We start from the raw sequence: 142,988 nt of genomic DNA on the forward strand, positions 1-142,988 counted from the left end.
TATATTAGGTTTAGTGTGAGAATTAGATAGCGTGGGGGGTCAAGGGGCAAGTAGTGTAAGACATTGACCCCAAAGTGAATGTCACCAGAGCAGTGTCATACGCTTCTTACTTCTGTCTTTATGTAAGTGGGAGAAGGAACACTGGTAATTCTTTTTAAGTTCATGTGTATAACCTGCATGATTATATGACATATAATTGATGTATAGTTACGGTAATCAGTCAGTTCCAAGTCCAAAAATTTTCATTAAAAATGTGAATGTACATCCAACGCTGTAAAGTAAATAAAAAAATGAATTTATTTCTTTTTAATGGACATATATGCCTTGCCAAGAAATGGCTATGATAGATATTGGCAATGAATTGACAATAAATGTTAGCTTTAATTTGATGGAAGCAAATAAAAGTTTTTTTACATACAATATATCTCTAGATAAAGCATATTCTTCTTTTTGTTCATTGTGTTAGACCATGTTTTTGTCTTATGTTTTATGTATTACATGTTATACCAATGAAAAACAAATTTCTGTATTATATTATGGACAATAAAATCTTGAATCTTGAATCTTGAATCTTTACACATGGTACCCATTATTTTTGTTATTGTTGGTAATTAATTACATTATTATTTATTTACTTTGTTTTCTTGGTTTGTTTTCTTTGGGTTTAACCTTCAGTTCTACTACCTCAATGGTCCGTTCCAATAGTATGTCTGCCAATGCCTTCACTCAACCCTTCACCAACAGAGGGCGTAATGGTTCTGTGTCGCTGGATGAACGTCAGCGCGCTGCTCTCAGCATGAGTGGGTTGAGTAACGATGGCGCTGAGGAACTTAACGGATCTTCACTGTCCCTCGTCTCTACCTCCTCATCACTCTACTCAACGGTAAGAAACGTGCTTAGAACACTTTGACTCTTTCTTAAAGCTAATCTTGAGCTCTAGTGTGGGCACCGTATGTCGAGAGAACATTGCTATAATTCATTCTGGATTGTTTATCCTGCAGTAAATTTATTGTTTGAACCAGTAAAATAAAATAAAAACTTACTGGAAATCATCTTCAATAAAAACCATGACTCTCATTTGCACATACGGATTTATATAGTGCTTAATACGGAATAATCTCTTTATGCGCTTTACAGATATTATTCCTGTCATCAGATTCATTCACACACAATGTGCACCATCTCCACTCCCTGGGGAGTATTCCTACCATATAGTCACTGTGAGGACATATGGCAATTACTAACACAGATGCTTTTGTCATCCTACCGGGTCCCCATTTCTCTCTTGGGTATTGAGTGGCAAATGTAGATTACTGCCTTGCCAAAGGACATTAGTGCCGTGTCAGGGATCGAACCACTCCCTGAAAATTTCAAGTCAAGTGCATAAATCACTTGACTACAAAAATTTAAAGTCGTTGAATAGGTAGATCAAATATAAAGGCTTTGTAAGATCATCAAAACCATGTCTAAATCATTAGTTATTTAATATATATTGCCGAATATTAGAAATTGAGAATTAAAAGATGTGCACATTCAGGGCAGGACATTTTATGAATTGCTCATACCAATTACTGAAATTCAGTCTTTTCATGACATTAGAACTTATGGAAAGATAAACCAATAACAAATGTTGTGAGCATAAGAGTGCTCAAGCATATCAGGTATTATTATTATTATTAAAATGATGAAAAGGTATTCTTTTCTACTTTTGCTTCTTGACCCTCTCTTGACCCTCTCTTGACCCAGGCTGAGGACAGAGCAGCAGTAGAGATCAGAAGACTCAAGAGAGAGCTGGAGAGAGAGCAAGGACGGGTTGGTAACCTATCATCACAACTCAACAATAATGTAAGTCAAATTCAATGTTTCCCATCCTTCTACCCCATTTCGTGCTCTATGTGTCTTCCTTTTGATCAAAGTCATCATATCGATACATTTTCTGTGTGCAATCTGTACTTTTTGTCTGAGTTGTGTGTTGGTGTGTGTGGGAGGATGTGTTGTTTCCTCATATGATGAAGGTTTGAATTAAAATGTGTTTCATGAATATATGAAAACAGATACCGGTTTATAAGTGATAGAAAAAGCCTAGGACTAACATTAACCTTCCTATTCAAAACATTTTCACATCATTTGAGCTTCAGTTATACTAGCTATTAAGCAGAAACAAAATCTGAAAATCACAAACAAACCAGCTCACAAATCAAATAAACAAGTCTTTAAATGTCATTCATGCGGTAGAAATAACATTTTACAAAAAAGAAATGTACTTAAGTTTGTTTCTCCCAATCATAATAATACAATACAAATTGCCTTCCCTTGTGGTGAATGTTCCTGACATAGAGCAAAGTCTAGGATCCTCAATTATGTTTGGACTGGTAAGTTATCTGCTGCCATCTGGAGTTGAGAAATATATATGATGTGAGGGACTGATTTGTCTTGAGTCATGTAGAGCAAAGAGAACTTTATATTTGTTCAATGGAAGGATTGAAGCAGTGAAGTTTTGCAAAAAGGTTTTTCCAAAGTATTGTTGTTTCAAGGTTTATATGATTATATAACAGAATAAGTTGCAGGAACATGAAAGTGTTTAGAATACATGGTTTCTAATGACTGAATAATGGCTGGGGAGTAAGTCATGCAATTCAGACCACTAAAGCCTTGTTGGTTGCATCGTCACTTTAAGATGAAAGGAAAATCGTTGATATTGCTATTCTATTGAACATATTGCAAATATAAATTCAATTCATGTACATCATGGTTACAAATGGTATCTAGTTATAACTAGAACAAGTAACATTATCACTAACAAATATTGGCCCAACTTGATGAAAATGCTGTAACTAGAATAGGAAAATAGCAATATTGGACTTTGATGGAATAAGACATAATGCAAGAAATGTGTGGTAGTTGAAGTAGATATTAAATGTATGCTCTTTCAGGTTTCTATTGGTTTTCTGAATTTGCATGCAAAGGTTTCCAACTGTTCTTTAAGTAAGCCTAGTTATCTTAACACAGGAAAGTGTGTGCCTTACAAGCCATAATTGCATACATAATAACTCAGGAACATACAATGCCAAGTAGCAAAGTAATTACATTCTGCTCCCCGTTTAGTTGAACTGCAACCAATTTTGTTATGAGATTTATGTTCCACTGCAATGTCCACAAATTTAATTTTAGATATACGATAGTCTGTTAGTCTTCCCTGGACATGGCCTAGTGTTCAGGCAGAACAAGTTATGTTTTACTTTAAATGAGACCTTGTTGGACAAGTGTAGAGATTATGTGTCATCTGCCCTTGTTCTTGTCTTGTCTTTATGTTTAATAGAGGGGGTGAAAATATAGTCTACATGTGTATGTAGTCTTTTGATTCGATCATACTCATTATTGCAGAGGCTATCAGAGAAATTAAAACTCATTTTGCCTTGAAGTCAAGCTAGATTTGGTAGTAATCTCTCTCTTAGAGGTATGTCATATAGGCCAGGCATGAGACAGGCTGGGTCCATGGCATTACAAACATTTCAAGAGATTTACGATAGCTCTATCCACACTGGGTATTTATTATCATCTTGAACTTCCTACTCATACATAAGTTTATTTTTTGGGAGCAATACTCTGCAGAAAATTCCCAACTTGTACAAACTTATCAAAAGTTCTGAAAGATAACAAATTGCAAGCACATAAGTATTTAGCTCCACTTCTGACCTCCTAGTTTTGTATTTTATCCATTAGGCATTAATTCATGAACTACAACAAAGTTCTTTTTGGCTCTTAGCGGATGATATCTGTCTAATTGTAATAGCTCTATGTGACAATTGGACAATTTTAACATTTCACGAAGAAATATTCTTGATTTAATATGGATGTATGAATATCACTATCACTATCAATATTACCACTCTCCAAGCATTACAAAAAGATTTTCAGAGACAATTTAACAATTGTGAACTTATTTTTCTTGAAGTTCACCTTTATGTAGACACAGCTCATTTGAAGAGATTTAGAGATGACATATGATGGGGAAGAGCAGTTGATGTGTTTATGGCTGGTGAATACCATAGAGGGGCCATGATGACTGGTATAGGGGGAAGGATGCAGCCCAGTTCATAGGCAGGGCACTTGGACGTTTAGAGATGGGCAGAGGAGGAGGAGGAGGAGAGGGAGAGAAGGAGAAGGAGAGAAGAAGGGGAGGAGGGGAGAGAGGGGCCATGATGACTGGTATAGGGGGAAGGATGCAGCCCAGTTCATAGGCAGGGCACTTTGATGTTTAGAGATGGGCATAGTATAGGATGAATAAAACTGAAGTGGAGAAGGAGATAGGAGGAGGAGGAGGAAGAGGAGAGAGGGGCCAAGATGGTACGGGGAAAAAGATTAAGATGAATATTACAAGAATGACACAAAAAATATTGCCAATACAAGTCAGAAATTGAGACAATGAATATTAAAATGGGGAAAAAAGCAAAGAGAAAACTGAATGAGGGATAATTAGCAGAAATTTCTGACTGCAACTCCAAATGCATTGCACGTCAGTATCTCAAGGTATAAAAATCACTTGCTTGATATAATTTTATTGTATTAGACTTCAATGTATCTACGTTACCCTGGTATATGTATGTCAAATTTCAGAATTGAATACAAGAACTTACTTTGACCTGATATTATACTGTAAAGCAAACTAGCTTGCCCTATTTATACAATCATCATTTACTTACAATGATAAGTTATTGTTAATAATAGTATATATCAGTCAGAGTGTTTGAACAACTGATAAAAGAGTGATAAGTAAGCTAAAGTATTTGAAAGACCACAATACACACTGTGCAAACAGATTAACTGTGCATTTGTAAAGCTATACACAGTAACCTGTATTTTGCATTTTGAGAGCCAGAGGGGTGTTGATTCTGTATTCATTTTGATTAAACTCAAGTCAGACATTTATGGGGCAATTTAAGTTCAGTGCCTTGAAAGTTACACTCCCCATATGACCTGGTTAAGAGTGCAGTAAAATAATTTGGCCTGCTGTGAAAATTTAGGACACAAACCACAGATCTGATTGATTCTGACACCAAAAACTGTCATAATTTATGATGGAATGTCAGTTTCACACAGGCTGAAAGAGGCTCGTAAAACATAAGTATGGATATTGTTTGGCAATATTATTGAAATTTGTAAGATACCCCGCTGACTTTATTTTCCTTAAATGTTAGAAATGTGTGACAGGAATGAAAGATGTGAGGCATGGGTTTAACTTGTTTTTATGTTTTTGATCAGATTGAAACATAATTGGAAATAGGACTTTATGATGTAATATGTTGTGATAAAGTATGTGTCTTTTGAGAGTAACCTCTATCTCTCTCTCTCTCTCTCTCTCTCCCTCTCTCTCTCCTCTCTCTCCCTCTCTCTTTCTGTCTATCCCTCTCTTATTGATGGTAGCACATTTCTATGTTTGTATGCCCCATATTTGTATTCAGGCTGCAGATATATTACTTTTTTCAGCCGTAGGCTCAAGTTAATATATGTCTGCATTGGTCACTTCCCTCAAAACATGAATGAATTAAACCATCTCAAAATAGATCTTTGGATCCTGTAATGATTTTCATGAATGATTTAGGGAGTAAGAGTAAGAGAGAGAGAGAGAGAGAGACATAAACACCTTTAGGTATTCCTTTTACTCTCACTCATATATCAATGTTATTAGCTATCATATTGAGAGCCCTAGGGTTTAATATGTGAGCGAATACCAAATCATAATTGAATAGATTTGAGGGATATAATTCTACCAACCCAAGAGTATTCTTCAAAATCAGACACCTGTTTAGTGACAAGTAAATGTATCATATTGAATTGTACATCAAAATAGTGCTTCTTGGGGAAAAATATGTGTGCTTAAATATTACAAGACTCCTAGAGCAATACAGGACCATGTCTGGGCTTTTTCAAACATATTTTGGATTAATTTTCATCTTGTTAGACGTAATAAAGCCTGAATGTCAAGCCTAGCAGGCCTGCAAACTGGTGGGGGGTTTTAAGTCTATTGCTTTTGGGGAGTCAATTGTGTGTGTGTGTGTTGTCACTCGCAAGTGTTTGATCTTCGTAAAAGGACCAGCCCACTTTGCCTTTCCACGGAATTCCCTTCTATTGTATATGCTTATCTGTATGTGAAATGCATTCATTCTTTATTCCAAAGTGGATGATCGAGATAAATTGATGCACCTTGTGTTTTGAGTCTGGAATGATCCTACTTGGAATGCTTTACGGAAAACACTGCCCGAATAATGGATATCGAGACGTGAAGTTGTGCGATTATTTTGAGAATCAATACGCTTGACCTTCTTACAAAGCTGATGGATTAAGCGTCTTTTTGGGATTGATTTGTTCCACGAAGCATCGATATGATTTGGATTAGAATCCGATCAGATTTGAGGTAATAATTGAGCTACATATCTGAAAGGCTTTGGGCATATGATGTGCATTTTGGTTTAATCCAGCGGATTCCATGTCTTTGTTTGATATATACCACTCTTGTATTGCATTGTTGAGATTCTAGGTAGTTGATGATGTGGTGAAACCCACACTCTTGCAGGTATGCTGTATTGATGATAGGATGAATGCATTGTTTGGATCTTGTGGTGTGCTGAAATCAAGGTAGACATGTAAAATCTCAAACGGTGATGGATATGAATATATATATATATATATATATATATATATACCGGTATATCATCTGTTTGGAGCCAGAAGGGAGCTATACACTTTAACACAGAGTTAATGCCCTTTTGGCTCTGAACTGATAATACCTGTTTGCTTTTATATATGCCTCATGGTCTATTTGTTTGGAAAGCAACATTATGCTTGTAGCACTTGAAGCATGTATTTGTGCAGCTTCTTTATTTAACTAGGAATTTTCAAGTATTTACAGAAGGTATGATGCATTTCATGCTATAAAACTGACTAAACAAAACCCCTCTTTATTTGCAACACTGCATTAAAAAAGCAGAACGTTTTATGAAAGAATGTATTCTTCCACCAAGACACATTATAATCCTTATTTATGCACATAGTCACTCCCTGCCCTGAAATTGGTAACTAATTTCTGAATCTATTTACAAATTGAAAAGGAAGGGAATTGCATGTTCAGTTTGCTTCAGCTATTAAAGATCCTCAGGCCGTTGTGATCCAGTATGTGCGCTAACAACATTTGCTCTGAGCTTAATGTAGCCAAAGATAACAGGGTGGGGTTTTCATTTGGTTTGGGGTGGTTAGAATTAGGTATAGCATTAGGTACAGAGTAAGATTAGGGTTGGGATTAGGTACAGGGTTAGGATTAGGTATAGCATTAGGTACAGAGTAAGGTTAGGGTTGGGATTAGGTACAGGGTTAGGACTAGGTTTAGTATTAGGTACAGAGTAAGGTTAGGGTTGGGATTAGGTATAGCAGTAGGTACAGAGTAAGGTTAGGGTTGGGATTAGGTACAGTGTTAGGACTAGGTTTAGTATTAGGTACAGAGTAAGGTTAGGGTTGAGATTAGGTACAGGATTAGGACTAGGTTTAGTATTAGGTACAGAGTAAGGTTAGGGTTGGAATTAGGTACAGGGTTAGGACTAGGTTTAGTATCAGGTACAGAGTAGGGTTAGGGTTGGAATTAGGTACAGGGTTAGGACTAGGTTTAGTATCAGGTACAGAGTAGGGTTAGGGTTGGAATTAGGTACAGGGTTAGGACTAGGTTTAGTATCAGGTACAGAGTAGGGTTAGGGTTGGGATTAGGTACAGGGTTAGGACTAGGTTTAGTATTAGGTACAGAGTAAGGTTAGGGTTGAAATTAGGTACAGGGTTAGGACTAGGTTTAGTATCAGGTACAAGGCAGGAATTCATATTGTGTAGTGAAGCAATATAGTCATTGGAGCACGTTTCAAATCAAACAGCATTTGGGCACTCGATCACCTTGTATGCAACTCACTCTCATCCTCAAATTGGCAGCCCATCTTCGATTGATCAAGTCACTGAGCTACCACCTGCCTAGATTAATGGAGGTAACCAAGCAACCAAGAAAGATGCCCGGGTTCATCCAGCCTTTCAATCAAAATTCTCTTTGATTTGATTATGTGGGCAGACAATTATAAATCAGGCTCTGGGTCTGGGTCGAGCTACGGCTGCATGTTACCCCATGTTCAAAACTCATTCACGTACATAGAGTGGAGTTACATGTAGATATGTTAATGTAACTTGTTCTGACTTACATAACAAATGAGAGAAATATAGCAAACACAACAAAGAAAATCAAATTGACAGTGGTTTTTAAAATGTACATGTAACTATCTCCTTCATAACTTTGAAAAGTAGTGTATATAAGAGATATCAGATACAATAACTCTCTTGTTTTTCTTCTTCATTACAATTATTGAAAGATGTAGTCCTATATATGCCTTTTGATGTATTGACATGGATGATACACCTCAAGTGGACGATCTAGATAATGTCTTGTAGTCCGAGGGGCTTGCCTCCTTTGAAATTAGATTGAAAGCGTCCAATATCCTGTGTAATTCAGCGGAGCTAGAGTCAGGTGACACAAAATGAAGACGTTCAGTTGGGTCAAATGTCATAGCATGAAGGAATTTAGTGCAGTTAGAAAATCGGTATGGTAACTGAAAGGTCTTTTAAGGACTTGAAGACACATATTTTCAGTGTTGTCATTATGACTTGACACCATTTGGCTATTTGTTTTGCATTTAACTCTATGCAAATTTAAGGGGGCTCTTTTTTGATCTCTGGGGGCTCTTTTGGGCATTTCGGGGGTTATTTTGTCCTGAGCTCCCATGTATTTTCATCACAATACTTTTCTTCTTTCTTTTACCAACTTTTGTTCAAGTTTTATTCTATTGTAAACATAATCTTTCTGATATCACCTTGCTTAATTGCGCCTAAGTTGGCATTTAGGATCCAACATTATATTTTCTGGGTTTTTTCCTCTCTCTCTCTCTCTCTCTCTCTCTCTCTCTCTTAATTCCTTGCTCATTCTAATTCTAATCTTGATTTCCATTTAAGTTGGACCTCGAATTGCCATTTCCCCTCCTGCTCAAATTACTACAATAAGGGACTGACATTTCACTGCCCACTGTTAAAAGGGCATTAAGTTTGTGTGCTAGTATATGAGCTAATATCCTTCTTGCTCTATCCTCTGCATTCAAGTCCCTTCTTTCTGTCATTGTTTTTGCAAGCCTTTCCTTACATAACTAACTTCTCAAGCTAAAGAAAGAAAGCAGGCGCCGCCTTCAAAGATCAAGGCTAGTCAAGATGTGAGAATCGTCACGCTTCAGACTGGGAAAGTGTTGCCATGACATTTATCAGTGCGTCAAATTTCAGTTAGAGTCGTGATGAGAAACCATCTATGTTTTGAAATGTACGGATAAGGATAAAATTTATTTCACAGTAAAAAGGTTTGAATTTATCTAACCTTCGAATAGAGTATGAATGGAATTAGAATTTCTCATTATTTTTCTTTCCCAGAAACTGAAGCATGTTTTTTTTTATTTCAGGACATAGAAATTGGATTTACATATTTCCAATTTCATGTTTCACTTTAATAACCGAGGTATACTTTTTAAATTTTTGTCCCAAGAAACAAAAATATTAGATTATCATTTCTTAAATTTATTTATCCTCTCAATCGAAGCATAATCTGTATCCCGGCATGTTCTAAAGCAAATATTATGCAGTTGTCTATTAAAAGAAATGGACATCAAAACTTGTTATGTCACCCAAGTACTTCTATGCATTATATATCTAAAATCTTCTTCTTCTTTTTCTTCTTCTTGTTCTTCTTCTTGAATCACATTACAGAGGTGCGGTAGTTAAACACATGTAATACGCTCACATCCTACTACATGTAGGAAACCAAATATACACCTGGGTGGAGAGAGTACACGTAGATAAAAATGCCTTGTTTAAGACATACATGTATTAAATGGGAGAAGGTACCAGAGATTTAACCCATGACCTTCACTTCTGGAATAAAGTTTTCAAACCACTTGACTGCATTACATCTATAAGGGTCATGGGGGTAGGGGTGGCGGCCGGGGAGGGGGGAGGGGGTCGGTCTCGCAGACAAGACGGATCAGATGGAAGTATCCTTTAGCCTTCACTGACAGCTCTAAATTAGAAATGCAACATCAAACGAGTTTGGGAGCACGTAACCATCGCTGTACCGGAGATTGTATGATTTGATCTGTAATCACACAAGGCTGGCTTCCGCTCGCTCGCTCCTAGCTAGCCTGGAGTAATTGGCCAATGTTTGTTCTGCTCCACTATAGGGCCTTTCAGAGGTACAGAGATGGATCAAGCTCAATTTGCACATCACAAAATGGGGCCTTTTTTTATCTTCTTAGAATCATAAAGATGTCATACAAGGTTAAAGGTGAAAATGGTTCCTTTTTATTAAAAAATAGAATTAGACTTTATAATGGATTTCTATGCTATTTTGTCAGTATAATGGTGATGTCCATATTAGTATTCCCTTTTGAAAAGATGTCTGAATTAGTCGGCATGAAACTTGATGAATATATGCTTTCTTTCTTTCTTATTAATTAATGTGGCGATGTGTAAATAGTAAACCCTTTTTTCAAGATTTTGTTGGATTTTGAATGAATAATAGTAGTTTTGAATCAGAGAACATATCTATAAATATTCACGTAGTTAGGTTATGCAATCGTTACCCCCTGCACTGTTTGTTTTGGCACACATCCTCGGCACATGCTTTTCAAAGGCAAGATCATTTTACATGCAGCAAAAATTTGAAAGGATGCTAAGCATTACTATTTGTGTTGCTGTTACCAGTACCCAACCTTCTCTGTAATGGATTCTAGTGGCTATTCTAGTTACCCCATATTTATTATAGTTTGATGGAACTGACTTCCTGTTTTCTGCAAACTTGCTAAGTCTAATGTATTGGGCGGAGAGACTGCATCGTTTATGAATGGAAGAATAATAAAAAGGGTTGGCCCTCAAAGTTGAGTGCAACACATTCATGATCCTTTTAGGACAAGTAGTTTGCAATATTGGCAATCTGTTTGAGTGGTGTCCTCTTTTCTTCATCAGAATTTTTTCAATCGCAACCTTTTTGGGAGTGGAATAATTGCCACCATTTTCATTCTTGTTGCCATGAATCGCTTTTTGCTTGTATGTGTGTTCTCTTTCATAGAAACTATAGATGATATACTATGGAAAATTAAACAATCAATTAGGCGATTACTTGTGCCATTTCAATAACATTCAAACATGCGCAAGAAATAATTGTTAGTATTTTGTATTCTGTGCATTTACGATTGCCATTATGAGTATTTATGGTTAGGCCTAACAGATCATCAAATTTACTGACACAAACTATATTTTAACATAGGGAGGTTAAATCCCTAATAGCTATGGCTCTAATGTTGATACACAGTTACACACATACATTATATTAACTTTGTCTATAGAATATATTCATATCTAAAGAAGATGTCATTGTCATATTTTACAGTCAAACCTGTCTATAGCGACCACCCAAGGGAAACACAAAAAGTGGTCTTTGTAGACAGGCTCCTTTATACATGTTTCAGTGAGAAACCATTTTCAAAGGAAACAAAAAATGTGGTGTTTGTAGACAGGTGGTCACTAAAGCAGGTTTGAATGTATATTATATTCTACTCGTCTGGTAAAGAGAAGTAATATTTTGTAGACATCGTCAGTGTGAAGCCAGGGGGGCCATATCTCTCCAAAGATTTAATGCTTCTATAATTTTTGTCTTTCACAATCTTTGAGTTGTGATGAAAATTCACAGGGTTTAATGTACCTCGTCACCTGATGCTTGTGGTTTGTGTTACCATCTAAAGATATTAATTTATTCATGGGATCAGCCATGCGTTGAATCACGCAATACTCTTTATAATGACCGTATGATATCAGTTATCTATAATGGATACTTCTCTAATTGGATTTGCCCAAATACCCTATTTTTAAAATCGTTAATCTCTCTCTCTCTCTCTCTCTCTCTCTCTCTTCTTTTCTGCTATATAACTGTTATATCTATCTCCTTCATCACTCTCTGTTCCGTATCTTTTCTTTTCTTTTTCAACCAATCTTTTCTTACCCATCTCTTCCCCCTTTCTATGTTTTTTCTTCTTATACAATATGATTGATGCCACTAGACACTAAACAGCCAAGCTATCATTCATTTCTTGACGTCTCAAGCTTTCATGCTATATCACACTGTAACTATTCAATTCCCTTTTAATGTACCCCATGATTCATTACATGCATGATATATAAATGTAACCTTGCTGTTAGCTCGATCCACTGATGTTTTTAATCAAATTCAAACAGACCTTTGCTTTGCTAAGTACATGCTCTGTTTGACCTTGGCTTTGCCTCTATATCCTTGTATTAAATTTTGCAGCTAATCCTTCATTACATTGTATTTAAGAGAGGAAAGGCAGTACATTTTTCTTTTCTTTCTAGTTTCTATGTAAGCCATTGCCTTTCAAAGACGGATGGTTCCCATATTAAACTCATGATTAAGTGGGTTGATTTCTATTTTCTTGTTTGAGCTTTTATTTCTGTTAATGTGCTGCACAACAGAATGTATGCAATTAATATGTATGTCTAGAAGTGTTTCATAAATTTCCATGTATGGAGGCCTAGACTTCATAACTTCATATAAAGTTGACTAGCAAAAAGAAGTGAAAAGTAGTTGAGTTATGAGTAATTTTGATAAACAAAGCCTAAACTATTCTTGCATTCACCTATATCCTGGTATCTTCATATTGGCTACATGCATGAAACCCCCAGATTTCACTGTTTAGTTTGGCCTTCCCTGAAATATTACTCATATCCGTTGAAATGATGGAGACGGTATTATCCTTTCCCCCACCTGAATCAGCGCCCACCCGACCGTACCCAAACGAGATCACGAAAAATAGGAGAGGCGATTAGAATCAAGCATCTTATCGTATATCGGTGCAGAGTTCATCAGTTTCTCCAGTAACGCGCAAGGAAGGGAATTAAGTCCGCCATGATGCCGAATTGAACACCTTCCCATGAAACGTGATCTAGAGAAGATGAAGACCCCTTTCATGTTCAGGTGCGCCCCTCTGATTGCGCACTTCATGTCACAAACCATCAGGATTCATGACTTGATTTCAAGGAAAAGAGGATGTTTAAAGTGCATGCAAGGATTCCAAATGAGAAGGTTAAACCAATAATGAACATTCTCCGGCTAGACTTGTCTTTGGAATGATAGCTTGATTACCAGAGTGGGGGATTCAGCATTATATCATCAAATCATGTCCTTCAGACATAGCCAGCAGCTTTTTTTTCTTCTTTTTTTTCCTCTTCATTTAAGCCACTGGCTTTTGGAATTGAGCGGCTTCAGTTCTAAGCCTATGTGGCTCAAAGGAGTCAGGACCCAATGGATTTAATTACTTGATTGCTATACTCTTGATCACTTTAGATTTAATTATACACCTGAATCATTTTAAATATTATTTATTTCTTGATTTATATTCATGTTGGTTACCTAATCTAAATGGCAGAACTAAATTAAAATTTTGAAAACTATACCAATCAGGAAGGAGAGTTTGTGGAAGTCATTGGGCTAAATTATATAATAGGTGTTAATGTCCTTTTGGTTCTCAAGTGAGAATATAGTGATAGGGGTCAAATAAGTGCACTTGCTGTGAGTGAAAAAAATCCCTGTGAGTTTCTAATCCTGTACTGATATCACTGGTTAAATCGGTCAGCGACTTAGATTAATAGATCCTTCACTGTGACGTCACGATGGTAACAAGAGAAAGTAGGAGGGGGAGAGAGAGAGAGAGAGAGAAAGAGAGGGAGAGAGAGAGAGAGATGAGAAGAGATTTGAGGAGGTGAACGCGTGGGAAGAGTCACAATTGGATGTAGAGCAAAATCTGTGATTCTTTTTAAAATCTTGACAGATGGAAATAGATCCGAGTCGCTTTGATTTTGTAGAAATTTTGATCTATTTTTGTTCTCCTTTAGTGCTAAGATCGAAGGAGATGTTGATGTCTATGGACTCTGGTAGGATTGAATCATGATTAGATATAATGAGAACCAAAAGGCTGTTAACTGTATGTACAATGTATCACTCAATGCCCTTATACAGCTGGCTCTCAACATTGTTGCATAGATAGCACTGTAAGGACCGGACAAAGAAACAGGTTTAAAAATACTAGTATTGCTCATGAAAACATCTTCTTCCAGTTCTGGTACTGAGATATACATATCGTCGCTGTTTTCACGAAGTGACGGTAGTGAAACAAAATTGCATTCACTTTGCGTTACGATTTTCCTCACTACCGTCACTTCGTGAAAACAAGGACGATATATATGATTATTCCGTGATGACCTTCAAATGGGGGGGGGGGGGGGGGCAGGGGGAAGTGGTGGCATTTGGAGGGAAAGGATTTTATATGCATAACTTGGGGCAAAATAAAAATGTGAGAAATGCAGCTTTGGAAATAGAATGCAATTAGACCCGTCCGAGTTTCCGTTTGGAGCCCGAGCATGAAATTCCTATGAAGAGTGTTTTGTGAAACTGCGTAGTCGCTAGGGAACGCTAGGATGCTGCCGTTCAGAGGTGTGAGGGTTTAATACTTTATACCATTCCCTGCGAAAGCAGCTCCCTCGTGATTCAGGTTACTTACAAGGGAAAGCTCCAGTGAATTGGAAAGAGGGGTGATACGGGTGAGGAAACCATGCTCTCTATTTCCGCGACTTCAAGTATTGATTTTGTTTTAAGTGGATTTCTCTTGAAGATGAACAAGTTTTGAGAACGGGTTGTTATCAAATAGGCCATGGGGAAAAGATCTAGGAGTTCCTCAACATTGAGAGAGAGAGTAAATTTGCAAGTTATAAAGTGCACATGTAAGAAATAGGAGACTAAATAGTGATTATTAGCTATCTTTGACAAATGACATTCAGTATACTCTCTGTTCCAGCCCTTTTAAAGCACAACTGAACTGTGACACGGCAATCGGAAAGAACTAGACAACAGCAACAAAATATATTTTGTAATCTTAAAACCCTGTAAAGGAATCTTTTTATTCACAATACAAATTACAAAACAAACGGCGCTCCCCCTTCTCCTTCCCTCTCTCTCTCTCTCTCTTTATCTATCTATCTATTTATCTATGGATCTCTTTTTATTTTAAATTTTTTTTTTTTGCCTTAAATTTTGTATGGGTCTCTCTTCTGTTTCTTGAATGTCTTCTTCTAATAATTGTTTTTCTTCACCTTCCTATTATTATTTTTTTCTTTTTTCTTTTCTTTTCTTTTTTTTTCTTTCTTCTTCTTCCTACATCATCCAAAGCTAGTTCTATAACCATGTCTCCAGAGTAACGAGAACTGTGTTAGTTATTCCTGTCGCGTTTCGTCTTGCCCTACTTCATAATGTCTAAAATTAGGTCAGTAGACTCAAATCAAAACAAGTCGCTATGCCTGGCAGACCTCAATTAACTCTACTGTTACATCCAGTCTTCTCGATAGTAGCGTTCTTGTCTGCTTTGGGATGTGTTGTCACCTCAATTCGGTAGGATCTGAACAGATTTACATAAGAACAGTTTACATAGGTGTCACTCTGTGGAATTTTGATGTGTGTAATAAGTACATGTATCTAGTGTCTCTCGGTGGGTAGGTGGGGGGGGGGGGTAAGGACAGTAAAATAAAATATGGAGAACAAGAGAGTTTGAAAGCTAAAAAAGTGTCTTGGGAAAAAGATTGAAAAATTTAAAAAGTTGTTTTTCAGAATCCTAGATTCTTTTCCTGAAAACAGATCCTAAGGAGGTTTCGAATAACAAGAAAATACAAATCATCATCTCGCTTAAAATAGATATTTAACTGCATCTCTTCTTGGAATCCTTTTAAACCCATTTGTATTGCTTCTAAACTTTCCCTCCTTATCCCTCTGTTTTTTAAGGGAACAGCAAATCCATTTGTGGAAATATTTTGTTATCCCTTGTTTCACGCCAAGTCTTTTGAGAGTAGAAAAGGCACACTGTCTTTTTAACTGATGGCAGCACATTGTTTACAGGTTGCACGCATCGCCCATAGTACTATTGGAATGTATGAACAAATTTAAATGTAATTTTCTACCGAAATAGACGCTGAGACATTTGAGATGGAAATCTGCCCTAAGACATGGGCAACAATGTACGTAGGAAAGGTTGACTTTGCTCATGATCGTACACATTGTTACAATCTCATTACATTGAGAATCCCATCTGACCTTTCTTCTTGCAACGCCCGCCTCGGGTCAACCCCACAATCCCGATCGATTGTTCCCCAAGATCGCAGCAACAATGGCGCAGCTGGTGACAGGAGAGGGAGCCCCCGCCCTCGGTTACCAAACTAGAACAATTCCTGCCATATTCCCCTGCAAGTTTACGCTGCAGAAAGTCATGAATAAACTAAATATAGGTTATCTAGGTGACCTTTTGGTTGTTACTAGGCTTGACGCTTCGGAACGTAGCCTGTCCGGATTTTGATCAATATTGATCAAAGTTAGGAGGAAATGGAGGATCAGGTAACAAGGATCGTGTTTGAACTGCTAAACCATGCTGACGAATGGCATGTTTTAAAAGCTTGGCATGGATATGTTGGTAAAGTTTAGAGGTAATTGTAACATGTTCAGCCTTTTTTTCAGGTATAAGGAATATTTTAGGAAGCAGCATTTCAAAGTAAAATGTCCCTAATTGTTCTTGTCCTCCAAAGTCATACTGGATTTTGGTCCAAGTTTCACATGGTCTAAACGATATGTTAGAGAAGTGAACAATGACAGCAACAAATACATTGTGATCAAAACTTTCGGTATAGAGCATATTCTTGATGCTATTTTAAAATGAAAATAGTTGATTAATCAAGTTTTGCTTGGTCTGAACAATATTTTATCAAAGTAAACAATGACAACAATAACATGCATTGTGATCTAAGCATTTATGTTAATATAGAGGCCTCATGCACGATGGCCAAATAAGAGTTCTCTCTGAATCTTAAAAACTTTTCATACCACAGCTTTACAGTACCAACATGATTTACCCCTTCACATGTATCATAAGCTTGATTGAGAGCTCTCTCTCAAACGTTAATCATTAACCACTATCCAAAGAAGATATGAAAACACTCTTCATTTTCCCCGCTTCTTTTGGAGAGCTAGGACCTTATTCATCTTAAGTCTTTCCGCTCCCATTTCCGTCATCATCTCTCTCTCATTTTTATCGCCAAATTGCTGGAGTGCTAATATATCGGATGCCTGGATGTTGATCCAGCAGTATCACCATGGCAACTGATTGCACTGTGTCAAATAGCTGATAGCATCATGTGACTATTTATTGATTGAGCAATCGTTTACGATGGATGTCACATGAGGCCTGGGATTTGTTAATGTGAGGTAGCGTACATTATTAATGTTAGGTAGGGTACATTATCCATGTGGGATAGCTTAGGTTCAAGACTTTGAATTGCGAATATGATGATCCTTCTTTACAAGATGTTTCACGATGGTCTGGACTTTGTAGAATTTTGATTATAAAAAGGATGGGTTCTGAGCTGTGTTAGGAAGTTCAAGATGTATTTATGAATTAGAACGGTATGTTATGATGAAAATTCATGTTGTGAATGTGACATGAATAAAGCTTCTCTGTCAAATCTTTGTCTTAAACTCATGGTTAGGGTTATGGTTGATATTTGAATGATAAGTGTCTATATACAGAGCCAGACGGGTGTTAACCCAACATTTGACTCAAGGTTCATGCTTCTCTAGCTATCAATATATGATACTTGCATATATATTTAGTGTTCTAACCTTCTTAGTACATTAATACCAAAATGATCTTAGACTTATCCAATTAATATTTCCTTATTTACTAAGAAAATGATTAGCTGTGCATCATATGGACATTGTTAGTTATTGCAACCATAATTTGAATTTGACACCCCCCTTCCTTTGTTTGATAGTCTTAGTCCCAAGAGCATCATGGTATAGGAATATAATATTTTGTGGTTGACTGGTAGCATGTATTTGTGTATTGAATAAATGACTATTTATATTTTTCTTGACTTTTATTGAGGTTTTTAGATGACCTTACTTTTCTTATCAGAATTTGATGGTGAGGTTGTAGGAGTCTTTTTGTTGCGCCTCGATATTCAAGAGGGCGTTAGTTGGCCTTAGCTTCTTTGGATTTAGTGAATTAAAACTTTTGTAGAAGGTTCTGGATTGTCTAGTTATATTTCAAATGCATATCATCACCTTTCTGGCAGCAAGATGACAGTATTCTTGTCGTTGAATTTTACTCTGATGGCTGAGAGCTAGAAGGGTGTTAATTCGTATCATCCAAAATAGATGATTCCCATCAGCAATTTCAGTGTTTCCTTTTAATCAATATCTTTAGTATATAAACTATACCTAGAGAGATGGACATGTGTTGACAATTTGAGTAAATACTTGCCTACCCTTGATTGGATACCGATACCGATGGTTACCTGTGGAAATAAATTTATTCAGTATCAGCATATGTGATGGATTGATGCGACTGTAATAATGACATCGACTACAAATTAGACCTCTTGAAACTGGCTATTGCGGATGAAAACTAGTTCATGCTATAGTGGGAATCTAAAGACCGACGGATCTTTGGGATAATTGTGGTTTTACCGCTGGGATCAGGATACTACGAATACAAACTAGTTCTTGTTTGTATGAAGTCCTAAACACCATCAGATCTGACTGTGGAATAATTGTGTGTTTTTCCCCCTTTGGGAGACTGAAAATGCAAATGAAAACTACCTCTTCCAATTTGTGAGCATCAACAGACGAGTGAATATCACTGTGGAATTATTGTGCGTTTGATTGTGGATCATTACGACCGGTCAGAATGACATATTATAAGAGGAACCCCAATTATTATCATTCAAACTCCTGGGACCGAAGGCTGAAGTATCGTTCCTGTCCAGCTGTTCCCTACACTGCCTATGACAATGTGAGTACATCATTACGTTGTTTATATATAGATATATGCCACCAAAGAAATACAAAGTTCAAAATATATGTGTCCAATGTTATTTATCTTTGTCTTAGATGTCAGTTTGGCAGATTTAAAGGGTGACAAGGAAATTAACTAGCACTTGTTTAAATTGTCATACTCATAATGTTGTTCTAAAAATGGCATTCATGTACTCCGATTTTCCCTTTGCATTACAAGTACAATACGGGATACATGGCTGTGTGATACTTCATGGTTTTGATACATCATATCATAAACATAGTCTCCTTAGAGCCAAAAAGGCATTAACTCTCTTCATTTATCATGGAGTTGATGACATTCTGCTCTCAAGAGACCATATTTCAACCCCTATAAACAAGATTTATATCGCCTTCTTCTGGGATCTTGTCCTAATTGGTGATCTGTCATCATTTTCTTGGGCCTAGAATTTGCTTTTGAACTCTTACTCACCTTATCTTTGTTAGAAAATGAAGCGTAATCCACCTAAAGATCCATATAAAGCATCATATCGTATGTTTGAAACCTGAAACCAGAAGTACCTAATTCGAGGGCTTGTGTGTATGGGCACTGATTATTATTTTATTTTTTTATTTTAGGGGTCCGAATTGCATTTTGTTAGTATCAGCATTACGTCATGCTAAAGACAGATGCGATTCAGGATTTTGAAGGAGAGAGTGGGGCTCAGTTTACGAAAACACTAGCTGACAAGCAAGTAAGAGCTTGTAAACATTAACAAAAATAGAGAGCAAAAAGCAACATGCCATTAATTTGGGGGGCTGAAAAATGGAGTACAATAACAATATTAAGGGAGGGGCACTTTTTGTATCCAGATATGCCACATTTGGTTTTAGAAGGTAAAATGAAGGTCGGTACTAGCTGCAGCCTCCCTCAAAATGTAACACCTATATGCTTGTTTATTGGTTTCTACTCCCCTTTAATAATACGAGAATGTGATATTATTCATGTTAAGGGCTTGAATTAATCTTTGTCATGTTCTCATGTTCCTGAATGTTTTATGTGTTATGGTCCCTTGTGATTCAGAATGATCAATGTTACAAGGTGTGTCTGACCATCAATCATATGGGTATGTAGTCTGTTGGGGGCTGCATGGTGACTAGCTATAGTTGCAGGCATATGGTACCCTTTATCTCTGTCACCCCCCCCCCCTTTTCCCATTCCCTCTCTCTCTCTCTCTCTCCCTTTCTGTTATTTTCCACCCTCTCTCTCCTTGGCTCTCACTTGTGCTCAATTTCGTTCACTTGCTCTCTCTTTCTCTTGATATTGTGTATGTATATTTACTTCTTTCTTGTTATAATTCACATTAGCTTCACTGGAAAACTGCATATATTTAACAATCAACACAATCTCTCATAACGATGATTACAGGTTTTAAGCTACTCGTCTAAATGAGAACTGAACTACCGATTGACCAATACAGAGTCCAAAAGCTTGTCCGAGGCATTGACTTTTTGCGTCCAGTGCAAATATTAACCCTGAGTCAATTAACTCACAAACTCTTGTCACAATCCGTCCGGTCAATCAATGTGAAGATTGCTGCATAAATCCCGAGAGGGTATTCTTAGCAAACAGGCGCGTAGCCAGGGGGGGGGGGCGGTGGGGGCGGTCGCCCCCCCCCCAAAACGCCGGCCAAAAAAAAAAAAGAGAGAGAAAGAGAAGAAAAAAAAAAAAGAGGACGAAGGAAGAAAGAGGGAAAAAGAGTCGAGAACGGTACAACGAATCGTCAAAGCTTCCGCGCTTCGCGCGGGAAGGGGGAGACTGAGTTCAAATTAAGGATTAAGAGTCGGGAAAGGTACAATGAATCGTCTCCTTTCTCTAGTAATATAATGAAACGTCAAAGCTTCGCGCAAGAGGGGGGAGGGACTGAATTCAGACAAGGATTACGAGTCGAGAAAGGTACAACGAATCGTCTTCTTTCAAAGCTACCGCGCCTTGCGCGGGAGGGGGACTGAATACAGATAAGGATTAAGAGTCGGGAAAGGTACAACGAATCGTCTCCTTTCTCTAGTAATATAATGAAACGTCAAAGCTTCGCGCAAGAGGGGGGAGGGACTGAATTCAGACAAGGATTACGAGTCGAGAAAGGTACAACGAATCGTCTTCTTTCAAAGCTACCGCGCCTTGCGCGGGAGGGGGACTGAATACAGATAAGGATTAAGAGTCCGGAAAGGTACAACGAATCGTCTCCTTTCTCTAGTAATATAATGAAACGTCAAAGCTTCGCGCAAGAGGGGGGAGGGACTGAATTCAGACAAGGATTACGAGTCGAGAAAGGTACAACGAATCGTCTTCTTTCAAAGCTACCGCGCCTTGCGCGGGAGGGGGACTGAATACAGATAAGGATTAAGAGTCGGGAAAGGTACAACGAATCGTCTCCTTTCTCTAGTAACATAATGAAACGTCAAAGCTTCGCGCAAGAGGGGGGAGGGACTGAATTCAGACAAGGATTACGAGTCGAGAAAGGTACAACGAATCGTCTTCTTTCAAAGCTACCGCGCCTTGCGCGGGAGGGGGACTGAATACAGATAAGGATTAAGAGTCGGGAAAGGTACAACGAATCGTCTCCTTTCTCTAGTAATATAATGAAACGTCAAAGCTTCGCGCAAGAGGGGGGAGGGACTGAATTCAGACAAGGATTACGAGTCGAGAAAGGTACAACGAATCGTCTTCTTTCAAAGCTACCGCGCCTTGCGCGGGAGGGGGACTGAATACAGATAAGGATTAAGAGTCGGGAAAGGTACAACGAATCGTCTCCTTTCTCTAGTAATATAATGAAACGTCAAAGCTTCGCGCAAGAGGGGGGAGGGACTGAATTCAGACAAGGATTACGAGTCGAGAAAGGTACAACGAATCGTCTTCTTTCAAAGCTACCGCGCCTTGCGCGGGAGGGGGACTGAATACAGATAAGGATTAAGAGTCGGGAAAGGTACAACGAATCGTCTCCTTTCTCTAGTAATATAATGAAACGTCAAAGCTTCGCGCAAGAGGGGGGAGGGACTGAATTCAGACAAGGATTACGAGTCCAGAAAGGTACAACGAATCGTCTCCTTTCTCTAGTAATATAATGAAACGTCAAAGCTTCGCGCAAGAGGGGGGAGGGACTGAATTCAGACAAGGATTACGAGTCGAGAAAGGTACAACGAATCGTCTTCTTTCAAAGCTACCGCGCCTTGCGCGGGAGGGGGACTGAATACAGATAAGGATTAAGAGTCGGGAAAGGTACAACGAATCGTCTCCTTTCTCTAGTAATATAATGAAACGTCAAAGCTTCGCGCAAGAGGGGGGAGGGACTGAATTCAGACAAGGATTACGAGTCGAGAAAGGTACAACGAATCGTCTTCTTTCAAAGCTACCGCGCCTTGCGCGGGAGGGGGACTGAATACAGATAAGGATTAAGAGTCGGGAAAGGTACAACGAATCGTCTCCTTTCTCTAGTAATATAATGAAACGTCAAAGCTTCGCGCAAGAGGGGGGAGGGACTGAATTCAGACAAGGATTACGAGTCGAGAAAGGTACAACGAATCGTCTTCTTTCAAAGCTTCCGCGCTTTGCGCGGGAGGGGGGAAACTCCCCCCTCCCTGCACCCACCCCCCTAGGGAGCGCGCTTCGCGCGCCCTTATAGTGATTCGCACGCTTTGCGTGCTCACTACCGCCCCCCCTAAAATGAAATCCTGGCTACGCGCTTGTTAGCAAACATGATGATGTTGAATGAGGAAACAAGGTCATATTATTTGACCTTCCTGCGATCATTACTTTTCTCTCAAGAACATATTCAACAAAACATATTAAAATATTCAGGAGGGGGGGAGGGTGCTATCAGCCTATGGGGAAACTACAAGATGTGCAGGATAGAGGACTTAGCTAGTTTGTATAATAATGATTTATTTATTCAAAATATGTATCGCAGCCTAGGGACTGAATTTTACAATATTTTACAAAAGCATTTACATAATGAAAACATTAAAAAAAGACTTCAAGAAGACTTCAAAATGTGTCTATGGAATAAGTTATTACATCATATCTTTGAAAATTTCAAATTTTTCGTACATTGAGGTTGACATTTTTAAAAAGCAGCTGTAAGAAATTATATTATATTTTAATATGAAATAAAATGTCTTATACATGGCACAGTACACTCACCAAAATAAGAAACCAATTTGTCAGGACCTTTCTGTACTTTGTCCTTTTTTTAAGAAAAGAGGGAGATGAACAGATGGGCGTTATGAAAAGCAGGGGAATATATTTCACTCCTTCTTATTACCAATACCAAGTACATGTATTACTTGTACTTTTATATCATGTAGTCTAGTTATTTCTTCATCAGTTTCCCTTGCAAAATTGTAATGTCAAAGTTTATATTTTATACTGATTTTCTTTCTTTAAAGGCCCACTGCAGTACTTGTAGCTACTTGCGCCCTCTATATAACAAACAATGCCTAATCGGTGACCATTAGTCCCCCATGATCCTCTTTTTCTTATGTTAACTGAGAGCTGAGTTGATGAGATAACCACGTGTCCAGTGACCTTGCAGGGCGCTCTAATCCCTCCTGTAAACTACGGCAGATAAGCTTTAAAAAAGCTAAGATTAATTCAAGAACAATCATGGATTCAGCAAATGCTTTCGTAAAGTTATTCCTTTTCCAAGCTGTCATCATGCACCCATTGCCATGCAACCATATCCATGGTAACATAAGCAAAGCATAACTGAGGTTACCCCTATACAAATTTCAGTACGCTTACACGCGAGCTCGTCAGCGTGCTCGCCAACGAGTTCGTTGACGAGCAAGCAGACGAACTCGCCAGCGAGCTCGTTTCGTTCCAAATATGCAAATTAGCTACGAACTCGTTGGCGTGCTCGAAATATACACGCTCGTCACTGGCCGATAAGCTCGTTGGCGAGCTCGTCGGCGAGTTCGTCAATGAGTTCGTCGGCGAGTTTGTCAACGAGTTCGTCGGCGAGTTCGTCATGAGTTCGTCGACGAGCTCGTCGGCGAGTTCGTCGACAATCTCGTGGAAAAAATGGCTGCACGCTTTATAATGGCGTGCTTAACAGCAGGTTGGCATTGAGAACAAATTTGTGTCTACATATAGAGGTGAACTTGATGATCCTGTTGAGCTATTGGCAAGCATATATATATATTTATCTAACTTATCAGGCTTTCAATATCCTGGTAACATCTGCAGGCTGGCCATGCAAAGGCAATTCAGTTGGCTAGCTGGTGAAGAATACAGTAATACTCTTAGGGCAATTTAAAAGCTCATTACTTCTGGGATATCAATCAATTAAATCACTAATATATCAAAGAACAGAAAGAAAAGATTTAACATAAAATGTAACTTAAAACAAGTAGCTCTTTATCAGAGTCAATACAAACCCTGTATAATGCATGTTACCTGTATGCAGGGTTCACAACTTCACACAACAATATGAATGAATAAATGATTTCCAAATTATATAATTACACTGTATAGTGAAATTAAATATGTGAGTAATGACACTGTATAATACTCTGCCTTTGAAGAAATATTATTATCCATTTTGGTAATTATTTATCCATCATTCTAATCACTCATAATATTACAAAGATCCAAACTAATAAAGCGGTATTCATACAATAACTATGTAGCATCCCCCTTTTTGTCAGTGTATTCACCAACCCAGGGTACCAAGTAATGATACATGTACACTATAGGATCTCTAGAACAATCCCTTCTTTATATCCGCTAGCAAACTAGTTTTCAGTATTCAGACCAAATGCATTCTTGTGCTCTCATGTTGCCTAAAAGGTAGGGTTTGTCATTCAAGATACAGAAATGTTTACATGAATATAACCTTATCACATATATATCTAATGTTACTTTATTGAAGTGAATATACTATGTGCTAGATAGATAAACAAAATTCCCAATATATGAAAAGATATCTCACTAGAAAGAGAATGAATACATTATCTCATTAATCATTACTCTACACTTCTCTTTCATAAATGTATAAGAGAGGTAGGCCTAACTGTTGGCCTAGTCTTATTATAAATACACAATAGAACATTTAGCTAAAAGGTGTGAGAAATTAGTTTTTCTCTTACCTAAAACAAAGGAGCTGCAATACCATTCAAAACCCATGTCTGCTCTCCACAACAGCAAGATAGAAAAAGACTTGACCAAATGGGCCTAAATCAATTCATTCTTATCAGGAATGCTACCAGTGGTAATTCCACAAGAGAGAGTACACAAGAAAGTGAGAGAGGGGAGAAGAGAGGAATAGGGATTTGTGTCTAAGCAGGGGGGATCCTATGTACATAAGGAGAGAGCAAGATAGAAACAGGGAGTTGACCTCGAATCAAGCACTGGGTGTGTGGTCTTATGTAATACCTGATAGTGACATTTCAGGGTGTATATGATACAGTCAGAATAAATGGCACCCCCCTTCCCAATCTGGTATGCTGCAAATAAATGTTTCAAAGTTTCAAAAGAATTTAATTAAATTTACAAGAAATTTGACAGGTTACTTCAGCATGAAAAAGCTATTGTTTCAATTTCAACATAAATTTTCTGAACTTTCAATGTAATTGCATATGTGTATTTTTATGATACTGGAGAGATTTCACCATGGATATTTCAGATCCAAGTATAAAAATAAAAGAGTATATTCTATGGTGATAATTTTGTCCATGTCTTAATGCAGATATGTAGTGGAGATAACTTAAATAACGTTGTGTTTCAAAACCCTGGGTTTAAATTTTTATGTAAGGTGAAACCCATTTTTTGCCCTTTTTAGGACATACACCAAAACGTGACATGAAAAAACCTAGTTCCTGGTAATGAGTATTCTCTAAATTTGTATGACTATCTGATGTTCAATTATTGTCTGGTAGTAAGTGCTGAATCTATTTATGCTCATGTCATTAATAACCTTAGGTTGCGTGGCAAAGTTTTTTCATAATCACCATATTTCACATCTTGTAACAGTTGTTATGCATGGTGTCCACCATGCAACACACGTTCCATTTGGTGCTTCTGCATGATGAATGCACATTATATGAACAACTTTGACAATTCCCAGTTTATTTCTTGGAAGAACTCCATGGATCAAATCAATTAAAAAAAGATGAAGCTTAAAATGTTATAGTTAAAAAAACAGCACATGTTTGAAATTCTAAAAATTCTTTGGTGTCCACCCATAACATGCGTTACCGTATATGAAAAATACAAAATACAATTTTGTTAAGAAAACTTCATTTATAATCGTTCTAATCTTTCACAAGAAAGGCTTTCTACATTGTGTATATAAAATTCATTGAATTGTTCAATTTTGAATCAAATAGATATTTTTAAAAAAATGATGAAACTTTGGTGTCCACCCTAGAGGGCTGGGTTTACCAGTTTAACCCTGAGTTCACCACGAGCTCCCGAGTTTACCCCCGAGTTCGCCACGAGCTCCCCAGTTTAACCCGAGCTCGCCACGAACTCCCCCTTTTACCCACGAGCTCGCCACGAGCTCCCCAGTTTACCCCCGAGCTCCCCAGTTTACGCCCGAGCTCGCCACGAGCTCCCCATTTTACCAACGAGCTCGTCACGAACTCCCCCTTTTACCCACGAGCTCGCCACGAGCTCCCCCTTTTACCCACGAGCTCGCCACGAGCTCCCCAGTTTACCCCCGAGCTCCCCAGTTTACGCCCGAGCTCGCCACGAGCTCCCCATTTTACCAACGAGCTCGTCACGAACTCCCCCTTTTACCCACGAGCTCGCCACGAGCTCCCCCTTTTACCCACGAACTCGCCACGAGCTCCCCCTTTTACCAACGAGCTCGTCACGAGCTCGCCACGAGCTCCCCGTTTTACCCACAAGCTCGCCACGAGCTGCCCAGTTTACCCGCGAGTTCGCCACGAGCTCGTGACGAACTCGTTCACGAGCTCGTGAAGATTTTGTAAGATCGTTACTAGCGTCCTGGAAGTGTGTTACGAGCTTAAAGCCTAAAAAACGATCTTATTAAGCTCACCACGAGCATAATACGAGTTCGCGACGAACTTAAATTTGTATAGGGGTAGACCCGGCCCACTGGGCATCAAGCCAGGATGATAGCTGGAGGAGGATTGATTTTACCCAATCATGTTTCTCCCAGTGCCTGTTTTATTTATCGGCACGCAGCTTGGTCCTAGAGGCTGATATTTCATATTTTCTGATTTCCGATTCGTCTTTTGCTTTCTGATGTCCTATATCAGATTATTTGAATCGCATCTCTGCTGTCCTGAACATCACAATTTTCATATTTTCATTTCAAGATCCAAGATCTTTTTATATTTCAGCTCAGCGGAAGGATATTAACTAGTAGTAATTTTCAAAGGGTGAAACACTGTTCTCACTCTCTGCGGATTATCTGAAATTCTTTCAACTCGCAGATAGCTATTGAACGTATGCAGTAAAAGCATTTGTATGTGCTACTGTTGCCAAATGTCACAGATATATTAAATGTTCTTAGAGGAGGCAGATATTCAAAATTCACACATTATTGTCAGACAAACATTTTAGTAGACTTCTTTTCCCTAATGGGGGAAAGTGAAATACATTGAAACATGGATGGGAAAACTTTAAAAATCAAAGAGGTATCGATATGTTATGCCCATTTCCTAATGGCTTTAATTGAGAACCATTAATCTAGAAGAATGAATTGGGTCTTTCATATGGATGAGACAATTCAGCATTCAATTGGTTAAAGACATCTCTCAAGAAAGAGTCTAAAACGTATACATCACCCGGTATTGCTCTTAAAAAATAAGATCATTCTATTTTCATTAAATGGCACATAATTTAACCTTAACTTGAATCACTTGATACATGTCAGACAGATTTGATTCTGCTCTATATTACTCCAAGTTCATGTTCGGCCTCTACCTGGTTGGATGTATAGTTTCTGATGAGACTCCCGAATCCATGTTGGGTAGCGCTCTCAATCGATGTGTGGTAAATCACCGGGAAGAGGGTATCGCTCAAGTGGGTAGCGAAAGAAGAGAACATTCATGAATATGCATGGATGTATGGATGGCTCATGAATATGCATAGATGTATGGCTGGCTCATACTAAAGATATCAGATTATCCACCCTCCCCAAATGGTAGAGCAGGATTTGTTATTGTTTTATTTAATCAATTGCACACTTCTAGCTGATGTTTGAATACAAAAGGAGGTATATAAATCCAAGTTTTCCTCAGCTTTTCTGCTTCAGGTAAAAACTGATATAAAAGTTCTTTTGAATTGTGTTAAAGGTAAAGACCAGTATTGGAAACGCCCCAATTTCAAAAAATGAAATGGAAGCTCTCATTACCAATCATGTGAAAGAATATGTTTTGACTAATACATGATGATACAAAATTTGCCGGGAAACCGCCTACTAATTCATATATTTGGTAAATTTGTTTCTCTCATGGTCTGTGAGAGATATAGGGTAGTCCCATATACATCTTTCTGTGTATAGTGCTTGTAACTTTACGAAGAATGGGCCAAATTTCTTATCATTTTGATGATTCCAGAACCTTGCAGATGCTAGATGCTAGATGATCAACCTTTTCTGATCGATTCCACAACGTTTCTTTCACAATGCAATCGCATGACCATAACTGGTCTTTACCTTTAAGTGTTATAACTAGTGTTCATTTGAATCAAGTTTATAATGATTCATTTATTAAGTAAAATGATAATTTTATACAAATTGAAATAAGATATTAGATAATGCAAGAGTGAGAAAGATTTAAGGAAAAAAGAAATGTGTCGTAATTCTCAAAACCGCAGTTTGTACTTTTTCTATAAATTTGTAGAAAATAAAAGACAGATTTTTAACCTTTATAGGAACCAGGGAAGAAAAATCTGTAATCAGCACAATACGTCTAAGCATATTAATCTTGAGTTGACTCAACACTGAATCTGCACACAGGTGGCAAGAAATGGGGATTGTGGGCAGAGGGAGTCCTCTTGAAGAAAACAGGTTCCGAGAGAAATTTGCATTTATAGTGATTGTAACCAAAACTTAGCAAAACATTGATTTCCTTTTAGTTCACATAATATATGGTCCACCTACCGCTTCTCTGTTACATTTTCCATCTTAAATCTAGAATATTTTTCCTACCCAACAAAGAAAATGCGTCTGTATCATATCCAGATTTTCCCTTGATGGGAAAGTTAATCCTAAATTTGAAAATGAGGGCGGAAGTAAGACGCAACCTGAAAAATCGACGGGAAGATAATGCCAGAGATATTCTGGGGCGTAATGAAAACATGGCATTTGAATAGCTCCCTCTGGGGGTGGTCAATGTCCTTGAAGCATTGCGAAGAAACTTCTCAGCGAATACTTGACCAAGTTTGTGATTAGAGGGGAAGCGATGCAGATCGGGACAAAATGAAGTTTGAAGGTGAGTGGAGGGAAGAGGAGAGCTGGAGGTGGGAGAAAGAGGGGGAGGGGTAAAAAGGGGGGGGGGGGGGGAGCAGGGAGGGGTGATTCTGGAAATTAGTAAGGGTGCAACCTGTGCAGATCAATTGTCCAATTATTTCATGAATGAGAACTAGAAGAAGAAAAAGAACAGGCCTAATTGAAATTTAGAAATAGGTGAGCAAATGGAATGGGGTGGGTCAAGCTTGGTTGTATTTTTATTTTTCTTGCTGTTGTTGTTTTTGTTGCTGTTTTAGGTCAGAGCTAGAAGGAAAGAGAAGTCCTCTACTTAGAGCCTTAAGGACCTTAACTCTAGCTATGAACTTCCTGGATCTCAGTAAATGGATATTGGTTTGTGGATTTGAAGGGTAATGCCTGTTTGGCGAAAGCTCTCTTGTGGTTGTAAGTTATTACTTCAGGAATTGCTTCCTAAATCCACATAGAGCCACTTGTATGGTTTGGGTGAGCTAGTTGCCTTGGCTTGAGATGAGAACGCATTCATTGGACTAGTTTCTTATTTTTATACTTGACGAAGCTTGGAGTAAGCCTAGATTTACATTAATCTATTGTATTTTCCTGATCTCAGAAAATAAGAGTAGATGGCACTGATTTTAATAGTTGACATGTGCAACACTTTCACTTGCCTCATTCAAATGTTGATATATCATTATCGCTGTTTGTTTTTCAGTGAAACCTGTGTTTAAAGACAGCTCTTTCGAAATGGGATAGCTGGTTTTCATAGGCAGGTTGACTGTATTTGAAAAGACATTTACAATTAATGATTAACTTGAGAGACTGTTTGGAATGATGAAGTTTATTTCTCTTCTTTGAAAAGTCAGAGAAGAGCTGAATATCCTTAACAAGGAAGTTGAATAGATTGATTACACATTACTACTTCCAAATCAAACATCAAATCCATTAAAGCATTCAGTAATCAAATCTATTGCATAATATAAATCTCCTCAACAAATATTGACCTTATAGACATGCATACTAAACCATGGGGAGTTGTGTTTAAGTGTATTATGTACCCCTCCCCTCCCCCACCTCGTCTCCCCTCTCCCACCCCTCCACCCCCACTCCCTCTCCCCCTCCCCCACCCCACCCCCTCCTTTCCATTCCGACTACCAAAATTCATTGTACGAAGAATCAATAAGAGGTCTCATCGTCATATTGGTACTACCAAGAGATTCAAATACTTAAAAGCTCATGCTCTAAAACATGTCTGTTACTAATTGACTCTGTATCTGACCTCACTGCATTCATTTAATGAGATCCCATCGTTTAATTAGTGACTAACCTCTACAGATTGGCAAATAATATTACCCCTCTCTGACTGTTACTAGGATACGGTCACTCATCTCCATGGTAACGTTCTCTGTAAACAATACTGAAGCATTTAGGCATGCATTAGCGAGCCTCTATATGGTTCCGATCAGAGCGGCTATTAATTGTTTATTGATTGGTAGATGGCATGGGACGAGGTGTACGTATTACACAAAAGTTGATTACAGTGGTACAGTGTAATTGATATAGATGAAGATCAAATGATATTACGCTTTCTGATTTTAATGAAAGTTCACTTCACTGTTATTTTGATACAATATTTGAAAATTTAGGAAAGCATTACCCTTTCACCACTGGCAGATATATGGTGTATTATACATTCACTATACGAGGCCCAGAATATGCCCCCTCCCCCTTTTGTGATTAGAAATTTGGAATGTAAAAGCATCACAAATCCAGATGATTTGTTTCAATGTAGTATAAACTGCCCATATTTCAACAGTAGATCTGATAGTTTTGGGAATAAGAAACATCTGTCTTTCTTATAGAATTACAAACCTGTATATCAGTTGTGATGTTTGATATTATGGAACTCTAAATGGTTTGAGAAATTTATAGTAATCATTTATAATCTAGAATATCATGTTTATTCTTTTCTTGATGGAGAAATAATAATTTTGTAATTCTTTTTTAGTTGGTAAGAGGCTAAGAGCAGTTCAATCATAATGTTGGTTTCTAGTAATCCCACTTGCAGGAAGTACATACATGCCAACTGTTCAGATTAAAGAGGAACATTCCTCTTTTTGGGAGAAGATAATTATCATTTTAATGCAGGTGTTCCTCTTCCTGTACAAATTTGTCTGTAGTATTGAATAGGAGAGTTAGGATTGTTCCTCTTTTTTTTTTAAATAGCATAATTTGTACAGATTTCTGATTTTCAAATGTTGGCATGTATGGAAGTATACTCTCTTCTCCAAACCTTATGGTTCGCCTCAGTGGTATACGTGAAGAAACTCCAGACTAAAATTATTCATTAACCCTCTAAAAGATGGATCCTGTGGTCTCAATCCCGTGCGACCTCTCTCTACATTGCCAATTGAAGGATTCTTCAAACAGCACTTGAATGTTGCAGGCTTCTTGAGTGTCCTTTAGTGGGGATGATCTCCGCAAGAACACAGTAGCATTTAGGGAAAGAAGAAATATAACTCAGATTATTGTGGGGCTGGTTTTGATCTGCTTTTGTTCAATCAATTTGTCAATATATTCTTGGACAGTGTTTAAAGAGTGTTCATTCAGGAAAATGAAATATGTACCGGTATTTTAACTTTTATCCTTGTATCATAGGTTATTTTGAACTCATGAAACTCACAATTTTTTTTTGTATTTGAAGAATTAGCTAAGGATCCCAAATTGTCTAAAAATGTTTAGAAATGTATGAAAAATAGTCCTGATTCAGGGATTTCAAGATGTAGACATACATGTAGTGATATGTCAATGTCAACTTGTTAAGATACCCGCTTTATAAACAGTCACAGTTTTGTGCTTGTCAGACTTACAGCAGCAGAGGTTTTAATGCATTTGGTATGGATACCCTGAAACATCAATATTTTATGTCCGTGCAGTGATAGAGAATACTTCCTGAGATACTATCATGAAAAAGAGACTAATAATATGCAAAAACGGTGGTTAAATTTGCAAAGGGTCATCTCAGAAGTCATTGCCAATTTAAGGATCACCTCTACTCTGTTAATGATGAATTATATCTCTGCAATTGAAAGTAATACCTTCCTAGATGTTTTGTGAAAAAGAGATAAATTGAAGGGAAGAATGGGATTTACATTTTTAAAGTATCAACTCCGGTGCTGGGTGACATTGCCAATTTAAAGATCACTTCTATGCCGTTAATGATGAATTATGTGTGAGCCTTAGGTCCTGTGCATGGCTGACATTCCATTAAGCGCCAGTCTGCCATCGGGTTGTAGCCCAGGCACGGATGGTATCTTAATGTACAAGGTTTGGTTAGGGAGAGGCTGTTGCTTAAACGGGATGCACTTAGCAGTAAATCTTGGATGAGATTGAGGGTATCCCTTGCATGACAGCCATATAAATATCAATGAAGCTCAGGCATGTTTGGGTCGTTAAGGGCTAATGAACTCCCATCTTGAAAGCAAGCCAAGCCAGCTTTTTATCTTGCATTGTCTGTTGAGAGCCAGAAGGGCATTAGGTCCCTTATCCTCTTACATAGATGTAACGCCCTTCTGCTTCTCAACAGAAGATAATCAAAATGAATTTCTTTGTCCTGCATGCCCTCTCTGTTGGGAGACAAAAGGGCATTAACTCTACATGAAAACCCATGAGTTAATGGCCTTCTACATCTCAGCAGATGCTTCAAGAGTATTAGGGGTTATATGTATATGATGTGCATTGCTATAGATCCCACACAACCGTAGTAAGATTATGTGTCCATGTCATATAGCGTACATCCAGGGTATTCACTCCGCAGCAATGCCCTTCTGGTTCCAAACAGATAACATGTATGTACCCTATCATGTAATGGTCTTACAGTGTCTGCTACATGCCCTGTGTACATGTATATACAGACAGACTGCTTTTCATCATTGTGTATAAACATGATCCATAATTTGTCTCATGAGAGATGCACACATTGATCAGCGTCTAGGCATTGGAGCCTGGTTTAGACTCTGGAGGATTAGAATGTATTGGACTAGGGTATCTATTGATTCAATTTGACATTATCAAGAAACAGCCCGCTCAGAAACTTGTGCCTGACCAATTCTATCATGAAATAAAACCCTGTTTTAATATAATCTATGCATTGTTGATGTAACCTATCTTCTGCTGTAAGGCCACAGTTGTGTTAACCTGAATAGGTTTACATAGAGTTAATACCCTTTTTGCTCTAAAACCTACTACATGACATGGTTGTGACAAAGCTGTGGGATCATACGCCATATAGCAGGCATGTGATGCTCAATACTCAGCTGAATGTATACATTGTCAAAAAAAGTCTTCACAAATTTGTTGCTGCAGTTAGATTCTAACATTATATTTGGCTTAATAGTTCAGCATCATATTGTTTGATTTCTATTTATTTCGTCGCTGTTTTCACGAAGTGACGGTAGTGAAAAAAAATTGCATTCACTTTGCGTTACAATTTTCCTCACTACCGTCACTTCGTGAAAACAAGGACGATTTATTAATTTGCGCTTTCATTCATTTAAAAATAATTTCTTCTATTATTATCTACAATTATAATAATGGTAATGTTCTTCATTTATTTAAAAAAAACAAGCATACAAATTGATTATTTTGTAGTGATGGTACATTTTCCAATGCCTTTTGGCTAAATTAAAGTTGTTATTATCGATGTCATACATATGAAATTCAAGCAAACCTCTTTATATCTGCTGAGAGACAGAAGGGCATTAATACTGTATGAAAGATAGTAAAGGAGTTAATAACCTTCTGGATCTCAGCAAACAATTATGCATCTAGTCAACGAAAACAGCCTTGGTGGCTGCAACCAAAAAGAAAACAGTGAAATAATGCAGAGCAAAAGCCTACACACAAAGGCTAATTTCCGCTACCCAGAAATGTTCCCAACTCAAATGCCAATATAATTTGTCAGCATAAAGATTAAACGTTGCAATAACAAGACATTTTGTAGAGGGACAGCCATCCAGGTATGGCACAAAAGAGGGGCCTTCAGAAGAAATATTTATAGATATGATTAAATTGATGAGCAGGGCAAGCGGCTAGTGTAGCTCCCAATTGTATTATCTATCTTTCATCGCTTCAATATGTGTGTGCCTTGATAGGAATCGGGTATGGATATAGTCTGGAGTATCAGAGCCCATATGGAGGTATATCATGATACAAATATAGAATAGATGTCATGAATCATCTTCTTATCATCAACATAAGTTTCTACAAGCAGTGTTTTGATTGGCTGTTAGCAGAATAGTGAAAGAAATGAGTGAATTGTTATTTGCAATGTGTTTTATATGCAACATGTTTTCAGGTGTTGGATGTAATTATTATTTTATTCTATGATTTATCTTAAAATATCTTATGTATTTAACTAGTCATACAACTGGCTTAATAGATATTGGACAGCTTAATTAGAAGTTAAAAGTGTATGCATTTTGTTTCGGAACTGAAAATGATTACTTGTTATAATTTAAAAATGGTGGTTTTTCAGTCTTGAATATCAGCAATCAAATTACTTTTACATTTTACCCTTTACTGCCCACTACTACTACTAAGCTTATATTATGTGAAGTTCTACTATTAGATGATTCACCTGGATAGCACTTAATATGTTTGTCGTCTGTGGTCATTAAGATGGGATAATATTTGTGTAGTTTTGTACAGATCGACATCTAGTGTAACTGCTCTCTCCATCCCAACGTATATGTTTTCATGTGAGCACCAAATCCTCTAGAATAATTAAGCAGTGCTTCTCATCAAGCACAAAGGGTCTTGGAGCGGAGAATAGCTGATACAAACATTGGCATTCTCCTCTACCTTGAGAGCAAGCGGGGGCGACAGACTGATATTGTCTGCTTGGTCTTCTACCCATCTCCCGACCGACCAACCAACGATGCTCCGTCTCCAATCAGATGACCCATCTGTCGATCAGCTGTTGCATTGTTTTCTCCTAACCCTCTACCAGCGATGTGAAGATGGGGGAGAGATAGTGAGGCAATTGTCTCCTGACGTGACTTAATTACTGATGATGTCTCAACGATTGCCAACCAATTTTATGATGATAGGAGTAGTTAATATTAGCTACGAAGGAACTTTGATATTGTTGTGATGCAGTTTTCTACCAGTGCTTGGAAAGCAGGGAGAGAGATTTAACAATTATGATAATGTACCAGCTTTACTCGCATTGGAGTCTCTACAATTGTCTACATGATGATTGATTTATTTAGTACCAAGAAGTTTTTGTATTGATGATGCAATTTTCTACCAGTGCTTGGAGAGCAAGAAGAGACAATCATAAGATTCCACGTGACGAGAGGTGATATACAAACCATGATCATCTCCCAACTTTGAGAGCATCAGTCCTGCATGAATGATCTGGTTATATTAGTGATTGATGTTTGGCATCAAGTAAGACATCTTGAAAACAAAGAAAGAGAAATGTACGAAACATTTGAGTTATAACATTCTCAGCTACCTCTGGGTTTGACAGTGGAAGCAATAAAGAATATCTAAAACTTTCAGATAAACATTCAGATAAACATTCAGATATTAGTTTCAACATCTATTAACATGACTTATATCGGAACATTTCAAATGTATGTTGCTGAGCTTCTTCTGCATTTGTTTGTGTTTTGGAATCAAGGAAATATTCAAGTGCATGCCTCTACATGAATACATTAGAGAAGATCCCTCTACGACTTTTGCTTTCCCAGCTTTCTCTCAAACCTCGGGGCAATGTCTTAGATGCATCTTGAGCATCTGCTATTTCTGTAGAAGATACATTGTATGTGGCACATCGGTCAAAATGATTAATGCTATCACGACAGCACCTATTCATCTTCACTTCTGATGTTTTACAAATTTTTACATATCCTTTATTTTATTGTGGCTGATGTCCTTCTTTTCTTGATAATCTATGTTGAAGTGATGCTGGGAGGTATTACATTACAAGATTCAACAAAAATCTGATTAAGGATGGACGGTTTAGTGTGCATTACAACAATAGGATAATCATGTGGCTACATGCTTGGATCGTTTAATCTGGATATGTGATAGTAAGTCTGACTTACGTACATACCTGATCAACTTCGTCTTTTTAAGCGGATGGTAGGAGTGCTTGTAAATCTTATCCATACATTTGATGTTAGTCATAGCTACATGCTCTTAGCACCAGGCCTAACATTCAGGACCAGCCTTGGAGAGAATAAAACCCCAAAGGATTCTACTTGCCATTGTATGCTTGCCTGACATAGCGTCTTGAGGATTACTGTGGAAGGAATACATTATTTCATCATCACATTAATTCAGAGGTGTTGATCCAGTGGCTCTGTGCACACTGCATACAGTGTTAGGGCTCCTCCCCTGAGCTGAATGGGAAAGGATTATATGTTCATGATTGTATATTACTGCAGAAGGAATACATACATTTGGTCGTCCAATTGATTCAAAATGGCTTCTCTAAGACTCCCTCTCTGCCCACTGTGAGTATATACTCAGTAATGAAATTAATATGAAATCAGATTTCATAATTTCATCTTTTTCAGAGCCAAAGAAGTGTTTACTAATATAGTGCAACATGTATTTAACACAGTTTTGGGCTTTTAACAGATGATCTGTTGAAAAGGTTGATTTTACATATCAATGTCTTTGAAGTCAATATATAGTGTGAGATAATTCAATTATCTTCCTTTTATTGAGACAAATAATGTAATGCATATATTTCACTTTTCTGTGCTATTCAATCATTTTAAATGATGTGTGTATGCTATTTTTTACTAATGCAGTTTTGGCCCAATTGAATTGAATTGAACATGGTAGTTATACAGTATATGTACCAACTCTACATGTGAGTGTATCGAGTCTATTACAGTAAACACAGAACATTAAAGGTCCCCTGTGCCCCTACAGCTGTCATTAACACTCAAGAGGTTCTGTCTTGATAATAGACTAGTGTCTCTTGAATCCCACAGGGTAATCAGAGCAGTAATTAGTATAGATTAAGCACAAATTAAAGTTATTCTGATATATAGCAATGGAGTATTTAAAGCTCGCAAATATTCCTCATTAATGTTACTTATATAATTATAAACATATTGATAATAAAGATAGTAGTAATAATAATTATAATAATAATAATGATAATATGTATATGTATGTACATAATGATAATAAAGATAATTATAATGATAATAACACTAGTAATGATAATGATAATGATAATAATAATAATAATCATTCAGATAAAGATAATTATAGAGTGATAGCAGTAATAATGATTCTATTAATAATAACAATAATAATAATTATAATTATATATATATATATTAAAATGTTAGGTTTGTGTCATATCCTTTAACCAAGCAATTAATTAGTGTGTTACCTTGACTACGTCCAGATCAGGTGTGGAATGAAGTTAATCTAATTCATGTTGTATCCCACTTCATCAAGCCTTGAGAGTAATTCGGTTAAGACTCGGTTTGTTATCCCCAATTTTGTGTATATAATGAAGCCAACAAAGAATAGTTTTAGCAAGAGGCTGCCAAAAGCTTTTGGTTAAATGTCATCTCTCTCTATCTCTCTATATGTCTGTATGTTTGTCTCTCCTCTCTCTCTCTCTCTCTCTCTCTCTCTCTCTCCTCTCTCTCTCTCTCTCTCTCTCTCTCTCTCTCTCTCTCTCCATTTAAATCTCCTGAAATTAGTTTGTTCTCTGTACCGAACCCCTAAGCATTAAATGCTCTTTAACTTTTCACCAGCAATCTGTGACTTGAGTACTAATAACATAGCAGGTACTTTGCTACATTGAAATTGATTTGGGGCCTACAGTACATGTGGCAGGTACATTGAATGTGTTTGCATGGTGTGATGGTAAATTGATTATGAAGTGCTTCTGCAAAAACCACATCAGCAAGTTTTAAGTGAAACTATAATTTGATTTTTTTTTAATTGTTTACTTGGTTACCCCCTCTTCGTACATTTTGATCTACTATTCTTCTTCTTCTTCTCCTCTTTTTCTATTCTTCATCTTCTCTCCCTCTTCTTCCTCCTCATTATTCATGTTCTTCCTCCTCTTCTTCTTCTTCTACTTTTTTCTTCTGAAGAACTTTACTTAAAATGAAATATATTGTTCACCCTTCAATATTGTTTTTGTTTCTTGTCAGCCTTCAAGGAGCTCCATTTGTTTTGTTGTAGGAGTGTGAAACTCTTTCCACACCCTTTATGGAGTTGTATTAATTGCCAGAGAGGTTTTTTAGAGTGCTTTCTTCTCCTTCATATTTTTTACTGTTTCTTCAGCGCTCTCAGATGAATAGTTTGGGGGCATTTTCCTGTTTAATTGACACATGTATTCATCATAGCTGATATATCATCGGTCAAGGAAGATGTATTGATTATTCCTATTCCGCTTCATTTTCACCTGTTATTTTCTTTCTGAGTGGAAAATAAAATGCAGCTGCTAGGCATTAGAAGAGAAATGTTTTAGAAATCTCCTTAATCGTAGGTGACATTGGATCTTTAGTGTAAGGGTGCACTATACAGACATACTGGATAATAATAACTGCCCTTTAATAGTCAGCATAGGTAAATCTAATAAGTATTTGATTACAAAACATTTTTGCTCACTCAAATTGCTCACCCATCAAATGTTAGACCCTGGAAAGCCTGGGCAAAAGGTGTCACCCCCCCCCCACACACACACAATATGCCTATATCTGCTTGAATTTACTCACAATTGTGAAGTTTGATGCCATGTAATTTGTCCTTTCTATATTTTGTTAATTGTGCAGTCATATCATCTTTATCAATTGTCATTAATGATTAATATAAATAAATAAGCTGGTTTGATTGACAAAAAAAGGGATGGGGGGGGGTATATATGCACTATTCTCTTACGATACATGCCCCGGCCCACTACTGGGAATCCTAATACAATCGCTGTCACTGACTTGATGCAATATTCAAACATACCATGCTATTCAGCTGCCCCTGTGCAAATCACCCCCAGCGTTAACATCTCATTGCTTGCATTTTCTTTTTACTGGAGCGTGTAAATAATGCGCATAGCAGAGAAGGGTCGCTTTGGGTTGATAGAGACTGATGGATGTATCTCTCCTGGACGCATCGGACCTATAGAGGGCTTTCTTGACCTCTCTCCAGATCTCATTTTGGATAACTATTGGGGAGGGTTGTATAAGTTATAGATAAGAGAATATACTTGAGGTGTTGTGGTCTAGTTCTTGTAGGTGTATCACTAATTCTCTTCAATTTGTTGAACTCCAAGTCTGACCCATGAAATGGTAGTCAGAAGGAAAAAAAATGTCTGATGTGATCCACTACAGTCTTATACTATAGCATTTTATTTTCGACACCTCCTGTACCAGCAAATTTACAATATATTATCAAATTTTGTATCAAGATTGCAGGCCTTAAATTAATCGACGGCCATCGACGGCCAGGCCGTCGATGCCCCTATGACTGGCCGCGGTGCCCTCCCCAAAAAAGATAAATTCACGGCCAAAAAGGCCGTGCCCTTTTTTTCAAACTGGCCGACGTGCCTTTTTTCCAACTGGACGTGCCCTTTTTTTTTTTAATTTGCGCACATAAAACCACCAATTGCGCTTAAAACTAGACGGCAAGGCGCAAGTGTTTTCCGTGAAAATGCGCCCATAAATTATTAGAACAGAAAAAATACACGAATCACGAACAGTTTGCCGCCCACGAGCTCTCTTCTAGCTTCGTATTTAGTGCTTTAATAAGGCGCAAGTGCCGTGAAAATGCGCCCTTTGTTATTATATAGGCAATGCGCTAGCGCACGTACGTTCATGCGATCGCATGATATGCATATGGTGCATGTTGTTGACGCGCGCACGTACGTACGTACAAATCAAAGGCCAGGATCAAGAAAACAAATCGTCAAATGGAGAAATAAACAAGCATTCAAATAGTCATTAGAGATCTGTCGAGGTTTGTTTGTAGGTCTAGTTTATTATTTTATCTCAAATAGAATTAAGAATTATCTTATTAATAAGTTAAGAACACCTACGATGTTCTCGATCGTAATTACTCTCATTTTGCCACCAGCCGACCTCGCTTCAAAAAGCTACCCCGCCAGCCTCCCAAGACGAACGTTTCGAGTCCCGGTAAAATTACGCGCTGCGAGTCTTCGAGGGTGCATCGGTTTCGCTGGCAAACTTCCAGCCCGACAGCTTCCCACCAAAAGTGGCGAGAGTGTGTGTGCGAGGAACGATTTTTGTTTCGTGAATGCACGTTACGCAACTGAGCTGAGCGTGTCACTTTCAGCTGTCGAATGTCTATAAGGACATTTTTACATCTTATTTCATTAGTTAGGCCTATCTAGACCTTTCTATACAACAGTTAAAAAGATAATTTCTTCAAATTTGCTCCTACTACCGAGAGAGTGGCGGAAGGTTTGTGTGTGAGGTGCGATTTTGATTTGGGATACCCGGCCCGGTAAACTTGCCAAGTCCTTCTGACTTTCGATGTTTGTGAAATTGACAATTTATTTATTCATTTGCTCATCAATAATGTTCTTAATCAATCTTTCCTGTTCATATTGTTAAGATTAAAAAGTTATTAAATTGATCGTTCGATCTATTCACATTATGAAATTAACAACTCTCTTTGAACTTATGATTAGATAAGGGGCCTAGGCCTATCTGTTTTTGGAAAATTGCCCCTTGCTCTGGTAAATTCCTGTGGCAAAGGGCGACTTAAAAAAAAAATTGCCCCTTGCTCCTGGCTGCTAAATCTAAGGCTTGCGGGCCGCCGCCTTGTTTGTATGTACCGTAGACCTCTATACATTCTGTGAAGAAGCTGGTGCTAAAAGTCATGGGAAATTGATCCCACACAAGTTTCATAAAATACACATGACATCTAACAAAAGTAGAATCAATTTTTTTGGCCTCATACTTGATGCCCTTTTTGTAAAATATTTTGGCCTCGATGCCCTTTTTGTAAAAATATTTTGGCCTTGGTGCCCTTAAAAATATGAGGTACTCGAGGCCAAACTGGCCTTGCCCTAAAAATGACGAAATTTAAGGCCTGAGATTGATATTTCTGAATTATATTTTGCTTTCTTCTTGATCTAGGCATATATAAAAAGATGTAAGCGTGTTTCTCAATAGTGTAAATGATATGAAATTTTTACCCTCAAACTGATTCTTACAAACTACTGTCCTTGCCAAACAACAGCTACGTACCTAAGCTTTGAAACCTTCATCTATAAGACATCGGCCTATTAGGGGATGATCTTCTTTAAAACTTCTTTTAAAGAGACCACTCACTATTGTTGGGCACTTGTGATGTAATCTAAGCTTTGTAATACTGTTCATTATCCTGTAAGTATTGTTAATAAATGGGGGAAAGGAGGGGATTATGTTGTACTTTGATTAGAACATGTTTTCTGGATTTTCTTAGTTAATCAAAATCTATTTGGTCGACCTAAAATAACAAAATTTACCAGAGTATATGATAAACATATCAATTATCAAGTACATTTCATGCTCTCCAGTTTATAAAAAAAAAATCCTTTCTTAGACAGTGATATATATTTTAGCAGGGTGTATAGCTAAATCAATTTAATCTAAATCAATTTAAATTTTCTCATCTCATTCTTATTATTTGAGAATGTGTATGTGGATTGAGATATGGTATGATCAAGTATATGAAAGTATGTTTCCCTACATCATTTCTTTTGATCATTTCCCTTCTGATCTAAGAAGCTTTCCTGTGTGGATGTAACATGACAAAAGGACATAGGTATTAACCAACAAAAAAGATTATGGGGATAAGGATTATCAAAGTTAGTCCTATCTCATTTGTAAGGATTATCTCAGTAATCTGTGTAAGCTGGTCAGTATGTTATCCTGAGAAAAAAGATGAGAATCGATGGCAAAGAGACTAATTCATTCATGTTCAGTTTCTAGATATCTTCCTCCATCATCTCCTACATGTTTTTTGTAGTTATTATAAAAGGTACTGCTAAAACCTAATAATTATATTCATAGACAAGCCACATCAGTCAATTATAATGACTGCTAAAGCAAAATTATTCAAAGACAGATAAAGACCATGAAATGTAATTCAGGTTCATTCAAAACATTATCTACATACCACACTCAGTACATGTAGATTGTATTAATATGCATAGAAGTGTCATCAGTGTTTAGCATACCCATGTACTTTGGTTTCCAATATAACATGATTTTAGGCTCTGGTAGAAAATGCAAATCAAAAGAGACAAGTCTACATAATGCTTTGCTGCCCTCTGTAGTTCACTTATGTTTATGAGTGTATTGCATTGATAGATACAGATTTTCAGTTTGTTGGCATTTTCAGACATATTTTTTCTCTGTGTTTAAAGTAAGATTAAAGGTTTCTATGAAAATTATGAAAAAACATTAAAAAAGACGATGGACACTTCGTCCTTGTTTTCACGAAGTGACGGTAGTGAGGAAAATCGTAACGCAAAGTGAATGCAATTTTTTTTCACTACCGTCACTTCGTGAAAACAGCGACGACTTGTTCAGGTGTCTTCATACCAGTCACTGCTTGCTAGACACATTGGACAAAGAGTAATATTGTCTCTCAATTAATTACATCAAACTGTCATTGACAGTCAAAATACAAGCAAGCAGCCACATTTGAAAATTACTAATTATTCACAATATTTGATAGTAATCAGATCTATCTAATTCTAGATACAGTCAAACCTGCTTTAGTGATCACCTGTCTACAAAGACCACATTTTCTATTTCCCTTGAAAATGGTTTTTCTATTTCCCTTGAAAATGGTTTTTCATTAAAACATGTACTAAAGGAACCTGTCCACAAAGACCACTTTTTGTGTCTCCCTTGGGCGGTCGCTATAGACAGGTTTGAATGTACATCGCTATATTTGTGTTTTCCTATTTCTATAGTATCCAGGTACCATGCAAACAGACTCCATAGTTTTTGAGAAGGTGTAAATGTTCACACGGTTCTTACTCAAGCTGAACAATCTTGTTCTGTAATCTCATAGTGCTAGGTCATGCCTTGCTACAGAAGTTGCTTTACTCCATTCTCTCATATTTTGGTTTCAAACAGAAATAATAAGTAACAAGAAATTCCAACCGATATTTTGATTTTAGCTTATCTTCAAACTTCTGGATTGTTTCCAACAATACACATGCCAGAGCTGAGAGGCCTGGATTTGATTCTTTGGAGGAAAGCTCCCTCGCGTGTTAAAGAGAAGAACAATTCAGGAGCTACAGTGTTGTGTGTTATTTTTCTCTTATTTATTTATCTTTATTTTTTATGTTTATATATGTTTGTTTCTTCTAAAAGCTACAAGGACCTAAAGGTCTCAATGAATTTCTTCATTATGTGTATAATCAGTAGCTAATCCCTGACATATTATAATCAGAATACTTGTAATCATACCTGTAATATACATGTATATTTGTTCACAGTTTAGAACATGATTGATTGGGTAATTGTGTTTTTGATTTGCCTGTTAAAAAAAACTTATAACAAGCTTTCATAACTCTTAATATTTCTTAACAGATCGCACAAACTCAACACACACATAGACTTTTAAAATATGATTTCACAAGTTATAGTTGATTACCTTTAACCTTTACCTGCTGTTTCCCACAATTGTTCAAGATCTTCTTATGAAGTTTTTGTCCATTGTGACCTTAGCGGGACCCAGTCTGACCTCATGAACTTTGAACAATAGCAATAAAAACAGACAAATTTGTTTTTCTTTCACAAGCCCTATCAATTTACTACACACCTGAGGCAGAGATATAACAATAGGGGCAGGGTAAAGAGAGAGAGAGAGAGAAAGAGAGAGAAAGAGAAAGATAGAGAGAGAGATAGAGAGAGAGAGACACACAGACAGAGAGAAATAGAGAGAGAGAAATAGAGAGAGAGAGAGAGAGAGAGAGAGAGAGAGAAAGGGGGGGGGTAGACTAATGACTCATAAGGGTTCATATTTCTTTGCTACATCACTACCCTCAGATAATATGTGTGCATTGCAAGCTTCATCAGGAGGGTATTTGCGCTAATGAAATGCTTGAATTTGCCAAATTTGAATATTTTGCATAATTTTTTTCTTTGTAATTCTAAAATTAGCGCATACTTTGTGTCATGCAATTATAATATGGTAGGTTTGTTTTAAATATTAGGAAAGAATTTACAACCAAAAAAGGGAAAAGCCTAAAGACTCTTAAGGCTTTTTATTTCGTTGTTTCATGTATATTAAGAAATTATATCACCATATATATTTTCAGTTGGACTATCAGAATAATATGTAAAGTTTCACTATGTCTTACTCTTAGACCAATATCATATTTATTACAAGCAGTAGTAGTTTGCAAATATAATTGTTGACAAAATTGAAAAAAAATACCCAAATTCAAGGTCAGAAAATTTTCAGTAAAAACAACCAACACATCTTGGCAAGCTGCCAAAACAAAGCATACATATTCATGTTCCTATTGTGACATCATCAACCGTGTTTGCATAATGACTAGAACCTCCTTCTGTAAATGTTTGTTGTTTTGTACACCACAATGCACAGTCATTCAGCACATTATGGAACAATGTTTCTATAGCAACCAGTAACAATAGAATAATCAATCATTTTAGACTGATTATATAGATTGAAGCTGTGTGATAATGATTTTGTTGTTAATTGTTGTTTGCAGATTGAGTTCTCTTTTGGTGTTTCAACTCATTTGATAGTCAATGAGGCAACACAGTTTACATTGTGAAAATGGGATCAGAATGATTTGTTTAAGTTCTGATAATGAATGTTTTCATATATATGCCATCACATGAAATGTTTTGATTGATTAGTGTTTGTTGACAGGTTATCACTCAACTGATGATAGTATTAGTTCAGGTCTCAGACTGAAAGAGTTCATTTTTCACCCCATGAAGTCTAGATGATGTAGACTTATGTCTCATTCATGTTGTACAGAAGAGCAAGGCAAGATGGGAAAGTCCTTTATCCATAGATTAACAACAGAAAATGATTCATATTTTTAGTTTAAAAAATAAAGAATTGCAAATTTAAATCAGGAAAGGATGTGATATAATAGTTGTATCAGCGCTTTATTCTCGCTTGACCTCAGATTGAACTAATCTTGACCTCTAACCTCAAGATGACCTTTTCATGCCCTTGTAACTGTTCCAAAGTCAAAGGATGAGTGTTTTTTTTTTTAATTTTGGCATGAATCACAGCACATTTTATAGAATTCAAACTAAAAGTTTGCCCTAGAATCATATGAAAACATAATTGAAACCTCAGGCAATTTCATTTTTTCATCACAACCGGGGGAAAAACAGATTAATATTCATATAAAGACATTCAACTCCTGAAAGCCCATAGAAATATTTATCATTATTAAGATGATTTTTACTGATAAAATCATGATAATCTGCCCCCAAGCGCTAGTTGTCGCACTAGAAGTTAATATGACTTCCACAATAGAGAGGGAACAGTCAGTTTGTGCATGTATATGGCCTTACAACCAATCCCCTAACTCCTTCATTTCCTTGAGTGCAAATCATAGAAATTGCAGCGGCAGTGAAAACATTTTACCATCAAAGGCTGACCGTTTCATCGATTTTATCATCCCTCCCCTTTGAGCGGGCACTTTAATTGTGCATCCCAGCTGCCCGAACACTGACATCTAAATTGCCCACAAGCCTGTCATAATGGAAATAGGCTACATTTCTATTTAGGTAGATTTGCCCTTTTGTGTTTTCTCTTGAATACATGTTGTCTTGCTGTGTTAGGTAATGGCTCTCATCAAATTATGATTTATATATCCCATTTCCCACTTATATTACAGAATAGACTTTTCTGAAAATATGCTTTATTTATAAAATACTCCCCTTTTAAATTGTTTTCAGAATCATTTTAGAATTATGATTTATGTGCCATTTCCCCCATTTAAATCTCAGAGTAGAATCTTCTAAACAATAATGGACTCCCCCTCTTTTGGTTTATTTTTAGAGAATTGTTTGGTTCATGGTCATACGTTGGACTTGAGTAAACTTGTCCCCCCCCCCCCCCCCCATTTACCCCTAATTGAGAGCTGTGTGTCCATGAAGGGGGTTTGGAAAGCTTTCCTATTAGGAAATACTTTGATTTCTGGTTCATTGGAATTTATTAAAATGTTTGAACATGCTGGGTTTTTTTCTTCACTGAAAGACTTTAAAAGAATTTTAAGTTTTCCCCAGAATTTTTTATTTGGGATAATTGTTTGTTCACAGATGACCGTTCACTGTAGTGCAGTGTACTATTGAACTTTTGTTTATGTTTTAGTTTTACTTGCCATGTAGCACATGAGGGATCCTGACTGCGATTCACTCAAATCAGATCTTTGCTCAGTTATCATGAGTTCTTTGGAGCTTCCCAACTGGTGATAGTTATTTCACAAATATTTCTTATTGGACTGTTCTTCAAAGTATCAACTTGAAATATATTTACAGCCTTTAATTGGTTATTTTTTCTTTTCCCATCTTTTTTTATTTCATGCTTTCTCCCTGTCTGATGACATCTTGCTGATCTACAGGTAAGTCAAGTTTCTCTTTTCTTCGTTAAATATCAGTAGATGATGGTGATGATGGTGATGATGATATTGATGATGATTATGATGTTGATGATGATGGTGATGGTGATGGTAATGGTGATGGTAGTGGTGGTGATGATGATGATTATGATAATGATGATGATGATGATGGTGATAATGATGATGATGATGATGATGGTGATAATGATGATGATGATGATGATGGTGATGGTGATGGTGATGGTGATGATGATGATGGTGATGATGATGGTGATGGTAGTGGTGGTGATGGTGATGATGATGATGATGATGATGGTGATGATGATGATGGTGATGGTGATGGTGATGATGATGATGATGATGGTGATGATGATGATGATGATGATGATGATGATGGTGATGGTGATGGTGATGATGATGATGATGATGGTGATGATGATGGTGATGGTAGTGGTGGTGATGGTGATGATGATGATGATGATGATGATGATGATGATGATCGATGATGATGATGATGATGATGATGATGATGATGGTGGTGATGATGATGATGATGATGATGATGATGATGATCGATGATGATGAGGATGATGATGATGATGATGATGATGATGATGATGATGATGATGATTATGATGGTGATGATGATGATGGTGATGATGATGATGATGATGATGATGATGATGATGATGATGATGATGATGATGATGATGATTATGCTGATGATAATAACATAAATGATCATGGTCTTGATAAGAGCATCCTTATTTCAGAACCTTTGATTCAAAAGTCGAAATTCATAAACAAAGTTGGAACCGCACTTTACTAAGGAGAAAAGAAACCAGACATTGCGGCCGGGAACCAAACCATTTGTATCTCTAACCCTACCAGGTCACTCTGCAAGCAATAGTACTTTATTTTCACTTGGCTGAGCGGGCAGGCTAATGTGTCTATTGTGTTTTGTGTGCGTCTGGTACAGAACACACAACTGTGTGACCTCATCACTGAACTACTCAGTGTGTCTGTCTGACTGATTGTAAACAATACTGATTATGGAAAGGATAAAAATGAAATAGGGGAGATTGAGGTTGTTTTCGTCAGGAGGGAGGTGAAGGTTATATGTGGTTGTGTGGTGGTGGGGGGGGGGGGGGGGGGAGAAAGAAAGAAAGAAAGAAGGTGGATGGGATGTGTATGAATAGATTAATTTAGGCTTTGTGGGACATAATTATTGTGGAAAATATTTTTTAATCATGCATTGTATTAGTAATAAATATGAAGGCTAAGACCCTGCAAAGATCGAATAGATGCAATTTTTAAAAAAAATATAAAAATATATCTTGTTTTCATAAGTTTAATTCTAATTTTTGAAAAGCATCTAACCCAATGAGTTTTGTATCCGAATCCGATAGTAAAATGTACTTCTTTCACACACACACCAAAAAAAAACATTTTTTGAAAATGTGTAGCCTATATGTATTGCATTATTAGGGGCATCGTAAAACACTTTTTGAACAAAGAATAATGAGAGAAGGAGCGATTCATGAATCATGTCAATATTTGATTTATATGTTTTTTCTGTAGATCACTCCCACGCACATATTGTTCATAATGGGATTAACACTTTACCCTATTCACATCACCAGACTACAACACACATATAGTCATGCTGTGCATGCATCTAGCTTACAATACCAGACCCTAATTTCATAACAAAATTGATAAAATCTTAAAGTTTAGATATTTTAGTAATAAAAGGCTGGCTAATTTCCAGAAAGAAAAAAATTAAGATAGGTATCTACTACAGCAACTAATTGTCTGTGAAGGCTAAATTTTTCTGTTTCCCTTGAAAAGTATTTTTCATTGAAACTGAAGGAACCTGTACATAAAGATCATTTTCCTACAAGGATTAATTCACTTGTCTCCTGTGAGCAGTCCTTGTATACAGGTGTCACTATAGGTGATTGATTTTAGTCTGTAATACGTAGACATTTGATTTGTTATGGATCTGTTTGCAATATATTTTGAATAAGGTCTGTATGAAAAGACTATGGTGTTAAACCACACTCAGAGGAGATCTATATACTGGTAGGGTTTTTTCCTCATTCGGGACGAAGACGAATCATCAATGCATGTTTGATTGTTTGGTCTGGATCGGATCGTCAGTGCAGTGGCTCTCTCTCTCTCTGCATTGAGCATCAGTCAGTCGCCTCAAGTACAGTCTGCTCAATCTTTCTTTATCATCTATCAATAATGGACGGATCGGTCATATCAATATTTGCTGCTTTTATCTAGGAATTGATCACTGGTCTTATCTTAAGGATTTATAATTCTACGAAAGAAGTGTGGTGACCAATTTGAGCTCTGGAATACAGGATCTGGATTTGTTTTGCTATCTCTCTTTCTGCGTCTGGCTCTGTGAGACATTCTGCTGTGTGTTATTGATCACCTAATATTGATTGAGACAATGATAGCGTGTTAAGAAGATCGTAAGTAGAGAAAATAACATTTACAGTGGTGTCCAGGCTCTAATCATTTGCACCATTCATCAACATTCGGGATCATACCATTAACTTCCATTGCCAATCTGCTGGTGACATTTTCATCCGATTGGTAGTGATCACATGTGGATGTATCATTCAGAGTTCATTGCATTTTTACCCTTTCGCTGGCAGTTCATCAGTGCATCACACATCTATCTCTCATTGGTATTCAGAGAGTTAAAGGAACTTATCATTGGCCCTCGCCTGTGCGTGCATTGACTAACTATTCCATTGGATTCTACATCATTTGTACTTTAATATTGAATATAAAAATAGTGTTTCAACGTTCCGGCTTTCAATTCTGCTACTTTGTATTATTTTCACTCATCAATACGACTAGATATCGCTTGAGAGAAACTAATGGCACAGAAATTCTTCTGAACCAGTGATCAAATTTAAACCTTTTGTGTGAGAGCCATCACAGATTTACTTATCAATCCATCCTTAGAATCATACTTATTGCCACATGGAGGAGTGAAGACAGGAGTCTAACACAGAACTCTTTTGAGTGACTTTGGTCCGTGCACATCTGGTGTTTGGAACCTGCTTGTTGTTTGGGGTTGTTTGTGGAAGTATTCTCAGAGGACAGATGCCATCAGAAGACAAAATGGAGATTTCCTTTGACCATCTTCCTCTTGACGAGGATACCGTGGTGAGATAGAACAAATAAATGTTTGAAAATGTAGAGTCTAGACCACTTGTGCAATGTACAATAGTTCCTTGAATAATACAATATCCCTCCATTTAGCTGAATTGGATTGATGCCAAACACGTTTAAATTGAAAGGAAAACCCATGTAAATAAAATGTTTTCAACTTCAATTTGAAGGTAAGAAAGAATAATAGGGTAAACAAGTCAAGGATAACATTTAACCTTTCTTTGTCTGAAACTTTTAAGTAGAATGAAAAACCCATGTTAGTAGATGGCATTCAATTTAATTAAGTTTAACAAAATAAAACCATTGAAAGGTAAACATCCTTTTAGACTAGGGTGACATATAGCCTTCCAGTACCCTTCATGATCTTTCATGCCAGACACTTTTGATAAGTCAAATTGAAAATCAATTGATTTGAGGGCCAGGAACAAATGTGATTGTTCTTCTAAGGATACCTTCGTAAGCTTTTGGTCGTACGTCCTTCATGGAAGACACTTTCACTTTCACTTTGACATAAAACCATGTTAAGCTTTTCTCTCTGGGATGATAACATAAAGGAAGGATATCTGTAAATCCATTGTGTGGTTCGATTTCATCTGCTGAATTAGGATTTCTTTGAATTTCTTTGAAATATACTTAATAATCCTAAGTGGATGATAGGTATTCCGATGGTACATGAATGTCTCCTAAACATGTGGGTTATTTTTCATTTTAGGAGAAACCTTGTAAAGTACAAAGGGAACTTTCATTTTAGTTGAAAGCAGTGGGGGAGCCCAAATATGTGAAAAGGAGAATCTTTTGATCTGGATCTCCGGTTTGGAGTGAAAAATCGGATTGGTATGGGGTTCAGATGGAATGGGGAAAAGAAGAATTTGATGATTTGCTTTCTTTGTTTATAGTTATGAAAAAAAGCAGACAAGAATGCTAATGATGAGGAGGGTGATGATGATGATGATGGTGATGATTATGATGATGATGGTGGTGGTGGTGATGATGATGATGGTGGTGGTGGTGATGATGATAATGGTGGTGGTGGTGGTGATGATGATGATGGTGATGGTGGTGGTGGTGATGATGATGATGATGATGATGATGATGATGATGATGGTGGTGATGATGATGATGATGATGATGATGATGATGGTGGTGGTGGTGGTGGTGATTCTGATGGTGACAATCGTGATGGGAATGATTAAGTCATGAAGTTGTGAAGATAAATCTAGTTTGATTTTCAGAATTTTCAAAAAATATTCCATTATGGTGAATGGATTATGAAGAAGGTTTGATGGATAAAAGATTTATTAAAAGGTCCTGAAACGTACATTTTTAAAATCCTTGATAGTTTAATCATTAAAGGGGCTTGTCTTCTGCCTAATATCCTTCTGTAATTAAACATGAGGATATTTTAAAAATGTACAAATTGTGAAGTTATATTTTTATTATCACTCTTTACCTTCCTCACATTTCATTTTGATATCAATCTGTAAAAAACTCAAAAGATATCGTTCTTGATAAGCAGGCTGCAGGTAGATTTAATTGCTGTATTGTGAATGTTTAATAATAATCAATCGATGGGTAAGGCTGGATTAACAAGAGTCCAATGACTGTGCATACTGTAATCACGTTTGAAGGTGAACGATGTTATGCTTGTTTGTTTGTGGAACATTGATTGGTGTATACACATTATTGGAAAGACGTAAAGGAGTTGCTAGGGAACTAGTTATAGACCCTTTCACACCAGAGGAAAATTGTATAAAGAAAAATATACAAACACAGTGAAGTGAAATTCCCATAGGCCTGCACATAGAAATGTGTGAATGAGGCTAAGTATTCAAGTCCATCAATAAGATGTTATATACAAAGAATGGCAATAGGATTTTGAATGATTTAATCCATATGCATGAACACTGTAGCTTATAATATGTTTGTCTTATTATTCAGCTGCTGTTTTATAATTCATTATCTAGCCGACCACCAGATAACCACTGTCTGGCTTTTTCTCTTGATCATTTTTTACATTGATTTGTTTTCAAGAGTAAACATATGGAGGTACTTCAGATAGATGTATATTACTAATTATGTGTTTCACATTGCAATAATAGCTACATGTAAAGCATGAATTTACAGTAGACAATACTTACAGACCCAGAACAAACAAATTACTGATCATGAATAGGTTATTTATTTATTCATTAATAGAAGTACTTGGTATGTAGGTGTACTTCAGCAGGAAATATTTACCCTCATACACCTACCTGAGCTATGGATGATAAACTCCATGTATTTCTCCAATACAAACACAAATATGTTTATTTAGAGAGGTGTGATATTTCAATAATAGATGGGTGAGTGAAAATACAGGGCTTTTGTTAGGAAAAATATATATATCAAAGTTTGAAGGAAATATGTTCTTTATGCCACAATAATAAACATTCTTCAAATATTTGGGTTAATGATGATATAACAGGGAAATAGCTATTATGGATTAGAATGCAATGTTTGTTTTTATCTTGCTCTGATGCCTATTAGAAGAGATTAATATTGTTTTGACGTTGCAATTTAGTATTTAAGTGTAAACAAGCTTGGATCTTTGATGTGGTTCACCAGATAGGTTTTTTACTATCCCCCTCTCTCTCTTTCTCCCCCCCCCCCCCCCTCTCTCTTTCTCTTTCTCTCCCCATCTCTCTCTCTCTCTCTCTCTTTCTGCATAGTCTTTCTCCATATCTGTCTATCTTTTTCCTCTCACTATCTTTTTTTCTCTGCTCTCTACTCTTACCCTTTCTCTCCCCCCCCCCCTCCTCTCTCTCTCTCTCACTCTCTCACTCTCTCACTTTCTCTCTCTCTCTTTCTTTTTCCCTCTCTCTCTTTCTCTCTTTCCCTCCCTCTCTCTCTTTCCCTCCCTCTCTCTCTCTCTCTCTTTCTCCCTCACTATCTCTCTTTTCTTCCATCACCCTGTCCACCACTTGACACATGATGATGATCTGAACAAACGTCACATGACTGAGCTGTACCTACTAGAATGAATAGACATACATCTCTTGACACGAACTAATCATCTCAGAGCAAATCATTTCACCCCTCTCTCCATCCAACCAGGCAGATGTACATGCTTTAACCATTCACATTCCTACATGTCCAATCTCATGCTTGTTTGCATATCATTCATCCTTCTGTGGCATTCAAGGGGTTAATTTGAAATCTGTGGAAAGTGAACTGACCTCAAATTGGACATCTTTCAGTCAGGCAATGGGTTGAGTGGCTGAGTGGTCTCCTATATTTCTCACTCAGTAAAATATAATCCAATTTACTTTATAAGATGAGCTTATCTGAACCTCTATTATTATGATTTTAAAGGGAATCGGTTCCAAAATAATACAAAACATTTTTTTATGTAGGTTTTGGTGCCATGCTGATATACTATATTCAAATTTCAGAAGATAACTGAATGGAAATATTGCAATTTGAGATTACACTCTAGAATAATGGTAAAAAAGTGATTTGTGAGTAGGCTAATAATTACATTGTACGTTGATACAGTTCAATTGTATGCACTTACAAATACAGTTCATGATATGGAATGTGTAAATCCTTGAGTGTGTGAAAGATTGATTTATTTTGGGAGGGGAGAATCAATATCTTCTCATGATGTACATTTATATTTGGGATGATTCTTTCCCTTTAATGTTTGTTGTTTTTCTTGGGAGAGTGAATACCAAAGCAATAATGGGATAGCCCAGGCTTTAAAAATTACAAAGGGACCACAAAACTCTGAAGGAATACAAATCATAATACCCACATAATACCTGATAGTTGAAGAGATTAATGATTTATGCTCATAATCTTGACAGAGATTGATTTTGTGCACCACTCGTAAAGTTGCTGGAGGGTTGAACATAGTGCATTGGTATTCAAAGTGTCAATTTAAAGAACAAGATACTGATCAGAAATGATGTGTTCAAAATATTTTTTAGAATTTGTGACAATAGCCCTATTTTCCCTTATTTTCCTTAGTTGAATTAAGCCAAACATGTTCCCATTAATGAGAAGTGTACTGTGGATTTTTGGTAAAAAGTTTAAGATTGGTATTTAAGAAGCAAAATCATAGCAAAAAGAAGGGAATTAAGCCCATATATTAGAGATATTCCTCACTGATCCAACCTTCCAGTGTTTACAGGAGAGCTCTAGTGTACCTTATAATGTGAAAACTAGTCTTCCTATTGTGTTAAGCTTTTTAAGTACAATGCCTACACACTGCACCCTTAAAATGAAATATAAAGAGACTCTTTTGAGAAGTAAAATAAGAAAGAAAAAAAATTAGACTGCATATGTATAGAGTAGCTCTTCAATGACTGACAAGAAGATTCTATACAAACAACAAACCAATAGTAGTTTGCCTTGATGTCAGAGTGGGTAGAGGGAGGGAGGGGAGGTAGGGGGCGTGGGGGGGGGGGGTCTGGGAGCGGGTGGTAATGACTTACAGTTGATGGAAATTCCTGATTTTGTTTTTAGTTCCAAAGAGGACTAACTTGAACCTGTGATGTATAAGGTCAATTTTGTAGACAGAATTTGTTTGTTGTAGTCATCAATTTTCAACGTCATTCACATAAATTGTGTATCATTGGAGTGGGGTATAGCCTTGACATAGGCTGGTCCTGAAGAGAGCTTGTCTCATGTCTGCTAAAATGATCTCTTCACATGTTATTTTGAACAGTTTGCACACAGACCTTTTACTTTTTTCACACTTTTCTTTGTTTGTCTGTTTTCATTTTCAAGATGATGATTTTGTTGTAAACAAATCATGTTTGATCATCAATTGTTCCTCGAAAATGTTCTCTGTTAGAAGCTATATGTTGTATTAATTACCTTAATTAATCACTGATGCACAAGAAAGAGAATAATCTCTAAGCACTATTGAATAGCATCTTGTAGAAGTAATGTTTATAACATGATGGGGTCAGTACGTCATTAAACTTTCATCCATCCCAAGGACTTCTCTTTCTATCCCTCCTAGCACTGTGCAATCAATAATACCCACTGTCCTTCGCTTCATTATTGTCTGCATGGGCATCACTTAAACAAATTACAATAGATGGGACTATTGATGTCCAGACCATGCTCATACAGCCAGCATATATTGCAGTGCAAGGGACTATTGACATTTTTAGAGCAATCAATACATATCTATTGTGGATTATTACACTTCAGATGAACGCAATAACCTACTGTCAATATCCTTGGTTCTTTTCAAGATTGGCTCCAAAATGCTTTCGCTTCTCTTAAATATTTATATCCCCATCCTATACGTACGTCATGCATTGAGAGAGCAAATAGACTTGCGTTCTGGGGAAGATATTGCTGTTTGTGTTTCAGACCTTCTACAGCTCTGTCTTTAAATGTCTTCCTTTATCTTCAACTTTTGCGGCCGTGCAAATAATGGAATCTTTCCTTAGTGGTTTGTCTGTTTAATTTCCCTGTAGGTTCATGAATACATTTAAAATGTGCAATCCGCAAGGACAGAAGTCCTGTATGTGCATAAGGTATCACAATGACAAAGCCATTCTACGTATTGATTTGTTAGGGAACAACAATATGTATTAACAAGGAATTCCATCTATATATTCTTTCTAAATTGGGTCTATCTTAAAATGTCAACATGAACAATGCCACTAAATGAAACTAACAAATATATAATAATGACATTGTTCAACTAAAGAAATCATTTTTTGAAACACTTCAAAGGAAAATTGCTTTTGGTTTTGATTAGGGCAGTGATTTTGCTAATCCTCTATTTATGTACCGGTAGTTCTTTTAGTGAGGTTGCAGGAATTTCTTGATTATTATGAAGTGACTTTAAAAGAAACTTTGACATGAATGGAAATGACTCATGAATGTCCTTTGTAACCAAACAATAAGCATACAGATTAGGACCGTTAGACATAAATCTTGTAAAGGTGAATGTATAGAACATTGTTAATCTTCAGTCACAGAAGAAACTTGGACATTTGCCAACTTCTTTGAAAAAGTTTAAAATGACATATTGATTACTTTTTGTATCTACAAGTTTCAAGGAAGAAATTGAATGATTCATTACATCCGTGTTCTGAAGATCGAATACCTAGAAATTAAGCCTGAGTCATTACGGTTTTTGTGCTAAACGGTTAACCGTTGAAAGTATACGGGCGGTTTCGTTTAACCGTTTAATAATAATCTGAAAAAGTGAAAATACAGTATTTTTAATAGTGCTGTAGCTCGGAACCATGCTGGTCTTCAGACTGTCGGGCTGAGCATTCCCAGCCCCGGACTATGGACAAATTGGGTCATCCTGATAAACAGAGACCAGTAATAAACAACATAAAACATGTCTTATTATTCCTCATCTGAATTTGATATCATGATTAACCTTGCAAAGTTACTCTGTGAAGTTAGTTGATCTGTGACGTGTTTATATATGCCTTTGCAATGCAATGTTTGCACATGGTCAGGGAGAGAGCTCCCTGCATGTATCATTGCCATATGAAATTATGTGGAAGTGTGTATCACACACACCCAAGACACACCCTGCAATGAGCTGATCCAAGTTAGTGACCAATCAGGAAGGTTCTCTAGCTATGTGGGTGGAGTTTGATACCAGCATAAATTACAGGTTGGTGACCGCGCGTGCTTTCACCGTACCCAGTTCAGTGGGAGGTCAAGAAGCCACGCCCACATGTGTGCATGTGACAAGCATGAGCTCTCCATCTGTGTGTATGTACAGTGTATTTGGGCGCCGGAGGTTTGTGTGTACATGTGTGTGTGACTGAGAGAGCATGCATATGGGCTAGCATGTCCCTGCATGTCCCTGCATGGACGAGGCAGGGACATGAGTGAAGATCGAAGTAAGAAAGGGTGGCTGTGTTAATCGGCTGAATTGAAGAATGATCAAAAACTTAAATTACTCACAAATAATATCCAAGACTTTGTTGATTGATATTTCTAAAACTTCAATTATTATTGTTATCAATATTTTTGTATTTTATTTATATATGAACATTATTTTAGGGGGCGAGTCGGCAAGGGATGGATATTAATATTGAGAGAGAGAGAGAGAGAGAGAGAGAGACTCGGGGGAGAAGGGATGTGAGAGGAACTGACCATCGAATGTGTAAACATTTAGAAAGTTGTGAGCTGAGAGTGCAGTAATAAGAAAAGGTACATGAGCGATGAACACATTGCAGAGAGAAGGGAATAAAGAGGGTGAGAAAAGAGAGAAGGGGGCTGGTTGTTTTATTGTTTACAAATTCATTCATGGGGATTACTGCTGCCAGAAAGCTAGCGCGCAGCGGACAGGGTGTAACATTACACTGCGGTTTCTTTGATTATCTTTATCATCGGCTATTAGCACATTCCAAAATGTATGCAAATAACGGTTAACCGGAGCGAGAAATGCTAAACGGTTTTGATGAATGCGGTCGGATAACCGTCGGTTAAACGGTTTGACTCAGGCCTACTAGAAATGTTCTTTGCTCTGTGATTCTAAACTATACAGAAGCAGAGTCTAGCTTGGGCAATCATGTTAACCATTAAGTTTGCAAAACTGTGAGAGAAAAAATATGTTATTAGGAATAAATAGTACAGGTTACACCAACAAAAGAATCTCTCTTTTCAACATGAAATTTCTAAAGGGGATTGTATGATGCTATATGGTACTATATGGAGAAGATGATTCATTTACAGAACAAAATCTTTAAAAGAGAGACATCCCATTTCTATCCATCTGTAATTTGTGGTTCTTAAAAATAAAAAAAAAAGGAAAAAAGGGATTGAGAGCACCTTTGAGATAAAGCATTTAAGTGCAAAACATGAGAAGTGAAACATACTTGTATGTCATTCTTCATTAAGACATTGAAACTCAAGCTGCTCCATAATTAGGAGTCATTTACACTAAAGCATTCCATACTTTAATCTTTGAGACAGGACCTCGGTAGATTTCTTGAATTCCTGGGTAATATGAACTGCATTCCAACTCTGCACTTATGCTGAACTTATGTTGTACTGTCTTGAACTTGAAAGATTTTGTTTTTGTCTTTGAGCTGGTCAATTTGCAAAGACCAAAAAGGACTATGTGAGAATGTACTTTCTCATTCCTAGAACATAATGGAATGAGATATTGGAAGGTATATATAGGCTTTCAGAATCAAGATAAATCGTCATTTGATTCACCATGTAGAATTAATATCTGTAAGTATTGATAATACTAACAAGATGCTAAATAAAATGATGTACTTTGAAGAAATGGCCGTAAGAGTAAAAGAGAAAAGAAAAAATAGCTGTAAGTAAAAAGTTGCAAAAGAAGAATGTAGGAGTGAATTTGGAATAAGGAATAAAACCTGGTAGTTGAAGGAAACAACATAATAAATCTAAAGGACCAGCCTAGTTGAATCATCATTAAGAAGAGGATTGAAATTGTAAGAAATATGTTTAAATAAATATAAGTGAAAAATCCAATTTCTTCTTGTATTGATTTATTTTGATTATTTAATTAATTGATTAAATTATTCATTTGTACTTCAATTGATTGATAGATTGATTAGTTCATTTAATGGACCATCCTCATCAGCATATTAACCTATACAATACCAGTAAATTTCTTTCTGTCAAATCAATAGAAGAATATCAGAAAATTTTTGCTTGTCCCATGCCACACCACACTATTTATCTTTGTACTGTATCTTCATGCACTGATTACTAGAATGCATTGACAAATGTATCTACAAATGTATATACAATGCAAAGTAACAAGTTCATGACAAACCAGAAACACATGCACCTGTACCTGATTTAACACATCATTAGTCAATACCAATACCTCGCCTCTCCTTCTCTAAATTGATATATAATTCTCTTGCTTGGACTACCATGCATAAAATTGGGGGCCCTTGTTTAGAGTGAAGTTGCTAAAAACGGATTGTGGGGAAAGGGTTTGCGTGCGATGTTGTACATGTGCATGATGTGGCTTATTTGTGACCGTGCAGCATCTGTTCGTGTGAGCTTGAGGGTGAATTTGAGATGGAGGAGGATGTGGATGTTGTCTTCTAATGTCATAGTCACTCATACTGCCATATAATGGATCAAGCCATTGAGGGCGCTATTTAATGGGGACCCTGGGGGGGGGGGGGGGGGGGGGGGGGGGGGGGGGGGGGGGGGGGGGGGGCAGATGAAATACAAGAGATATATTGATGGAGGGGAAATTCTTTTCCACATTTCCTTCCTTTTCTCCTCTCTCTTGTATTTATTCATTTATTTGCTAGCCATTTTATCATGGGGTACCCCACTCCTTATAGTATATTATAGCTAGGCCTCTGGCAGATCATACTCAAATGAAAATACTTACAAATAACTCTTCCTTATTTAAGAATGATGCTGAATACTTTAGTCAGCATCATAAAGCTGTGCCAAAGTTGCATGTTGCTAGGTTTTTAGGTTGTTAGGTCTAAAATTGAATACAGAGTTTGATATGGGGTTATTGAACCATTAATCTCAATAAGACATATAAATGAATTGCTACCAAACTATTTCAGTATATGGGTGCTTTTCTTTTCTCTGTTACTTCAATGCTTATGATGTGATGCATGATTTCAATGACTTAAAACGACCACCCAGCTAGCGACCAACTGGTCAATATATAGGATCACTGACCAATAGATCCCCCACTTATAGTTATTGACCACTCAGACATTGGGCCACCGATAATCTATATGGTATAGCATATATTGAATTTTCAATAGGCTGTAAAACAAATTAAAAGATGCTCAGAGTACCTTAGTTTCAATGAGTGAATACTTTATCTTTGATGTCTGGTATTTTCCTAAGTCCCTCACTATACCGGTAATTCTCTCAAGGAGAAACACTTGTGATGTTGAAAATAGGAAGAGTGAATATGTTTTTGTTTCTTCACTATAACTTTTTTTATAGGTTTCTCTTACCAATTTCCTTAGCATCCAACACTTGGAAAGTGTCACTCTACTAATTTTGCTCTGTTCTGCTCTGTTTTCTTACCAAACTTTAAAAAGAATAAGATCGACTTTTTCTAAACAACAACAATGGCATATCTACTGCTTGTTATTGTTGTTGTTTCGTTTGAGAAGCATATATTCCAGGGTTTGTATTTCATTATTCTTCCTAAATGTCAATGGATTAGACAAAGTTATTTTGATCTCCTAGTCCACTCCATTACAAGCCATATTAGGAGGTGTATCCTGGATGACAGCAAGTGTTTTGAGAAACCTCTTTCACACCTCACGATTTCAGACTCTTAACTTCTGATACCACTTTCATACTTAAAGGTAAGTGGGCCTTGAAACGAAACCTGGCGTGAATATTTAATCGTTCCCAGCGATTCCTATTGTCTGTTGTTTGCAAACACTGAGTTTATAATGATAATAATACAGCTTCGGCCCTTTGGTCCAAGCTCTATCGATCACCTTTCTAAATCGTAAAGACTGGAAATATTGGATCAAGCATCCCTATGGAACCATAACACCCCCCATGGTGTGGTCTAATCCCGCCCCACCTTTTGTGATGAGGCGCCAGGGAATGGTGAAAGGGGGCTCCATGGTGGCCTGAACGTGTCCTTTTTAATAGATCAGATATTGATGGGTGAATTGAGGGAATTAGATGGGATAAGAAGGGATTAGAAGGGATTAATTAATCAGCTTAGACTAGTGACAAGATGTCTAGCTTGGTCTGTCATAGTCTAGTGCATAAATTCATCTTTGGTCTTTTGGGAACAAGAAGGGTGTTACTCCAATTCTGACTTCTTACAACTATTCACAACTCATTTTGTTCTGTTAAGAATAATACATGTTTAGTGACCTAGCTGGCTGTTTCATGGCATTGTGAACTCTTTACCAAATAAAAGACTTGGGACTCTATGTTAGATGTCATCAGTCATTATACAGTAACAAGCTGAGCGCAAGAATGGTTTTACATGGAGCGTTACCGAGTGCATAGCCATTGAACATATTTATTTCATTTGTTCCCAGCAATGCTGGTAAGTCATTAGCAGACATTTTCCCACCCTTGTCATCCCAACTACATACAAGGACAGTGTTGTTCAACTACCTGTGAACAATCATCATTAATAAGGTTAGTTGAGAGCTAAAAGGGCATTAGTTTTGTGTGAATTCAAGTGAGTAAATACCCTTTCTGTTACTCAGCAGATGAAATATCACTTCAGGAAGTAATTGAGCACATGTTGCATGGTCCGTTTGCAAATGTTTACAAAAGACTGGGTGTAGTTGCTAAGGTCAAAGAGTTGAAAGTCGTTGATGAGGGGGACAGAGACTGGAAGAGGGACATGGTGTATATGAGGGAGGGGTCAAAAACAAAAATACACAATATATTGTTTTACTGATTCACATAATTTGTTCTACGTCGGTGGGGTGACAAAACCTTGTATCTCAAAAATCATGAATTTTCAGGAGAGCGAAAAAAACCTTTCCTGTCTCAACAGATTTTGTGCTGTGACACCGTCCTTTGTGTGGAATTTGTGAAAAACCAGAGACAGGAGGCGTTTCATGTATTTATCAGGTGGTGTCGTAGGCCATTAGGTACAAAATTATGCAAAAAAATCAAAATCTCAAAAAATTGAGATACGAGGTTTTGTCACCCCACCGACGTTGGTAAATTGCAGTTAATTTTAGGTTTGGACAAATGAAATGTTTGATTTTTCCGAGGTATGATGGGACAAACTTAAACAGTGATATGGAGTTAACTAGATCAAGAATGTGTGTGTTGTGTGTGTGTGTGAGAGAGAGAGAGAGAGAGAGAGAGAGAGAGAGAGAGAAGGGGGGGGGAGCAAGAAACCAAGCAATAGAGTTTGCCAAATGCATAAGTAAAGTAATGTGTATCACATCACTATGTATATTTTAATACAAGCAACTAATTGATTTGCCAAAAGTTTCTTTCCGTCTGTGACCTAAACCCATGACGAGACAGATCTACCGAGGAGTACTGAAGGATGCAATGATACCTTCTAATATTGCTGTCAAGTGGTCTAGTAGGGGATATCTGATATACAGGGCGTATCATAATAAAGGATATTGAAGTTTAATGACGATTTATATGATCACTACTGATTTCATAATCAAGCATTTTATGTCTGTTGTAAAGGACAGAATGTCCTCTTTTTAATGACACCCCGATCATACTACTACTGTCACAGTTGACTGAATAACAAAGCATTGCTGTCCACCATGTGAAAGGTGCACTGTGACAAGTTAGCATTCACAGATAAATTCTAAAGATTAGTGCTTGTGTCAGCCCCGACATATCGAAATGATGAACAATGAGTGGATTATGTGTCTAAGAAGGAAATGTTATCAAACTTGGCACAGTGCACCTTTCACATGGTGGACAGCAATGCTTTGTTATTCAGTCAACTGTGACAGTAGTAGTATGATCGGGGTGTCATTAAAAAGAGGACATTCTGTCCTTTACAACAGACATAAAATGCTTGATTATGAAATCAGTAGTGATCATATAAATCGTCATTAAACTTCAATATCCTTTATTATGATACGCCCTGTATACTACCCTAGGCTTTATGGAATGCATTATAAACTCCTTTTTTTCACTTTGAAATTGACTAATATGATCTGGATTACTTAAGATGTTTTGCACTTTAGGTTATGAATGTGATGTTATATTTAAATGCTGTCTTTCACCAATGTGTACTTTCTCTTTGATGAAAGATATTCAACTGTTTTTTTTTTCTTTTTGTTCTTGAGTAAAATTGTGTTATTGTGGTGAAATTATCTCCTATTGATATTTTCAACTTTTCTTGAATGCTCAGTTGATTATTTAACAGAACGGATGATTGAAAATACCCCGGAAACAGAGATACAATTTACGGGGGTAGGAGATTAAGTGAGTCTTCTCCCCCCCCCCCCCCTTAATGTTGTAAGATTCTGTTGAAAGCAAAAATACATCAGTCAAATTTTGTATCAAATTTGTTATAATTCCCCTGTTTATGGTTAACTCTTTGAAGAACAAAAATGTTACATGTAAATGTAGCAAGATTGTTTCCCTGTACAGTTTTATAATTTTAACTAGGCCAAATTATAAAGGTATTGAGGTTCCCGGATACGTCTCCTGTTCCCCATGGTTCATAATTTCACTCAGGCTCTGTATCAATTCAACATATGGATGGTTAATGTATAGATGGAAAATGAAATGGAACACCGACTTTGTAAAGGGGTTGTCTGGCTGCATTTCTTGAACTATGAATGGATGAATGGTTATAGCTCCAGAGAAAGAAAGGGATTAAGATACATTCAGGCCTTACCAGCTGTACAAATGAGAGCCCTTTCGTGTGCAAGGGTCTGTATCAGACACAATTGGCCTGTTCACATAGAGAATAAGGTTGACGTTTAAAATGGTATGTTGTGAAATGATTGGATTGACTAACGCTGACAGACATGTAAAGCACATAGACCTCTGTATAGGTAATATTAGTCCATGCAGACTGGCCTGGATATGTTGGAAAGTTTTAAAAAGCATCCTGAAGAAAAATTGAGTGGCTGGCTCCAAATAATATTTTGTGTGCACCAGACCGATACGCTCATCACAAACTAGCTCGGACAGGCACAAATTAGCCCACTATTTCCCAAATAGCGGGATATTTTGGAAACATGCAAGACCAAGATATGGCAAGATTTCTAGGGATATTTTCTCTGGGGATAGTTAAATAGTGGGTTGTTTGGCAAACTGGAGCTGATGAGGACAGGCCTATTTGCACTGATGATCTTGCTCACTGGTTTGTATTTCACTACCAGACACAGAACATGCCACTGGCACCTCTGCCTGCTCTAGATGTTTGCATTGATAGATGCACAAATATGCCCCTCCCCCTTGTACATCATAGTTCTGATGTGAAGAAGGGTTAGTTGAAATGTAAATTACATTAGGTGTCTGCTAAAATTGTACAAAATGCTTGTCCCCTTTTTGTGTCTGACTATGTGTTTTTCATTACTAGACTTTGTGTGGAAGGGTCCTTCGAAATGTGAATGACATTAAGACATTTTAGATCGTTTGATTTAATCTAAATGGTTCATTTAAGTTACTAAGAATTACATCATTGTTAATTACCTGATTAAATCCAAGTAACCTATTGCATAACAGGGAATAACTTACAAAAGATTTCCCATGTAAAGGACCCCTGAGTTTCTGAGAACATTATTGACTGTTAAAGATTTGTTTATGAACTTTGCAAAGTTCATCTTCCCATGGTATCAAAATAATGAAAAATTCTTTACTCCGTTCCCAAAACAAACTGATCTTGTCATCTGCTAAGCTAGTATTAGAGCCAAAAGGGCATTAACACTATGTAAAATATATATATCTTTTAAAGCCTGTCTATACTAGTTTGGCCAGGAGGGATTAGACCTTCCTGCAAGGTCATTGACAGGTAGTTACCTCATCAAATCAGCTCTCAATTAACATAAGAAAAAGGGGACCATAGGGGACCAACAGGCACCACTTAGGCATTGTTTGCTATATAGAGGGCGCAAGTAGCTACAACAAGTAATGCAGTACTGCTTTAACCCAGAGTGTACACTCTTCTGGCTCTCAGCAGATCTCTTCTCCTAATGCATTCAACATTGATTGAAGATGATTACTTTGGAAGAATAAATATCTAAGGTCGCTCCTAGGTCATGCTATTGACCTTGCTCTTACAGTGAACTTGGTAGCATTTTGTCAAGCTTCACTGAGCCGAGGGGTAAATTTTGTCTATTTTTCCCACCATTTGTTTTTCTTGCCACAATCAGTTGACTATATATATGCATTGTCCTATGTGGCCTTCTGAACCCAATATTTAGAAACAATTGAAACAAATGGAGCTTTGCATAACAGTAAATAAAGAAAGGTGTTACAGCTCAAGAGCTCTGAATTATTTACCAAACACATAATCAATACAGAGTATCTACAAATCCTTCTGTAACAAGTGTTATCACTTTCAGGTACATGCTTGGAACGCACTTCAGAATATCAGCCGTGAAACAATGACATTTGGTATTTCAAAATTAAAGAAGAAAACACCCATATCGATCTTTGAATGTGAACGTTGGAGGCAGTAACTGATGCACTTCCGATTTTGACGGGCAACAACCTTTGAGAGGCTTAGGGCTCTAGATTTATATAAGAAAATCCAGAGGCATGCACTTCTGCATTTCAAATGTCACTCTGTCAAATAGGAAAGTATTCTATGTCAATCAGTCCGTCCTCATATCCAACGTATGATTGACAATCGCACAGGTTCTCTCAATTTCTATTCATCGTCAATATCGATTGTTATTTTATGTCACCTTCTAACTCTGCATTTCTTGGGACCTGCATCATTTCTCCCTCTTCCCTGTTTTGATATCGGTGGCGCATTGCTAATATTCACACCTTGTGTTCCCAGGTTTGTTGATATGTGACTTGCTTGTCACGCGCTTGTCAAATGTTCTGATTTGTGTCCCTGTTAGGGTTGGCTTTGGGATTTGTTTTCAACGTCAACGATGCCATATTGAATAGATTTTCCAATCTTGTTTTAAGTGTGGTATTTGCAGACTTCCTAGAACCAATGACAAATAAATTGTGTGACAAATGGTACAATCTCTCTGCCCCCCCCCCTCTCTCTCTCTCTCTCTCTCTCTCTGTCTCTCCATCTTTCTCTCTTTTGTCTCTCTCTATCATTTTCTTCTGTCTGCCTGTGTGTTTCAGATGAGAGAAAATGGTGCTAAGGTATTGAATTCAATGCTAGATGTTCAAAAAAGATATCTGAAAGTTTGAGTGAAAAGGACCATTATTAATTCTTCCAAATACGATGTACAATACACCTTTCTGGCTCTCAGTATAACAAGTAATATTCAATTGCTAATACTCTTCATCTCCACAAACCAATCCCTCTGAGCAGTTCTCTAATAACATAGACCTTTACCTACTCCATTCCAAGCTCTCACTAGCTCTCAGGAAACATAAAGTCTGCCCCATTTCCGATCTATCTCCCCAGCGCTCCACCAAATATTCCCATCTGCCCCTATTGTGTTTTATCCATCTCAAGAGAGGGAGAGAGGGAGGGAAGGAGAGAAGGAGCTAGGGAAGCGAGGAGGTAGAGAGAGAGAGAGAGAGAGAGAGAGAGAGAGAGAGAGAGAGAGAGGGAGAGAGAGAGGGAGAGAGGGGGGGGTCAGAAATGTTGCCTGCACTTATTTCCACATTCAGTTTGGCAATTTTCCATCATCTCAAACAAGTGGGATATTTCCTTTTTTATACATTTTTGATATTGAAATTCAGAGACTTGTTGTTGTACTAGCTAGCCCTCTCAGTCTCTGCTACATCTGTTCTCCCTCTATATTGTCCATACCTTGTTTCTTCCCACCTTGTCATTTGTCTATTTCTTTATCCCTCTTGGAATGAATATAAGTTCCTTACTCTCGAGCTTTGTTTCACCATGTATTTTTTTCCAAATATATTCAATACGTATCCCCTCTCTTTTGCGTTGTCATTTATATAGGTTGAATACACATGTCTTCTGTAAAATATTCAGATTACTTTGTCATACAAATTTGTTTTCCTACATGTAACAAGCAGCAAAATTTGCTTGGAAAATAATTGCCTTTGTTCCAGAGCACCATACTTTTTGTAATAAACATGTTTTTAACTGTAAAATACCACAAAAACCAATAGCCTTTTGTATGGGTACAGTGGTTTTTGCGGATAGACTCTTTAATGGTACTAGGGGAGAAAAGAAGAAAATAGCAGGTGAATTTTATTAGGTCATATTGTAGTGCAGTGGGACCCTTGTTCATTCTATTTCCTCTTCTATATTTATCTCCTTTCTTCTCTTCCTCCCCATTCCGTCCCGTCCTCCCCATTTTCCTGCCTTTTTGCTCTTTTTTCTTATTTTTTAAAAAGATTTCTCTCTCATTCTTGCTCTCGATTTTTGTTCTCTTTTACCACCCTATCTCCTTGTCTTCTATTTACTTGTTCAATTCTCCCGTCATTAATTATTTCTATCTTCCTCATTTTCTTTCTTTCTCTCTATTTCTTTCTATTGCTATCTCTCTTGATATGTATTTTCTGATGTTTATAAGCAATGTCCATTGGTCTTGTCCTATTTATTCAGATGCACTAGAAATGTTATTTGCTACAAAATGTATGGATTCTGGAGTAAAGAATAAAGCTGTGCATACTATGGTATTTGAGGAGCTCAAACAGACTAGAGAATGAGTGCTGTGTCTGTCTGCCCTTATTCATATATGATTAATACACTTCTATTCAAAATCATACCTCTCCCAACAAAATACATCTTTCTTTTCTCTCTCTCTCTCTCTCTCCCTTCCTCTCTCTCCCTTTCTCTCTCTCTCTCTCTCTCTCTCTTCTATCTCACTTGTTTATTCCTTCGTTTTCTTGTCCATATATGTCCTTTCTTCTTCAGCCGTTCAACTATCCCGGTCAGTTATTCTGTGTCTGTTTTCTTTGACCCCTCTCTTTATCTCCTTCCCCTTTGCCAAGTCTCTCTCTCTCTCCCTCTCCCTCTTCTCTCTCTCTCTCTCTCTCTCTCTCTCCTCTCTCTCTTTCCTCTCTCCTTCCTCTCTCCTTCCTCTCTCCTTCTCTCTCTCACCTCTCTCACCTTCCCTCTCTCTCTCTCCTCATTGAGTTGAACCTCCTCCTCTCAGCCCTTCTCTCCATCTATCTGAGTGGCACGCTGCATGAATAGAAGTCCCAATGACTCACTCCTGCTTCACAACAAACTCTAAACTTTAGAAACTCCTACCCCATTCATCTCTCTCCAATCTTTCTTTTCTTCCTGTCATTATTGTATTGAATTTCCCTTCCCAGCCGCATTGTTATGATGTAATGCACCTTCATGGTTGGACTGAACACCAATTTCTATTGATTTTTGTTTTTCTTCTTTTCTTTTGGAACGTTCATTGAATGCCCTGTGTGTGTCATGTTTGATATTTAAAGGATTTATAAAGGACCTGCTGGCATGGCTGGGGGAATCAGATTTTTCTCAAAGAAATACCGGAAACTTTAAAGGATAACTTATAGCATTGATGAAATGAATATGTATTTGATTATATGGTCTAGCACATAAATGCACTTGATTGCTGGTACATGTTTTAGGGTAGAATTTTTATTCCTTTCCACCATTTCATTAATGTTATCAGAAGTTAAGAAAATTAATGTTTCAATCTTATACCCAACATAATATATTGTTAAGCCTTTAATGTCGTGGGAAGTAGTGGTGTCATTAACATTCCTCACATGAATACTGTTTGCAGGTATCTTTTTCCTTGGCAGTAATATGCAAGTACTGGTAAAAAGATAAGAAATAATTAACATAAAAGCTGACATTGCAAAGAAATAAAAAGTTTTTTCCTACTGAATTTATAGAAGGCAGTTAGTTCTTGAAGTGGTTATTAACATGAATGGAATTTAAATCATTTTATATTTGAATGATTTGTAATATACCAGAAATAACACTGGTATAATACACTTTGGTTTTTTAGCAGAAATACTGGGATGGACGACAAAGATAACAACATAGTATTACATATTATTACATATTCATGAATTCTACCTACTTACAAAATTCAGAGCTATGAAACTTGTCCCCATTTCCGAACTTACTTAAACCAAAAAAATATAGTTTTACACCCTAACTGCAAATGTTAAAAATGAGAGAACATTCTTTTCTGAACATTACCGTCCACATTCTACCACAAGCAAATATTGAATATCGGAAGGGAACTTGAGTAGAATCTATTGAAATAGGCTTCTTCTTGTATGGACAACCTCTTTTCCAGAAAGCATGCAAATACACAGCGGTGTTGTTGCTGAAATTCAGTGCAATATCCATCACCTTATGAATCGAGAAAGATTATTGAAGAAAAAAAATAGTGTGCTTGTATGAGTTGGTAATAATGGGCATTATATGTTTATCATGATAACACTTAAAAATACAAAATGTGGGGACATTCATTAAGACTGTGAGTCATAGATTGCATTGATAACCATATTTTTTTCAAGAAAGAGAGCAAATCCACAATAGTGTCATTCTATTTGGAACAAACATACCGCACCTTATCAGCAGATATTTTATTGGGGACAAAAAATAAAGAATGAACATGTGCCCCTGTGGGGTTGATGAATCCATCTCTTGAGTGCCAGAAAGGTATTATGTCATAGGATGTGTGTTAATGCCCTTCTGGCTCTCAATGGACTATATGTTTATCATGAAAACAATGAAGAGGGCAAACTGAGGAAATTCATTAAGATTCAAATCAGGAAAGTGGAGAAATTTCCACAAAGCGAGTAATGTTTGTACCGTCATCAAAATGATCAAAGAAAATCTGGTTCATCCTAGTTTTTTGTTGATCCCTCGAGGATAGGATTACCACCTAGCCAATGCCCCCGGTCAGTCATCCACAATCTGGTATATGACACAAAGAAATTACCATGACAATGAGCAAGTGCATTATTGCAAGGTTTTATCATTTTAAAATCCCCTCTTTTTAAACGCCCAATTGGCTCATATGATGATGCTCTCAATCGAGCCGAAGCTCGTCATCGGGATATTTTGCCGCCCGGGGGCCCGAGGAGGTCTTTCGCGGTAAGAGCTGCCTCTAAATGGATGCATGTAAACGAAACTTCTCGGATAACAGAAGAGCGTAATTTTTGCTCATTTTTCCTGAGCATCTTAAAGGTGTCACTCGGTCTCTTTTCTTGCTCATTTCCTATGCATCATTCTTAGATTATTACAATGTCCGCCAGTCCATCAGTCAATGCAATACAGTATTGCCACATATCTTAGCCTATTTGATTCGATTCTACATATATGTATATATATGTTGCATCATGTATGTGTGCCAGATATCCTATTTTTTCAAGTTTTATGACAAGTAGAAATCATTTTGAGAGGACCTACATTTTTATAAATTTATCTCAAGAAGTGGAAGAATTATCATAATCTTGAAATTATGATAGGCTTTACTGCTGACCATTGATTTAAAAAAAAAAGAATTAAGACACATACAGAAGTTTATGACCTATCATTATTTTTTTCAAACTGAGAATTAATACCCCACTTTCAGCTTGCACTATTTTTTTTTTTAGTTCTCTCTCTCTCTCTCTCTGTCATCTGACCATCAAATTGCAGCACATGCACCTGCATTAGATGATAAATACAATCCTCTAAAAAATAACCGCCATTCTGCTTCCATAACCATTTCCGCTCTACCTTCAATGGGAGGGGGGAGGGGAGAGGGGGGTATTATATTCCTTTAGGCTTTTGTCTGCCATACATGGTCATTAGGATAATTTTCCTCTTTATTTGCTGCCTATTGTAGCCTTTGATGTATAACTATTTCTTTAACCTTGAGTTTATGATACATTGTCACTATTTGACCAACAAGCAAAACAAAACTAAACAAAAATCACCAACTCTTTAGATTTGCTGACAACTTATAAATATTCAAATTACCAACATATAATATTGAAAATGGGTAGACGGTACACCTCCTGGCACAATGCCCTGCATGTGATGACAAATATAGAGTACAATCTTGACCTCAGTTCCATTGCTGATGTTTAACATAGGAAGCAAATCTCCTTTGGATTAGGCCTCAACAAATCAAATCTCTCCTTTAAATTTCTTTCACATAATCAACATGTTCTCACTCAGTACGCACTAACAGAGTGGATTAATGTCATGGCCTTTTGATTTCTGAATATTGTTCAAGTCAGCTATAAACTTGGCATAATTCTTTACTGAAGGATTTATGATATTTTCTGATTCTGATATTAATCATTTTTGTCCTTCTATAAGAATACTAATAAGATTTTAACTGCAATATAACATTTGGTTCTTATGTCTACAGGACATATTTTATGACCATAGGTCAAATTCCGACAGGGTTTTATTAGTTGATTCATAGTTACATTCATATTCAGCAGGTGTGTTTGTAATGTGTCTAGTCATGAAGTATTATTAATAGCTCAGCTATGGTATTTAAGTTTCCTGGAATAATAGTGAATGATTCATTTAAATTTCTGATTCAGTCTCTAATCAATATATACTAATACAGTCATCAATCATTGTAAAGGAAGTTGTTTATTTGATGGTATAGTCTTATTGTTTTGAAAGGAAGAACAGCAAACCAAAGCAAAAACAAAGAATAATTAGGATAATACCAGAATATTATATTGACCCGCATTCCAGTGTTGTTAGGCGAGGCGTCAAAAATATCGATACCAGCAGGCTGCCGCCTCACGTATTGGCGCATCGAGGCTGCAATTACGGCCGAAGCCTGGCTGGGGCAATTATTTTTCACTTATTAGCCCAGCCGGCTTGCGCCAGGCTGGGATCTGAGGCTCGGTTTCCATTCGAAAGGCGGCAGCCGGCGCATGCTTTTGTTCGGAGACCATTATGATGACATCATGAGTTAATTGAGGGTCCTACCGCCAGCGGTAGCCGGCTGAGCTAATTTAAAAAATGCAGCCAGGACGCACAAGTGCAGTTAGCTGCCGCTGGCTGGTATATTTATTTTTGACGCCTCGCCTTACATATCAGAGTGAATCATATGTTAATATCTTGTTATTCCGTATGATTAAGATAAGCCATGTGCAAAACACTTTTATGACTAATCCTTGTGGTTCGTGGAATAGGTGTTTGTATGGCGCTTGGACACAATGCAAATATGGATTGGTGTACTTGGATGAATACCACCTAGGCTAGTAAAAAATGGTGTGTGTTTTATCAATAGTTGTTTGTGCAGGGGTTTTTTCTGTGGTTTTTCTCTGTTGGGAGTGCTTTCTCTCCTTCTTTCTCTCTCTCCTTCTCTCTCTCTCTCTCTCTCACACACGGCACCCAGTTCGTACTTGTCTTCCTGTTTGTAAATACCATAACAGTACATTTTGTTTTGTATAGTGGAATAGGCCAATGTATGATTGCCCAATCACTAATTTTATATCTATATCTCCTAGCTATCTATTTCTCCATCTTTCTTTCTCTGTCTCTTTGTCTCTCTGTCTCTCTTTCTCTCTTTCTCATCTTGGTATCTCTTCCTCCATATGCCAGGTAGGGGAGGTGAGGGGAGGGGGGGGGGGTGATATGTCTATCATGTTAATGTGGTTCTGAACCATGGTAAAAACAAATGTGTTATGCATAGATGGAATAATTGAGTACTTATATGAATAAGCATGGAAAATGTTCGCAAAGGGCTGAATCAAAAGCTGAACTTTTCCCTTCTTTCTTGGGGGGGGGGGGGGGTTATAATATCAGTCCTAAAAGAATAGTTGACGTTTCGAGCCTTGTTTGTGTTTTTCTTCCGTCAAAGATCATCCTCCTTCAATTTCACCCCATATGCCAATTGGAAAGTATAAGAATGGACTGCTTTGAAATCTAGTATTTCAAAATACACATCTGTGAACTGGCTGTGTTTGTTCACCATTTAGCCACTCCCCCTACCTGTCAATCATCTGTCAAAAATATGAAAGTGATATCAAGAGGAAGAATTTTGCTGGAAGTCAAACTATGAACGGTCTCTTGTTTAGCCTTCACAAGTTTAAAACAAATCACAGTGAAAATATGAATATTTGTTTGACCAAAATGATGTCTGAGAGAGTGAATTAACAAATGTGTATTGAACTTATTTTTATCTTTGGCCTATATCAAAGACATAATTTGTCCCAGATAGTAACTTTTAATGAGATATTTGTCGATTAATCACTTTAATTGCCCTTGAGGTAGAGCATTTTTCATTTTGAAAAAGAAAACCAAATAGATAAGTCCAAGGTGAAGGTTAATGCCTGTAATCTGTTCAGCATTAGTATGCTATGCTTAGAATGCTACAGCCCTTGACCATAGACCTACTAAAAAGCCTTGACCACTGACCAGCATAGCGGTTGATCAGACCTACTCTAAGATACTTTGCTCATTACAACTTGAATCCAAAGCGACACCATGTTGTCGCAAGTCCTCCGCTTTGTGCATGCTCTAGTTCAGACTATTGAATTCCATCCTTCTCATTCCATCTGCGTCAACCCTTATCGAGGGGTCGAGGGAAGATCAGGGGGGGGGGGCAGATGGGGGTACTTATCCCCTCAGTCGGTAATGGTGAGAAAAAGTGCCGCTCAATAAAGATCATCGGACAGTAATAGCTGTCATAAAATAAAAACATTCAAACAATATTAATGCTTTGAATTAAAACTTCATTTGAAGGCTTAACAAGGGTAAGGGTTGGAACACTTACAACCCCCCCCCCCCCTCCTTTTACTCTCCACTGTGATTCCGGGACATTCCTCCCCTCCAAACAAGAACATTGGGTAATAATAGAATACTAGCCATGACAATTCAGTTACATACCCATGTAATTAACAAACAAAGGATTGGGGAATATAGGTGACTATTTCATATCAAGACAAATGAAATGAGGACTGTTTACTTATTTACTTCGATTCATGCATGTTTCCATAACCTCTGGCTACTATTTATTTGATTTACTTTGCACACTGGCATCTCTCTGTAGATGGAATCCTCTTTGCATACTTTAATTGTTGCTATGTCAGACATGTATATGGCAAGTCTTTTAGTTGCCAAGAGAAACTTTTGTTTAAATGGTATTTTAAAATCTAGTCTACTGGTATATTTAAGCTCTATGAGGCATCTATAGTCCATTTACTCTCTACTCTACATTGACAGCAATCGCCCAGCATGCAGAGCCCCTACCTATGTAGAAAGTCAGTGAACTTTCCAAAAAGGTTTTCGTTAACTGCGCGGCTAATTTGATTTGGTTGGCAGTATCGCAGTCCAAGCGCATCGCCTTAATTTGATCAGAAGCTTTGACATGCTTTTAGTAAGGCTCATTTGTTACATGGTGTAGAGACTGATTTCACTCACAGTTCACATTCAGTTTACAAACCGTCTGGTTTGTCTTCCACTTTGAGATATGACTTATCTTTTTCAATCTACCTCTTTAATACTTTTTATGTATTATGACTTCAAGTATATTTGTTTGCCAATTTCTTTGAATTCCAATCGTAGCATTAAATGTGTTGGGGCTATGATCACTTTCTGATGTGAATGGGTACTCCAGGCACCCCTCCTCTCTAGACAATCAGTACCAGATGCTATGCAGACCACCTCTCAACCCCCCCCCCCCCCTCTATCTCTCTATCTCTCTCTCAGTCTCTCTCTCTCTCTCTCTCTCTCTCTAGATGGAATCCCAATCCCAAACCTCAAAGATAGTTCCCTTGGTGATGGTAACGTCTAACCCTTGCCAAACATCCCAAAACCTTCCCTTGCATCCCTCAAAGCACCATAAATGCCATGTTGATCAGTCAGGCCCAGTGACTTGCATCTTGACATGTATAGAACTGGAATAAACACTGGTCCCTCGATGACGGCAGAGATAAAGAGGAAAGGATGGTCGGGTAAGATGCTGATTTAAATGTGTTGGTGTCACTTGGGTCTCTAACATCTGCCAGTGCGTTGACATGATATGAAGTAGGCCTACTTTCTTCCATGAATTCACCACCTAAGACAGATATATATATTCACAATTTGTCTATTTCTGTATGTGTGATTGGATGATTCCAGCATGTGATGTGTGTTGTCTGTGACTGAGTTGACACACAGGTGAAGCAAACATGAGGAGGGCTCTCTCTAGAGCTCAAAGCTGAGATGTACTTTGATGACGAAGCCTCTCTAATCTAAGCCAAGATGGAGGACTTTGGTTGCCTTTTGAGAGTTAGAAGGGCAATAGCTCATATACAGCTTTAATGCCCTTCTGTATCTCAACAGTGTGTTCTGACGAATGTCGTCTTGGCATATTAGGATGCTTGGTGTGAAGGAAGTACATTGATACATACCGGGCAAAGATGATATATATCTACATTGCTGCTCAGATGTGTATTTAGAGAAACACAGCTCTCATGTTGTATATTTGCTACATTTGACTGTCTGGAGAGGAGTAAACAGAGAATACATGTGTTGCCATGGTGACATGATGGAGGATTGAGATGAGTGTGATGAACATGGTGATGTGGTATGGATGTGGGTATTAAAGTGTTTCTTACAGCAGCGATGTATGACTTCCAACTTACTGTTATGTATTACATTATCATCTATTTGGAGCCACAAGAATACAGATTGCCCTTCATTGTATCTGCAAACATGCAGATACGTATTCCTTCCCATCTTAGCATATGAGCAATCAGACATATAGAGCCATGTTAGTTGTATGGAGAAAAAAATATATGCATGCCTAACAAGAAAAAAATGTTATCAAAATTTGTCTCCTCATATTGGAATTGAATTTGTATATGTTTGTTTCATTTTGATTTTCCACCATGTTTGCCATAATTATTACTAATGTCAATTTCTCTTTTCTCTTTCTTTCTTCATTTCATTTGTCTCTGATTTGGATTTGGACACAAATAGGTAAGTGATAAATACATAATCATTTTTTTTTTAAACTTTGAAATCATTTCTTTTCCATAACTGTTTCACATTTATGTCAATGGTTTGTCTTCTATACATACTTCAAGGGAATCTCCCTCTTTGTTAATGTGATGATTCATTCTAGCTCCCAACAGAAGCATTGTAATTGTTTTCTTTTAATTTGAAAGTTCAATTTGAGATGGGAGCTTGGGTTTATTGTTTCCTTAAAGCCAGGGAAGAAAAAAAGATTTTTTTTTGTTTACTGCTCACTATCACCCCTGCTTTCTGGCTCTCAAGGAATGATATGATTAGCCAAGAAGCCTGAACCTAGCTCTGAGTTTGCGATGATAAATATAAAATAGGGCATCTCTCAGGCCCACACAGCCCCTGAAGCAATGCCATCTCTGTTTCGAGAAATAATAGCATTATTTCACTGCCAAGAAATCTGCAATCCCATTTTCTCATCAAAATCGCCCAATTCCTAACCTAGCCCCAAACACAATAACAATCAGCTGCTTGCCTTTTAACCTCTTACCAATTCTCAATAGAATTGTATTGAGACAACATCTGTGCAAGAAAAGTAGATTTTGCTGATAACGATTTGGAGATTATTTTCTAATGTTTCCTGCAAAATAAACCCTTTTTTCTTCTTCATTGTACTTGCATTAATGCAATGAGATTCTGACTAGAGATACCAGGCAGCTTAACTATCTTCCTATTTGTAATAGATTTGTATCTCCACTAGCAAAGTAGATTTAACAGATCTTGTTCGATTTTTAAAAAAATTGCATGCCAAGTAAAAGTAATTTAATACCCGAGTTCAGATGCAATAAAAAGATTTTGGATAGAGATAAGATAGAGAAATAGATTTAAGAGGACTTGATTTAAATAAATTAGGTAACTTTTTTTGTTGATATATCTTTTTTTTTCTTGCAGATTAGGTGTAAAGAATGTATGTGTTTTAAATAGAAATATGTCCGTTTACTGATAGATTTTCTGTGTTTTTTGTAAGGGTGAAAGTATCATACCACTCCCATAAGACCTATCAAAGTATGTTTGTCTAAAACTTTTCTAGGTTTCTTGGACACAAGGTTAATTATCAGCATCTTTTGTCACAAATGTTGTATTCCATGTAATCCATACAACCAATATACTGCTCCACTCATACTTATATATGGTATGTCTGCAATTCCATTAATGGATGCTCAATAAGAAGATCTGAGATTAATTTCTCAAAAGCTGCTAAATATTTTATTTCATTCTTCCTCCAGTAAAGTGCTCGTGCCATACATATTTTTGCCCCAGGGAATGTGATTTAATTGAATTGTGCCAACGAGGAGGACTAGAAGTAGAACATTTGTGTTGTAATTGCTTTGGTCTCTCATGGGACTTGCGAATATGTGTGTGTGTTTGTGTGTGTGTGTGTGTGGGAGGGGAGGGGCAATGTTTCGGCCAGAGATTCGGCCAGAGACGGGATGTGTTTTTTGTTCTGTTTTGTGAAATGGATAAGCGTAATTTATATAAAATTTGGAGGCTCGAAAGTCTGGATTTCTTTATGCATACATTTTGTATTATTCAATTATTTTATGAGTAGAAACTCTTTACTAATTCCACCTCTTGACAAAAAATTAAAGCTTAAACGATGATTCCAGAACCTTGCAGTACACATTAATACTTCTATGCTAGATGATCAACCTTTTCTGATCGATTCCACAACGTTTCTTTCACAATGCAATCGCATGACCAGAACTGGTCTTAAACTTTAAATTAAAAAGTGCTCTTGTGGGGAGCTGTTAAAGGAAACGGATGATATCCCTGTAGACATTTTTAAGTGCTCATTAGCAGAGATTTTTGAGAGCTTTCCAGAGCAAAGATTGGTCACCACTCCCAAATATCTTTTTCTTTTGTTCATTGGTGAAGCACCTTTAATTCTCTCTGAGATTAAATTCATATCTTTTCTATTCTGTCCTTTGCACTCCGGGGGCTTTGTCACACATCTGTCATAATGTGTCAAAAAATGAATCTATTCCTTTGTGATTGAGTGGTGCAGCCGGCCAGCATATGGAATGATTTACCTATTATCATGTTTCTGATAGTTGCTACCAAATGTTTGAGCTTCTTGACAAATAAGGAATGTAGCAATTTGTGACAGGTTAATATTTTTGTTGAATCCCTCTTTGTCCAGGTTTGATGAGTATGACTATGCTAGCACACACTATTGTCAGTCATTTTATGAATGATCTGAATTCTTTTGATTAGCAACTTAAGTTCTTCGCACATTACCGTCTAGCTGTTTTGATATAATCATTTCTTGAAAACTTATTTAGGTCTTCATCAAGTCATGCTTGTGGAAGTATGTAATGGTAGAAAAAGTGTTGAACTCAAGACTTATTTCATGCCATGCTGAATTATATTGAAAAAAAAGGAAAAAGAAAAAGGAATGGATATGCATATGACAAGTGTAAACATAAATCCTTTTTTTTAAGACCATTCATGATTAATCTTTCTCAACAACAACAACAACAACAAAATAAAATTAGTAAAAGGGATTATTTATTGTCTCTGTGCATGGAACAATATTTATTTTGCACTCCAATTCATGACCAAGATTTATATATCATTATTTTGCTCGTTTCCTGTCCCATTTGTAATCCCCTTCTGACCTAGATTGAAAACGACAATGATTAACCACTGGCCATGCTCTACCCACACCAAATGAGATAATGGTCTCGATCCAACCAAACATTTCAATAATTGCCATTTTTCATCAACAACCTCATCAGTTTATTTTCAGCCCCCATAACAACTGAAGCCATCATCATCAAAATACGAAGAGGATATAGAGCAAAGATTCACCACATTGTTTTGTGGGTTTGTACAAAACTCAACTTAGCCCCCTTTCACTCCAGGACGCGATCATTGGTAGGGAACTTCTTTTATGGTGTAAATGGGACCATTGACGCGGCTTACAAATAGCAGCAAAGGTCTCAATGCCAATTTACACCAGGGTTCAATATTGCATTTGTTATAGTGAAATCATTATGTTAGGCCAAAGAAGTTGGCATGTTAAAGGTAGTTACTGTCTCTCAAATCACAAATAACGCTCAAAATAAGTGCCTCCAAATGATAATAGTTGCTTAGCAACATTCTAATGAATTATCAACATTTTCATTTATCTGTTTGGAATGTTTATGATACCCCTAACAACAGCATAGAGATATTAGGTTGGAAATATTTTGTGACGTGAGAGGAGTTTTGTTCTGTTCCGTGTCCTGGCTATTGTCATATTTTGTTCCCGCCATGTAGTGCATGGTCAGTCAAGCGGTGGCACTGTTGTACTTGCTAATGACGAAATGATCATGTGCCCTTTATCTCCCTGGAGGATAAATTATTATCATTTAGAGTTGTTTTGAAAAGTGCAATGGTTGTGGTTTTGTCTTGTTTTTTACTGATGTGTTGCCTTCATGATATAGATTGCATACACAGTGCACAGACAGAGATTTAAAGCACAGTCTACCCAAAATGGATTGACCAGGACACTGTGGCTTTCATCTAATTTATTATCAATATTTCCCCCCATCGCTATTTCAGGATCTCTCATGTTACAATCCTTGCAGGAAGTTTATTTTAGGATCTAGCAAACCTCAAATATGGAAACCAATCCTATAAATAGCTGATGAATAACAGACCAAACATTGCTCAGGATGTTTTCATTTACATTACACACTTTTTAATGTATTCACATGTATACCTAGGCTCTCACAGGAATGTGTGTCTTACAAAACGTTAACATCTCAAGATAATATAGTATGGTTCTCACATTCCTTGCATGTAGAAACTAGAAGATGAGCTTTAACCATGTATTTCTTTCACATCTCGATGAATAGCTAATGAATAAACATTAGCATAAAAGATTCTACTCATATTTTCTCTGGAGCCTACAATCTGAAACCATCTGTGAACTTGCCATTGATGTAGACCACAGGTATACTACACCCACTCACATATTGCACAAACTGCACCTCCAGATGGCCTTGAGTAAGTTACAATGAATGAAATATACATCACAATGAAATATTCATCATGTGGGCAGGGAAACTATTTCCTTCCTGTTGGTTTTAAGAGAAGCCCATTGAAACCAAAATCACCCTATACTTATTAAACCTCTAATGATATACAGTTCCAAATACTTCAGCATATTTTGCATCTTAATTTATTCGAAAGATGAAGTCAACATTTTGTGAGGCTATCAAGTGAATTCTGTTTTTGTTGGAAGTAAACACAGGAAATACTAATGAGGGGCCTCAAAAGTTGACATATCTGCAGCAAAATGTTAGACTTCAGTAGGCAGTAACAAAAGTTAAGCTTGTTTACAACTCTGGGTATTATGACATAGTAAAGAAAGGTGAGTTGATCGACAGTGACTTTTTTGTGCAAATGCTTTTGATTATTCTGACTTGCTGAAGTGCTACTGGAAGTAACGAACAAAGTGTTTTCTTCCACGTTGTGACTTTTCCACCATTACTTATTTGGACAGAGCATGAGCGTTACATGTTTTGCCACTGCGATTAAAGGGATAACATTTGGAGGTTCATCATTTGAGTAGGATGCCAATGTTTTGGATTGTTCTGTCTTTCCTGGAATACCTTTGTGGAATTTAGTGAAACCTATAATTCTCTTCTACAGTGAAAGTTTTACAGGAAAGTTTTACTGGACATTTGAAAAGTGAACTGAAATTTATGACAAAAAAGAAAAATAGCTGATCATAAATATAAGTGATTGTGGATTGAATTTTGAGTTGTTTGTACTTATGGAGTACTTGTTCAACTTTAAAGGAAGTTACCCATGTCAATAAATTTGTAGCAAAAATCATGAAAGAGTTACCATCAGCTGAACAGATATCATCTGCATTTGGTTTGGCGGTGATTAGACGCTGATTCTCAAGAAACAGGAATATCATGCAGCTTTGGAGATCATAATGTTGGACCAACAATAACACTTTTAACAATTGCAGTTGGAGAAGAAATGGTTTTCGGTTTAAATTTCAAATATTGATGAATAAAAAAAGATCTGGAATATCATCTATGTTGTGTCCAAGGAAAGGAAAACGAATCGGTTAATCTTGAAGACACCATACCTTCGCTTGAGTGAAGGATCACCAAGAGGGTCCAAGAATGGCCCCTATGGGTTCATCAGAGACACCCTCTAAGGTAACTCTTAATAACATGGTGTCATCACCTGGGCCTCAGCCCATCAGCATGGGCTCATCACAGATACCCACTATAACAGTAACCCTTGATGACATGGAGGTGTCGCCTCGCCCACGTCCCGTCAGCATGATGGACACCAGGCCCATCCCCCAGCTCAATCTGGTTGGGTGTCGCTACGAACCCTATGTCCCACCAGCTGGGGTCAGAGGGGGGCAGCACATACGAGAGCGGACTTGGTCTACCTGGTCCAGGCATAGTGTTCACTCTACCACTGGCCGTGTAGGGAGTCTGGGTGGAAGGGTGAGTATGTCTCTTGAAACCAACTTCATAACAGGGAGTTTAACATAGTGAAGCCTCAAGGTCTATCATAGACACTGTATTATTGATAAATCAGATATCTCACTTCATACTCTCTTAAAAAAAAAGAGTGAATTTTCACTCTATTTTCACTTTCTTGGGAATGACGTCCGTGATCACTTGTTTTAGGAGTGAAAATCGATTGATTTTAGAGTGCTCTATAAGAAGAAAAGAGTGAATGTTCACTCTATTTTCACTACATTTTCACTCTCCAGAGGAGTGACGTCCGTGATCACTCGGATTTGTTTGGAGAGTACACAGGAGAAATAGAGGCGACTGGTCAGACGCCAGGCAAGAGGCATTGTGAACATGAATGACATACTGCTCATAGGGGGTCTTTTGATCAAACATATTCTCATCTATGATTATTAGGAAGATGCAGCGATTGCAGTTATTTTTTTTTTAATGTCTTCCAAATGAAGCATGTTAACATCTATATGTAAGTTTGCAGTCATAAATTAGAGTACTTTATAATGTCACAATGTGCTTTCCGATTGGATGTTACAGAAGTGACGAAGGATTCTCCTGGCAAATCAGCAAGACATGTCTTGCTGTTGAAAATTTGGTTTTCTCTACAGAAACTATTATTACTTGCAGTCGTTGTTCCAAACTGTTTCTTCAAAATCCTTTTTCTTAAAGTGTAGAAGAGTATATTACCCATAACCCCCGCACCACCCCCCCCCCCCCTAAAAAGGGAATATTATACAATGCAATTATACATTTTGCTGGAAATTTAGGATTAAATATCTCTTTGGAGGAATGCTTAATCTTAGATCAGTCTGCATTTGATCCATGATTTCAAGGAATCGACTAAGGCTTGTACACCCCCCTGTTTATCAAACTGATTGTCATTTGACTACAAGATTTAATGCTTAGTGGCTGCCATACCTAGCTCAGGTTTCCAAATCCTTCTAAAGTCACCAGACCAGATATTATCAGGAGACAGAATGTGTGCCTTCGATCATCTTATAAAACTCAGAAACATGATCATAGGCCATGATTGGAAAAATATTCATATTGCAATCGTGACGGTCATTTACACAAAAAGCTATTGGTGAGGCTCCAACATCAGTTTTTGAACTGTATTAGAATCTCTATTTGTGTGCATGTAAACAACAATTCTAATGGTGGGTGATATCATCAATTCTCATCTAGTTTAAACGATTGTTTTGCTCTCTTGGAGATGGAAATTTGATTTAATTTTTTTTTTAAACCTAGAGTCAATACCCTCTTGCTCTCAACAGACCTGAAAGAAAATATGAAAAATATGTGTGTCAGTTTGCAAACATTGAACTTGTATGTATGCACATCCTGGCCCAAGAGACGCATGCATAAAGGATAAGGGGAAGTAGAATTTGGGATTAATCCCTTGAGAGAAAGATAAGAGATAATTATAAAATATTATAGTTCTCTACTTGTTTGACAGAAAACAGACACTGTAATGTCCGCTGTGAAGAGTAAATCATGGTGCTCCAGGGTACCATCAAGCTTTTATAAGCAGGGTTGATAGGCCATTAATAGTTGAATGATTGTGCTAGGGATGAAAAGCAAATTACTTTTTTTATGTGGGCATTGTAAAGTTCAGGGGTGAAAATACTGGAAGGGATTGTGACCCCAAATGCACTTTTATCTTTCATGCGGTCATCTCTCTGTCTCCTTTTCTCTCCCTTCTCAATCTGTTTGTCTCAATATCCCATTTCCTCTCTCTCTCTCTCTCTCTCTCTCTGTCTCTCTCTATATCTCTCTCTCTCTGTCTCTCTCTATATCTCTCTCTCTTTCTCTCTTTCTATATCTCTTCTCTCTCTCTTTCTCTCAATAAATCTGCTCATCTTGACTGTATGTACCCATATGTTCTTTTCAACCCGAATAACCCAACTCCATTACCTTAGAGGTTAGAGCAAAAAGGTGCTAAAATAGCACTTTTATGTAGAGGAGGTACGTGTGTCTTGATTGCACCACTTAATATAAACTAAAGGCTCATCTACTGACAGTAAGGTTAATTCCCTTCTCGCTCTCAACGAATGTATACTTTGTTCCAGTTATAAACCATATATTCTCATTTGTATCTGTCAAGCGCAAGAAGGGCGCAACTCTATATAGGTGAAAGGGTCTAAGTTCATGCCCTTTTGGCTCGCAACGGTTTGACCATGGACCTACTATTGGTCTATTATCTACCCGTCTGCAGAAAGAGGCATCCAATTTATAAGAGGGCTTAATACAGAAGATCCTTCAGATTCTCTTTCCTACTTTCAGATTGGAAATTCTTCTTGAGATCATCAATCATTAAGAGTAGTCTTCCATTCCAGACACCAGGCCTGAAAAGGCAGACAGTCAGGATGATTGACAAACAGCAAACAGAAATACAAGATATAATCAGCTGAGAGCCAGAAGGGTGTAATACCTGTCATTTATCACAGATTTTCTTCTTACTTTTGATTGAAATTCCTTTTGGGGATCATCCGTCATTAATAGTAGTCTAGTTTTGCAGACAGGATTGAAAAGGCACACATTGGCATGATTTCAAAGCTCATCTGAGCTTAGGGAATCTGTTCACCAGTTCAGTAACACTTACCCCTTTGACTACTGACTTCTCTTACTCCCAAAGGTGTAATACAGTAACCATTCAGTTCCCATGGGTCATGGGTTAAGAACATCTCTATTGAATGCAACATGATGATAGCATAATAATAGTAATGATGGTTTCTTGTGTAGTGCTCATACATCATGTTCATCATGCTGTGATGCTGGCTGGCCCTCCAGCGTAATGACCCTGTAGCCAAGCGTTTATCGGGTACCCATTTACATGTTCACCTGGGTGGAGAATAGTGAACATAAATCATTGTCTCTGCAAAGGGATGTCAGTGCCCCCCCCCCCCCCCAAAGAAAAAATAAATAAATAAATAAATAAAAATAATAAATAAATAAATAATAATAATAAATTAATAAATAAATAATAATAATAATAATAATTTTTAAAAAATATTTAGAATAAATAAATAAATAAATAAATAAATAAATGAATAAATTATTTATTTTAAAAAATACCCCCCAAAAATAGAAATGAATAAATAAATTTTAAAAAATCAATAAACAAACACACAAACAAACAAATAACAAAAAAAATAAAAAATAAATAAATAAATAAATAAAAAATGAAAAATAAAAGAGTACCCTAAGAGAGTTTGTGCTGGTCAGACTACACCTATCAACTGTGTGCCACAGAATGGACATTGCAGTAGGTATATCAACAGTGACATTTGAGTGAGAGAAAGTCTATAATATCTGATATCTCATCTTACTTCAGCCCAAGATTGGCAAGTATTGACAAACTCAGCTCAAACTTGATTAGATTGTGTGTGTCTGTCTGCCTGCTGAGAGCCAGATGGTCATTGAATCCATGTGATAGAATGAGAGTTAAAGCATGGACCTACTACAAGTAGGTCCATAGTTAATGGCCTTCTAGCTCTGAGGAATGTGACTTTGATGTTTTGATGGAGATGCATCCATTCCAGATAAGCATTGTGACTTCTGCATTGCACTATCCTCTGACAGAAAGGAGTGATGCACTCTATATATATCATCTGCTTTGAGACAGAGGGCTGGTGACTATAGAGTCAAAACCATGTAATCCTGTATAGTTCTCCTCAAAGGATGTCTTGGTATCTAGGGTAAATTGTATTGGAAATTGGAAATATATTCATATATTGTCTACTAGCTATTCTCAATTTGATTGTACTGCTTGTAGGTTTAATATATTTTGGAGTTTCTTTTCAATCTTTGATGTTATAAACAGTAGCTGTGATATTTACAAGAAGACTATTAGGAGTTGTTAAATAGCTGTACATTTCATGTAATGCATCATGAAATAACAATTATTTTTAATTTGTATCTGCACTTGCTATATACCATCGGTAAGATAAGATGGTTAGGACCATTATTCTTGGCTAAAAGCCAGGAAGGCATCTTTGACATGATGATATTACTCTCAACAAAAGTTATCCTGGATGACGCTGACCCTCCCTTCCCTAGTTAGCCCCCTCCCACTGATAATACAATCTAATTTACAAAGAAACATAGCAGCAAAACCACACTATACTACATGCTTTCACTTTGAATCTCAAACATTCTTCCTATATACAGTGCTTGTATTGAGACCTTGTTTATATTCCATTGGTTAACCCTCTGCCTACTATTACGGTATGGTTCCTGTATTAAAGCTTATAAAACAGGACCCTGGCCATCTGCAACCTTTTGAATATCAAGAAAATACACAGACAAAGGATTAAATAAAATATCTCTAAAGGGTTTGAAATCTCCATGGAATACCAGCAAGGAATTACAGCTCAATTTCCTCTCGTTCTAGAACCCAACTTGACCCAAATAACCTAGATAAAACATCAATAAAATATTGTCTATGACATTTAGACTGAACTATAATAGCCGCTAGCGATTGTCTGCATGAAATAATGCGTTTTTAAGCAACAACATAACAGAGTATTGTATAGTTACGAATGTAGTCTAATCCTTGCAAATATTTTTGGCAAGATCTTTTTTAGTAAGATACATTTAGAGAAAATTGATATTACTTGACAAAAATGGTACTTTTTATGACTGTACACTTCTCTTATTACTTCATATTTTACATATAAGCTTATTTTTTTTCATGACTTCTAATGTCAAGTAGTTTCAAATGATAATTTGATGAACTGTCTACTGGGAGCCTCTGAGCTATGTAACAAGTTACATCAGTTAGTAAAAACTATTGAAATCTTTGCATTTGAGTGGTTGTGACAAATTTGTTATAGACATTTTCTAAAAGAAATTTTTCATAGATAATAATTAAGTTTTGTGAAAGGGGCCTCAACGAAGGATAACTCTATGTAAGGTGCTCTCAGCTGATGAAATCAATGTTGCTCAGATTTTTTATGTTTTACCAATTACAGAACTATTGAAATGATCATAGCAAATAAATATCCACAGTCAGAACTCTTATTACATTCTGCTTTGAGTCTCTCATGATGTAACAGCTTCATTTCAACAGTTGTATCCCTGTTCATTCAGTACATCAATGTCTGTAGGCTCCCTGCTGTTTTGTCTTCAAAATAGAAAGTTATTTATGTCTCTCAAACATGTGCTTCATATTACAACATGTTACAAAACAACCCTGCTAACCCTATGGTATCACCATGAGAAACATCTGAGACAATGCTTGTGGACCTTTCATGTTATTTTCATAAAATGCACAATATGGTTGAAATTATAGGGCCTGATTGATGTAAAGCCAGAATTGTTTGCACACATGAAAACGCTTGCAAATTCTACAAGTGGTTCAAAATGGCAAAAGTTTCATTAGTCTCAAACTTTGGAATTCAGCTAGTTAGGACTATTGTCCAGAAAATAGTAGTAGTTTGAAGGACTGAGTGATAAGCATTATAAAGCATGCTACTGTAAGTTTATAGGAAATAATAACAACAGGTAATAACATATTTGATAGCTTTATTAATAAAGCCAACTGAGTGATAGAATTCTCATTTCATGATTTTATTACTTTAGCTGTAAACAAAAATACCACTTCCAGTTGAATAGATAGAATTATAGAAAGTCAACAGTGTTCAGTTAAAAGCAATTGTAGTCTATTTGATTGGCAGCTGAATCATTTATTATCAAGTCATGGATCAGTGATAACAGAGTTGTGGTATTTGTGGTCTATAGGATCATTTTTGTTTCCATTTATTAACCTCGTTATAGATAGACACAATTGTGTATTTGTTTTTTGCTCAGTGTTTGCGAATATTTTCTTTGCCAGGTCACACATTTGTATACAATAAATGAACTCATTATTCTGAACTCTAATGTTGGCTATATAACCAAATTATAATGTTGAGTAAATAAGTTGTCTGCTTTCTCTCTCTCTCTCTCTCTCTCTCTCTCTCTCTCTCTCTCTCTCTCTCATCCTCTCTGAGTGTTCATATTTCTTTGTATCTGTTTGTAGTTTACATGCAAATCATTATTTCTGTCTGTGGTTCTGTGTTTTTCATGGTAATCATAACCTACACCAGTCTATTTTGAGATTAAAAAGGTTGCTCCAAACTTTGACATGCAGTGCCTTTACCTCTCATTTTGCGGACAGGAGGTCGATGTTTTGTTTATTCTTTCTTTCTTTATTTTACTATTTTCCATCTTTACATGTGCATATATTTAGCTTTTTCTCTTTCAATCTGTTTTATCCATTGTTTGTTCACACATGCCTTGTTAGTACATCTTTTGCATTGCATTGCTAGTTATATTCTAGCATTGTCACTACATGGAAAACTGACATTCCACCCTGAAATTCCAGAGCAGATTAATGGAAAAAGCTTCTAGTCTATTGAACGAAACTAGCTACACATAAAAGGGACATAACTTGTTTGTTGATTGCTTTCAATCATCTTCCAAACAAACTGCACTATTCAATTTCCATTTTCTTGACAAGGTTTCGCATGAGTGTACGTGTGCAACCTATTGAAATGTATTTTACAAGGAATTTGTCATAAACATTTCGGATCAAGATACAGTAAACAAAAATATTTCCCATTACCAAACAACCCAATATTGATGTCCACACTTTCTCCCTTATCTCTACAGTGACAAGACCTTAAACCTTTGATATTGTTTAAGTCTGATGTAATTGAAGATTTTAATATACAACTTTGAACGTTATATTTTTTTATGTAATGAAACTATAAAAATGACCTCATAGAGTATTTATCTTTATTGAAAAGTAAAATATTATTGAATCTGTAAGGTCAAATTCACCCAGCCCTGTTATTTCTATATTTAGGGTTTATCAAATTATTTCAATTATTCTTGCTTCTTAGTCAAGCATTTAAGGTATTTGAGGTCATTTCATATCCATTAAATTATCATTGTTGATTGTGTAATATACTTGAAGCTTTAATTTGATTTTTCAATTATTTCATTTGTAGAGAGAAATTGTTGTTCCAGGATGCAATTTAATGAAGTGTATTCAGAATGAGTGGTAGGGAATATGATTCTGAGATATGAAAACGGTTGTGGAAGCCAGTTGCCATTTCTATTCCTATTTTCGGAGGCATTGGAGGGAATTTATCATTTCATAGTTAGTCCATTTCAATTAATATATCCACTGTCTTTCTTCTGCAAAATTCTAGCCAGGTTGAGTAAGTTGATGATTAACTACATAAATAAATAGATATAAACAGTAAGGTTTTTAATCATTAAAAAAACAATCAGAAATTGATGCTTTCTTGAATAAAAGCCATTTGTGCTGCACAAAGGAATGTACATGTATGGGACCACATACAACCACACATGTCACATGAAAGTGAATAGTGAGGAGACATTTCTTCTGCAAAGCTTACACATATTGTTCCACAGATCTTCACCAGAAACCAAGCTTCTCTTCAATAGACTATGAAAGGTGACTATGAAAGGTCACTGTTCCATTAGGGAGATTGATGTTGCTAGGCTTCTAATGCTATCCCTCACATCAAACCACATACACACAAAGCATGCTTAGGAATAAATAAGGCTCTCAGTTAGAAGAAGGATACATGTCATATAAGATGATGAAAATGTATCATTAAATGATATTTATAATTACTTAGCATAATGGAAGGGATATAGAAAAAAGATGTAAGAAAATCTTTAAAACAGGGAAACATTCTAATTTTGTTAAATTTAAGGTCCCTAATAATGAATAATCTCCCATTTCAAATCGTGCAGAGAGACATAGGGCCTGTCTTGTACACAACATTGCTGTTCTACCCCTCTACAACAATTCTTATGAAAGAACAGACATATATTCTGATTGAGGGATATGTATGAATGCATATTAGCCATGATATTGATATATCTGGAGCACTTTCACAATTCTGGACGATTCATGTGAGGAAAATTGATATTCACTTAATTATGTCAGGTTACCATGAAGGGTTTCGACCCCTTCGTTATCTTGAGTAGATGTTGGTCACACAAATATACTAAAGATATTATGGGTGCTAAACTGAACTGTATGTAGTGAGTGCATTGGGTCTATGTTAAGTAGTGTTAGTTAATGCCATTCTGGCTCTTAGCAAACTTGAAAGGAAATATCAGCACAGTAAGTGCGTGGTTTGGAAGTCATGTTGAAACGGGCCTCCATTGCATGCACACTACAACAAATATGACTTCTGCAAATTGTCAAGAACTTAAAAAGAACTGAAAAGAGCATTTTGGTTTAAGGCCCAAGTTGGTAATTTTCATGTAGGAGGATTCATGGTACTGGTATGAAGGTCTTATGGAGCTCTCACACTCTGCCGTGTAGGCCTACCGTCCACCTGCCGGGCTATTAAAAAAAAAACAGAGTCCAGAACGTTGGGTTTTGAGCGAACTTGTCCCCGGCCGCAAAAAAAAATTCATAAAATTAATCTTTTCACCATTTCGTTGCCATCTTCTGACCGTTCTCACCGGTCGCATACCGGGTGTTGAACGTGCTTCTACCGTCTTCACCGCCCAGATTGACTTTTGTTGAAAATTTTGGCCGTTTCCATACCGGGTCTCGAACGTGTGCACCGGGTTTGTAGCAGCCACCTACCAGTCACTTAGCGTCCCCTCAGCGCTCCGAGCGTCCTGTGAGCGAGTCCCCGGACTGCTGACGTTCATGACACGTTCACAACCCGCTTACAACCCGTTGCAGACGGTGGATTTTTTTTTTTGCCCGTTCATCACCGTTCTGTAACGGGTTATGAGCGTGTTGTGAACGTGTTCATACAGTGTGACCGTTTTCATAACGTATTCATACCGTCCTCATACCGTTCAACACCGTCCTATTGCCGCTTACTTGCGGCCGGTGCCAGCCGGCCAAAGTTTTGAACATGCCCAAAACTTTCGCCGGGTCCCACCGGGTGTAAATAGGCGCCAACGCCCTATTAACGTGTTGCCCGCTTTGATAACGAACCACCGTGTGCCCTCGCCGTTCTCCACCGTCCGCAGACATTTTCGCGCACGGTGGCACACGGTAGGCCTACACGGCAGAGTGTGAGAGTCACTTTAGAAATGTATTTGCCACCATTCTCACCCCCTGTGGTATAGTGTGTGTGTGTTTATGTGGGGTAGGGGGTGTTTCTACTTGCAGTCACTCTGCTACTGAGCTAGGTCTATATCATATTATATGTTGAGAGCCAGAAACGCATTAACATTGTGTTTACAATAATAGTTCCCTTCTGCCTGCCTCGTATTCAATTTAGCAGTTGCTGAAAAGGCATTGGAATGCGATTCTCTTTCTCAAAGCACTTATAAACCCATTTAAAGTCTCAAGTCTTTAGTCAGACTTTGAAATGAATGAAGGTGAATTTACTTGAATGGGTTAAAAATACATATACCCTCTCCCAGGGGTGTATGAATGCCCCCCTTTAGATTTACATTGAGCATTATACAGTCAATCTGGGCTTCTCGTTCTTTATTGATAGTTTGTATTTGTGTAGCTATGGATAAGGGCTGGGTGTGTATTTCAGTGAAACCTAAAAAACATCCTTAAGAGGAGTTATAAAAGTGATTGATATACATAGGGCTTTGGATTGACAATGCTGCCCTTCTTCATCTTAACTTTAATTACCGGTAGAAAGTAGAATGAAATCATCCTAGATTATTCCAAACTGATTGATCATCTCCGTGGTGACACTATATTTGTTTGTTTGCGAAGCTTTTGAAATGTTTGTCTTGCCAGATGTAGTAAATTTTCTTGTGATATTTCATCATAAAAATAAAAGTAGAAAGTTTGTGTGGATTATGTAATGTTATCTAATATATTTCTGCATGTAAGTACATAAATGCAATCAATATCTTCAAAGAAATATGTAAGCTATCTTATTCTCTCTTTAGTTTTACAAGGAATCTTCTTCAAAGTTAGGAGTTATAAAGGGAAGAGGAATCCTAACTAAGCAGAAAGTGGTATAAACCACAGGCCGCATCCATCTTTGTTCAAAAGACTTTCTATTCTGGATGCTGAACTCTTTTAAGTTGAAATGTCAATGTTTTCTTACCATTGTATAGCATTGTGACATCACAACAGTTATCTGAAGTCTCGGTGTGCTAATAGGTTCTTATTTAAGCGATGACGTAGATATTTGTAAAGGATTCGGCAGAGACTAAATAAAATTATTTTTGAGGTCATGAACTGAGGTTGTTGTGTATGTTTACTGCCCTAAAACTTGTTTAAATTTGACAACGGTTCTGTACATTGTGCAACATTTATATTTTAAGTCATGTTAGTTGTACATGACATATATAGACGATGAGAGGCCGAGCTAGTGACTTATACATGTGAAGATGTTTTGATTTTAATAATATCACTGTCTTGAAAGCAAGAGTAGTGTTAAGTATCATCTACCATTTTGTGTATGCCAAAGAAAACCCTTAACCCTATAGTCCAGATTATAGAGTTCTAGACCAGCCCTATAACAGGTCCTGTCATATTGATTAGGTCCTGGCATATTGATTAGGTCCTGTCCTATTGTCTTGTTTTCTGAGGAACAGTTATCCACCGAATGGATATCGCGGCTTTTAATTGGTATTGATCCAAGACTCACTGGCTTATCTTTACATCATTGGACAACAGTGTTGTTAGGTATGAACTTGATCGATCAATATCTGTCTTGTATAAGGGCTGTTCTATACATGAAAAGCAAGCAAGAGCCAGTCATCTCTTGGCTTCATATAGAAGATGGGACACAGGGCCTTCAGGTAATCTTTTACTCAGTTTAATTGAAATGTTACATAGAGATGTGTATTGCCTATCCCATGCTGTTTTCTTCATCTCTACTTATTTGTTTGTACCGGTAGTGTCCTCTTGACTCATATGGGAGGTAATAAACATTGATACATAATTTGACCAGCAGATAGTATACCCTCTTGCTTTTGCCCTGCCTATATGTTTTTACCCATATACCATAATGATGTGGGCCTACATCTATTTTTCTCACTTTCTATCCCTATCTCTCTTACTCTGCTTTTCATTTCAGCATTTTCGTCAACACCTACATGCAAAGTTGAATGAATCAAGCCATAACATACTGGCCTATACTATACTATAGACGTACACAAGACAACACTGTTTACAATGTTTCATCCCCTCCTTATCCTACAATGAATTGATTGTCACTTAATCCATCAGGAAGGGATTATTCTGACCCAGCAATCCTAAGAGGGATCGGAGCATGAAAGAGGGGCAAGAGCTTAAGCCCCTCCCCACCTCCCACAGGTGTATGTGATGAATAGAATGCACCCACAGAAGCTCACTTGTCACAGGAGATTTATATGGGTGCGCTGTCCAAAAGAGCCAATAGAGATTGAATAGAAGTCAAAGAGGGGTAATATATAGGAGGAGTGGCAGAGGGGTAATACCACTGGTAATAGAACATTGGGGTGACGGGTCAGTTAGTCAGGGGGCTCATGCTGTGTGTGGTTTGAAACTTGGTCCTGGCTACACCTAAACAAACAGTTTGAACTTGACGATCACTGGATATATCCATTGCTACATAATGTGCATCAACTCCAGACTGTGATAAATGTATCCGACCTGCATGCTCACCTTGTCTTTGTGCTTTAGAGTTCTTTGCCTCCTCACAGTTCTACCAAAGAGTTCCTTGGCTCTACATTGGAATGAATAATATGTTGTTCTTCGAGGAAAATGCGTCCTAATTGGAGCAATATTCATATACCAGTTGGAAGCAAGTCATTTAAAACCAGGATCTCCTAGCATCTCTTGGAGCTACTTGAACAAGTTTGTGCATAAGTCACGATCAACCAGAGGGAGTTTTATATTTCATGGACTAGAATATTTCATATTTTCCTCCACTATTCTTGTTGGAATTTGCTGCAAAAAGGAACATTGTACTGCAGGCCGTATCTCATAGTTCCAGGATCCTCTACCGGTATGTCATCAGTAATGATGACCAGGAGACCGGTCTCTGTTCCGTATGGAGGATACAGGCCTTATTATCATCCAGAGGTAGTTCAAGTTTGTTCAAGTTTGGCGAACGCTCAGTATTCTTTGCTTGTATTGTCTATTTGAGACCAGAAGGGTGTCACCTAACTCTCAGATAAAGCCCTTCTCACTCTCAACAGATAAATAATCCTATCAGTTTTTCCTTAGGGCAACATTTTTCTTCCATTAAAAAAAAAAAAAAAAATCATTTTCCATCTGGTGCTGCCCGTTTCATCTTACTCTGGAGTTTTCATTTGGATATCATGACATTACATCAGATATGACTAGGATATTAGAATTCATTTGTTCTTAATTAACACATTTTTATTTCTTTTGCTTTCTTGTTTAGGCCCATGTGGTGGCAGCCTTTGAGCAGAGTCTGTCCAACATGACCAACCGGTTACAGCGCTTGACCTCTACAGCTGACCAGAAGGACGGTGAGCTCCAGGACTTACGAGAGAAGATAGAACAGCTCAAGGTTGCTCACATCACCAACACTCAGGGACTACTCTCCAATGGCTTGTCCAATGGAGCACTAAACGGTCAGAAGAAATCCAGTGGCAACCTAACAAGGGAAAATACAGGTCAGTTCACATATATTCATTGTTTTTCATTTATTTCAACAAGGATAATAACTTTTTGCTCTTGGTAACAGAATGTCACTTTACTCCTCTAGTAAGCATTGGCAAATTGTATCCCATTTAAATGGTACGGGTTAATAATGTCCTACTGGCTCTTAATCTTAGGAGACAAATTAGATTTGAAACCATCCTACGAGATGACATGGTCTAGCTTAGCATTGCCTTGACATGAGCATCTTGTGTAGTCAATCTGTTTTTGTTTGTGGTTCTCTAGTGACTCCCATTTTAGGAAGTCCTTTGTCAATATTTGCCCCCCAAAACAAACTTAGCAACAACTTGAAGAGGACACCTGCTCATGCGAAACAATAAGTTGTGGTCTTCCAAGAGGTCCCCTATTCAACAATGAATGACCAGCAGCAAGAAGGCCAGTATCAGAAGGGTCATTTCCATGAACCCAAACAAGCTTGAGGCTGTGATATAAAACAAATCCTTGAATATACCTTGAATACCAAAGCTTCTGGAAGAAAGCCGTCTCCAGCTGCCAAGCTTCCAGGTCTAACTTCAAGCTATATACAGACAGTATGTCATAGTTTGAGAGCATCTTTACTAACAATTTAATGCAAAGGTTGACCATAATAGTCTGCTAACAGTGGCTCACAAACACAAAAGGTGTTTCACAAAGACTAAGATTGACTTTAAGTTAGACTTACCTATGGCAGGCCGTTCATGCCACTGTTTGCTCTCACCATTTACTGGTATTGGTGTCTCATTTCATGTTTTTAATAATTTATTATTGAAGGAAAAAATACTATCTAAAGATCATAATGGTGAGAGCAAACAGTGGCATGAACGGCCTGCCATAGTTAAGTCAAACTTAAAGTCAATCTTAGTCTTTGTGAAACACCCTCCTTGTCTCTTTCTTCAAGCTCTTTATGAAGTCATCCAAAATGCAGTTAGGGTTAGCTCTTTGTTCTAGAGTGGTAAACATTGACATTAGGATGTGAATATTCATTAGGATATGAATATTCATTAGAAGTACGTTGTCAAGGAAAACTTATTAAAAAATCCCAGCTTATCATGTACATGTACTTAAAGCACAAAGGTTGCTGGGATTAGTGAAAAGGACATGTTGTCGGAGTAATGATTGTAAGAGAGAGAGGTCATTGTGATTGTTAAAACTAAAAGGTCATTATATAGTATAACTGCTGAAGGGGTGAATTCTTATATTCATTCATGTTGTACAGAAATGTAGGCATGTTGATTTGGTTGATAGGTATGTTTTTATGCCTCCGCCACCGAAGGTGGTGCCGGAGGCATCATGTTTTCGGGTTGTCCGTCCGTACGTCCGTACGTCCGTCCCGTTTGACCGTTATCACAATATCTCAAGAACCATTTAAGATTTAAACTTAAGACTCGGGAATAGTATTAATCACCATAGGAAGACGATCTGATTAGATTTTGGAGTACGTAGGTCAAAGGTCACAGGTCACAGAGGTCAACTTATGAAATTCCTTGTATTGAGTTTGTTAGCGCGATATCTCAAGAACCATTTGAGATTTAAACTTCAAACTTAAGGATAGTATGTATCACCATAGGAAGACGATCTGATTAGATTTTGGAGCACGTATGTCAAAGGTCAAGGGTCACAGAGGTCAACTTATGAAATTCCATACATTGAGATTGTTATCATGATATCTCAAGAACCACTGGAGATTTAAACTTCAAACTTAGTGATAGTGTGTATCACTATAGGAAAACAATCTGATTACATTTTGGAGCACGTAGGTCAAAGGTCAAGGGTCATAGAGGTCAACTTATGAAATTCCATACATTGAGATTGTTATCATGATATCTCAAGAACCACTGGAGATGTAAAAACTTCAAACTTAAGGATAGTATGTATCACCATAGGAAGACGATCTGATTAGATTTTGGAGCATGTAGGTCAAAGGTCAAGGGTCACAGAGGTCAACTTATGAAATTCCATACATTGAGATTGTTATCATAATATCTCAAGAACCAATGGAGATTTAAACTTCAAACTTAATGATAGTGTGTATGACCATAGGAAGACAATCTGATTAGATTTTGGAGCACGTAGGTCAAAGGTCAAGGGTCACAGAGGTCAACTTATGAAATTCCATACATTGAGATCGTTATCGCGATATCTCAAGAACCACTGGAGAATTTTCACTTCAAACTTAATGATAGTATGTATCACCATATCATAATATCTCAAGAACCACTGGAGATTTAAACTTCAAACTTAATGATAGTGTGTATCACCATAGGAAGACAATCTGATTAGATTTTGGAGCACGTAGGTCAAAGGTCAAGGGTCACAGAGGTCAACTTATGAAATTCCATACATTGAGATTGTTATCATGATATCTCAAGAACCACTGGAGATTTAAACTCCAAACTTGTTTAAATTGCTCTATGGCGGAGGCATCATTTTCGACTGCGCGCAGTCAAAATTCCATCTAGTTTTTTTTACTATAACTGCTAAAGAAGAGAATTCAAGAATCATTAAGTTTGTACTTCAGACATGATTTGAAGTCATTTTGCATTTGAAAGTGAACAAACCATTTGATTGGATACACAAATATATATTATACTGAGAGCCAGAGGGTTATAAACTCACATACTTTTGTACAAACTTATTGTCCTTCTTTCTCTCAACTGAAGGAGACGAGTTAATAAGATCCACTTTAGTGTAGACCTGTCTGGCTCATAGACGGACAATAAAATGTAGTGCAAATTACAAATGTGCATGCAAATGGACAAGGACTTTTCATTAAACTGTTACCCCTTTGACAAGATTATAGTGGTTGTCATAATTGATTACGTCTTCAGTTAAGTAGATAGACATGGAGGATTTGAAACAGACAGGCATAATATCGTAATCTGCTTCCTGGCTAAAGAAGAATTAAACCCGGAAATTGGAATCCATTATGAAAGACGGAGGAGGACTTAATATCCTCTCAACTTGAAGAATGGAACCAGAAATTTGAAGTTTTGTCTGTTAGGAGCCAGAAGGTCGTTAATTCATTTTACATATACTAGACACCAAGCTGGCTACAAACAGACAATACAGTATGTGTACGAGAGAGGTATTAGTTTCTTCTTAATTGGCTAATTACTATTGAAACCAATGTGGTATTAAGCTGGCTATTAGTTTTAAAAGAATGAAACTAGAAATTGGAAATTGCTTTGTATGAAGGAGGATGACTTGTAATCCTCTTGATTGTGAGAATTAATGAGATGACTGTCTTTATGACCCTTTCCATTCCATTAATCTCTCTCACTCCCTCTCCCCCCTCCCCCCTTCCTCTCCCTCCTATCCACTATCTTTCTCTCCCTCCTTCCTCCCCTCTCTCCCTTCCCTTCCCCCCCCCCCCCCCTCTCTCTCTCTCTCTCTCTCTCTCTCTCGTTCCATCCTACTGCACTTGACAATGTAAAATTCATGTCTTCTAAGTGATTAAGATCCGTATCAGGGCCCCATCAGTTTTTGTTAGACCCCTAGATCAGCATGTAGGGGCTAGCTGGCGGCTGTACATGTATTTGTTGCATCAGAGATCTAGTACTGGCTGAAGAGGGAAGTAATTGATAATTAGAGTGGCTCTGTGGATTTTAATTAGAGGTGATCTATTGTATTAAATGTTCAAGTGGTATTAGTTGAATTACCCTATCAGCTGCTTATAGTGTTAGATATATATGTCATTGCCAACGTTGGTGCCACCATGTGTCTTCTCTAGATTAGTGAAGACCTATAACAGGTTTAATTGTTTATTTTTATTTGGGAATGCATGTGTCGTTGTGTGAAAGTAAAGAGATTTAATTAAGCAGAAGTACTTAAATCTAATATATAAACTGTAACGGGATGAATTACATGTAACCTTATTTGTGCAGGTAAACAATTTAGAAAGCAATTTTTTTCATAACATTCACAACCAAGTTTTACCTGAAGACAATATATCCTTACTTTTGTAAGATATGTGTGTATCTTTTTCCAACAAAGGATGTGCATATAATCTAAAAACAAGCCATTTAGAGCATTTTACTTGTTCATCATACGTTTGCCTTTTTTTGGATATTTTTAAGCAACATTAGTAATACTATTTCAAGACAGAGCTGGAACACCAAACAAAGAAATACCTCAAAAGAAATTTGAACACTAGTCTGATTTAGTTAACCTTTCCAAAGTGAGCAGTCTTGATTGATTAAAGGGTTAATTTATGACCAGGGGGTTCTGAGACCCCATGAACTTTCAAAACACCCTCACATGCTCACCTCTATGCACCCCTACAGGGTGTGCCCTTACCCCCTTTATACCATGCCCTACCCTACTGGGGTGTCTGCCCTTAACCCCTTTGTGTACTATGCTCACCCCTACAGGGGTGTGCCCTTACCCCCTTTATACCATGCCCACCCCTACAGGGGTGTCTGCCCTTACCCCCTTTGTACCATGCTCACCTCTACATGGGTGACTCATGGGGATTCATGTTGCCTTGCTTTGTAAAGCTTCATGGTACAACCAAAAGATTAGCCCATTATTGTCTTAGTCTGACTTTCTAGGCCTGCAATGATTATACAACACATGCTCCAGAGGCAATTCCTCTGCAATCCATTGCTGACTTATACTGCGTATACCATGGATCTCCATGCTTATACACCAACCAAATTCTCAGCTTCGTCCCCTGACCCAACACAACACTAAAGCCAAATTAAAAAAAAAAAATGTTTAGCGTCCTTCTTTTTTGAAAAATAGGAAGGAGAAGGGCCTTTTTTTTTCTTCCTTTTTTTCAAAATGGCTGCTCAAAATGGCCGCTCGTACATTTTCCCTGACAGTCGGGCTATTTTTCAAGATGGCCGCCGACATTTAAAAAAAAAAAAAAAAAAATAAATCAGAAATTGATCCGTTTTAGCAATTAGTTTACTTGAGTTTCATGTGTACACATCAAAGGGAAACTAGTACAAATCTTACAGGGAATTCATATGACGTACATGCCTAAATTTAGCAGTATTGTGATTGGGTTAAATATTATGCATGGTAAGGTTTAGGGTGATATTAAAGTTTTTGAAAGTTCAGAGAACGGACCAAAGATGAAGACTACCATTATTTACAGGGGTGCAACATTGCACCCTATGTATGAGTCATCAGTCAATGCCTGGTAGAGGGCAACTTTTGCACCCCTCTTTTGGTGTTGTTTTGGGATCACCAGGTCCCTGGTAATTTGTGATGTTGTCAAGAGTTGACATTCTGAAATGCAGAACTTGCTGAGAATGTAAGTTTCTTCTGATCATGAACCTGAATGGCCATTTTGACGCCAAGAGTTACAACAACTAACATCATGCTTTGGTAAATATGTTGATCTCTTTTACTAGTTCTGTTACAGTTTCATTTATCTGCAGTCACATGTACCAGGCATTTAATAATACTGATTAGGTATTGTTTGCTTAGAGGGCGCAAGTAGCTACTAGTAATGTAGTGGGACTCTAAGACCTGGTTTTGTTTCAAAAGGACTGGTAAAGAATTGGATATATTTGAACATTTATCATCAAAGAATTATGAACATTTCTTGAATATTGCTTGAAATGTGATTTATTATGCAATTAACTTTTCAAGGAGATAGTCTCCATTGAAACAGAAATGTGCATTGAATATGTTAAATAAATTCATTTATTTAATTCATTAAAGAAAATTGAAATAATTATGTTCTCAGCAATTACAGAAATCTTAAATGTCATAACATTAAATTGCTATATTCATTTGACTTTTACATTATTCTTATTTTTTTGACATATTGTAGGTCCTTGACAAGTAATAATAATAATAATAATAATGATAATAATACTCAGTTTTTATATAGCGCTTATTAGAATCACTAAGCGCTTCCAAACTTGGAGATTATTACCCCTGCTTTAGCTGTGCTGCCATTGCGGCGCTCTAAGTAATAACAAATATGGATTGGTTTATCAATCAAAATATGAAATCATTCTCTCTCTCTCTCTCTCTCTCTTTCTCTTTCTTTCTCTCTCTCTCCCCCTCCCCCTTTCCTCTCTCTATCTCTCTCTCTCTCTTCCTTTCTCTCTCTCTCTCCCCCTCCCCCTTTCCTCTCTCTCTCTCTCTCTCTCTCTCTTCCTTTCTCTCTCTCTCTCTCTCTCCCCCTCCCCTCCCCCTTTCCTCTCTCCCCATCTCTCTCTTCACTTCACTCTTTCCCTCTCAATCTCCTCCACCCCTCCTCTCTTTTTTCCTTTTTTTTTCTCTCCCCATTCTTCCTCTGAAAGATAAAAGCTAAGATGAAAGAAACAACACTGGTACAAGTAGCTTTGTAACTGTCTAGCGGTGTAAAACCCCAAAACAAGCTTTGCTGAATGCCAGAAGGGCGTTAAGTCATACCCTTTAATAGTTCTTACCCTTCTAAGTTCTAGCTCTCAGTAGATCCTAACACAGCTAGCTCAAAGGTGAACTGCACAATAGTGGCTGTGCAAGCTTGCCCTATTTTCACCTTTGTTTATATTTGATGTTTAATTATTGTCTACTCGCCGGCTCTGTTCCAACATTGGATATTGAGCTTTGACTAACCGTTGAAAGTGCAGTCATTGTATGGCTAGTGAATACACGTACAATCAATGGAGCCTTGAGTGTGGTGTTTCATCATCATTCTCCATAGATCAGCTTATTACCAATCCTCTTTCGAGTTAGGGTTTAGAGATCATGTCATGTGTCTCAGAGAATTCTTGAACTCTGGAATGGTTCCTCATAATTGATGAATGTAACCATAGATTTACATTGCCAGGTTTTATACTAGGATTAATGGTATGTAAGACTATTCTTTGCTCTGCGTGTAGAAACTCTATAGCCAACTGTTTGTGTTGTTGACTGCAGTCATGAAATCTTCAAGTTTTTGCCAAGGATCAAGCAGTAGTACTATGGCTTGGATGTATTACAAGAAATATATCGGCATATAAGAAAATGTTTCTGTGGTATAGTGAGAGATGATCAGAGATCATTGGATTGATACAGTATAGCTGGCAGATAGTGTGGCTATATATGAAGTATGGCAGAAGTGGCACTTAAGGAATTTGGTTTTGCAGTATTTTAGTGGACTTCCAAGCGCTTTAGTATCATGTATAAAACATTGGTAAGTGGAGCCTCGATCGTATCCTATTGAAAGTACTTTGATTGCTTGAATATGAGTGGATATTCATCAGAATTATGGCAAGATTATTCAGCTTATTTATAAACCAAAATCATGTCTTATTATACTGTCTGTCGAAAGCCAGCAGGGCATAATTAATTGACATTATTTTTTCATAAAGTATCTGAGTAAATGCCCTTAAGTCTCTCAACATAAGAATGTCCTTACAAAAAAGTACCATGGTTACCATGTTTTTTTTGGTGCAAATTACCATCCACCATGGTTACCATGGTTATCATGGTACCAAAACAATGAAATACATTGTTTGATGACCCAATGTATTTCATTGTTTTGGTACCATGATAACCATGGTTACCATGGTGGATGGCAATTTGGACAAAAGTACCATGGTTACCATGGTACTTTTTGTAAGGGTGTAAATCCAAGTATTTTCTTAAAGTCATGTAATTTAGTAATTTTAAGACTTGGAGACAGCATTTTATACATTCACAACTCACTAGAAAATGTCTTCACATAATCTGCTAATCTGCTAATGTCATAACCGATTTCTCTCAGAACTTAATAAAAATGATTGTCTGCCGAATAATTTGAGTGCCGATCTAAATTCTAAACCTCATCATATCTCACGTCATATAGCACGTCATATAGCAGGGTTATATTAGGTAACTCATGATATCTAATGCCTGACCTACTGTGAATTCTAGTCCCATGCATAATGCTTTGTGTCGGTAGAGCTAGGTGGTGAATTTGTAATGAGAGCAAACAGCTTGCGCAAGTGGGCATGCATGAATTTATGAGCAGCGCGCGGCAGAAAGAGATATGATATGAATAGTTGATTTGGAGTTTTAAAGAGATGGATAATGTATGCCGTATACTCTTTTGAGAGCACGATGGCTTCTGGCTCTCTATCAGCAGACCATGCATGGCATCCAGACACACATATACTGTATGTTTGGAGTCTGAGGTGGGTTATTGATGTAGACAAATGCCCATGTACACTGTACCTGTTACAGCTCATTTTATGTACGTTAATTAATTGTAAACAAAGAAAAAGAAAAGTGAGTCGGTCACTCAATAGTGTCTGACAGTTAGGTCTAGCAAGTCAACAGGTTTCCTTGCATAATTTGAATATTAAGACACTGCTAGTTTACGTTTAAATTTCATAGAGAGGACATACGTGAGATATTTATAATTCCTGCAAAGTTCTACAGAATTTGATGTCGGCTGCAAAAGGGATACACTACGTTTAATGTCCTTGTGGCTCCAAACAGGCAATACAATATAACCTATAAACACATATTAACAAAAGATAGGAGAGATCATGTAATATAGAATAGACTCTCAAAAACATCTCTCGGATTCAAGGAAAGAAAAATTGAATGGCCTGGTACTGGAGAGGTAGGGAGATTAAATGTCTTGTAATGACTTTTTAGAAGGTTTCTTTACCCGGACATGCATGCACATACCCTTCATTATAGTCAAGGGAGAAGGAAACCATTTTGGTATTCACCGCCACGCTTTGTAACCGAGGCCTCGGCTCAATGTTTACGATCGGGGAATTCAATATGAGTGCGAGGATACGGCTTGTATGTCTCGTAATTACCTCCTCTTAAAAGGAAAAATATTGGATGGCTTGAAAATGTACTTTTGCCTTTCCTGGATCTCTTTGTGTTGTTTATGTATATCTGTAAGTCTCTCATTGTTCCGTTACATTGAGAGGTTACTAACATTACATGGTTAAAAGGTTACCAAAGTGATGCCTGGATGAAGTGATGCAGTTGTTCCATATTATCATATAGAAAGTTTAACTATTGGATTCCTTTTTTTCCCCTTGATCTCATTCTGTTTTAATTTGTTTGCTTCTTTGTTTTTGTTTGTTATTATCTGCTCCCTTTTTTCAGATAATATTTTGTTATCCACAGATTTATATTGGATTGAAATGGAATATTATTTACGGCACTATATTTGTCTACACACTATTTACCGTATGTGCAGTGTGTTCTATTTTTCTTGTAATTTTATATCAATCATCATATATATCATTTTTCATGCTCAGACAGTATTGAAAAGTCTCACATACTCTATCAAATTAAGAATATCAGTTTGTATGATCAAAAACTTTTAAAAAAAGAACAGTACGTTGTTTCCAATCACACAAGTAATCAGAATAAAGTATATTTTCACCTCTTCATTGTGAACAAAATCATGCTTAATGTAAAGAAAGTTACAGAATAAACAAAACTAATGTTTTTTCTAATAATCTTTTATTTTGTTTTGTTTCAGGTTCTGAACGTCGTATGACCCGGCAGATGTCAACTGATTCTATGTCCTCATTGGCCAGTATGACAAGCATGTCTAGCGTAGGCTCAGCCGTTACTGACACAGAGATGCTAGAATCAAAGAAAAAAAAGAAGAAAAACTGGGTAAGTTTTCACCAATGATCTGCCAGTTTCTTACTTACAGGAAAAGTCCATTGAGTTGGACGAAACAAAAACATAAAAATGAGTGACACTGATCAGTGTTTGAGGAAAAAATTAAGATGCCAAAGTTTGATGAAACTTGATTATATATATTATTGTGCATGTTGAATCAAAATGGTTAAAACAGATCGATAGCGAAGTTTTCTTCGAAATTTATTTTAGGATTTGAATAAATCTATAATATGTGCAAGTCAATTTTTTTCTTCCTGATGTACTTCATATAAATTTGAATATATACCTGTAAAGGTTCCATGATTGATTATGTAGACATGGCTTAAATCAAAATTAATTTATCTTATAAGAAATAATTAAATTACTGAAGTCAGGAATGAATCTAAACTTATAAAATTTCATGTTTGTCCTCCTACCTTTTAAAGACGTCCTCATCAGGTGATAAGGTAATGAGTCAACTTGTAATCATGCTTTTGGTTTTTCCTTATTTATTGAAATGTGCATGTCGTTTCTAAACTTGATTTGTAGTTTAATATTAACCCTGGTTGGGTTTTAGGCTATATAGTTTGACTTTCCCATATTTTTGTTTGTTTGTTTATTTTTGTGTTCTATAGTTTGTCTGTTTGGAGCCTGCAAGGTTTTATCTCATATCGATTTGATAAGAGTTCTGTCTTTCTAGCTTTTAACAGACGAGTGTTTTTTCTTCTCCTTCTTTATTCATAGTATTCTGTATTGATTACCTGCCAACACACATACATGTATGCTAGAACCACAATTTATTGTGTGTTTCTTGAGTTTTTGCATTAGTTCCATTTATTGTATTTAGCCATTTGATTTAACACTACTAGATTTGACAATATGACAAAAGAGTCCTGTATTATAACATCAAGATAAATATTTTCTTAACATAGAATAATAGGTTCTATCAGACATTTAAGTGCATTTTGAATATACAGTACAGCCAGAAAAATAAGAAAACACAAACATTTGTAACGCCATTAATCTCTTTGCTTGAAGCTTTCCAGTTTATTTTTTCATACACTTTCAGCAAGATAATCGCAATTCAAGCACTTTTATTTTGTTCAGAATTTTATTTTATTTTTTAGATTTAAAAGCACTTTTAATAATTCTATTTAGATAACATGAATTTGTTTTGATAGATTGGTATTAAGTTGCCTGTTCACCATTTTAAGCGTTATTATACATGACTATATTGTATTTAGAAGTTGCAAGAGATAGAGGTTTGATGTGTATAATTTATTCCTTTTACCTGTAGAACATGTGTAGAAGAATGAAATCATTCAAGTTACACTCATACAAATGCAGACTCATAACCGTTCATGTAGGTGTTTTTTCAATAGTATATTATAAATTTGAGTGTGTTTTTCTTTCCTTAATCATTGTGTAAATACATGTATTTTGTTGTGACATACATTTATTGTTCTAGTAGTTCTACTTATGTGAATTTAGAGTTTGACTGTTTGGTAGCTCTTTTGTTTTATTCAGCATGTAGACTTATTTGTTCTTTTAAAAAGGTGATAAAGTTTTTGAAGGGCATAAAATTTGATTGAATTTTACAAAACAAATACTTTTTACATCTTAGCAATATTTGAAATTATTATTCATGTAAAACTAAGTTCATTAAAAACAAAATAAATATTTTGACAAATGTTATTTAAATGAAGGGTCTACATGTATGTGTAGTATCAAACACAATACTTGCATTTATTCTCTTATTTCAAGTTAACATTAACAAATACTTTGTTTGACAAAATTACATTATCTTCATGGTAATAGGGTACTGAGACTGATCTAAATAAAATTATTTTGATTAGTCTGAATATTTGATTATTTATTTTGCTCGAAGTTCAGTATTTTTGTGACTTTACATTCAAGAGATAAACTAGTTTAGGAAATGTAACATACTATACTAGAATACCGGTACTTAGATTGTGATAAATGTAAATAAGAATGTAAGGCAGAAGGGCCTAGTCCTCTCTCTGTTTCATATTGAACGGATGATTCTGAGGGCTGTAATGTGCGCAGGTCATCAGGACCATCACATGAAAACAACTGATATTCTTTTATGCTAATTAGTTTAAGTGCTGTGAAACAGTTTAACATTTCAGTTGATTTCTTTGACTTCGTGCACAGTCACTGATTTGCCACTCATGCAGTTTTTCACAATACAATAGGCACCAATTGACAGAAAGATTGCTTTGTGCAACCCAAAATCTTTGCAAAATTAGCTGTTTCCAGTCTTGATTAGCTTCATGAAAACCCTTTTAACACTGGTATAGATTAATCTTGCCCTGGAAACAGTTCAACTATCTTAAAGCCTTTGGTATATCTATCCTATCATGAATGCAGTGTGTCATATCAAGGACTGATGCAAGATCACTATATCAATGAACTCAGTGTATTATGTGTATGTTATACTCTGAACGTCCCATCTCTTCTTTGTTTCATAGATCCGAAGCTCATTCCGTGCTGCATTCACACGTAAGAAGAAGATGAGTGGAACGACAACAGACACAGAAGATTGTGAGAGTAACATCTCATTATCTAACGGCAGTATCCCTGGCAACGGCCAACTCAAAACATCCGCTTCCACGTCCGCGTAAGTATCTCCTGGATGCTTCAGTGGTCCAGTATGTTTTCTAGAGATATACACTGTAGGTTTAGGGTTGCAGTTGGGTTTGATGTTAGGTTTAGGATTGTAGTTGGGTTTGATGTTAGGTTTAGGATTGCAGTTGGGTTTGATGTTAGGTTTAGGGTTGCAGTTGGGTTTGATGTTAGGTTTAGGATTGCAGTTGGGTTTGATGTTAGGTTTAGGGTTGCAGTTGGGTTTGATGTTAGGGTCAGGGTTGCAGTTGGGTTTGATGTTAGGGTCAGGGTTGCAGTTGGGTTTGATGTTAGGTTTAGGGTTGCAGTTGGGTTTGATGTTAGGGTCAGGGTTGCAGTTGGGTTTGATGTTAGGGTCAGGGTTGCAGTTGGGTTTGATGTTAGGGTCAGGGTTGCAGTTGGGTTTGATGTTAGGGTCAGGGTTGCAGTTGGGTTTGATGTTAGGGTCAGGGTTGCAGTTGGGTTTGATGTTAGGGTCAGGGTTGCAGTTGGGTTTGATGTTAGGTTTAGGGTTGCAGTTGGGTTTGATGTTAGGGTCAGGGTTGCAGTTGGATTTGATGTTAAGTTTATGATTGCAGTTGGGTTTGATGTTACGGTCAGGGTTAGTTGAATGTTGAAGTTGAAAGGACTACCGGTATTTAAAAAAGATTCTACGAAGGAGCAATTTACCACAGCGTGTTTTGTACAAGATCGTCCCTTGAATATTAGTAATGGTTGACTTGTCACAAGAGAGTAAACATGAATGTTTTACTTATGTGAGAAATATCATCCTTTAACTAGATTTCATACCATTTTTATCCATGTTGATATAGCAAGGTCTAGCATTTATCACATTTATCGCATGTACATTTTACTTGTATCCTTTGTTGTATGTGTCTCTTTGTAGGATATATGACTCTCCCGAGAGTAAGGAAATGATCACCGATCTAAAGAAGCAGCTCAGAGACAAGGAGAGTAAATTAACTGATGTCAAATTAGAGGCCTTGAGTTCACAACACCAGTTAGACCAGCTTAAAGAAGCTATGAATAAAATGAAGGTACGATGATGTTGGTGGTGGTGATAATGGTCAATGGTGATTGATGATGATTAAGATGTTGAACTAGAGGCCTTGAAAGCGATGATAGTGATGATGAAGATGATGGTAAAAAGGAGTATAATGAGGATAATTGCACTGATGGTATAGTAGTGGGGTGGTTGCACTAATGGTAGTGGGGTGGTTGCACTGATATAACAAGATCTTGGTGATGATCATGGCAATGATGGTGGTTATGATGATGATAATGATGATTACAATAATGATGCTGAAAGGGTGTTAATTCAGCTGATGATATTACTTGATTTAATAAATCTACTTACATATATGACAAGTTTCAGTTTAAACATAGACATTACTTATTCTTGTACTGTAAACGATTTAACTTTTATACATGTGTACCTTACTACCTTCACAGAATGAGATGAGTGTATTAAAGCAAGAGAACGAGAGGTTGCAGAGACAGGTGACATCAAGAAGATCATTGGAAGCCAGCTCTTCTCAGGCTTCTCTAAACTCTCTTGGCTCCTCAAAGAGACTCAGTAGAGATTCACTTGGTAGGTCCCTAAACTCTTAATCTGTTGACCACTGAATTGTCTAATCCCTATAGGCTTAATCCCTATAGGCTTAATCCCTATAGGCTTAATACAAGGATGACCGGGTTCCAGTAGGCTATGGGTTAAAAGACATACACATAATGGTTTCTATATGCATTGCATTGTAACATGTTAAACGCATATACTTAGGGAATTATCAGTTGTTTTATGTACCAACATTTCATGCAGCAGTGAAATTCAGTGTGCCACTAAGACACAGAAAGTGTTCTGTCACCATTTAAATTCAGAATTTATATTGATGGATTTTCCTTCTAAGTGTTAGGGGTGGGTTATTTGAAGTGGGTGGAGGATGTGTACATTACATGTAAAATCTGCTAGTCATAAAGGTGAAGTTCACTCACTGTAAATGATAATGATTCTATGACCTTGGATTAAATGATATCAAAAGTGGTATATTGAGCTGTCACATTTAACAGTTATAGGCCTTTGTGTTCCAGAAGTGTATTTTTATGCCACTGCGTTTTACGAAGCTTCCTAACTTTCCTCTCTTTGATATGTTTCAACCTTTTTTTTCTTCCTGATTTTCAGATCGACACAGATTAAGTACCCATTCAGACCATGGTAGTTTGGATATCTTACTAGACGATAACTCTGGTATGACCAGTAATAGTAAGAGGATAGTCGTCACAGTAGCGCTGGGTGGCCTTCAGGACCCCTTGACTCAACCTACAGTAAGTTCAAACCTTCCAACTTCAGTCAGGTGAAAATTTGATAACGACTTGGCTTGCTCAAAAAGTTTATTCTGAGGGTAGTTTCATAAGTTGGTTAAAGTTTTATTGGAGGCAGGGGCGAATACAGGATTTGGGAAAAGAAGGGGGAAATAAATTTGTCGTCATATTTTTTTTTTTTTTTGGGGGGGGGGGGGGGTGACTTCCAGTAAAAAAAGTCATAACTTAGAAAGGGGGTACAATCTTGGAGTTGTGTCTTTAAGGTATACCGAGGGGGGGGGGCGGTTGGCATGGGATGGATGTTTCAACCCGATTCTGCCAGTGATTGAATGTAACTAAGAAGTCAATTGAGTAAAAAGTAAAAGTATAGGTGAGCTGTTATTGCATAATCTTTCTCTTTTACAGACGGTGTCAATGCCTGTTCATGAGGTTCTGATTGGTACTATAGGAATCAGCAGCAAGACAAACTGGGATACGTTAGACAGTGTGGTGAGGAGAATATTCAAGGTAAGTCTTCCTCCTCTTCTGGTTTGATGGCACACCTAGGATTTAACATGAAGCTGAATGACAAGTTTACTTTTCTCATGATTTTGTGTTTGTTGCAGGTTTTATTTGAGCAGGTTTCAGCACTTACACTTGTGCACAAATAAGGGTGCTGTGGAGATATACATACTCTTTTCATACTCATATCACTGCATACAACTCTCTTAAAGTACTTGTATTGATTGTACCTTTTCTCTCTCTCTCTCTCCCTCTCTCTCTCACTCATCAGGAATATGTGCTAAGGATCGACCCCGTGACAAACCTTGGTCTAAGTTCAGAGAGCATCATGTGCTATGTAGTAGGTGAGATCATGAGGACCAAGGAATCAGAATCACCAGAGCTTCTACCCTGTGGATATCTTGTCGGAGAAAACATTTCCATCAGGATATTTGTCAAAGGTAAATTATTTAACTTGTTTATACCCCTGTCACAGCAACGAGACAGACACCAAACCGATTATTAGTCCTTGAAATATGCCACATGTAACACTTTGCCCAAACTTGCTCCCCATTCATATTCTTTTAGCAAATGTTGCTTAACTGATAATTTTTTTTGATGCAGGTAGCCGTTGCGATCTTGAAAGTAAATTGGCAACATATTGGTAGATGAATTTTGTTCTTTGTTATTATTTTCCCTCATAGATTACGTTATTTTGTTTACTTTTGTAATACTTAGAGGCAGAATTAAACAATGACTGTAAGTTTTAACATTTTATTTTCAATGTTTAGATCATCTGCAGAACAGCTGTGACTCCCTGGTATTCGAGACTCTCATCCCGAAGCCCATCATGCAACGCTACGTTTCTCTCCTCATGGAACATAGACGCATCATCATGTGTGGCCCCAGCGGGACAGGCAAGACGTACCTAGCACAGAAACTAGCAGAGTACATCGTCCACAGGTATGTAGGGGGCATCTGACACCCCATCACAACAGAATTTGTGTGTTTAATGTAATGTCCTGTCATGCTACCCCTTACTGGCAAGGTTTGCTGCATGGGCTAGATGGGGTGAAATTGAACCAAATGTGGAGTCTGGTTAGGGAGGGGGGAGGGGGGTGGGTTAGAATTGACAACTAAGGTCAGACTGTGAGTTATATGGTCTAATCTACACTGATTTTTCAGGGGGGAAATCTTTCAGCTAAAATGGGGATGACTATTTTGCACATGCTCCTAGCATGTACAGTTGTGTAACATAAGTTCTAAACTACAAGTGCTGTGCATACATAGCTCTAATGATCATACTATTACTTAAGATGAATGTCTCTCTTACACATCTCATATTTAGTCTTTGACTTATTCTTGTTTGTTACATTTTTTCTCTTTTAGGTTAGGGAAGGATGTGACATCAGAGTCTATTAATACATATAACGTTGATCATAAATCTGGAAAGGAACTCAAGCAATATTTATCATCGATAGCAGAACAGTGTGAAGCAGGGTAAGTTTGACTGACATACTCTCAAATGTTTGACATCTCTTTGATTGCGTTCTTCACCTCACTGCATTGTTGCTCATTTGGCACACATGCCATTTTGAACAAAACAGTAGTCAACAATTGTTGAAAGGATTAATCTGTGCAACACAATGGCTTTGTAAAGTTACCCTTCTCATTATTGAATAGCTTTGTGACAACCCTTTTAACATTGTTATGAATTAATCTTGCACTTGAAAACATATTAATAATCTTGAATCCTTTGGTATACCCCTCCAATGATAAATACAATATGGCAGAGAGACTTTCTGTGTGGCATATTAAGATTTAGTGATGTTATTTCAAGACAATACATTGTTTGGTGCAATTGTTTTAGTTGAGCCTTCTGATTGGTCAGTTATTTTATGAAAATTCAAATAGCTCCCTCCTACAGAGATTGTATTTGGGAGGGGGTATTCCAGATCACCATGATTTTACCTATGACCTCCTAAGCATATGCATGTCACATCTATCTCTCTCAATATGATATGCTATGAGGGCTCAACTCGAAACCCTGGACTGAGTGCCACATTGCTGGAGTATATGTGAACACTGAATTTTAATGTTTTGTATTTTCCACATTTGTCATTTATGTTATGGGTCCATCCACTTCCCTCAAGCCATCAGCTTTATCGGGTGCTAATGATCCAGTACACTTCTCAATGTATATATATTGTATGTGATTTTTTATGAAATAATAAATTGAATTGAATTGAATTGAATGTCGGACACATCATGTATGTTAAAATGGTTGACGAAAGCCAGGAAGGGGATAATGATTTGTGAATGGATTATTGTTACTCACAGTGGCAGTGAGATGCCTCAGGTGGTGATCCTGGACAACCTTCATCATGCTGGTGCCCTGGGGGATATCTTCAATGGCTTCATCAAGTACCAGAAGTGCCCCTACATCATCGGCACCATGAACCAAGCAACATGTTCATCAACAAACCTACAACTCCATCACAACTTCAGGTGAGTGCATGGACAGATGCTTGATATTACATACTAAACATCTGTTAGGATCTACAAAGATCATACCTGCCAACCCTTACGAATAATCCGGAATATTACATTTTTTTCTGGATTTCTAGGACCTGAAAAGCTGTAATGTTCTGTTTTTTCAAAATTTTGATTTGTTTTGTTTTGTTTTGTTTTTTCCGCTTAAGCCAAATTAAGCTCGTTTTAACATGTGCTGCGAGGTAAGAGTTCACGTATTATGTGCGTTGAATGGCTGCATGATCGAGCAGCGAATTTGTATTCACTTCTTGGTACAGATTTACAGCGTATTGCAAGCGCGATTTCTTATTCTCGAAAGCATACCGTGCTAAAAATTCCTAATTCTTATTTTCATATGTTGGCTAGTATGAAAGATGAATGCCCTATGACTCCTAAACGGATCAAATGTATCATGAACTTTAGACATAATGTATCTTATCTTTTGTTGGTAGGATTGGATGTCTAGGAAGAGGAAAGAGAATTATTAGAGGATATATATACGGTCATTTAATAATGTTAAAGGTGTAAGTCAAACTTGCCCATCTGTTCGCAGAGGTTTTAGTATCAATGGAACCAAGATAAGAAAGAAGACAAATCAATATCCTTCACACTTTCATACATTCATCCTATTACATGTCTTTGGTCCGTCTTTCTTCTTATTTTTCTTGATCCTCATGTGTTTGTTTGATTTGATTTTTCTGGCATGTTAGTTTTTCCTTTGTTTACTCCAATCTGACTCTTTGTGATTGAATGTAGATGGGTGCTATGTGCAAACCATATGGAGCCTGTCAAGGGCTTCTTGGGACGCTACCTCCGCAGGAAGCTGGTGGAGTACGAGATCAGCCACAACGCTCGCAACAATGACCTGATCAAGATGGTTGACTGGATGCCCAAGGTCTGGCTCCATCTCAACAAGTTCCTAGAGACCCACAGTTCTTCGGATGTGACCATTGGACCCAGGTTGTTCTTGTCCTGTCCCATCGATCTGGCTGGTTCTCAGGTCTGGTTCACAGACTTGTGGAACTACTCCATCGTGCCCTACCTTCTAGAGGCTGTCAGGGAAGGCCTACAGGTGAGTTCTTTCAAGATTCACCAGTGAGTTCATGAAGCATATCAATAGGTTGCATCCCATCCAGGTCTACAGTTGACTTCTTTGAATAATCTGCAGTAAGTTAATAAAGCATAATGATAGGTTCAACTGTCTTTAGAAAAGACTGTCAGGGGAGGGGTAGAGGCGAGTTCTTTGAAGAGTCATCAGTAAGTTAGCAATGTAGAGTGGTAAATTGCACCAAGCTGCCAAGGGTTTTGTTATTGTCTAAAGTTCCTGGAGAACTTTGGGTTATCTTGCTTTACTTTCTGGGAGGCCTGGGGGGGGGGGGGGGGGGGGGGGGTTCAGGTCATTTTGCAATGATAATGATTGATACAGCAATTGTTTGATGGTACATTCTGAAATGAAAGAAATGGTCCATGCACTCTTCATTTACCAATCCTATCTCCATGTCTTTTAACAGCTGTATGGCCGCAAAGCATCATGGGAAGACCCGGCTGAGTGGGTGATTGACAGCTATCCTTGGATGGCAAGCTCCTCCCAGGATTGGCCATCCCTTCTCAGGTTACGACCAGAGGATGTGGGCTTTGATGGCTACAGCATGCACTCTGGGATCAAGGGGTCAACGCAAGGTCAGCAAGGTCAAGGAGAGGTCGAAGGTGACCCATTGGTGAGTAAAATTATCTGTTGAATCTATTTAGAATTGGTTCTTGGTTCTTGTGAAATCAATTTGATTTGATATGATGATGTTAAAGATGTTGAAAATTCGATGAAAATATAACTTTATATCAATGGAAAACTGAATGAGCATAGAAAACAAATACGTAAGAATAACAAATATTGTCCCTTTTAAGTGTTGCACAAAAGCAATTTAAAACTTCTTTTTCCGCACCCTTCCAAAATTGCCGGGGTTATATGATGACAACATAACATGTGGACCACACCAGCTTGCCTATATAGCTGAGGCGATGAGCTGTGCTTAATTAATGCAAAGTCATTGTGAATATGGGTACTCAACTTAAGATAATGTCATTAAGTTGATAGCTGGTTTTTAGGCCAACAACTTTCAATTTTCAAAGCTTTAGATTTTGACTTTTCAGAAAGCTGTTACTCCTCTGACAGACACTAAAATAGCATATTGATATTATCGTAAACTATGGCTCATAAGCTTTCCTTTGATATATATTTCATTGATTTAATTTTAAACTTCTGACAGGGTCGGCAATCAAATTTTCATGCATAATTCATTAAGTAATAACATGGGCAAGTCAAAGAAAAAAAAGTTTGTATCTGCATAAAGAAAATAATGATAATTATAATTAGGAAATATATATGTGTATTTTGTATACATGCACAAATTTGTTTACACATGTATATCCAGATCGAGGACTACTGAATGATTTACACATGTACTAAATCATTATTTTCTCAATGAATTTAGTCATGAATTTTGCTTTCAAGAATCTGTATGCTTTAATAATTTTCATCAATGCAAGGCAAAATCACCTCAGGTTTTTGAGTGACAAACACTGTATGGGAATTGAGATTCATTTTCCACATTGTTTTCCTTCCATCTAATCCCTCCACCTCTCTCTACCCTGCCCACCCCTATTCTCCAAACAGTTAAGCATGCTCATGCATCTACAGGAGGCATCAGGCTATTCAAGCCCACGTAGTTGTGAGAGCCCTACCATTTAGCACACAGGGTAGGTCCCTATGTTTGCAGGGACTGATTTGATGTTTTAAATAGTTGATGTGTTAACCCATAGCAGTTTAATGTCTCATCTATTAATCTACAATGCTCTGAATTACAAATTTACACGAGCAGAAATTGGATGGTATTTTGTTTACATATTGATTCATTTTATATTAGCTATGGAAAAGTGGAATATACAAAAAATAATTACTAATTTGAAGAGGAGATGATTATTAATTTGTACCTTTACAAAACTCTGAACTGCTGTGGGTTCGAAGGGAAGTCTTCAAAGATATTACATTTTTTCCATTAACAAGAAGACAAATGAGAGAAACTAACCGATCAATGTACTATCAGAGTGGACTTCCCTTATAAGCATTGCTGCACTGTGTTTGATGTATATAGTTTATCTAAGAGTTTGTATGAAGTTGTGTAGTCAGTGTTGAAAAATATGTTTCATTTTGTTATGAATCATTATGTGAATCAGTATTCCATTCAGCACTTTTATTAACTCCTAGGGAGTGTTTCACAAAGACTAAGATCATCTTCAAGTTGGACTTAACTATGGCAGGCCGTTCATGCCACTATTTTCTCCCATCGTTTACTGGCATTGGTTTCTCAAGGGACGTACCAATCGTGATCACAAATCTACAGAATTTACATTTTTGGTAGTTTATTATTGTAGCAAATAAATATAACCAAGAGACCAATGGTGAGAGCAACTAGTGGCATGACCGGCCTGCCATAGTTAAGTCTAACTCAAAGTCGATCTTAGTCTTTGTGAAACACTCCCCAGTACGAGTTGAGTGTAGATGTACTAGTCTTCTAGTTGTCTGGTGTTTGTTCAAACCTGATTCAGTGCCTTCTCTATTCAGTACCTCTTTTTCTCTCCCTGCATGTTTTTATCTTCTTTTTTTCTTTCTATGGTTAAGTAATGTTATTCTACATGTATCTTGGTATGTAATGAGTGCCCAATCATGTTCAGATAGATGTTTACTTAATTTATTATATTTGGTTCCTAACGTTTTTGATTGTTTACCTCTATTTTATTTCCTTTGAGGAGATTGATGTACCAGGTTATATACGATATAAAACCAATGAACACTTCTGGCCTCCTTGGGCATCATCTTTAGGCCAAATATTAAAATAAACATGTCTTCATCCTGCCTTTATGAAAAAAAGAAGAAGGAGGCCCTATTTTTTCCCACTTCAAAATGGCCGCTCTGCACATTTCCAAGACGTGCAACTCGTATATTTTTTTCAAGATAGCAACCAGCTTTTGTTTTATTCAAAACAAATTCTAAAAAAAGATAATTTAGGCAGTATGTTTGATCCTTTTTTATTTTTATTTTTTTAATTTTAAGCAGGCCGCCTCAAAAAGCTGGCGGGGATGCAAAACATTTTTTATTTTTTTTTGCCTATTTGTTTTAATTCTCTGTAACAGTAATATGGTGTTGAATTTGTGAATTCAGTGATGTGTATTGTGTATGGTAATTGTTTGTGCAGCTGGAGGGAAATGAGACTAATGGGATTTAAAAGGAAAATGAGAAAATAGAAATGTTGGTGGTTGATGCAATATGGAGCAACGCTACAAGTGTACTCATAAACACAGAGATATTTGAATGCTGTTATCCTCATAAACTTAGATATTTATAGGTTATAGTAATGTAATTTTACCAAATTTTAAGTTGAATTTCAGGTGATCTGACATATTTGCTCTAGCAACAATTTCTACAGTCATTACTTTTTTTACAAAGTTCAAGGGTTTAAGTGTTGAAATTAGATTTTATAGTACCTTTATCATTTGCAGTCAGTTAATGAATTCTTTTTCTGTTTTTTTCTTTTATATTGCAGTTCAACATGTTAATGAGACTCCAAGAGGCGGCCAACTGTTCCAACTCGCATTCTTGTGACAGTGATAGTGTGGACTCTATGGGTATGAGTAGCGAGGACATCTCAGTGGAAATCACAGTTTAAAGTACACTGCTCCAAACCTTAACAAGTCCCTTGGATAGGATGTAACGCATTAGGTCTACATGGGTGCTTACCTTTTATCATATAAAGTAGATATCAAATAACCAAAGAAAAGAGGTTGAGTGAAGTGATAACTTATCATCGTCCAAGTGTTCTCCATGAAATGAACTGATTTGTGGTTGAACTTGAGCCATTTGGAGAATGAATTGACCATGCCTCATTTAGACATGCAATCCACTTGGTCTTGACCGAGAGATGGGTTTGTGTCTTGACCAAGAGATGTGCTTGTGTCTTGAACAAGAGATGGGCTTGTGTCTTGACCAAGAGATGGGCTTGTGTCTTGACCAAGAGATGTGCTTGTGTCTTGAACAAGAGATGGGCTTGTGTCTTGACCAAGAGATGGGTTTGTGTCTTGACCAAGAGATGGGTTTGTGTCTTGACCAAGAGATGGGTTTGTGTCTTGACCAAGAGATGGGCTTGTGTCTTGACCAATAGACGTGTTTGTGTCTTGACCAAGAGATGGGTTTGTGTCTTGACCAAGAGACGGGCTTGTGTCTTGGCTTCTAGAGCAGCTAATCTAACCACGCATTGACGGGGTTATAGCTAGAGTACTGGATGCATTGTGGGATACAAACCTGGAATGAGCTTGCCATCTCTGCAGATCTACAATGTGATCACTAGTAACTAGTCATACTCTGTATGCTACAAAGTTGGAAAGCTACAATGAGATAGAAACATTTACTCATGTTATGTCACATGATGCAGCAAGAAGCACTGTGAGATATGAAATTGTGGTGATGACAGTCGTTCAAGATTTTAAAGGATTCTTTTCATTTCAATATTGTACGTCGGATAGTGTCGTTTTTTGATGAAGTGCTTTACTACCGAAATCAGCAATACTTACGGAGCAGGGTCTCCGCCCACTGACCGACTGATTGCAGGAGGTGATTTTTTAATGGACCAATCAGGTCTGCCGGATGGATCTGTCGACCAATCAGATTGCTTAAAATGTTCAGTGCTTCAAGGATTGTTCCTTCGTATGCGTTTGATATATCACAAGAATAAGTGCAAGACGTTATCATCATTAAACTCTAAAAGACAAAAAGATAATTGATTGTGTAAGAAGGAAATTTGCTCGGCACTGTTAATTAGCAAGCATTACGAAGTATAACTTAACAAAGCATTGCCTGTCATAACAGTTGATACATGGACCGGTGTCACGTCGGTCTGCAATATATACACAGTGTTTACAAAAATGAGATTATTCAAAAGTGCATTACAAAGGCATCATTTACTTTGTGCATGCTTTTAATTTATCATCATGCATTGAGGATGTACACAAAAATATTTGTGTATAATTTTGTATCATATGATTTCTGATTTGTGCAAAGTAGCAAAGCTAAGCTGATGCCATGTAGTCCTTGTATAGATATTTTATCATACACTTTAATGTGGAAGAAAATGTTCTGAAATGTACTATCTATTTATATGCATGCTTGTAATTGTATATATAATGTTTTGCAAACACACTTTAAAATGTTAATTTATTGTAGATGAGCTTCTGTATGTAAGGATGCAACGTATCTCACAAAGTACGTTCTGTGCAAATATAATTTCACATGTTCTCAAGCTTGCATTGTCTTTGAGATGTACTCAGCTGAAAGAAGCTGTCTTTTTGTTAATATACAACATTCTCGGTCTTTATTTTCATGAAAATTGTCATTCTATGTTGTTATTTTGACACTATTGTTATATTCTGAAAGTACTATACTTGAACAGTCTTCAAGCCTATTATGCTGATGTGAATTTCTTTACAAGTATCATTCACATTAGTGTTTTCCTGCTGGTGTAGAACCTCAATCAGTCGATAAGAATAATCATCATGTTGGGATAAAAGTCAAATTCATTTGTGTCTTTAGGACCATAGGTGCAAGATTATATGAGTTAACACCCGTCTGGTTCCAAAGAATCAATACTGTAGTATGTACACATTGCGTTGTATCATTTTCTTAAGATTTGTTTGCGTTGTTTGTGTACATAGAACCAATCTTAGTGCAATTGTAGTCAATTTTTTTTTTTCAGTTTACACTTTTAGTATTGAGAATTAAGGTGCTCTTTAAGTCCTTAAACTTATTTTTTCCTATCTGAATGAAAGGGGATACAGAATATTAATACAATATGTTAAATATATATATGTGCATCTATGTCCTAACATGTAAAAGTCTGAAGGAGAGATGAACACTTCCCCAATTCGTTTCAATATTTTGACAAAATGCTGAACTTTTCTTGGCATGAAACTATTATTTCAAGATGCTTCATATCGAAGTAAATAGATTGGCATCATAAACTCAAAAATAAAGACGATAGACTCTTAAAAGGACTAAAGAGGCATGTGAAATTCAGCTTTATTAGAACATTTAGTGCCAAAGTATTTTCATCATATTTTCAGTATAAATGTGTGATTAATATTAGTTCTAGAAACAGTTATCACTCTTTAATAAGCACATGATATATTAAAAATTATTATTTCTCATTTTTTCAATTCTATAGAATTAAATAAGAGAAACATTTAACTATGTAAAAGTTAGAAATAGAGGTATTCTGACACAGTGTGTATTTAGCAAAGCTGACAAATAGAATTGCAGTTAGTTTCAATGTACACTTAGAAAATCCTTGACCAAATCATACTGCAGAAATTTGACATGAATATTCACATCTGTTCACCCTCTTCTCTGAAAACCAACTGCATTTAATTAATATTTTATCATTTTTGTTTTATGTATTGAATATGCAAGTTTATATATGATGTAAAAGATGTTTATGTAGCATTTAACCGTGCTCACATGTGATGCAATATTTCACAGTGAAATAAAAACGAAACAAATAACAACCCATTCAGGAAAGGCATATTTGAAGAGAAAAAGTGAAAAATAAAATAATATGAAAGGTTATAAGTCTGAAAACAATACATATGGGTACAAACTTTCTCCAAAATTTGAAAAGTAAGCAAATTTTAATGTTGATCGAAAAACAGGATTTAAAAAAAACATTGCAACATATTGCCTATTTAAGGATCTTTTAAGAAGCTTCTTTTCCTTTTTTAATATTCCTGGCGTCAAATGCAATATGGCTGTACACAAAAAATGTATAATGTGAAGTGTAAAATGATTGCGCCATTTTATTTTGCTGCAGTGCTTTTCAGATGACCTACTACATAATATGCGGATTCTGAATGGATAATGCATGTAGCTAAACCATTTTTGACAATCTGTAGCACTATCAAGAATAGATTAAGCTATGTTTCTTTATCATAACATGAACTTTGGCTACCAGAGTTATTATTGAACAAACGCTTCTTTGCGGGATTCACAAATTGAAAGCAAAATCAATAATCCTTTTAATCAGCCTGTGATTTATTTTGTTTATCCTGTTTTCTGACGAGTCTTCAAAATTATTATGATCATATTTCTCCATCAACTCCTTCATTTTTAATGTTATTTTCTATAGATTAGATGTGCATTTGCTACACATAGGATTCGTATCGAGTGTCTATGCACATATTTTGATGTAAAGTCTAAAGAGAATTTGCTCTCTAGTTTTATCTTGCAATCCACCTTTGAAAAAAAGCTTTGATTTTATTTCTTGTGACCTCTTTAAGCTATTGTTCACTGTTTTGTGAACAACATACATAATTGAAATGTACCGTGTAGGAGATATTCTGAAAGGGTTGTTTTATATGCATGAATGAAGGGGAGAGTGACGATGCCATTTCCCCCTTCCTCCTTTGTATAAAACAAGTGCAAAATCTAACAACTGTTATATATTAATTTTGTACAAAAGAGAAAAGAAATATTATAAGTGGAAGGAACAGTTCTATGTTTTATGATGTGGTTTGTATAAATGTGATTTTCTAAAGATGATTCTTTTTGTTGTGTAAAATCTAGTACTTCTCACTCTTTTGCTGAAAAGTGTAATTATTTCCTCCCAGATAACAATAAAAACAAACTATTTCAAAGCATTACATTTAATTAGACGTCAAATTGATTTATTGTATGTGGTTGGAATCTAATAATGGTCATGCTAATTTGGATGACATTTGAGATGGTATCTAAATGGGGGATTACAATTATGATGGTGATGATCATGATGGTGGTGATGATGGTGATGATGATCATCATGAGGGTGATGATGATGATCATGATCATGATGGTGAGGATGATGATGATGATGATGATGGTAGTGGTGATGATGATGGTGATAATGATGATGATGAAGATGATGATGATAGTGATGATGATGATCATGAAGGTGGTGATGATGATGATGATGATGATGAAGGTGATCATGATGGTGATGACAATGATCATGATGGTGGTGATGATGATGGTGATGATGATGGTGGTAATGGTGATCATGATGGTGGTGATGATGGTAATGGTGAGCTGCTTATTCTGCTGCTAGCGATGATGGTGATGATGATGATGATGGTGGTGATGATCATGATCATGATGGTGATGATCATGATGGTGGTGATGATGATGATGATCATGATGCTGATGATAACGATGATGATGATGATCACGACAATGATCATGATGGTGGTGATGATGGTAATAGTGAGCTGCTTATTCTGCTGCTGGTGATGATGGTGATGAGGACGCTGGTGGTGATGGTGAAGATGAGGATGATGCTCATGATGCTCATGATCATGATCATGATGGTGGTGATGCTGGTGACCATGATGGTGGTGATGATGATGCTGATGATGGTAATGATGCTGATGGGGACGCTGGTGGTGATGGTGAAGATGAAATACCCTGGAACTCCATTTGTAATGTGTAGTCGTCATATTGTAACCTTACTAAATTAGTCTAAACAAGCTGACTTCTTTGCTAAGCTTCCTCGCTATTTTCTCCTTTGATGTTTGTTTTACTGTTTATGTGCACTGCATTTTGGCCCATTTCCCCTTACTAGCCACTGATTCTCACATATCTATTAAATCGTATAGACCCCGTCTGTCATATGAATCCAAAACTAAATTTATGTCATAAATGAAGTTAATTGGTTCCCCCCCCCCCCCCCCCCCCCCCCTGTTGGTTCCCACATCATATAAGCTTACTTGCTTGTTTTTTTTTTTTTTTTTTTTTTTTTTTACTTGCACTGGACTTAGCATATTTTACTGTAGATTAACAAGTGCTTTGTCCGCACACCATTCCTGCAATCCATGACACTCCTTGAAGTTACTCGCCTCACCTACCATCCCGGTATAGCTTTCTGAGTGAGCTGCCAAAGGGATTACCCAACCAAGTACCAAGTACCCCCTCTTAACAAATCAATCAATTAATCATGACAAAATAAGATGAATACTTGAAGAAATCAACTTTTGTCAAACTTTAGAGAAAGAGGGGAAGGGAGCAAGAACAGGAAACTAAATCGGGTCTTTCGTCTTCTTTGTGCATGGCTGATCGTCAACGAAACGGAGTTAAGTCTTTTGTCAACTGTATTCGTTGCAACGGCAGGCAGCCAGTAAAAACGAACCCGTTTCATCAAATTATGGAAATGCAAGCATTCCTTAAAACAAACAGAACTTTGTTATTCCTGGCTCATTTTTCCTGATTGAGGTGTCAAATGAAAGGGCAGAAAAATCTTTTTAGAAATGTAATTTTTTCTTTAAAATTCAGATACCGCCCGCCAAATGACTTTTTGGTTTCCTCTCTTCAAATTGCTTTTAATCACTCATGCGTGAAATATGCATCATATGAGTTGCATCAAATAAAAGAAGGGGATCTACGCTTTCCAAATATGTGTCATTTATTAATTATAATTGGGATTAAGTTATGATAAAACATCGATAGTTCTCGGTTTCGTTTTTTCTGGGACGCACTGTATATCGAAAACTGCCCTTGACTTGTTTCCCGAAAGTTTTTGTTATCGCGTCTTTATTGCTGACCGAATGGGATGATATTCGGGCACCTCGCTGCACAAATATGGAGATATTCAGGCACTTTATACTGCCTGATATCACCTGGTTTCTAAATGTTGTGAGCGAGCTAAGAAAAAAGACACTTGTGTTTAAAATGTGTATATTCAATATGAAATATATAGCAATTTATAATGTTTAGTCTTTTAAAAATTGACGTTTATTTCAAAAAGGATTTTTAATCAACCTTTCTCGCGATACCCCTAAAGTGGTCTTGCTGTGCTTATGCCGAAAGGATGGGTAGCGTCGCGTTGACTTGAACGCGACCATTCGTCCAAAGCCCCACCCCCTAGTCTTCCACATCAGTCGTTTATTTAATAATATAATTTAAGGAATAGAAATTTAAGTCGTTTTGATTCAAATAATCAGAATAGAAACAGATTAAAAATTAAATAAAACTAGTTTTTACGTAGTCTTGCAGATCAGGAGTTTAGAAGAATTTAATCAATAAATAACAAGAAACACAATATTTAAAGAATGTCAAATAAAGGTGTTTACCAATTTTTGCATATCAGTCGTTTATTTATTAAAATAACAAAAAATAAGACGTAACAATAACAAATCTACATAATGGTATGGTATGGTATTTATTGAATCATGCATCGCAGTTACATGTACTGAATTGCACATGGATATATATTGCATTTTAAAAACGAGTGTACAATTTAAAACAGTATCATTTACATAATTATAAGTACTTTATCCTAGATTTTGTACCAAATGTAAAACAAAAGCAAAGATACGAACAAGAAGGAAAATGTGAATATGTACCTATACAAAATATGAATTCAAATTGAGGAAGAGAGAAGGAAAATATGTAGAGAAAAAGAGGTTTAAAAGGGAGAGAGAGAGAGAGAGAGAGAGAGGAAGAGGGGGGGGGGGGAAGGAAAGTGAGAAAAAGAGAGAGGATAAGAGACCGAGAGATATAGTGAAGAAAGAGCAGGAAAGATAGAAAAATGGAGAAAGAGAGAAAACGAGAGAGAGAGAGAGAGAGAGAGAGAGAGAGAAAAGAGAGAGATGGAGGAAAGAGAGAGAGAGAGAGATGGAGGAAGGAGAGAGAGAGAGAGATGGAGGAAAGAGAGAGAGAGAGAGATGGAGGAAGGAGAGAGAGAAAGAAGAAAGAGAGAGCGCGACAAGAGGTAAATAAGGGGGACGAGAGAAGGGGGGGGGGGTCTTGCCAACAATTACAAATTAAGCGCATAATGCATTGACACAGGCCGATTACAAGAAGACGCAACAAAAGACAAACGAAGAAGGAGAAGAAGAAGGAGAAGAGGTAGAACAGGGGAAAGTAGTAGCAGAAGAATGAGACGAAGAAAGAGAATAAGGGGCAGAGGAAGCAGCAGAAGCAGCAGAAGCAGGAGTCGAAGATGGGGAAGAAGAAAAAAGATCGGAGGAAGAAGAAGAAGCTGGAGCTTATTTACACGAGCCGTTATCACGATTGAGGTATTAGGGACTTTTAGATTTAAACAACGGAGAACGTGGACTGCCCTTTTAAGGCAATGTGACGTCATTTTAAGGCACTGGAAGTGACGTCACATTGTCTTAAAAGGGCAGTCCACGTTCTCCGTCGTGCAAATCTTAAAGTCCCTATTACCAACTCCAATCAACCCTATGCAGGCAATTAACTAACGCATGCGACTGTAATTCAACGCAATGTTTAGTGTGCTCATTTTACATTCACTTTGTACACCCCATCACACAAACATGACGTGTCAAAGGCCGCACCACTCTCTGACGCAGCGCTGATCGACGCCTCGTGTAAAACTCGTATTGTAAGTGTTGATGATTATGGTCGAATACGCAGAGCATACAATCTTTCATAGGCGGGTAATGCATGCTCTGCGCACTGTTTAACCAACGCCGTAGACGAAGATTCTTTGGTCGGATCTGGAGCTTTGCCAAACCCACTGCCTTTTAGGGCATTTGATAGGACAATGCTATCTTTCACAGACGAATTGGCGATATCCCCTACGTCTGTACAGTGCCAGTTCAGTTGATCGGCGTTGACGCTCTCCCAATTTAGCATCTTAGGTTTGAAGTCGATACCCATAGCTTCGCAGTATTTCGGCAAGATCTTCTCCGGTTGCGTCACAAGGTCATCTGCGTCAATGATCGTAGGCGCTGACTGACCGAATTCCGTCTCGACGTGATGATAGAACCTCTCTAAATCGTGATAGATTTCCTTGAACGTGCGGAGATTGAAGTCGGACGTTAAAGGATTGAGATCGCTTTCTAAGCGAGCAAGAGAACGGAATGACTTCTTAGGATGGCGGATGAGGAATGAATGCTTGTAAGTGCGCTCGACGACGTCAAAATGACCTCGGATGCCTTCTACCATACCTTTGACAAAAAGAACTTTTGCTCCAGGATAGTCAGCGTTCAGAAGTTCCTTGATGTAACTGTATGTGTACTTGTCATTCAGCATATCTGAAGATGGAAAGTGAGAGTTTAATATTAAGTACATAGCTTTACAATCAACCTAAATGAAACCCACCAAAACAGGCAAAAAAATACCATTTTGTTGCACACGAGCCGTAGTTATCATATTTCATAGACATTAGCCAAGCCTGTTAAGGCAATGAGTGCAATTGCCAGTATTTCGCCGAAATGTTCGCATTCTTTTTTTTTTTGCGTAATCACTCTCACAATGCACTTTAAAAACCATGCAAGCCGCTGACGCATATTCACGAGATAAAATGGCGTATCCTGAGCCTGACGTAGGGACACGTCAGCAACTAGTGCGATCTTTGGCTCGCCATGTGAAGGTGACATTGTCTTTAAATATAAGTGTAAAGTTAAGAGGCCTCCATTGTCTTTAAATATAAGTGCAAAGTTAAAAGGCCTCCATTGTCTTTAAATATAAGTGCAAAGTTAAAAGGCCTCCATTGTCTTTAAATATAAGTGCAAAGTTAAGAGGCCTCCATTGTCTTTAAATATAAGTGCAAAGTTAAGAGGCCTCCGGCCATTGTCTTTAAATATAAGTGCAAAGTTAAGAGGCCTCCGGCCATTGTCTTTATATATAAGTGCAAAGTTAAGAGGCCTCCATTGTCTTTATATATAAGTGCAAAGTTAAGAGGCCTCCATTGTCTTTAAATATAAGTGCAAACTTAAGAGGCCTCCATTGTCTTTAAACATTCCAGGGATTGATTTGTGAAATCAAAATGACGTCACTTGTGCAACTGGCATAACATTAAATAGACCTATGTACTAATTGTACGCATGTTTTTAAACAAAAGTTTTTCTTGACAAATTAATAGTTTTCTCTACATAGCAACAACTTATGTTTACAAAGCGGATTCCAGCTATCATTTAGCCTTTAAACAACTTGGCCACTTGTCTGATAGACGCCGAGCGACTAAAACGAGACTAATCGCGAAAACCCGAGTGAACGAGAGATCGAGCGAGAAGCCCTTCCAATACAAGTAGCCTTTATCAATCTGGTTTGGATTTCTTATGTTAACCATTGTTTCCGACTGGAAATCGCTTTAGAAAAAGGAGCGTCCAATCAGCGAACGTATCCTCGCACGACGTCAGCATATAGTATCCATCACACACACAGACACGCACGCACACACACACACACACACACACGCACTCACACAGTAAACTCTACGTAGTACGAACATGGACCTACTATGAACTATCTACATGGAACGAATCACGAACGAAGCCAACTGGGAGATCGCCGTTATGATTGGTCAATAAATCCAAAGTAGGCGTATTGGCATGCTAATATGTATCTATGAATAATTCATGCAGAGCAGTGAAACCTACTTTCCAAAAGGCCTCGTGACATTCGTCACTCGGTCGCGCGTTCACTCCGGGTATCTAAACTCATCTCAGCCGCTTAGCCAGAGTCACGAGGCCTTGTCAAAAGGCTAGCTATCATTATGCATAGCAGGTGAATGAAATTGTTGGTAACTAGGGGTTGGGATAGAAACACGCATGAATTTAAAACGGTAGTAAACAAGTATATTGGCCTAGTATTGTTCCGTACTTATATTAGTCAAGGTATTCCAAAATCACACAGACCCATATGGCTGGTTTACATATTGTGGTACACACTTTGCATTAAAGGATTTCCGTATTCCATAAACTTATGATAAAGAAAGGGGGACACTCATCAAAAGTATCAACATCGGCAGTTGTAATGAAATTGGGCACTTATCAAAGGCGAATATGGCCAGAAAGGAAAAGCGGCACTTATCAAAAGTGAAACGAGGCACTAACTTTTTGAAAAGGGGCAATCGTAATAGAAGAAAATAGCAATCATCAAAGGGGAATAGGGAAAAGAAACAATTATTTACGGAAAAGGGGAAACTTCACAAAGTTGAAAATGAGCACTGTTAGGGTTGAAAGGGCTACCTATGGGAATTTCTCAGGAAAAACAAGAGGCTTTTGTCATAATTGAAAAGGTAAACTTGTCAGAAATTAAACTGGAACACTCATTGGGTAATTTTATTCATAAATAACATACTAGGCAAGTCATCCCCCCAGTGAATCTCCCTATCTGGACCGAATGAGTAGCAAGCCAGATACGGTTCCCAAAACATTTCGGTGTCTCCTCGAGCCGTCATTGATCTCGCGAACGCAGTCGACACCGATCGCGGCGTGCTCCACAACATGATACGAGCTGGGTTCGATGAGGTTGCCATGGCTTGGTTTGCTCTGTCTCCCTTCACAACTTTACAATCAAGTACTACGTGTTCTTGTTCGTTAATCTGTAAAAGAAAATAAAGAAAATGATCAAGAAAAGAGAGGGAGGGATAAAGAAGGGGTAGAAAGAGGGCGTTGGTATAGGGGTACAGAGTGAGAGAGAGAGAGAGAGAGAGAAGGTTTTGAGATGGAGTGAAGTAGGAGAAAGAAAGATCGAGAGAGAGAGAGAGAGAGAGAAGGTGGTAGAAAGAGGGTGTAGGTGGAGGGATAAAGAGAGAGAGAGAGAGAAAGAGAAGGGGTAGAAAGGGGGCACATATAGAGTGGTACAGAGAGAGAGAGAGAGTGTGTGTGTGTTAGAGAGAGGGAGTGGGGGTAGGAGAAAGAGAAAGAGAAGGTGGTAGAAAGAGGGTGTAGGTAAAGGGGTATAGAGAAAGAGAGAAAGAGAAGGGGTAGAAAAGAGCACATGTAGAGTGGTACAGAGAGAGAGAGAGAGAGAGAGTGTGTGTGTAAGAGAGAGGGAGTGGGGTAGGAGAAAGAGAGAGAGAGAGGTGGTAGAAAGAGGGTGTAGGTAAAGAGAAGGGGTAGAAAAGAGCACATGTAGAGTGGTACAGAGAGGGAGAGGCCAACAATAAACGTCAATATTGCTTACATTTTTAAATAGCGCCCTCTCAATTTTCGAAAAAATTATATTTTTTAATGTTTTAAAACTCAATAATCCTGTAGCCGATCGGTACCTTTTTAAAAAGCAATAAGGTCAAGATATTCGCTTTATAAAACAATAAAAAATGAATTTAAATAGGTTTATGCAGAGCGAACTTCATAAATAGCGCCGAAGACGTTTTTTGAAAAATGCGCAAAATATTTAAAACTCGGGACTTGATAACTATTATAGCTAGCCCCATGAAACTTGGCAATAACAATTTTTAATATAAGTGACGGGGTTATCGAAACGTTATGGCCTCAAAACATATTTTACCTTTCCTTTTGAAGCCCTATTCACGCATGAATGAACACAAACTCTGCTCCATAATTGGGACCATAATGACCGCAAAGGAATCTCCAATCATGTTATACCCCAAAAGTGGTACCTGATTATGATGGTGAGGAGGATGATAATCATAGTTTATTAGTTTGGCGTTACCGTCATGCATCGCTGCACAGGGGGGGGGGGGGGGGGGTGACGATAGCAAGCAATCACAGTAACCCTCGCCTCGCAGATCTAAACCTCACAATATAACTGATTTTTTTTGGTATGATCATGGATATGAGAGTTTAACTCTCATATCCCTGGTATGATTGCTCTTTCAAGCGACAATGCTGTATGATGACTCTTGTCCACACGAGTTATTAGTTACCCCCCTATGATCCTGTAGTATTTCCCTCATTTCATCTTTCTTTATGTCTCAATTTCATTTGTTACTTTACAAACCCAATTTGGGAGGACATTGCCCTCTGACATTATGCCAGGCACTGCCACCCTATTGTGTCAACAAGTGTCAGCATAATGGCTTCAATGTCCCTGTACCTGGTAATCACCAGTGACTCACTCTCCCTTCCCAGAATTGGTATATAGTACCCTCTTTGTTTTATCCTGCCTCCCAAGAAGGATGAAAACAACATCTTCTCTCTAACTTTCTTCACTACTACACTTCTCAATGTTCTTCATCGAAGCAACACGTCGATTTGAGAATGTCACCTCTACCACAATTTGCTTCATGCATACACAAGGAGCAAATCCATCTTCAATTTTAACCTCCTTCATTTTCATTTGGAGAATTCTCTTCCGTGCCTATCACCTCTTGTATGGCACATCAACTCTTTCTCTGCCGTCTTCAAAGGACAGGCAGTCTTGCAGTGGAACGTTTAAATCAGGGCCCGACATGGCACCTGATTCTCCGCTGGGAGCTGCCATTTTCTTCGTTCCGGACTTCCGGTAGCTCTTTTCACACACGAGCTCGATTCTCTGTAGCTCGCCTGATCTTTCATCAACGAGTCCATCTCACTGCAACTCTGATGATTTCACTGCAAATCCGGCTCATCGATCCAGCATCGAGCGACTCACTGCTCTTCACGACCACCACTATACCAGCTTTGATGTCTACATTTCAACCTGGGCCTCCGACATCGAGCGACTCACTGCCTCGTCGTCGAGCGCCACATTTCTTCTCTTCTCTTCTTGCCCGAGCGCTACATTCATCATCATCACGAGCGTCGGCATCGACATCGCGTTCTTCTCGGCTCTTCAGCCACGTCAACGAAGTCGCGTTTCCACCATTAAGCCTCCGCACGATCATCGCGTGAGCCCCTTTCTTCGTTTCATCCGTCATCATCTTCATGGACTTTCGACGTCATTTCTACCATTGTCGTAAGCTCTATTCATTCCCTGCATTTATTCATGTCCATCTCAGTACATGACTATTTATACTCCGTGCAATATCCACGATCCTCATTCATATGATTCTCATTCTGAATCATTTATTTGCTTGCATGACTACACTTTGCAAGTGTTTTGTCTGCAACATCAGTACCCAATAAAATAACGAAAAGGGAATACAGTTTATCATGTATTTTATTGCCAGTGCAATGTTTCCTCGTAGTTAAATTAAAAACAGAGTTATGTTGTTTGATCAGTGAACACGTCCGCTTTCCAATTTCCATTCACAATACCCCGCACACTAATAATTCTTCAATCCTATCCCACAGACATGTTATTCAAATTGTGTCATAATGTAAGCATAATTCGGCAAAATAAATCACTTACCAAAAGCACACTACGTAGCGTATCACAATCATCTGTTAGGGAACAACCACTCAGTAAAAATGAGGCTAGATGAAATATATATTGCCTAATACTCGGGGCGGCTTTGACAATCACGTGAAAAGTATATCTTTGCACAGTATAAAGTGCAAAGTATGTCCATTGTTATTTCAAAGTCATTGCTCAAAGATGAAAGTTCAAGGCTGTGTTCAAACATACATGCGATGTTTACATGGATTGATATCTTTTCGGTGCCAGGACAAAGGTTCAATGAAGTGTTCACACATATTCTGGGATCTACCCCAGAATCCTCTCACCGCCACCAGAGTTGCCTAGAGCAATGGTGGCCGAGAAGATTGCTCAACGCACCGCGCCGATCTGGCAGGAAAGGGTTTTCTAGGACCAGTGGAAAACTGGAAAGAAGAAGAAGAAAAAGAAAAGAAAAGATTATGAAGATTTATCAGATTTATGAAGAGTACGAATTAACCAATAGTAACCACAAAAAAAAAAGAAAAAAAAAAAGAGTGAAATGCGTCACATTCTAAAAAAACAAACAAACATTGTCATTGACAGTTTATTGCGCAAAAGGGGGGCCGTTGAAGGCCTTGTTCAGACACACAAGTACATTTTCAAAATAGCTAGAGTAACTGTAGGCGTTTTGTGTGCCCTAAGCTTGTTTCTGTGGACAAAGATGTGCGACTGGAGGCTCCAAACCCATTCCTATCATTAATACTAATAATGATAATTATAATAATTATAATATCAATAATGATAATACAAATACTACTAATAACAAATAATAATAATGCAAAACAATTATTTTATAGCGCATTTTCATAAAGCAGATACAAGGCGCTGGCTTAGTCACAAACATTGTAAATTACAAGAGGTGACTTACTTGACTTAAGCCGCCCACACCATCACTGGGATGTATGATGGCTTCTGTTTCACTATGGTTTGCCACATGCACCTTCCTGTCTTCTGTTAGCCTAGTGGCTTTAGTCAGGGAGTCAACTTGTCTGTTGTTGGCTGGTCTTCCCCTTGGGCGTTTGCCATGTACATTTCCGTTGAGAAGGATGTGGGGGTATCTTTTTTAATTCATTCTGTTGATATGTCCAAAGTATCTAAATCTTTTTGTGTCAACCCTGTCGATGATGGTTTCTTCCATGTTCAGTTGTGTTCGTATGTGTGTGTTCCTTAGCCTGTCAAATCTCGTCACACCCATGATTCTCCTGAGGCATGCCATCTCAAAAGTGTGAAGTCTATTTTCATCGACCTTCTTTAATGTCTATGTTTATGCACCATATAACAGAATAGAAGACACCAGGACTTTGTACAGTTCTACCTTTGTTGAGCAGCGTATATCTTTGGATGCCCAGATTTTCTTGAGTTCTTGGAGTGCTCCTATTGCCTTCCCAATGCGGTGCTTTACCTCTTCCGAGCAGGATCCTGTCTGGCTTATTGTTCCTCCCAGGTTTATATCCAATAGTTGAGGCTGTTTGCTTATGGCTTGTACTTCTGTTTTGGTAATGTTTATTTTCAGTCTAAAGTTTGAACTGCTCTGATGTACTAGGTCAACTATTGCTTGGAGGTCTCTGTCATTGTCAGCTATAAGGACAATGTCATCAGCAAATCTTAGGTTGTTGATCAGCTGTCCCTGTACTCTTACGCCAATCTTTGTGTCATGTTATGTGTAAAGCATCACAGCTTCGAATAGGATGTTAAAAAGTTGCGGGGACAGAGCACATCCTTGGCTTACCCCATCTGTGGTTTTAACCAGTCGGTCAGTTCACGTTTCACTCTGACTGCACTGTTTGATTGTTGGTATTGGTAGAGTGCTTGAAGTAGGTGTATATATTTTGATGAAGAAGTTCATTGCTTTCCACAGACCTTCCTGCCAGACCGAGTCAAATAAGAGTAAGAGTAAGGGTAAGAGGACACTTTTTTTTTTTGGTCTAAAAAAAAATCGCAACGACTCAGCCAGCCGCTGAATAAGCGGGGGGGGGGGGGGGGGGGGTAAAAAAAAAGAAAAAAAAGATTACCAAAGGGGGGGGGGGGTCCTCCAAAATACACACATAATAAATACCAAAGGGGGGGGTTAACCCCCCCCCCCAACCCCCCCCCCCCCCCCTGCCGCGGAGATTTTTTCGTTGTGCCATGTTTCCCTCTAACTTACACTTAAACAATTAAATTTAAAAAATATTCAATTAATCTAATGAATAATCAGTCAATTATTACCCCCTTCACATACACAGATTTTTCTTACGAGTCCTTTCGGATCGCATAAATTCACGGATCTTTCACGGATCCTTACGATTTGGCCACTTTTACAACCGGTTTAAGAGTTATTACGAGCTGTTTACGATTTGTTACGAGTTGTCTCGGATAACTACGTGCAACTAACGTGTTAGTTACGACCTGTTTACGTGTCGTTACGAATAGTTACGCGTAAGTTACGAGTATTTTGGAGTCCTTACGATTTTTAGCCAAAAAATTACAACTGAAAATGAAGTGTTCGAATTTGCAGCTTTTATACCTAACCCAAATCGTAAACAGTTCGTAAGCAAACGTAAAGTATACGTATCTGTATGATAAGTACTCGTAACTACACGTAACGTGCTCGTAATAACCCGTAACAATCTGTAAAGCCACGTAAAATGACCCGAATGAAATTGTCAACACATGTAAGCACACGTAATAATCCGTAAATAATCCGTAAACAAATCATAAACTAACCGTAAAGAAACGTTACAAAAATCTGTTACGAGTAATTTACGGATTCTTGCGAGCAGTTTATGGATGGTTACGTGTTGTTGCGAGCGATTTACGGATGGTAACGGATTGTTACGAGCTATTTATGGACAAATCAATCTGTGGACAATCGTAAGAAGATTTTAGACATGTCAACAAATTTGCCTCTCCTTTCACGGATCCTTAAGAGTGTCTACGAGTTGTTGCAAGTTGTGACGATTTATTTACGGATACCAGCGAGTTATTTACGGATGCTTGCGATTGACTACGAGTTGGCGATCCGTAAGGACTCGTAAGAAAAATCTGTGTATGTTTATACCCCCTTCACATACACAGATTTTTCTTACGAGTCCTTACGGATCGCACAAATTCACGGATCTTTCACGGATCCTTACGATTTGGCCACTTTTACGGTCGATTTTAAGAGTTGTTTTTAAGTTATTACGAGCTATTTACGGTTTGTTACAGATTATTACGAGTTATTACGATAAACTTACGGCAGAATTCCATGATTTGTTACGAGCTGTCACGGATAACTACAAGCAAATTACGTGTTAATAACGACCCGTTAACGATTGTTACGAATAGTTACGAGTTAGTTACGAGTATTTATGAGTCCTTACGATTTTAACAAAAAATATCAACTGAAAATGAAGTGTTCAATTTGCAGCTTTTATACCTTTCCCCCAAAACATAAACGATACGCAAGAATACTTAGAGTATACGTATATTATGTGTAAAGTACTCCTAACTACACGTAAAGTGCTCGCAATAACTCGTAACAATCCGTAAAGCCATTGTAACACGACTTGAATGAAATCGTAAACATTACGTAAGTACTCGTAATAAAGTAATCTGTTAATAATCCGTAAACAAATCGTACACCAACCGAAACAAATCGTTAGAGAAATCTTTACGAGGCATTTACATATTCTTGCGAGCAGTTTACGGATGGTAACGTGTTGATGCGAGCAGTTTACGATACTTACGGATTGTTACGACCTATTTGCGAGTTATGTACGCCTTGTACGGACAAATAAATCCGTGGACAATCGTAAGAAGATTTTTGACATGTCAAAAAATTTGCCTCTCCTCTCACGGATCCTTACGAGTATCTGCGAGTTGTTGGGAGTTGTGACGAGCTATTTACAGATACCAGCGAGTTATTTACGGATGCTTGCGATTGACTACGAGTTTGCGATCCGTAAGGACTCGTTAGGAATATCCGTGCATGTGAAGGGGGTATAAGGGGGTTTAATCAATCAGTTTATTAATTGATAAACAAATAAAAATACAAAAATAAAGACTTTATGATCGTTCTATCATTTTTTTTGTAGAATTTAAAAAACAGGAGAAACTAGAAAAGGCAGAGGAAGGACACACACAGATTGATCAAGAACAAGAGACTGAATTAAAAGGTGAGATATTGATATTTAATTGTTCCCCCTTTTTTCCTTCTTCTTACGGTGTAAGATAATATTATATTAATGTAAGAGCTGTTCACCTGCAATATTGACATCCTTCTCTACTTTTAACTATTAGGTTTACCCAATGGCCTCAACGCTGGTGATGCCACCTCACTAGAGAAGAAAACCCTGACGATCCAGACGCCATTTTGGTTCCCGAACCCCCGATGACTAATGGCATGGGCAACGGAATGGGCAACGGAGGTAAGAATAATACAAATATATCTAAGATTTAGGGGTCTAAATTCTTAAGCCTTGCTCAGTTTTGAAGTACTGAATTCAAGGTGTATTTTTTATGATGACTTAAGAGTTTAATACGTTTCATATTCCTGTATAATAATCTAATACAAGAGTTCAGTTAATATAAATACGTGTATGGGCTGTGTTGCACGAATTTGCCTTTCATTTACACGTACATAAAAAAAAAAGATCTTCACCTTACGTGGTGCATTACGTACTAGTATTGGCTTGTATCCTCTGGAAAAGGCGCTATATAAATCCAGTTATTATCATTATTATTATTATCATCATTATTACTATTGTATAGATTCGTATTAAGTAATGGTGACTCGTAGTCGAGTGGTTTAAGCTCTTGACTTGAAATTTGAATGGGGACCCGATAGAAGGACGAAAGCATTTGTGTTAGTATTTGCCTATGCCCTCACGTTGACCATATAGTATGAATACTCCCCAGGGAGTGAAGATGGTGCACACTGTGCGTGAATAAATCCGATGACCGGGGTATTAATATTTGTAAAGCGCTTAGAGATGGTATTCCGTATCTAATAAGCGCTATATCAATCCCAATTTGTATTCACAGCTGTGCCAGATTACGACAGAGCAATAATGGTCGAGATGACTGTAAATGACGAAGGCGAGGGTAACTCTGATAAATGGCTGGTTAAGAAGGGATCTAAGGAATAAGACTCCGTCTAAGACACGACAGAGGTTCAAACTATCTGCTCTCCGTTACAGGTGGTATCCGCCTGCTTTGCCGCTTTCTCACACGGAGGAAATGATGTCAGGTAGGCTGCGATTTAGTTAGATGTAGCCTTGATTGCGGATACAACTCACAAGACTGACAATATCTGTGTTTACGGCCGAGTGCGACAGCTCACGATAATGATATATCTTGCGTTGTTTTTTCTAAAAGTTCGCGAGACCGAGACCATTATTTCCGATCTCGTGTGCTTGGGTCGTGTAGGCATTCGGTCCCGTGGTTTCAGGTTTACTGTGATGTCCCTAGTATCTAGTAATGACCGAATATCAAAGTTCCACAAACTTCGTATCACATGTTATTCTCCATATTAATTGACCCAATCTATCCATCCTTCTCTTTGGACAGCTTCCCTTTCTTCTTCTTTCTTCCTTGGCTTTGCAGCCAATCTCATCAACTCCTTTGTATGTATGTATGTATTGTATTTATCAAATCACTGCAATGAAGTATTAACTCACTATCAGTCGTAACAGACTGCCTTTCAATTAGTCAATGCACATAGTTAAAAACAAATACATATCACCGCTATACCAGTGCCAAACAAATATAAAGGAAATCTAAATAACTACGAGGGAAAAAAACATGGAAAAAAGAAAAGAAAAATCGATTATACACATCAAATTGTCGAGAATATCATGAGACTTAAATTCGCTCTATGCTTTGCCAGTCTTTCTTCCTTCCGTCCCTCGTAATCATCATATCCTTTCTAGTTACTCCTCTAAGAGCTGTTAAGGCTCTCTTCCTAGCTTGCATCTTCCATTTGTCTAATGTTCTCTTGTTTACCACCCGTGTCTTTCCGCCATCCGTAGTTTCTATTAAACGATTTTATTATCATTTTCTTTTTCTCTCTCTCCACCATGTATAATCACTAAAACGACTTAATCATCATTTGTTTAAAATATACTTACAGCAACGTCATTGGTCCCCTGATCAGTATCTGGACCATCTTTACCACCGGTTCTGTAGACCAGGAGACCCTTACCCCTATCTGGATCCTACTCTACGGAGGTGCAGGCATCTCACTGAGTCTCTTCCTATTCGGCCGTCGCGTTATCAAGACAATCGGAGAAGATCTCACCCCAATGACCCCGTCCAGGTAAGTTGATCAAAGATGGTCGCAAAGAATATAGGAAAGAATTGACATTTTGAAGAATACGCCGGCAATGTGATGGTTTTAATGATGATGGCCGATGACGTTGTCAAGAAAATATCGAGCGGGGGATCCAAATCTTAAAGCTATAAAGTGATAAAATATAGTAACAGAGGTCGTGATATTTTTTTTTTAATTCGTTTTCTCTCCTTGTGATTGTGTAAGATGTGGAAAAGAGAGAGAGAGAGAGAGAGAGATGTGAGATCTTTTCAACATCATCAGATTTGTGTCTGTTGACAGTTAAATTGAATATGTGTGCAGAAGAGGTAGCTGTAAAGTGTATTTCTACACGCTTATCTTCGATGTACATCTCTCATCACATTCTCCTTTCAGTGGATTCTGTGTCGAGCTTGGGTCTGCCTCCACGGTACTCTTAGCATCCAACCTAGGCATCCCTATCTCCACCACCCATTGTCAAGTTGGCTCCGTCTGTGGCGTGGGCTGGCTGAGGACGCGTAAGGCCGTTGACTGGCCTCTGTTCTCAGGGATCTTCTTTGCCTGGGTGGTGACCCTTCCGGCTACCATGATGCTTAGTTCAGGTCTCATGGGATTCCTGCAAAACGTCGTTCCCGGGGGCTGTGAACTGGTTCCCATCCCACTGGACATAAACTCAACCGCAATTGCAACTACTCTGGGATTGGTGTAAAGAAACGCATACTTTTTGCTGATTGTAGATATGGTTGGAAGGACCAACCCAACAATGCACGGTGTCTCACTGGTGGAGCAATGGTCTCGTAACTGCAAGGCCACGGGTCCGAAAACAATTTGGTGCCGTTGCGTCTTTTGCTAATAAATGCATGGATCTTCAACTGCCAAGTCCCTAGAAGAGGATTCAAAGTTACAAGTCCCCTGAATTCCGTTCTACAATCATCGGTTAAATCAAATCATCCTCAAATACATTGATAGATCAGACCAGATCACTCCCTCAATGTAAACGCCAGAATCAATAAATGCCCTTTGTATTGGAACTTATAGATACACAGAAATCTTTAAAAGCAACATACTAAAGACTGGTGATGTGCAGTTGAGGAATTGCTGTTTAATCTCCTAGCATTGACATCAATTGATTTGATGTACTTTATTTTTGAAAATGGATTGATGCTATTACATATATTGTATGCCATCATTAAGTAATTTAATTTGGACTTTTAGTTTTTTTTGGAACAGGGTATCTAATTTATGTACATGTCTTCTTTATGTCCGTCAAAGAATTTCATTCAAAATGTTGTTAATTGTTTATAAATCATTGAGTGGTCAAGCTCCTAGTTACATAACGTAATTACTTCAACTCAAAATCCAGTCACATAGTCGTAGCCTGCGCTGTTCCACAAATAAATTATTGTTCCAGATTCCCCATGGCAAAACTAAAGTAACTCTTGGGGACCGTGCTTTTGCTATTGCTGCCCCCAAACTATGGAATAGCTTGTCAATAGAAATACGAAGCACTCCATCTCTCAATGTCCTCAAATCCAAATTAAAAAAATGTGTTCCATTGAGAGATCCTATTTTGTGGAACTTTGTAAAAACAAGCTCTGAACCAGCGCAGCTGAATATATTTTGGTTAAAAGCTGCGCTATATAAATGTATTATTTTATGTAAAAGTCCACTTGAAATGATGTGATGATCTTATTGTTAACACAGATTAAAAACGTAAGAGAAAATACATCGACAGAGGTTTATAAAGCAATTTCATATCGATTGCTAGACTGATGAAGATTCTTTTTAATGTCCAAAATACCATACATGAAATGAGCGGTTTTTCGTATTAAAACAAAACGATCATGCACACAGAACACGGGGTGAGGGCACGAGATATACATGTACTTTCTAATTGAAATTGAACAGGCAAAACATTCATGTGAATTCGAGTCACTAATCAAGAAGAGTCATTTCGCGAAATCTTAATCTGTTGACACGTTAAAAAGAAAACTTAGAAAAGGTATTAGTCTTGTTCAGACGGAGGCAAGTAACCCTGGGGTAAAGGTCGGTGTTAAGAGCTAGTCGGGATAAATATAGTGAGGTAAGTGTAAAGGTGACCGTCTGAACGATGATCGTGTTAGCTACGCCTACCTTTACCCCGACCTATTTACTCCCGGATTTTTCCAGGAGTAATCCGCTAACACGACTGGAGGTTAGCGTAAGTTAACCGTGTGGATGCTCTCACTCACACCCGGGAGTATCCGTGACCTTTCACGAGCCATCTATACACAGAGTTTGGCCAACTTGGTTTCACTGGGTCACATCATGGCGTATATTCTTTTGTTTTGTGCTTGCCCAACAAAGCAGTAGTCGACATATTGCGTCCAACGCTGGTCGGTGGAAGGTCGTGATAACTTAATCGTGGCAAGTTGGTCCGAGTAAGAGCGTGCGGACAACTAATGGTCTTAAGGCCCGGTCACACAGCCTTTCGCGTCTGTATCGCGGGTAAAATTTCGCGATTTTTTTTTGCCCGCGGTTGCCCGTGGTGGAAAAATGTGCAAAATTGGCTTACCCGCGGTTTACCCGTGGTATGCCCGCGGAACAGACGCCGGCGACTGTTCCGCGTCCTTATCGCGGGTGAAGCGCGGCGGTACCGCGGCCTACCACGCTTACACGCGGTACACACGCTAATGCACGTGATAACAACGCGGTACAGACGCGGAACAAACGTGCTATGACCGTGCTCCACCCGCGATTACCCGCTAAAATTTCGCGTCCAATTCCGCGTGTAACCACGTCTTAACCGCGGCCGTAGCACGTCCTAGCACGTTCGTTCCGCGTCTGTACCGCGTCTTTACCGCGTGTGTACCACGTGTACCGCCCGCGATTACCCGCGGTCTAAATTTTTGGGCAGCCCAAAACTTTTTCGCGCGGCCAACCGCGTGTGAATTTCTTACCGCGTGTAACGACGGGTAAAGTACGGCTGTATCGCGTCTTTATCGCGACCTCAAAGCGTCCAACAGCGTCTGCTTCACGGGCAGAAATTTTTGGCCGTGATTCGGCCGCGATACGCCCGCCGGAGGGCTGTGTGACCGGGCCTTAAGTGAAATATACATGAGGTATCTACTGCTGCAGGGGTTGACTTACGCCGACTAGCAAAATGCCGTCTGAATAAGACTATTACCTAGTAGAAAGTCGATGGATTGTGACAATAGACTTGTATAGAAAAAAAGAATAGGATATATGAATTTAAGTTGAAAACCGAATACCGAGGAATTTTCTGAGATGATCTAGTTTGCTAGACTCTTGCACAACTAATAAAAAATGGTAAAATATCCTAAGAGGCTAAAGAATTTATTTCATCACTTAAAACAATTTGTTATAAACTCATATAAATTTTGAACAAATTCTTTTTATCTCTACTTCCCCAGAGAAACATGGATTGGCGACACATATCGTTTACTTTAAAAAGCATTAATAGGTATTTTAGTAAAATTTTTGGTACGATTGTTTAGTTACCAGTATTTGTTAACTAAGAAACGCTGATTTAAAATCACCAATTTAAAGTACGTTAAAAAAGAAATAAATTATTTTTTAAATACATATTTTGATCGGTTGGATAAAATCCCGATTTGCAGAGAGCTTTAATACTATCCCCAATGGATTTCCCTGATACAGGCCCACTTTGTTGTCATGTTCTAAGCACATCTTAAGACTACGTTTAAGTCCTCCCAACTTCCAATCTACACATGAATCGTGAAACAAAAATCCGGATAGGAAATTCAATTAACTTTCTTTCATACTACTAAACACGAAGCTGACAGAAAACAAGTATACGCTTTTGTTTGAACATTCTCTTCTCTATTCCAATATGCGTTTAGAGATTCATATTTCACAGTAAAGGGAATTGGAAAATGGACGTCGTTTCTATATCTTTATTCAGTATTAAAAAACATCCCACAAGTAAAAGGGTGACCTCGGGATAAGTGTTTTCCGTTTCAACACAGAAGATACTCGTTTTCATGATTAGTTTATTCTGTCCTGTATGTGACAAGTTCCTTTAATCATGTTAATGAATGTGAAATGTTAGTTTTGCGATGAGTCTTGTCATTAGATGGACAAGTTTTATCCTATAACTATTTGATTATCCAAATATAAGAAGTTAGAATTTCCGTGTTTTATACCTTATAAACCTTATAAAGGTATTTGTATATATTTTGTACATTTGAGTCATATATATTTATGTAAGCCAAGCTATATTGATATATTTGATATGATGATTCAATACTATGGCATCAAAACGCAGATTCGTGTAAATAAAATGAACAACAAAAGAATATTGCAATTTGCGTCACTTGGTTACCTTTGTCTTCATTAGTTCTGGCTTTTATGCTTCGGATCATAATGTGCAAACATGTCAAAAGGATGTTTCCTAAGGCCTAAACAAAACATGTTGTGTTGCCCTTTAAGTGTCAAAACATGGGTCGGTCGGTCGGATTTTTTTTTTGTGTCTCCCTCTTTGGTCTGCTATTTTTCAGTTTCGAATGCTTTGATATATTTTTTTCTAAAAAAAAACGGTAAAAAAATTAAAACTTGTTTAAAAAGCCGACCGTACATTTCAACGTTTTGGGTCAGTCGCAAAGGGCAATACAACATCTGTTTTTTAAACGCCGAATGGAATGTTGATGTTATTGTTCTAAAAACTTTTTTCTATAAAATGTTATAGAAATGCAGTACTTAGTCTTTGGTAAAAGCAGTTTTTGGAGACGAGTTGAGAGCAGGGGCATCGCTAAAGGGGGGGGGGGGGGTGCGAAAAGAAAATGCTTCCCTCTCTCCCCTCCATGCATTGTGGCAGCACTAAATTTAGATCATACCATCTCCCCTCCCCATAAAAAAGATACTAAATGATTTAATGATTATGATAACTAAGCTTTGATTTGTTCTGTGTATTGTTATATTACGTGTTTGTCAGTGAATGTTCAGAGTCACGTGCCCTTTCCCACCGCCCCCCTCAAAAGGGTCCTGGATATGCCACTGCCTATTTGACCAATCATCATCCAGTGCAGCAGGAAGCTGTGACGCCTTGCTTTTACAAAGTGAACGATTACGGAAAAATTGTAAATACAAATCTAGATTTTTTTTTAAAATTCAAATAGTGTTTTATTCAAAATATATAATGCATCAAAATACCACGATAAAAACGAAATGAATACAATGAATATAAATTCCACATATAAAGGAATACTCAACCATGGAATTTACCTTTTTAAACATAAATTTACAAAAATAAATGTGCATCTCACCCCAAATAAAAAATATATGAACAAAAACGATATATAGTAATGATGAAGAATACAATGATAACATTCATATGTAATTATTCCTTTCCTATATATTTCTCTCCCCCCCCCAGCATACACTTATACCGCAAAACTCACAAACTGTATGCTACAGACATGTTATAAGAACCACACAAAGCTATTAAACAAGAGAAGGAGAAAGGAAAGGTAGAAGTGATTCGTTCATTTTGAGACGAATGTTTCTTTCTTTCGGGGGGGGGGGGGGGACTACATCTCCCGAGAATTTAGTAACTACCAATTCTTTGGTCAGCGACGGAATGACCTCCCTATCATCCATCCTTACACAATTTATGTAGAATTCAAACAGAAGTATCCATAAGAAACTGAAATTTAAATAATATGGCCTTGATAAAAAGAAGAGAGAAAAGACTCTGATAATAAATTGTAGGCCTATAATATCGTAATAGCACAATGATACAAAAATGTAGCATTTTGCAACAAAATAATGTTAGGCCTAAATGTTATCAACTCGTAGATTTCATAGTTTATCATTTAACGACACCGTTAAACATCTGAGGATGATTTCCCCCGATGTGCTTGATTAATAATTGTGCTAATTTTCTACTACAGCAGCCTTAACAAATGCTGGGAGGGGGGGGGGGGGGGGGGGAGAGAACTTGATTTTTGTTACTCTTCTATTGCTTCATAAAGCGTACAATTACTTGTTGTTCCTTTTCTTTGGCATTATCTTGTCAATGAAGATTCGACTAATTTCTCATACTTTCGTTGTAAATATTCGACTAAATTTACAATTCAAGTATCAAGTATGAAAACCATAAAAGTTAAGTTCTTTAACTTTATATGGAAGAATAAGCCAGATAAAATTAGTAGGAAACAGGTTGTTGGCACATATGAAGAAGGGGTACTTGAAATGCCAGATATTGAGTTTTTTAACATGTCACACAAGTTAACATGGCTTCGAAGAATGGTTTTAGGAACATGTAATGATGTTAGTCATTTAATGCAATCGTTTTTAACAAAACCATTTGTAGTAGGGTTTGGTGATGAATATTTTTCGGCATTGTCTCATGAAGTTGCTAATCCTTTTTTGGAGACATGTGTTTCACGCTCTGTCTATGTTGAGTCGTATAGAGAGAGATGATTGGTCAACTTATCTGTTGTGGAGAAACAGCGCAATAAACATGGGACAAAATCTGTATTTTTTTAAATCTTGGTATGAAAAAGGCATCAGATGTATAAATGATTTGATTGATGATAAGGGAAAACTTCGGACTCGTGAGCAATGTGAACAAAAATTCTGCTTAAACATAAATTATTTGTCTTATTATTCTGTAACTCAAGTTAGAAAGTGTCGATATCAAATGCATATTGAAAAATGTGAAAAAAATGTAGTAGATCCTCTAATGCCGTCACATATCAAAATATTAGTACATGACATAAAATGTTGTCCATATATTTACAAAACTTTTCTGAGAAAAACAAATTGTGTTAACTCAATATGTCTGAAAAGGGAACGACATTTAGATTATACCCCTGAATGTCTAAGAATGCAGAAATATCATAGAATGATATTTCGTTTTACTCCAGATATCGGTTTAAGATATTTTCAGTATAAGAAAGTAAATAGGATTCTGTATTTGAACAAGCAACTGTATAAGATGAAAATAGTGAGTAATGAAAAATTTTCGTTTTGTAAAAAAGAGCTGGAATATATTGTACATTTCTTTTACAATAGTGAAATCAGTAAATCAATCTGGAATGAAACGGTGAAATGGATAAATGAAGGTTCTCGATAGAGTTTAATTTAGAAAATGTAATTTTTGGTTTTGAAGACAAAAGAAACG

General features: G+C 37.4%; 3 protein-coding genes, 1 long non-coding RNA gene and 1 other non-coding gene across 8 annotated transcripts in view; 3 read left to right on the plus strand and 2 right to left on the minus strand.

The window, feature by feature from the left end:
* Positions 1–2,210, plus strand: part of LOC115924988 (neuron navigator 2-like) — a 4,461-nt gene extending 2,251 nt beyond the window's left edge. Inside the window, exons 2-3 of the mRNA XM_030988080.1 lie at positions 676–883; positions 1,747–2,210. Of these exons, the coding sequence (XP_030843940.1) occupies positions 676–883; positions 1,747–2,010 (472 nt within the window). The 3' untranslated portion in view covers positions 2,011–2,210. The remainder of the gene's footprint in view (positions 1–675; positions 884–1,746) is intronic.
* Positions 2,211–57,521: 55,311 nt separating this feature from the next.
* Positions 57,522–61,657, minus strand: LOC115924990. The gene is made up of 3 exons (XR_004064528.1): positions 61,647–61,657; positions 60,092–60,096; positions 57,522–57,758 (listed from the first exon to the last, which is right to left on the minus strand). It is a non-coding gene; the product is annotated as an uncharacterized LOC115924990 (long non-coding RNA).
* Positions 61,658–80,071: 18,414 nt separating this feature from the next.
* LOC587482 (neuron navigator 2) lies at positions 80,072–117,884 on the plus strand. 4 transcript variants are annotated; one of them, XM_030988083.1, is made up of 17 exons: positions 80,072–81,250; positions 93,640–93,874; positions 103,321–103,460; positions 103,895–103,915; positions 105,941–106,089; positions 106,981–107,131; positions 107,547–107,685; positions 108,274–108,416; positions 108,819–108,920; positions 109,186–109,354; positions 109,685–109,856; positions 110,283–110,393; positions 111,234–111,401; positions 112,182–112,497; positions 112,937–113,143; positions 114,097–114,179; positions 116,024–117,884. In XM_030988083.1, the coding sequence occupies exons 1-16, from the start codon at positions 80,915–80,917 to the stop codon at positions 114,169–114,171; spliced, it is 2,634 nt and encodes an 877-aa protein (XP_030843943.1). In that variant the 5' UTR covers positions 80,072–80,914; the 3' UTR covers positions 114,172–114,179; positions 116,024–117,884. The 4 variants fall into 4 exon arrangements, with proteins under 4 accessions (XP_030843943.1, XP_030843941.1, XP_030843942.1 ...); XM_030988081.1 differs by lacking the exon at positions 114,097–114,179 and having other exon boundaries at positions 80,074–81,250; XM_030988085.1 differs by lacking the exons at positions 80,072–81,250; positions 114,097–114,179 and adding an exon at positions 92,780–93,314.
* A 5,794-nt stretch (positions 117,885–123,678) lies between these two features.
* On the minus strand, positions 123,679–126,932 carry LOC100892002 (branched-chain-amino-acid aminotransferase-like protein 2). Its single transcript, XM_003731189.3, has 2 exons — positions 126,604–126,932; positions 123,679–124,553 (listed from the first exon to the last, which is right to left on the minus strand). Exons 1-2 carry the CDS (start codon positions 126,779–126,781, stop codon positions 123,913–123,915), a joined length of 819 nt encoding a protein of 272 aa, XP_003731237.1. The 5' UTR covers positions 126,782–126,932; the 3' UTR covers positions 123,679–123,912.
* Positions 126,933–133,634: 6,702 nt separating this feature from the next.
* Positions 133,635–136,964, plus strand: LOC100894082. The gene is made up of 5 exons (XR_004064529.1): positions 133,635–133,709; positions 133,834–133,961; positions 134,578–134,782; positions 135,665–135,850; positions 136,238–136,964. It is a non-coding gene; the product is annotated as an uncharacterized LOC100894082 (transcript).
* Positions 136,965–142,988: the final 6,024 nt, after the last annotated feature.

Source organism: Strongylocentrotus purpuratus, unplaced genomic scaffold (genome assembly GCF_000002235.5).
Source record: "Strongylocentrotus purpuratus isolate Spur 01 unplaced genomic scaffold, Spur_5.0 spur5_scaffold_17, whole genome shotgun sequence".
Lineage (NCBI taxonomy): Eukaryota > Metazoa > Echinodermata > Echinoidea > Camarodonta > Strongylocentrotidae > Strongylocentrotus > Strongylocentrotus purpuratus.

What these genes read in the sequence shown, in the direction of transcription:
- LOC587482 (XM_030988081.1), top strand. Translation starts at nt 80,915, where the DNA reads ATGGCCCCTATGGGTTCATCAGAGACACCCTCTAAGGTAACTCTTAAT. An exon ending in AAAAAAAGAAGAAAAACTGG is followed by an intron (nt 103,461 to 103,894) that starts GTAAGTTTTCAC and finishes TACCTTTTAAAG; the next exon opens with ACGTCCTCATCAGGTGATAA. An exon ending in CATCAGGATATTTGTCAAAG is followed by an intron (nt 109,355 to 109,684) that starts GTAAATTATTTA and finishes TTCAATGTTTAG; the next exon opens with ATCATCTGCAGAACAGCTGT.
- LOC100892002 (XM_003731189.3), bottom strand. Translation starts at nt 126,781, where the DNA reads ATGGCAACCTCATCGAACCCAGCTCGTATCATGTTGTGGAGCACGCCG. An exon ending in CTGGGGGGATGACTTGCCTA is followed by an intron (nt 124,554 to 126,603) that starts GTATGTTATTTA and finishes TTCCATCTTCAG; the next exon opens with ATATGCTGAATGACAAGTAC.